Source organism: Anguilla anguilla, chromosome 10 (genome assembly GCF_013347855.1).
Source record: "Anguilla anguilla isolate fAngAng1 chromosome 10, fAngAng1.pri, whole genome shotgun sequence".
Classification (NCBI taxonomy): Eukaryota; Metazoa; Chordata; class Actinopteri; order Anguilliformes; family Anguillidae; genus Anguilla; species Anguilla anguilla.
Genome location: NC_049210.1, coordinates 45982313 through 46124615, shown reverse-complemented (window position 1 = coordinate 46124615; position 142303 = coordinate 45982313). Strand labels below are relative to the sequence as shown.

Sequence of the window (142303 nt, the reverse complement as noted above, 5' to 3'; positions counted from 1 at the left end):
CTTGTGGTTTACGCTGTGTGGGGAAAGCTAACAAACTGAATGAAAACTGAGTAACCATGTCTCTTTCAAAGTTATTTTTCTTCAAATCCTTGATATGTTTGTCAGCATATTACAGAAACATGTGTATTTATGCATCTAATTAGTACATTTGTATTCATACTGTATGTATTGCCAATATTGTGACTTTTCCCTGATTTAATTACTGTTCCCAGCTGATTGATTTACTGGTGGGCAGTTGTAGCACCTGTAATTGATTATGATTCTTTAACAGAGTCTGCCGTCTGCAGTAATCCTGAGCTCTGCTGACTGATGAAATGTGTCTACGCAGTCTTTTAATCAATAGGAAAGATGTATTCCTCAAGATATCTAGTGCTGTCCTCCAATCCTTCAGCATTTTCTTTTTCCAAAGCCAGTAACGCCATTCTGATGCGTATCCATCCATCACCGTTATCCTATTCACAGATGCACTATGCCTGTACATCTGAATGCACTGCGTCTGTACATGGCTTCTCATTGAATAAGCCCCTCAGTATTATATGCTTCCAGACACAGTATGTACTGTAATATTTTCCTTATGCCTGTTCTTTTTTTAATAGTGCAAATAAAAAAAAATGAACTACATGTTGTAGAGAACCTTTGACGTAAGGTACTTTAGAAACACATTAGAAACTATTCACATTTTGGGTTTTATTCACAGTAGCCTGTTGTGCTGATGGCCTGTTTGGCAAGACTGTCATGAGAGGCCTGCCAATTTTATAGGTCATTATACACTGTAAAACTGAAAAGTTCAGTTTGCGCGAATTAATTGAGCAAATTGAAATTGCCCTGAGCCATTTGACGGGGAAATGTAATCTGTAAACAAGTATTCGCTGTTCTTCTCAGTTAAACCTTTTTTAACTCTTTTCTACTTTAAATTTTAAGAGAACCTTTTCCGTTTTTGATGTTGAGATCACACAATTTAGTAAGATTGGGTTATTAAGATTTTACAGTTTCTGGGTAATTTTCAGTCTTTGCTTTTTTAGTAATAAAAAGTTCCCCAATTTCAAACAATAAACAAAAACATGCATGTGTCCCTTTTTCAGTGTAAGTTGAGGTCCTTAAAACTAATGCCTTCATACTACTCCAAATTTAAAATTCACCCCCTACCTCCCCGCTTCAGCTTGTTTTTAAAATTCAAAGGAATACACAAAAAGGATGAAAGTGACATCCAGCAGGGCTGGTTCTAAGTATGGGAGACCAGGCTGGCCACCTAGGGCGCCAATCCGTCCAGGGGTGAGGGCGAAAAGGAAAAAAGGCAAAATAAAAATCCATGCGTTGCGTCCATGATGGTCTTCAAAAAGCCCCCCCTCCTCCGCTGCTCCCCCCCCCCAATCCATCTCCCTCCCCTCCCCGGACGTCTCCTGACAGCACCAGAGCAGGCTGGCCGGTTGACGCTCTATTAATTCCGCCGACAGGTGATAAAGATGAAAGGCAGGCAATATTTACCTGACACATCTCAGCACCTCATTGAAACTGACTGCTGGACCGCCCACTGCACAGACACGCATTACCCGGCAACCCCCGCCACCCCCCACCCCCCCATCCCTGCACCCCCCCACCCCCGCACCCTCTGCTGCCACCCCCTTCTCTCCTGCAGCGTCTCCCACCCATTCCCACATAGGAAAAATTCCCAGTGCTGCCAGCTCTGGGAACAGCACGTACTCCGTTGGCGCTAAAAGTACTCTGTCGGAGTTGATATGACACTGAACACTTCGCTGCGTACGTGCCTGCTGTCCACACTATGTCCAGTCTCGCTCTTTCGATCCGTCCTGTTCCCTCTGGAGCGCCGGAACGTTTCCCGCTTTATCTCCGCGCGTCCGGAATTCGCCCCGATCGCGTGTCGTGGCTCCCGGCTCTGGGCAGGATGATGGAGCGCGGGGGATACGCTGCCCCCCCCCTCTGATTAATGCTCCCGCGGCCCCCGCCACCGCAGAACGCCGGCGGTGACCGAACGCTTCGGAGGCCCATTACGGTCGGGAGCGCGAAATTGAATAAAAGCGTGAAAGACTCAGCTCCTCCTCGCAACCGCCACGCCTCTCTGAGCGATGTGCCCCCCCTCCCCGCCCTGGCACCCCCCCCCCACCCCCACCCCCCCCCAGGCGCCCACCTCCGGACACGACAAGCACGCCGTTCCACCGACCGCGACAATAATTACCACACGCGGAGACGGCGGCGGCGGCGACATTATCACCGCCAGGAAGGGTAAAACAGACGCTGATTGATGGGCATGCGAGAGAGAGAGAGGGAGAGAGAGAGAGAGAGAGGGAGGAGACCTGGCCTCTGGTTCGCTCCCTCCCTGTCACAGACTGTACTTCACATTCGATATGCTTCATGGAAACGCTCTGAGGACTTCACAGAGCTTTGACAAAGCGTTTTCACACAACACATGTACAGCTATGCATTTAGCAGAAAGAAAAGAAAAAACCATCAAACTATAATTAATATGAAACACACACATACTATACATGCTATATACAGCGTATTGCAAACTGTTTATCATCAGTTCATATTACATGGCTTCTATAATCACGATTAATGACCTTTGAAATCATGAATTCTGAGGGTGTAGATGAGCTGATCTCTTGACACTGAGGAGGCTGAGATGCAGCATTGGACACACGGTTCATTTAAGAATTTTACCTTCTTACAGGAAGATCACTTGTAAAATGACAGGAATACGATGGAATCTCATATGAACAAAGGGTAATTTCTTTCCATTATGGAAATAAATTTACCTCATAGCACAGCTAGGTGTTTCAAGAGATCAAAATGAGCTTACTATTGTCCTTTTTCCAGACCAGCTCAAATAGAGACCAGAGTTTATTGCCATGTATCATTGATTTTCTTCGAGGCAATTATTTTATTTTTTTTTTGCTTTTCTGAAGAATAGATCAATGTTTACATTTTTACCAATGACTGCAGAATGTAACTGCCAGATATGATGCTCAAGATATTTATTCCACCGAAAAGATGCACAGTTGGGAGAACTCTTTTCCTGTCCTCTTTTTAATGACCCCGCAGTCACGCACTTCAAACTTCTGCCGAGGTGAGGTGAAGTCAGTCGGACGCCGCTTGGCATTTCGTGATTCATTCTCGCCCTCGCTGAGTAAATCTTTTCTGCCATTCAGTATTTAATTGATCTACTGAAGCAGAGTACTCACCTCACCGGTCGATTTTAAGGCAAAAAAAAAAGACCAACAAAGACCAGCCATTTTCCAGCTCTCCAAGACTGAAAGTGAACACCGCTGACTAGCTGTACCGCAAAGAATGTCTTTGTGAAAGAGCTCTTGAAAGATTCACAGTTCTCAATGCTAAGGCACTTACTTTTTCCGCTTCAAGCGCTGGTTACACCCAAGACACACTTTTAATTACGCACTGTAAGAGACTAATTTCAGCTCATTCCTTCGCGCACAAATTATTCGCCGTTTAACAAGCAAAACTGGATTTGGAGACACCCTAAATTGGACTTTAGATCATGTGCTAAGATCGTTAAAATATAGCCCTCAGATCTACCCGATGACACAACAGTGTCCTGTGTTGTCTGTCCTGTTGTCTGTTCTCTTCCTGTCAGGACACACTGAGGTTAAAATGGTCCATGCTCTTTTTCCCTTGTGAGCAGCTTTATCTACTGAAAATATTGCTGATGCAATTACCATTTACCTCTATGACCTTGCATCCCTTCTCACTGTCGCAGACACTTCCCGTGCAGCTTAACAGGTGGACCTGCAGATGCTCAGTCGGCCAGCAGGGGTCGCTGATGCACACTTAGAGGCTGTCATCCCTGCCGACTGAAACGCTCCCGTCCCTGAGCAATGCTGGACTGACCTGTGCGTTACACTGCGGGGCTGCCAGTCACAGTCGGCACTGTCACGGTCTGGATTCGGTACCAAACCTTCTCGATAATCCACACACTGAAACAGTTAACAGGATGAGCTGCCAATCAGACGACACACCATTTACAAAGGTTGTCAGGGAACTGGTGACTCATGAGTAGCAGGTATCTGAGCCAATTCCCATTCAGTAAACACAGTCCCACTCGCTTCCTTAGAAACTATAAATATCAATGTCTTTGTATCTCACACATTCAATAAACTTAAGGTAGGCAAATGAATAAGAAGAGAAACTTATTTTTGAGTCTAATTAACAGTACCCATTATTACAATACCCATTGGCACTGAAAATAGACACGGAAACGTGCAATATTCCGGCGACAAATATGACGGGTAGGATGTTAGAATCTGCTTTTAACACCTTTTGAAAGTCATTTTTTTTCCGATAAAACAGATTGCAAAAAAAATCCCACATCTCTAAAAATGGACCTCATAAAAATTTTAAGACTGACTCAATCCTGATATTTTTAGCTGAGGAAATATTGCATGTGTGACTTCCCACTCAGTGTCAGGTCAAAAGAGAAGGAAGCGGGGTGTAATTACTTTTCATACTCTGAAGAGGACGTACTGGAACTGGAGTCCTGTGTGTGTGTGTGTGTGTGTGTGTGTGTGTGTGTGAGTGCATGTGTGTGCTTACCAGGCTCCAGCAAATAAGCACTTTTATAGACATCAAATAGAATGTGAGTTGGATTTTTAAGCTTCTAAATCGGATTTTAGTTATGAAAACAGATGTCCTTCCTCTTTATTATTTTCATATTCACAGTTTAGATTTTTATGATATGTATGAGTTCCCTGCCTGTAGGCTTCTGCATGTATTATGTACTCAAGGTTCTGCGTGCGTTCATTTTTTCCAGATCTGTCTGAAAACCAGGCGTGTGCTGACATGTGTCTATCCTAGAGCCTGCAGTCTGCACCCATGCATGGAGCAGAAGCCGCAGCCACGAGAAAGCTGCATGCCTGCATGGGAGGTGACAAGCTGCAGTTAAAATGCACTGCGGACATACTGGCCCTGAGAGAGCATCTCATGTGAAATTAAACACGTCAGAAAATAGCATTTCAGTCGCACTGAATAGCACGTTTCATTTCATGTCTGTCAAATGTGCTTTTCGTCTGTGGGACGCAGTCAGGATCAGTTGCGGTCATAATCGGTTTGAATCAGGTTAGCTCATTAGTTTGCTAAAGCTTTCACAAGACAAGACTAATCAACGGACACACAGCGGAGGCCCAGATCATAGCCAGTACGGGCTTCTGCATTCTTAATTATTTACCATGTGCGGTTCATTTGCACCACAATCGTTTGCGCCGGTAGCGTCTGTTGTTAGCAAGCTTCGCTAACACCGCGCGGTTCGCTAACACCGGGCGGTCCTGCAGGTTATTCGTTAGCCAGTGTTTACTTTCCAAATGTTCTGCCCGTTTGTACGGTGTTTATTACTTCTTTACTCTTGTTAGAGGGCCAAGATGAAAAGCTGCAAGGCACCCAGTTGTTATTCTTCAGATTTGTGTGCCATTTTTTTTTCTGACATTCAAGGCCGACTGCAGAATCCACAGTTAATCACCAGTCTTGAGTTCTCTGGATAGTTTGTTTAACCGCATCTGACGAGGCTACGTTTGTATAAACAGGTCGGGCTGCCAAATCCAATACAAAGAAATTCACAATTAATTTATCAGGTTTCGATCCTAAAGCCGGGTGCACATGGTCATAAGCTGTCAGTTGCTAATAGAGTAAAGGTAGGTAAAGTTGATTTAGAATTATGGCTGAACCCTTTTATGTAGGGCAAACAATACCCATATATAAATCTACGCCATCTATCAAAATAAATTATTTAGCGGTATTTTCTATATCAAAGGAGTTCCTCTGAATCTACTACTGATTAGCTAAATACAGCCCCAGGGCTGATCTTTACTCACTTTAACACCCTCCATAAGTGAATATGAAGCCTCTGCGTTTAAAACACGTGTCCTGTTTGAATAGTACTGTCAGCTCTCAGTTTTCATTTCTTCATAAGCTCAAATGCATAGCGATCACTGTTTATTAAAAATATTCTGTGTACGTAAACATCGAGAACAACATATTGAATATACAAACTTATTCGACTATATTTGTTCATTTTTGTAAGTTAGCCCATTGACAGATTAGTGTTTTTCAGCGCATGGCCAATGTTATTGTGGGATTTGTTTAAAATTCTCAGTTGACAATTCATTTCAGCTTTACCCTTGTGTTTTGTCTTATTTTTGTAGACAAAGCTGTTGAGTTTCCCTTCAAATCTTTGGTCAAAAAAAAAGAAAGAAAAAACATCAGTGAAAACTGTCTTTTCCCCATGAGACACGGGGGATGGGAATTGGGCCAAGAACGCATCCACATGGAGGACAACTCGAACAGCTTGCCTTGATGACTAATGAAGAAGTCTTCAAGGACTATTACCTACCCCAATTAAAATATAATGCAATATGTTGTTTTCCAACCACAGCAAAGATCTCTCCTCCTTAAAAGTTCCAGGTCGGCTAAATATGACTGCTGCCTCTCAACCTTGTCTCCAAGCACAGATTCTCATATAGTTTTATGGATGGACGGATGAAGGTCAAGTTCTGCAGCTCAATTTTGAAACTGCTGTGAAGTCTAAATTATTCATTGTGAAGGACAGGAGTGATCAATAAACCGGAATAGTAAAAACAAAAAAAATGTTCTGTGCTGATTCAAGAATTAGTACTGAGTTGTCTTCTTGATTTGTTACATTTTTCCCTGAATGCAGAAAATAAGAGGTTGTCGTGTTTATGCATTTCAGAAAGAAAAACACTTAAACTGCCTCACCGACAGAATTCGATCATCAAGCTTGTGAGATTGTTGAAAAAAAATCTTAAAGCGTGTGAATATTTCGCCAGCTTGATTTCAGGTTTTTGTAACCTTTTTCTCAAAGCGTCCATTACCATTTGGCAGAACTATTAAAGAAAATGTGCTTCTTTTTTAGCTGTAAAAACTTAAAATGAGAACATGAAATGAGAAAATTACACAGTACTTAGACCATGGTGTCGATGCTTGGGGTACCTCGTCATTTTGATTCCATCTGGATTCCTTGAATGAAAAACATTCCTTGAATTTTTATAAGACAATCAAAGGTAAAAGCAAGACTTTGAATAAAATCATTTCTCTCTCTCTCTCTCTCTCTCTCTCACTCACACACTTTCTCGATGGTTTTTTTGCTTATTTGCTTATTTGACTTGAACCTACAGAAGACAGTTTTAATTAAAGGTGTTTTCAAAATTCAAAAATTCTCTCTCTCTCTCTCTCTCTCTCTTTCTATCTGTCTCTCTTTCCTTGTTTATTCCATCCTCACATTGCATCTCATTAATTTAAAGTTGCTTCGCTGATGCCGGTGAACCGTGGTGATCTAACGGCACTGACAAGTTGTGATTTACATAAATTATTTTACAAACTCCTGCACCTACTGTAATCTTCAATGCTACATTTTTTCCGTTTTTTTTTTTTTTTTTTTTTTTCAACAGTCACATTTATCTATAAGCAAAACATCCATCAGTAGACAAAATTCGAGCCTTAGATTTTGGTACTAAAAACGATTTACTTTTTTCTTCGTGTTTTTTTTTTTTTTTTTTTTTTTTTTTTTTTGCTGAAACGTTCCAGGATGTCCTTCAGACATGGTGTCCAGTGAATCCATGCAGTGTGGGGAGGAGCTGGGTGTGCTGAGTTGTCGGGGGACGCAGCTGGTGTTCAGCAGTGGGGGGGTTGCTAATATATGTGGGTGGGCAGGCATCAGGGGTTAAGAACCCCAGGGGAGAACTACACAGTGTGAACTGAGTTCTATCAATCAAAAGAGGTGCCTAGTTACTAATGGATCTGGAATTAAAAACTAATTTAGACGCATCACAGAAATATTCGCATACAATGCTTTCATCTGGAAGGGAGGGGTGCAAATCTGCCCCACCTCCAGGGCCGGATCTGTATATAATAACGTTTAATAATGTTTTAAAGTGTGATATCTACCAGAGGTGGAAAGTCTAGGAGATGGAAATTAGAAGTTCTGCCGTGTGTTTCTTCCACCCGTGAACTCAGCCAGCTGATCTCGCTAATTAGCTCTGCCTCCTGGCTGAACAATTGTGCTAATTAGCAAATCCAGGTGATTGCAACAAAAAACTGGGGAGGACTTGTATTTTCTTAACCTGGATTTTCCACCTCCGAGATTCAGGAAGTACGAAGTTTGACAAACTAAAATCAGACATTAAAAACTTCTTGCTTCCCCAAGCATCTTTCCTGCATGAATAGCCACCTTGGTCCCCTTTAATGAAAACATTGTCAGTGGGAAAAAATGCAACGGAATCTTTAAAAATCGAAGAGCAAAGAAATATACCAAGGTTGAGAGGTTAGGACTGACGTGGCAGCTTTTCTGTGGCACATAGCCATTCTTGTCAAGAGACCAAGCTAAAATGCACAGCATGCATTTCCTTCCTTGATGTGATTTCAAGTTTGACCCTTGACCGGGGGGGGGAAAAAATATAGCATTTACCTTTATCATTACTTTTTATTGCTCAGTAGCAAGTTTCCCCATCAGATGCATGTGAAGCTTATGTGAGTAATGGATGTAATGCAAGTTGTGAGCGCTTTTGATTTTCATCAAAGAAACAGAGATGTGAAACTGCAAAAATGACACACTGTGAGAGTAAGGACACAGGGTCTGCCAAGACAGTTTAATTTTCTGAAATGTTTGATATTCAGCAGAGAAGTGTTAAAATTGAGACAACTTTGCTGTTCCCGTATCATTCCCCCGGCTTAATTTTCATGTATTAGTCCTGGCACCAGAGCAGCATATTTTGCATGTCTTTTCATATTGATGGCAAGTAATTGAAGGTCTTGAAGTGTAACGTGTTTAATAATGGATTTAATTTTCCATGGAAAGTGTTTGGACTGAAAATGAGCGTGCGCCACATCCTTGCCCGTACCGAGCGGCGTTCAGGGAGAACAGAGGAAGGAAGCAAAGACTGCCCCCCAGGAATACGTTCTCCTTGGCGCCTAATCTGATGCATATATAAGCGTCTGAAACACCAGCGTTCCTGCTGCCCTACATTTTTAATGGAATTTCAATGTACAGAATGTCCGTTTCCCGGTCTTTAAAAAGGAGACACACCTTCATATGACCACATACAGTGGACCGGGGGAGGACTGTGAAATTTGTTGGGGGAAACAATCGTCCGTTCGGTTATTTTACATCCATTATTAACCAGTTTTTATAAAGAGAGGATGACAATCAAGGTCTATGTTTGACAAACTACTGCGATCAATCCCGTGTCAGTCAATGCATAGACTCCCCAGGTAAACACGACTTGGGTCCAGCAATAAGATGTTATTTGTCCTCGGCCGTACGTCTCTGTCTGTGGCGTGCAGATAAGTCGAGCCCTGCGATCAGCTGCGGCCCGGCTTTGGACGCAAGCGGTGAATGCTCACGAGGAAGACCTGCCCCTGGCGAGGCACGAAGGCGCAGCTGCAATCACCCTGCTCGCCAGCGCTGAGCCCCAACTTCAGCACCGCTAACAATCCGCTATTTTCTCATTTTCTTTTCGCCAGAATAAGACGTTGAAAGTAAAACGGACCCCCCCTCTCCCCGGGTTTCCTTGGAACACCGCTGTTACTTTGGGACGCTATCTTCGTGCCGTCGGTCTGTTCTGTAATCTGTGTTAGCGTGCACGGGGGGTCGCTGGGTCCCCGTGCCCCAGACTCGAAGCCCTCGTGCCGCTGAGGATGGAGAAACGAAATTTTACCGTTGTGCTAAATTTGTCCGGTTGTGCTGGGAGAGTTTTGTCCAGTGAAATTAGAACTTTTTGAAAAGTTTGCATGGGGTTCGTCTACTCGAGTTCCATCTACACGAAAAAGAAAAACACAAGGGGAAGTTGAGGATTTATGGTGGCACGTAAGAAAATATCCAACTATGATGTTGTAGTGTTTTGGAGTTCTGCTTTTTTCTGTTTAGTTTAACTAGGACATCTGTATTTATTTAAATTTTGATGTTTGGCCCTTGTAGTATAAGGGCGTGCAGTTTGAGGAAGGAACAGTCGCTAACTAGAAGATGGATCTGTTCTTTCATTATAATGGATATGGCTTTCTGTGAATAGTTATGCACATATTTCTCTGTAGGTAATGCAATAAACACAGTATCCAAGCCGTCTTAGAAACAGTGCTGGAACTATCCAGTAAAAATATACAGCTATCAATATTGCTTTCTTTTTTCCAAATTCAAGAAAAACCATAACACTATTTATGATTTAATTAACGATGTAGAATAAATCCATACTGTAGACATGAGTAGATCAATACGATATAATTGTTTTATTATAGAATTTTGGCCGCACCACACAAGAACACAGTATGAACGAATCATTTATGAAGCTGAGCAGATAGTAACCAAGAGTATTAAAGCTGCAAATTGATATATTTGTGCCAGGAGTTGAATGGAAATGCAGGCAAATGTGAAAAACCATAGGAAGCCAGTGTCCACTTCTGTTCATTTCTGTGGTCCACCAATCAGCTCGGCTCAGCCGGGTTATAGCCGTCAAGGCGACCCAAAATGTCGCCACGAGGGGGTGTGATCATTGCTAAGGAGTTAATGAGGCGTGTTACAGAGCTTACATTTTTACACCTTGTTCTGTATCTGTTTGTGCCAACGGACACTTCACAGAAGCGATTCAAGGGTCAATTCGAGAGCTTACTTAAGTGTACGGCAGCGGACATCTGGGAGTTGAACCTGCAACCTCTGAGCAGCTACCTAAGCATTATGATACATCAGGCATCCTGCTGAGTGAAGCCTCTTTGAGCCAATTATGTCTGACACCGCGGGACTCCTGGCCATGGCGGGAACAGGCGGGGTCAGGATTTCAATTCACACCATGATTTTCCGCTGCCAGAATAGTTCTCAGACGCTCTCTGCTCATATACTTAACAGCCTACGCAATTCAAAGCCATTTTTTTTTTTTTTTTTTACATCCCCTGGAAGATAAGCTTTTATTCGTCGGTTCTCTCAGTCCGTCCACCGGTCTGTCTGCTTCCCTGTCGGTTGCCCGTGGCGATACGGAGGTCGGCCTCCTTTTGAAGCTCGGGACGATGAGCACTTTTTTTTTTTTTAGCGCTGTCACTGCCGGGAAGCCATACCTCAGCCCAGCATCTGGTGGGCCGGTCTGAATGCTTCAGCGGCTCGCGGCACATCTTAAATCCGGCAGCACATCAGGACGCGGTTAAAATAAAGCTTCCTGTCCCCCCAACACACAGGGGAGGGGGGGGGGGGGTGCTCGCTGAAACGGACCAGACATGAGAGCATGACTCTCACACACTCTTTCCCTGATTAATGAATGCCTGCACAGGCATACACACAAACACACACTCAGCATTGTACTGCTATACTTGTGAGGACTTCCGACTGATTTCCATTGACTACATTCATTCCGTAACCTCCAACCCTAACCCTAACCGCAACCACTACATATCTAACCCTAAACCTAACCCTAAAACAGACTGTTGGAAAAAGTGAGGACCAGAAAAATGCAAAATGTCCTCACTTTCCGTAATTTTCTTCACCTTTCTATCCTTGTGAGGACATTTGGTTCTCACAAAGATAGTAGTACAAGTCCACACATACTCAGGCACACACACACACACACACATACACACATGCATACAAACCTCAATTTGGAACATCTCCAACCTAAATTGATGAGTACTATTTGCTTAAGTGAACGTGAAATTGCAGTAAAGTGACAGAATGTACAGAATATGTGAATAATCATGTCATAAATTAAAAGTTTTGTCAAAAGCTAAACTCAGTCGTGAAGTCTGTTCTTCATTTTTCACATATCTCAAAATTAAACTTAATTTATTTCAGTATTCCAGCTATACTTTCATTACTTTCAAGGAAACCTCCTACATGATCTCGCCTAAAACAGATTCTCCCTTGGCTTGACAACAGATATAAAGTAGGTTGCATTTTGGAATAAAATTGAGATGGAATGCATCTTGCATTCATATCATATAAAGCATACTGTGACCAATGTCGTTACAGGAAAGCAGATTAATATACTGCAAGAGCGCTAGCCCTTTAGCGACACGGCAGTGCCAGTCCAACTGATTTCACAGCAAAGCTACATGGTTAGCAGAATGTAAAACAAATGAGAGGCTAGGAGAGGACAGTTTGGGGAGCACATCGAGATGAAGCGTTTCCGGGAGTCTGAACTTGCTGCTTTTTTTCCCCCGCTTTCGCTGTGTAGAAGCGCGGCTGTTCTGGTCCGGTGGTGGAGGTCACATGTGTTATGAGCATTCTGTCTTTTTGATTTTCTCCACTTTGGGGAGTTGTTGACTCCCACGGGGGCAGCCACAATATACTGCCAGTGCTGCTGGTTCCTGTTCTCCTGCAGAGTTGGGGGGGGGGGGGGGTAGCTCAGGGGAGGTTTCGGCTCGTTTCTGTGGAAGTGCTTAGCGCAGGAAACAGACACGTCCCCCGCAAGCGGTTCCAGGCTGTTCTCAGATCAGCGGAGGCGACGGCGGATTCGGGCCGTTGCCCGGGAACGTCCTCCCAGCCGCCCTAATCCCCTTCTTTAAAACCGGCGATAACACCCGTGGCCCGAAACCCGCAGCGGGGTCGGCCCGGCGACGGTCGCCGAGCGCGGCCTTTCATCTGACCGCAGTTTGACCGCTCCCCGAGCGCTGCAGCCTATCCCAAAAACGACTTCAAATAAAAGCTGGGAGAGTCTGGAACTCTCAGAAAACAGCAGCAGAGAGAACCGTTTTTTTATGAACTCAAACGGCGCGAGAGAGGCAGCGGCGTTCGATCATTGTTCAGCAGTTTTCGCACCTGTACGGGGGGAGGGAAAGGCATCAATCTCTGCATAGCAGGGCTATGTACCTGCCTGGCTTCGGGGAGAGCTGGAGGAGGACTGCACATTGCCCGTGCCAGCGTCAATCAATCACTGCAACACCTGCAAACTGGGGGAGAGGGAGAGAGAGAGAGAGAGAGAGGTGTGCGTGCGTGCGTGCGTGTGTGTGTGTGTGTGTGTGTGAATGTATGAGAGAGAGGTGTGTGTATACGTGTGTGAGAGAAAGAGGTGTGTGTGTGTGTGTGTGTGAGAGAGAGAAAAAGAGAGAGAGAGAGAAGGAGGGAAAACAAGGGAGAGTGAAATGAAGGTAATGTAAGGTGAGGTGTTTAAAAGGGAGGCAGGAAGGGAAGTGTGTGATCCTGACTGTGAGTCTGGACACACTGATGAGAATGATTTCCTGGCACAAGTGAAGGGGGGAAAAAAACCGTTTCTGTCGATCCACATTTCCGTGTGGTTTTCTGCCAGCAACCGAGTTCATTCAGCACAAAACCCTCAGTCTGTTTACTCTGTGTTATATTCAGATATACACGATGTACATTCATAAAACATACTGAGTTTTATCGTTGCGTTATATTAGATACAGACCTATTTTCCATATGCGCGCAAATGACCAGTGGTTTCGGTGTTAACCGAACGCACTGCTAATAATTGTTTATGAATAATTCACGAGGCATCTTTTCCAGCACCCAATGGAGTCCTATCTTGAAAACAATAAAGGAAGGGCTGTAAATCATTGTGTATTTGTATTCAATTACCTAACGGCCAGATCAAATCAGACATAATTGGTTAAATGCATTATGTTGATTAATCTGCTCCTCCGGCTATTTTTTTAGATTTATATAAATGGCACGAGAAGTACACACTTTTTTTTCTTCCTCTCCCCTCTCAAAGTAAGCTTTTAGTGAGGACAAATCATTAGTATATGTAGCATAACTGTCCCCTTTAATGAAATAAGTCACATTCTCATTCTGGCTAATGACCATGTGACGCAAAGAGAAAAGCCTTGTTTACAAAGCTGCTCTTGTTCCCGGGCGTCCCGCAGTAATTGCTGGACGTACAATTTTAAGAACAGCAGCAACAAATGTTTTATTCAAAAGCCTCTGAAGTTTACAGCCGAGAGGGAAACTGAATCTGAATCTCAAGCCCTTTTCTGGCCAAACAAACCTGACCAAACAAATTTATGTCTCCACTAAATGAAAGTAATGTAATAGTGTGTGAGCGTTTGCGGGGGGGGGGGGGGGGGGGGGGGGGGGGGGGGGGGGGGGGTGGGCACTACAACCAAGGAGCAGAATGTTAAAACAGTTGCGGTCACTACACTTGTTTGGTGCCTACAGGCACATTTTTTTGTTCATTGATTTCATGCTTGGCCTGGGCTTTCAAATGGAATCTGACGTCCTGTACCCAAACTGTTTCTGGGTCCAAAAGACCCTGCCCAGACCCCCTCTGCCACCCCCACGACCAGCTGTCAGAGGGTCTGCCCTGCCCTGGCGTACGCGGGCACGGCACCAGCGGGCAGCGGGAGAGGCACGGGGCATGGCGGTAAGAGACCCGCGGTTTGGCGGGGGGACAGCGGGCAACCCGGCTCACCACGAGATGTTGGCTCCAGACACCTGATGGCTCTCCCAGCCCCCTACCCCCACCCAACACCCTCCCCACCCCCTATCAACAGCAAACCCGCCAGAGCCAGAAAAAACAGTCAAATCTGTCAAAAAGAACAGCAGAACCGGGTGTGCGGGGGGGGGGAGAGATGTACTGCAACAAGCCGGGAACCATATTGTTGTCGTGTGTCAGCACTAACAGGAAACGGTTGCTCCAGTAACGGCAGTGTGGGTCATGCAGGGAGGTGGGGGGGGGGGGTTCCGCCAACACCTGGCTCGGCTCTACACCTGGCTCCTGTGCCATTCTGAGCGCCACACGCGCAGGTGGAATTACCCAGGTATCACCTGTACGCACCGCGGCCGACCCGCCCAGAACAGGGTTAGGGTCACATTCTGCTGCAGCTGATAAAAATCCAGAGCTAACGCTCACCGCAAAAAACGTCATGGCGGTGAAACTATTTACACAGCACAGGATGGAAACAGCGCTCCCGACTGACGGATGAGCAGAAAAAAGCAATAATGCTCCTCTAACCCATAACCATCCTGGCGTAAGATTTCGTAAAACCGCTAATTACTTTAACGGTGGCCTTCAGAAGGCGGGGGTGTACGCTTGGCCCCGTTGCTTCTGCCAAAACTACAAATCAGCCTGAAGTGCAGTTGTGCCTGACATGCCCAAACAAAAAAAAAAAAACAATAATTTACCAACTAGTTCCTTAAAGATGCTTATGCAAAAAAAAAAAAGTGGAAAGATCTATTGGCTTGGCATGCATGCGGCGTCGTCAGACGCTGAAATATTTCCCCTAGCATCTTGGCCTGGCGGGCAGGAGGGAGTTTTTCAGAAGCAGCATTAGCATGACAAACTGCCGCCGCGGAGCCAGAGAGGCACTCTGGGAGGGGAAGCGGTGACCACCGGCTCAAACCGGGGATCTCACTCACTTTCGCATGGCGGCGAATGGTGCGATTCTCACAGTACGATGTGCGCCCCTGGTCAAAACATGTGAACGTGTTCTTCAAACAATGTTTTAAAATGGCCATAATTGCAAGGGAAGCCAATTAGGGGGGGGCTTTCCTCCGTAGTTTAAAGTGTTACCGACCCGTCCTCCTTCAAATCTCTCCGTTTCACGGAACCCCTGCTCTGTGACCCCGCCCCCCCCCTTTCCTTCCCCCCTCCCCATCCCCGTCCCCCAATCACAGTCGAGTAATACCACTAAGGATGCTGCGCGGCATTACTGCAATCTGACACCTTTGTTGCGTGACATAATGTCACAGGGACCCACTAGTTCTGCGGCCGTTTCTGGCATTTAACGAGATGAGGTTAAAATAGCAATAAAGTAAAAATAAATAAATAAATAAATAAACCTCGAAGGCTGTATGATTGGTAATGCGGCGTATGTCGGCCGACCGCAGCAATCATTGAATTTCAGAACATGTTCCCGCGAGTGTTTATTGATCGCATTAAATGAGATCCAATCACTTCAGAGTATCACATTCCGCTGCTGTTTGGTATTAAACTGTCAAAATGTCATTAAGGTGCTATTTTATTATTATTTTTAATTTTTTTTTTTTTACTTTTCTTCTGTTGCGTCCTACACTCCACATCGCGTTCGCGTTCGGAGGCTAATTTGTGTCGTGCTTCCACTGCACACGGACCTTCGGCTTCTCGGGGCTGTGCCATTAATTCCTTCCCTTGCCAGTGACCTCGTGCTTCAAAGCTGAATGCATAAAACTGCTAATGCACTCAGCTCTGCTGAGCAGGCTTCCATATGTGCCTTAAGAGTCAAGGGTCAAATGACTCAAGTGAAACCGACTCAGAACTCCGCGAGCTTCGCAGCGCGATTAGCATCTCCAGAACCGCGGCTAGCCGTGGCTCTGCGGCGCAGATAGCAGCCCAGCTGGGTAGCATTAACAGCCAATAAACCTCAAGGGCGACCAGAGCGAGACAGAGAGAGAACCACAGCGCCCCTCTGACACAGGTCGCTCCGCGGCTAGCCGCCACAGGAAGGGCGGAATCGCCTGTCAGAGAACCGAGTGTGCGGTCACAGAAAACAACTTCCGCAACGCCGATAGGCAGGTAAACAAAACGAAAAAAATCAATTGACAGCAAAAATAAAAATAAAAAATACCACTCTTGGCTCAAATAAAAATACAGTAAATATAGTCTTATGTCAGACAAGATTAGATCACGGAGGACATCTGCCGATTGTGATCTGAGTACCAGAGACGGACACCACAACAATACTGATAGAATTTTACACACATTATACTGTCATGGGGATGAATTATGCACACACAAAAACTAAGCTGAATCTAATGTAGCCGGGGGCAGTACTGTACAGCTCTCTTTCCAGAAACGTGAAACGGGTCTAAAAACATAATTTTCATCTATTTACTGACATTGTTGCAGTGTTGCACCAATACACGAATGCATTTCTAATTTCATACGTGGAGTTTATGCCAGTGTAGCAGAGTACAGAAGGCCTGCGATGGCTGCTGGCAGCACACGACCGAGCCCTCTGAGCGGGTGAGTGAGACTAACAGATTGCAGAGGATGTAAAATGACACTTTGTGAAATTTGCGAACTGAAATATAGGCTGCCGAACACAGACAAGCTTGCTGGAAATTTTTGTGGTTCCTAAATCCAGCGCAGACCTCTGTTCTGGAATCGCGAGGGTTCTCTAGAACATAAAAACAGAGCGCGAGTGGTAAAATGGGCCCAGAGAGCGGAGATGACAACGGGCAGGTTCCCGTTTGATTTATTGACCGTTCTCAGCCCCTCGCCGTTGCCAGCGTCTGCGTCGCTGCCAGTTTAATGTAATTATTGCAGCAGCGGAGTGATTATTGTTGAAAAGGCGCGGCGTAAAAAGGGAAAGCAGGCCTGTGTTTCCCGCCAGCGAGGCCTCAAACCCAGGTGAAATCGACAAGTAATCTGCAGAAGCTTGGCAGGCATGACCATGCGAAGCCTGAATAATTATCTTAATCCCGCTTTCGCTTTCTTCAGAAATTCGCTCATTATGACGTTCCTCAAGGGGCCGGGGAGTTTCCTTGATTTTTGTTCCAACCAATTATTCTGGCTTAATTTTCTAAAAAAAAATAAAAAATGTAAGAAAGATGCATAAACCAATGCTGATTCACTGCTACATCAGATGACGGCGAAATGTTTTCACCAAGGGTGCGTGTGAAGTCTGCAGATTTAGCACGTGACCTCATCGATAACGTTGCGTAAAACAAATGGGCTGGACTAATTAAGAGAGGAAGCTGTCCTGAAATCCTGAAATGCAGTTAACCCTCGCTGTGCGCCCATTTTAAGGAGACTGCTTCTATGTCTCACCCTGAATCTCATACCCGCTGTCATGACGACTGAATCGATCAAATCTTGCAGCAATCTTACCCATAAAAGTTTTTGGGTTTTTTGTTTTGGGTCTTTTAGGGGGGAAATTCGCCTTTTCGCGTAATTGCTACATTACAGTTTCCCATTTCCAATCTTCTCCAGAGCAGACGGTGAGCGTTCTGCGTGAGACAGGAGGAAGCCTGGACAGGCGTTTGGGAGTTTTCGTTATTAGCGGTCGTGTAGCGGCGGTGCTGCGCGCGAGGGCGAGACGTCGCCTCAGGTCTGCTACACGGTCCGTGATTACCCCTCAGCTCCCCGTCGACGAGACGAACGCGTGACGCCGAACATCGCCGCCCGACCCCCAAACGCAGCCGCCGCCCGCATCCTCTCTCAGAACATAACGGAGCTCCAGCGATGTTTTTCCCCGAAAACACATTAATAGCAGCGACGCAAGTTTTTTTTTTGGATTCCCGGGCGTGATTGATTACACGACGGCGTTAAAAAAAAAAAAAAATTTTTTTAAAAAGGCTGACTGTACTGATTTGGGAGATAAAGTGCTCGGTCTGGAAGACGGAGTCATGGTCCCAGCGCACGGTAGGCCCGGCGGACGAGGAGGGGGAAAACATGGCCGCCCCGCGGACCTCGTGGGGAAGCTGGTTAATAAATCACAGGACAAACTGCGCCCAAAAAGCTCGGGGGGGGGGGAGAGAGAGAGGGAAGTAGGGGGGAAATCATAGCTGTTAAAACTAATGGTGAAATGCACTTGACCTTTAAATTGCTGGGCGCCTGGAAGCGGTTAATGCAGAGCGGTTCTCCCTCTCCATCAGCACTCAGCGTGAAGAGATGTGTAAATTAAAGACGTTATGTTCCGACAACAAAGATGCAGCCGCGCAGCTGCGCCGCCGCCGCGCCGCCATCCCGCTAAGCGAGGGACTGGGAGCGAGCGAGAGAGAGAGAGAGAGACGGCAATCAGCCGGGCCCGAGAGTGCAGATTCATCACCCGAATATAAATTTCCTTTTGTTTCTCTTTCGCTAGGCTGCTCTCTCTCTCTCGCTCTCTCTCTCTCCCACCCATCCTCCCTTTCTTCCTCTCCTCCCAGTGTTTCCACAGCACCTGTTATTCGGCTGTAACGTTCGCCCCGCTTCTCCAAGACCCGTCGGCGGCAAAGCTGGCGGGAGAAGAGTGATCTCCGGCTGTGCGATGCGAACGGCGGCCATGGCGACGCGCGGGCGCTCGGAGGTGGTCATGGCGACGCGCGGGCGCTCGGAGGTGGCCATGGCGACGCACGGGCGCTCGGAGGTGGCCATGGCGACGCGCAGGGGCGCACGGCGGTACACGGCGGCATTAGTCTAATGAAATGTGTACAGACTGTAATTGTGGTAATAAGGGGGCAGCTCTCCTGGGGAGTGCTGAAGAGGCTGTGTGAGCAATCGAGCGGTAAACAGCATGGGGGGCGGCAGGGAGGGAGGGGTGGGGGGGGCAGGGAGAGTGAGGGGGTAGGGAGGGGGGGGGGGCAAGGAGGGGGGGGCAGGGAGAGAGGGAGGGGTAGGGAGAGGGGGGGCAAGGAGAGTGAGGATGACATGGGGGGAGAGAGAGGAGGACAAAGGGAGAGAGGAGGATAGAGGTAGAGGAGGGAGTGTGAGGGGGGTTATGCTTGGGTTGCACTGTACTTTTTTGTGAACAAACCTGGCAGTTGGCTCGTGCCGTCTCTTGACTTCATGGAAACGGTTACAGGGGAAAGGGAGAAAGGTACAGTAGGATGCAGTGGCATGCAGGCTGGCTGTCATAACTTAACCCTGTGAAGCCCATTCCTTCTATTTGCCTGCTTTTGACAGTGGAATGCATTAAGCATGGTGGGGAATGATTCAATCCAGCCACCCAGCATGTCATTTTATTTTATTTTTTCATCATTATCAGACCCATGAATACGGAAGCTGGATTCTCTCAGATTGCTTGTCAATTAGCTTCCCTCATGTTTGGCCTGCTGGAAATCTTTCTTGTTGGATATTTCATCTTCTTCTTCTCCCTTTTCCTTCCTGTGAGCTCTTTTACCTTTTGATCTCCTCAGCCGCGTAACCGGAGCCTCAGAATAAACAAAACCGAAAACACAAGATCTGTGGCCCCCGCACACCCACTCTGTGGCCCCCGCACACCCACTCTGGGGCCCCCACTCGCCCACTCTGTGGCCCCCCGCACGCCCACTCTGTGGCCCCCGCACGCCCACTCTGTGGCCCCCGCACGCCCACTCCGGCTGTGGATTCCCCGCTAATTTATGACCCCAGTTTGGTCGACCTCTGACATCGTCATCATTACGCAACACCATCTGCATCGCAGTTCGAACGAGACTCGCAAACGCACGCAATGAAACACTGCTTCACAACCCTCGCAGTGTGCTGGTGATTTCTTTTTTTTTCAGGTTTCCAGAGAGAACTCATGGCAAACCCTACCCCCCCCCCTCCCCCTCCCCCCCATGACAGAGAACAGCGCAATGCTACACTGTGATCTACTGAGTTATCACGGCAGCGCACGCGCCGTGTCGATGTTAGAGTTGTTTTTTGTCGGCTCTTTAAGACACCGTTTGAGATGCGGTTGCTTACACCTCGAGCCACGCACCTGGTCCTGCTGCTCATTGGACACCAGCGACAGCCACGACGAGATTGGACTCGAGCACGTCATGCGTGGTGCTCTAAATCTCCAGACTCTTTTTCCACTCTCTCCAGCAGCTGAGCTCTCCTGTATTATATTAACCTGTCCAGCATTCTCTCTGTCCTCCCTGTGTTATGAGATCCCCACTGGTGTGTATGTGGGGAGAATCAACATGATTACAGTTATTTTAAGCTCAAACAGCTACACTCAGACTATCTGTTTTCACTTGTAATGTTGTAATCAACTCAATAAAAATGCAATATGGTGCCCTGCATCATAAATTCCTAAATAAGATAATCAACTGAGGTGATTATATAATAAATTCTTAAGACCGCAAAGACATAAGGGCATCGCTTCTAGCAACAGGCCTACAGAGAGCGTTTGGACTGGAACTCGTTAATATGGACCGGGGAATCCATGTTGGCGCTCGTTCTTTTATTTGTTCTTCATACCCCGCTGATGATGTTCCCTAACCACGTGCCTCTCTGGTAGCGGGACCCTCCCACACCCCAGGATCGCACGCACCTGTTCAAAAAGAATTAAAAAACCTGTTTTGATTGATTTGGGCGGGTACGCTGTCGAAGGCACCTGTTTGCCAAGATGTTGGTTTTCAAGCGATGAAGATGTCCTGCGCATTGAAGCTTGAGAGCGCGACAGCCTGTTCGAATTTCCTTCTTCTGATTCGCAGCTTGTTAATAATTTACTGGTTTTTATACTTTGGTCTTCGTCTCCACCGCAAGAAACGTCGCTTGTCAACGTGCAGGTGCGATTTGCTGTTTATGAAACCAAAGTAAATAAAAATTAAAAAAATGAGAATGTGCACTTTATCTATGTGAGCTGTTCGATTACAAATCAAAATATTGTACACAGCCAAATCGAGAAAAAATGCCTGTGCCCCAAACAGAATGGAGTTTACTGTATATGTGTGTGTGTGTATGTATATATATATATATATATGTGTGTGTGTGTGTGTGTGTGTGTATGTGTGTATATATCGTTGCTGGTCCCAGGCATTTTCTCAAAACGCATAAAAATTAGCCATCTGCTCTGGCAGCCAACCCTGCGAGCCTGAAGGGGGCGAGAGGGGCAGAGAGAGAAAGGAGGGAAAGCTCCCCTCGTTCCTGCGGAAATCAGCCGCATTTTAATGCCCGCTGATTACATCTCCTCCTGAAATGTCAAGTGCATTTCCATTTAAAGTGCTTGCTTAAATAGGCGTGAAGTAGAGGAACGCCCAGGCCTCGTGGACCGCCGCCGCCGCCGCCGGGGGTTCACGTCAGGCCCGCTGCTCCCCTCTCTCTTTAGTGGCTGTTCGGAAAACAGCGCGCCCTAAACGACCAATCGGCTCCCAGGAGGGGCGGGGCAATGGCTCTCCGGGGTCCTCCGTAAAACGAGCAGAGAAGCTCGCTAACGCGGCTCTGCCGTGGCGGTAACGCGTTTCCTTCCTGTCTCCGCAGTCCAGTAATGAGGAGCTTTTCATGGACTTCATTACCCACAATGCCACGCGAGGATTTCGTTACCCACAATGCCACACAAAGCCCCCATAGACAAGGGAGCTGGAGGGGGAAGGGGGACCTCTCTTGGGGGGGGTCTGTGATGATGGTGCCCGCTTGAGTGACAGCGCCTGTCAGGAGGGTGGCACCATATGGCCATGGGGTTGTTATGGTGATGATAGCATAAAGGCAGGTAATTTAACAAGCCGACCAAAGACCAGCGTGCCAGTCCATAAGTATCAGTTCATATACATTTATGAGAGAGAGAGTGCAAGATAGAGAGAGCAAAATCAAATTGGAATTGGCTAAATTTCTATGCTCCCCCTTGTGGGCACACAAGAAGCTGCAGGTCATATTCTGATGCTATTAAATTTAAATTTGACATGCTTTTGAAATTTCAGGTGTACTTAGCATGGGGACAGGGAAGGTAGCTTTCAGTTCTTCTTCATTCTCACTGCTAAACCAGCTTTCCATCCAGTTTTATGTTTTTTTTCACCTTAGACTCTTTGTCAGTGAAATACTGAGACCTCGTGAGCACTTGCCTGAAACACTTAAAATCTCCACTGGCCCATCCAGCCTGGATCAGACGACATCATCGTCTGGAGATAGTTAGATTTTTTTTAAATGGGGGGGAAAAAAACAACCTTGAAGAAAAAAACACAAATGGCGATGGAGACATGCCAGATACCCGCGCCCACATGTGTTCAAGGGAAGGAAAAGGGGAATTTAATTGCGCACGGCACCTCTTTTAAAACTCCTCGAGAAGAAAGCGATAGATGGTTTGTCTGCGGCAAGATTCGATAAATAATTCAGACGTGCCTCCGAGCCGGGATGCGTGCTGCAGGTGCGAGGGACGAAGGGGGGTCAGCTCCTCATGGCGGGAGCGGGAGCGAAGCAGATGCAGCGGCAGCAGCAGCAGCCGCCGTTCTCTCACGGCGGCACGGCGATGGTACGGAATGTGCCGGAATTCCACGTCAGTCACCCAGATGGAGTCTGTCAGGTGTTCCCTGCCAGCGTCTCCTCAATCTTTAGTGCGATGGAGTCCGGCTTTCTCTCTCCACGGGCGATGAGAAGAACACTTACAGCCGCGCCGCAGGGTTTAAAATATTCTTTTGCGCGCGAGGGCGAGAACAAAGGTATATTTGTTCTGCCGCTCCGAAGGTCTCCTTTGTTGGCTCGACCTTTTGAGTTTCTCGCGCAAACGTTCCCGAGGATTTTGGGGGAAAAACTCTCGGCGCCTTTGAAGGCTCCGCTGTGAGACGGGTGTTAATTAGGACGGAGAGCTCTCCCCCCCCCCCCCCCCCGCCCCCCCCCCCACGCGCGGTGTGTGTGTGTGTGTGTGTTCCTGCGCGGTTCAGTCAATCAGGGCTGAGGGTTCGACTCACCTGCAGCTCCCCTCCTGCATCCCAATGAGGGCTCTCTCTGAGGAGGAGCTCGCGTTCGCCTTCCCCGTTCTCGATTTTTTAAAAATCAGTCATGACTCGGGACTGGTTAACCTCGCACATCGATCTGAGACTCTAATTACACCTCGCCCGTTGTTCTGTAGTCACGAACGCACCTTTCATCTCAGGAGGTCATTTCTGAACTTGAACTGGGATTTGCATACGGGATCTGGGGAAGGATCATCGCTGTGACCTAAAGGGAGAGAGACTGCATCGGCAAACATATAATACGTGATCGGAAAAAGGTGATAAACAATATTGATACAGTACATTTTTGAAGGAGGGCCATAAATTTTAATGAACCAACACCCTCTACCCGTAACATGCTCGAGAGGTATAGACAAAATGACCCAGAGTGGAGTGGTGACAGCTAAATTTTAATGGCATACTTGTTGTCTTTTCTACCAAAACAAAAAGAAACCACAATCAGTCTACTTCTCCTCAACCCTGATATTGTAGCTTTTCTAAGTGATACTGGTGTGGGGGAAGCAGTCTCATCTATTGTGCCTTGGAAATAAAGGCTAGCAGCTTCATTGACTTAAACAGCATCAGTGAGCTCAAAATAAACAAGCATATTTACACATCTGGTTCACAGAGTGGCTTTGTTGACTCAGCAGAGGTGTTTAATCCACTAAGGAGCGATGCTTACAAGCAGAAAATACAGGAGAGCTGTCAAAATCGAGACAAAATGACCTCACAGAAGCCACAGCGAGGCCAACAGTGATGTCAGCGGTGATAGAACGTTGAGGCTGAGGTAACAGGTGGGACTCCATCAGGGCATCCGGAGGAGACTACGGGAAAGTGCCGTGGCAACGGCGCCGTGGCAACGCGGGCCTCTAGGGCGGGGCCTATTAATTCATCCATCACTTTTTACACCGTCCCTCTTCTGTTTGCATATTTTATCCCGTAAACAAGGTTGAATGATGTGCCGTGTAATGCACATAATCGAGATTTATTAAGTCCCGCTTTTATTTATTTATTTATCTTTGATCAAACGCTGAGCGTGCCTCGCGTGATTGATTAGATTTAATTAGCCGGCCGGATGTAAAACGGGCGCGGCTGATGAAAAGGTAAAGACGAGCGAGAGACGACACATAAATAACACCCCCTTTCTCTCCGGGAGTGCTGAATAATGATGGGGGGCGGGGTGGGGGGAGGGGGGGTATAAATGCCCAATTAGATTAAAAGGGTCCGAAGAACAATGGCGGGGGTGTGGGGACGCGAGCCCGTCCCGCGCCGATCGCGGAGCCCGCGCGTCGATTACCGCCAAAGGCTTCCGTTACTGACATCAGCGCGCTGTCCGTCAGCCGGCCGCCAGGCTGCCCCCCCCCCCCCCCACACACACCCCCCCCCCCCCAGCCCAGCCCTGCCCCGCCCGAGCCCGGTTCTGCGCATTCACACAGCAGAGAGAGAGAGGGCCGATCGAACCCGCCCCCCCGTAAACAGACGGCTGATTGATTCAGCGGTGTTGGGGGGGGGGGGGGGTTAAGGGGATGGGGGGGAAGTGGGAGGGACGGGACTGAACTGCCCATAAAGCATTGTCTTCTTAAGAGCGTTTACGTGATTAGGAAAAGGCCGACGCCCCTCTCTGTAACCTGACGAGGATTTCGTCTTTTTGGCCTTGAGAGTATCCGTTGTGCTTGAACGTTGAAAAAAAAAAAAATCGAAACCGTGATAGCAGAGAAAATACAAGTGATGAACAAAGAAAATTTCCAGTCTTCAAATTCCTAAATTTCCATCCAGATGCCTGAAAAAAAAGAAAAAGGCAAAAATTAAATCACATACCACTGGCTTAAACTCCGCCCATTTTCTCTGTCACTCATGAAATATAAACAAGGAATGGCTATATCGCATACAGTAAACGCCCATCCTTTTCATAGCTCGTACTCTGTACCTGTTTCTACATATCAGAGCTAAAGAATAAAAGGTTGGATTGATCCAAGCAGTACAGTTTTCAGTCTGCCTCTGCCTTCGGAAGCATATCCTCCCCACCAGCCCACCCCCCACCCCCCCCCCCAAACACAAACTAGTCTCTAAACATTTCAAACACACTTCAAACAAACTCTGTCCGGTCACACAGAGAACGGGTCACACTTTAATCAAAGAAGTGTTGGGCTCTGTGCCGAGAGAGAGAGACAAGAGCTGCAGAAACCTGAGGGAAGGCGGAGTTGCTGGTGATTAATGTAGAGAAATAATTAATATTTGCAAATTAGTAAATAAATTATGGATCATTTATTCGACTTTCACACTTGTTTCTTCATTGGTCAGCAAATATGTCAGATGAGATGTGATTTACATGCAAGGATGAATAACTTACAAACTGTGAACCAGTGAGCTCATGCCTTGTGGTTTGCAACAATACTAGCTAGCTAGCTCATTAGCTAACTGAGACTGGGCTAACTAGCGCTTGCTAATAGTAGCGCCTTCACAACAGCAACGCTACAAGCTAGTTAACTGTATTCCATCTGGTTGTCTCCGTTAATGTCTCATGACTGGACACCCTGGTGGCTGCCAACTCTAGTGCACGATCAAATCTCAGAGGCGATATCTTTTTTTGGCTTGTGACGGGGTGCCCCAGGGGTCATAATTGGCCCGTGGGGTGGGGTGGGGTGGGGGGTGGGGGGGGTTAGTTTAACGGGGATGTCCTCTCCCTCTCAAAGCTCCTCTCCAGGGATCTTCTGCAAGCATTGCGGCATCTGTGCGAGTTGTGCCTGTAACTGACGAAGATAGCGCCTCTCCTCCAACCATGTTTACATAGACTAGTTATGGTCAGTACAAAAAAAATTGGCGGCTGGTTTCACTAGCGTCGGAGAAGGCTAGTGCTAGCCTTCATCCTCTGGGATGTAGATGAGAGTCCTTCAAGGAGTGGAAATTGTTGATGACAAAAACCTGGGGGCTGCATCTACAGCCTGACAGGTGGGAGTTGCTGTGGTTGACGTTGTTGTTGTTGTTGTTGTTTTTCAGTTAGGCGTTTCACATTATCTGGAGTCAGGCTATTCGGAATTTTCACCAGAGGCTCCCCCAACATTTTCGATCAATAAAAGTTAAAGCATTTAAATGAGCGCGTGGGACCGACTCGGCCTTCGCTGGTTTGTCTCGTCTTCATCTCTTAATTACAGGTCAGACAGAACGGAAACGACTAGCTCCACACATCCACAAATCAATTCCTCACATTTTTCCTGTTGCAAACGCTGAGTGCACTCCAGAGGAAGACCTGTAAAAATAGTGAAGACTGAAGTACTTAACAGGTCTGAGAGGAAGCCGAGCATTTTAGCTCATTACTTACGGGTTTGGGTATTTAAGACCTGACAAATGCTGTGGCTGTAGTTGAGACAGAATTTTACCATGATCCCCTTTAAACGAACAGAAAGGGACGAGGTGTGGGGGGGGCACTGACCTTTGACCTTTGACCTTAAGCGCTGGTGAGAGCGAGAGCAGGCTGGGCTGTGCTCTGCAGGGGCGGGGCATGAGGGCGTGCGGCCAGGGGGTTGTCCAGGGTCACGTTGAAGGTTCCCTTCAGGACGGTGTCCATGATCGCTGGGCTCAGCTGAGGGGCGTGGCCAAAACGGCAATGAATCACACACGCACAGCACGATTGGCCAAGAATCACAGCGATGAATCACACGCACAACGAGATTGGCCAAGACTCCATTAACGTCAACTTATGTCATTTCTCAGCGCTGTTCAATTTTCCAAATGGAACACAGCATTACATGCATAAAAATCAGTGGCGGACCACTTTACAGAAAGAAAAAAAAACACACCAGGCTGAACAATTCTTTAAAATGCAAAATAACTGATCTGCACATGCATTAAGCCAAAAAACAATAAGTTACAGTTGACACAAAGCCTACCACTCATTGGCTGCATTGAGTAATACAACATTCTAGAGAGCAAATTATTAATTCATGTCTTTGCTGACTCTACAGCTCAATAAATTACGTGATGCCACTTTTCCTCAACAAATTGTAAACAACGGTGTTGGTCTATGTTTTCCACACAAGTAAAAGTGATTGTTGAAGCAAAATGCAACTCTTGAGTAAAATGAACTCTCGAAAGTGCTTGTAAGTATAATAGAGTGCATGTGGTCCTTACTGTATTCATAAAAACCAGTGGGTTTTTTTTTTTGCTTTCTTGCTGTATAGAGAGAACCCCATGACCTGTTCAACCACATTTAAGTGTCCAGTGTAAAGAATGAATGCTTAATCAAAGACTAACCTACACAATGGATTTAATCACATTTTTTATACCACTTTGAAATTAAGTATAAGTCCTTTCACACAGTGGGAGCACGTTCAGGCATCTGCAGAAATCACCAAAACTGCACTCGCGATGAAGAACCCTCAACTCTTTGACTGGCAAAATAAAGCGTGCTTTGGTTTCGCTTTATATTAATATCTTCTGTCCCCACGCGGCAAATATTCATGATGCGAAACACAACAGCAAGTTACCCCAAGAGAGGAGAACCTGGTCTCCCGGCAACCATCTCTCTCACACGCTGCTTGGTGTGAAGGGTGAGGGGGGGGGGGGTGGTGGGAGGGGTGGGGGCGGGGGTCGGGGGGGTTTAGGCAGATACGCAGCACAGCAGGCACTGTGCAGCCCATACAGGAAGAAAGTGATGACACACTGCTCTTCTGACAGGGGGGGAACGCTAAATAGGTATGGATTTATTCATCGATTTATTCAGTCGTTAAAGCTCCTTTGTGTTCATACTGCGCGGATGCGTCTGTCACAGGGGTCCCCTCGACTGTTCGGAGCAACAAAATAAAAGTAGTCACGCAGGAAGTTAGGAAGAAGTCGCAATCTGTGGCATGAGAGACGATCATCACTCAGTGTAGTCATTCAGATAACAGCTTACGTTGATGCGCCCATCATGGGATCAAGACGCGATGCGCAGTAAATTGCGATTTCATAATTATACTGTTTACTACACGCAGAAAAGAGCAGGTTCTGCTGGCTGGTCTGGAGATTGACAGACATGTCTGGGAAACTACAGTCACACACCCGGGGTCCTGAACACATGTTGAGCAACCATGATGTTAGGCACCTCATACATCATAAATTATTTTATATATGACTGTTATTATGAAGCTATTTGGAATCTGAATTACATCAATATTTCAAGCATTGAGTTTGAAAAAGATAGGTCGCCATAAATCAACTATATATGCGCACTATATGTTGTATCCCATGCAGTTACATATTTCACTCATTTGTGTAACGTATGCTGTGCATACAGTAGTGCTTTATCTGATTAGGTAATCACTGTTTTATTTGAGATTGGGTTGCAGCAAGATACTGAAGATTTATATAAACTGAGGCCCCTGTTCAATCTAACCATATGGTGTTTGTCCTTTAATTTAAAGCTTCCTTCTGTTATTGTTTTGTTACTGATAGAACATCATTATAATTCAGAAGTTGCAGTTTAAAAAGTTTTAAAATGTTGTGTAATAAATGGGGGAAAAACTTTAATTATTATTCCAATGATGGTTTAGTATTCTGCAGTTTTTAAAATTCAACAAAGTTGCTCACAAACAGTGGTTCTGCCTCAAGGCGGTCATCTTGAAGCTGTCATTTTAACAGAATACTTATTTAATTTTCGGCATTCGCTTCCAAAATATCTACATTTGTTGGACTGTCACACTAATTATGCAGTGTTGCCTTCTCAAACTTGAGTTCCTGACAAACCTTTAGACTGTCTTACAATTCAATAACAACCTCCCTTTCTCGACTGACCAAAAATGCGTCTTACAGAGTTAAAAACCGAAATAATTTCAAGTTCATTCCCTTCAGAAGAATATGGGATATGTATTGATTTTACAAGGACGCATTAGTATCTGATCGTTTCTTACCCAAGGTGACACATAACGCCTGACATTACCTAATGAACTCACTCAGCTGGATCCGAACAACGGTCCTCGTGGTGAACGCACTCATTCCACAGTGATTTCCCCCTTGGGGATTGGAACCCACAACCCGCTGGTCCGACGTAAAGCACTCAGATCTCGACACTGCGTCTGACCCCAGCGCGGCTACGCTGATGGGTGCTCAAACCGGGAAGTAAAAGAGCACGCCGGCGTTCTCCGGAGATCCCTTCAAAGCCCCCGACCCTGGAGTAACCCCCTGCTTTGTGTGAGCCGCGGGATGAACCGGGTGATTGGTATTCTCCGGGCGCGACGCGAGCCGCTGGATTTCGTACGCTTCCTCCGGCAGCGGGGAATCGGCGGGGGCGCTCGGAAGAGCATCGATCTGTTTGTGTGGGTTCAGGGCTCAGTGCGCCCCCCCCCTCCCCCCCTCGAGCGCGCCGAAGGTCGGGGGGTGCCCCGAGTCCACGGCACATTATAATGGGACGCCCAGGGATTCGACACTGCAAGTCAGGGGTGCGGGCTGCAATTGACACGGGCTGAGTCTTTGGGGAGGCGTAACAGGGGGGGGTTAGGGTTAGGGTTAATGGGGGGGGGGGGGATTCAGGTGGGATAGGGGGGGTCTGGAGGGAGTAAAGAGAAAATGGGCGGAGTTTAAGCCAGTGGTATGGCTTAGCAACAAGAGCTAACCCTATACAACACTGAGCCAGGATCTGTCTCCAACAGCTGTGTCTGGCACCTTCAAATCATTTTTTTTCTAAAACCCTTAACTTAATTAATAATTCCTTAGGTAACATCATTTTCTAGGGTGATTATTTGTCGCACTGAAATAAATCATCCTCCAAACAGACCGCTCTGTTTTTTTTTAAAATAAACATCCGCGGACCCTCCCTTAATAACCCCTGCATTGTAAAGATAACGGTTAAATTAGAAATTCGGGCGCGGGGGGGGCATTAGCGGGCTCCGGAGTCCTTAAAAGGCGAGCGTTTCTGTATGAGCACTTCAAAGGGAAGTCAGGGGAACGGGGCGCCGGTGAGAGGCGGCGGCGGCGGGTTTGTAATGCGCGGGAGGCAGCGGGGCGGGGGGGGTCAGTCGCTCTCTAGCGCACTTTAGCGGTAATTAAGCGGCGCGCTCGCCCGCGCTCGCCGAGAGTTCATCAAACTAACGAGCCGCTTCCCTGACACTGACGGCCGTGGAGAGGGCCGCCGAACTGACACCTCTGCTCCGCGATAATTACTCCTGGTAGGCCTCGATCGGGAGCTGCAGCGAGAGCCTTCCGCCGGAGACGGGGATTGGTGGGGGGGGGTACAGACACGCCGGCGCTCCCTGAATCAAAAAAACCGGCGCTCTGCGGCTTCCGCTGGCTTCCGCGCGGCTGTAAAACGAACCGGAAACGTGTCAGGAAGGAGCGAGCAAAGATGGCTGCCAGAAGAGCACCCACCCGTCTGGTGTCATGGCCTCCTCCAATCCCACAGGCCTCTCCACTCAGATGTGCTTTTCATACATTTCTGTGGTAATGGAGCAGCCAATACTGTATGTGCGCTAGTCTCAGGCAAGAAATACTGCCGTGCCATCACTGACACGAGAGAGAACAGTATTCAAGACTATATGCATCGAGGAAATGCACATTTTTAGTGTCAATACTTCAATTGGTAACTTGATTGATATTGAATTCTTTTTTATAACATGTCCACCCCCCCCCCAATCTGCAATATATACACAATGTACATATTGACATGAAAAAACGGACGATTACACATAAACACGCACATGCGCACATGCGCACATAGACACACGTGCGCACACACACATTCACACACACACATTCACACACACACAGACACACACAAGGACAAATATCAAATATGAGTCTCAGTAAAATGCCACTTTAAAGACTCTGAAGAGGCGACGTATTATGTACACGTTATCAGAAATACTGAGGAATTCAAAGCGCCACTACAATGCAAGTTCAATATGGCTTTTGTTAAAGGAAATGTTCTACCCGTATGAAGCTGTCATTATGATAATGATGGATAATAACTGGATAAAGAATAGAAAAAAGTAATTGCTTTCTGTTGGGTTTCTTAAGTCATTTTACAATTAGTGCGAGCGGCAGTTTGTGACTCATTCCAGATAGCGCCGTACACAATGATTCATCATGTGCAGTCACCGAGAGAACTGAACGCAATCAGAGGGACCTCTTATTCCCTCCGAAGGAATCAGCCAGATTCTTCGGGGAATCTTTTCAACAACCACGTTGCCAATTAACAGAATATCTGCCTTACACTCCAACTGCTCTCGTAGAGTAAACTGTTTTCCTCAACCAGTCAGCAAAGTTATTACCTATTTTCTTCCCTGACTGATGAGTATTACAACATTTCATGGTTCAATAATCTCCTTGCAAAGTATTATTATTAGTAGTAGTATTAGTAGTAGTACTAGATTGAACAATGCATACATATCGCTAATTCTAAAAATATGCTAACTTGTCGATTTATTTAGTGAATAAAGGCATTCTCATTATCTTCAGTGTCTGTACCCTATTTACATATTCAACCCAAAGCAGCTGGTAGTATTTCCTGTAGCTTTATCCTTTTTCAGTCCTAAAAATTTTGATTCAGTAAGCCCAAACACGCACACACACTCTTTTACACACACCCACACACACACGCACGCACGCACACTCTCTTACACACACACACACGCATGCACGCACACACACACACGCACACACACACGCATGCACCCACACCCACAAGCACCCCTACACACATACACACCCACACACACACACACACACACACACACAGACGTTTTTCTACATTATCACTTCCCCCAGTCCCCCTGCCCCATTATCTCACCAAGGTGACTTCGTGCTCCTTAGTAAATGGGGCCCATTAGTGATCTTCAGAGTGGCTCTGACTCCACAAATCTGAGCCCGTGACTAAAGTTCCCCCATTATACTAATACTCCAGCAGATTTACTGTTATTACACTGCATCGCACGGTCCCAGTCTACGCACACCTACACGCTCCTGTTCCACAACATCAGACCACGGCCTGAATTTACTGTTACTGAACAATTACCAGCCTCGAGCAAGGCTACCACCCAACACTGCAGTCCAGCCTCTCTCTACCCAGCTCTCCGCACGGTAATGTTTAATGTGGCTTGGCCTATTAAAGACTGAAGGACAGGGAAGGGGGGGGTGGGGGGTGGTGGGGAAGGATCGTATTAAACACTTCACAGATTTTAATAAAAGAACAAAGAATACTGTATCACAGAGAGGAGGCAGTTCTGTGGCTCAAGGTTCTGACAGAGGGGCAGGAGGTCCACAGATGCCCCTGAGATCCCAGTTCAGATGAATACAGCATCACAGCGCTGACCTTTACCAAATGCTAATTCAGTGCTTGTGCAATCCTTGTTTTCTCCATAAAACATAATTGTACAGTCATTTGTTTCCATTAAAATACAAATTCTAGTCAATCACAGAATTGTATCTACACAGGAAAATGATCAGTAAAATTGATTCTTACAGAGTACACATATGGTCCCTACCGGACACACATGTACTCCATTGGAGTTGAATTAACACTGGACATTTTACCGTGTCAGACTGGAACACGTGTGGTAATAAAATATTCATTTTTATATTAGCCAGAGCCAAATGTGAGCGGTGATTTATGTGTTCAAATTCACTCACCGGTCTGCATGCGAGTGACCATGTCTGTGTGGTGTGTGTGTGTGCCCATGACGGTGTGGTGTGTGTGTGACCATGTCGGTGTGTGTGTGTGTGTGTGTGTGTGTGTTTAAATCACCTCGTACGTGGCCGGGCTGGGCGCTATATCCTTCGGCTCTTTGAAGCGGTCCTCCTGGGACACGATCAGCGCCATCTTAGGACTGGACTTGACAGCAGGGCTGTATTGGCCGGGACCTGCGGGCGAGACAACCTGTGTGAGGTCAGAGACGGTCCACCGCTAACCGGGCGGAGCACGATAGCGACGCTTAGCACCGCGCACGCCGAGCTAACGCGAGCTAACACGAGCTAACGTATTCATCTCAATCTGTCACTGGCGCGGGGGAAACAGATGCTTCGCACGTAAATAAAGGACAAAAACAAGAGGGACGGGGAATCGTTTAATTATGCCGCACCTCCAGTGGGAACGTGACATTTGCATTGTGAAGTTTAAAAAAAAATAAATAAATAAAAAGGCGACACGATAATATTAGATTGGGCGCAGGGGGTGGGGGTGGGGGGGGGTAGGAGAGAAACAACGAATAACGAGAGTTTGCCCGGGGGGTTCCAGCGCGACGTTTCTCCCAAAGTGAGAGCCGAGTTTGTGCCTGACCCTGGGGGTAAATCAGAGATGCTGACCGGCGCAGAAATTCTGATTGCATTTCAGGTTCCGCTGCACGCGGCGCACCCCCCCTACACCTGCAGCGCACACGCTCCCTGCGCTCCATTAGGATACTGTAGGTGCCTCTCTTTTTGGGGGGGGGGGCAGGGCGGGGGGAGGCGGGGGCTTACAGGGGGAAGGCAAGCGTCTTAAAAACGCTGAATCGTTAAATGTGTTTTAATTAACCAGACATAAAAATTAGATGGCGGCTCGGCAACGAGGCGGACGCGCGGCGTATGACACGTACTGGAAAACGCTAATTAAACGGGGGGAGGAATCGAGCCGCGAACGCGTGTTTGAGAAACGCGCTACGCAAACAGCCGAATCTATTTATATGCAAATCTATCCGCTGTTAAGGGTCCGGGGCAGAGGCACGGTCACTGGGGGGAGGTATGAATTATCCAAAAGAAGTCATTAATTTAACAATTTTGAAACAACAATCTTTTGAAGGCGAACTTACCGGTGTAAATATTTGGTTAAGCGCGCCGGGGAGATTGCCTGGGAACTTCGGGCCTTGTTGACATTAGGTGGGTTTACACAACGCGGTAAAAAAAAATAAAAACAACGCTTGACCGGTCAAGCGTCACCGTTGATTTGCGAGATAGAGGATGTGACCTTTACACAATATCAGAATACAGCCTGTTACACTCTGGGGTAAAATGAGGTACAGTCCTTAATGAGCATCAATACACCGTGATGCTGCGGTAACACATCCATTGGCAATAGGACGCAGTGTGTCTCCTTTGTGAATATAATAATGGCATTCGCATGACCGCGAAGAGCCTTGCAAGGACGTCTTTGGTAAAATTATACTTCTGGAGGAAAAACCCGTTCAGTATTAACTGGAAATTAAAGTTGCGAAGGACTACTAGCTTAGATTTAGGCGACACTTGATATGACCTCTGACATATGGTGTGTGTGGGGGGGGGGGGCAGTACCTGAGGTAGGTCAGGTGTGTATTTGGGTGCAGTACCTGGGGTAGGTCAGAGGTGTATGGGGGTGCAGTACCTGGGATGTCGGGGTCAGAGGTGTATGGGGGTGCAGTACCTGGGATGTCGGGGTCAGAGGTGTATGGGGGGGCAGTACCTGGGATGTCGGGGTCAGAGGTGTATGGGGGGGGCAGTACCTGGGATGTCGGGGTCAGAGGTGTATGGGGGTGCAGTACCTGGGATGTCGGGGTCAGAGGTGTATGGGGGTGCAGTACCTGGGATGTCGGGGTCAGAGGTGTATGGGGGGGCAGTACCTGGGATGTCGGGGTCAGAGGTGTATGGGGGTGCAGTACCTGGGATGTCGGGGTCAGAGGTGTATGGGGGGGCAGTACCTGGGATGTCGGGGTCAGAGGTGTATGGGGGTGCAGTACCTGGGGTAGGTCAGAGGTGTATGGGGGTGCAGTGCCTGGGATGTCGGGGTCAGAGGTGTATGGGGGGGCAGTACCTGGGATGTCGGGGTCAGAGGTGTATGGGGGTGCAGTACCTGGGATGTCGGGGTCAGAGGTGTATGGGGGGGCAGTACCTGGGATGTCGGGGTCAGAGGTGTATGGGGGTGCAGTACCTGGGATGTCGGGGTCAGAGGTGTATGGGGGGGCAGTACCTGGGATGTCGGGGTCAGAGGTGTATGGGGGTGCAGTACCTGGGGTAGGTCAGAGGTGTATGGGGGTGCAGTGCCTGGGATGTCGGGGTCAGAGGTGTATGGGGGGGCAGTACCTGGGATGTCGGGGTCAGAGGTGTATGGGGGGGCAGTACCTGGGATGTCGGGGTCCGGGGGCTGGAAAGAGGAGAGTCGGGGGGCGGCGCTCAGGAAGCAGCTCTGTCGTTTCCTCGCTCCCTCGTTCCTGGGAGGCATGTAGAAGGTGCGGCCGCGCGTTCTCTCAAAGGACTCGTGTACGTTGTAGCAGCTGGGGGGCGGGGTGGCCTGGGCAGAGACAGACAGACAGACAGACAGACAGACAGACAGACAGACAGACAGACAGACAGACAGGCAGAGAGACAGACAATCAGTCAGACAGACAGACAATCAGTCAGACAGACAGACAGACAGGCAGAGAGACAGACAGACAGTCAGACAGACAGACAATCAGTCAGACAGACAGACAGACAGGCAGAGAGACAGACAGACAGTCAGACAGACAGACAATCAGTCAGACAGACAGACAGACAGGCAGAGAGACAGACAGACAGACTGTGGGCAGGTTATTATGGGGTATTGAACCACCAGTTTGACTGAAAACAAGAGCAAAATCTAGTATATGGCTGGACCTAACGCACGTGATCCGGCCGACCAATGGTGTCACTCAGTCACAGACATTCGCGTTTGTAGGGCTGGCCCCACTGTTGCGGTCCAGCCAAAAAGGACAGAATTCCTCCGGTAATGTCATTTTACAAGACACTCTTGTAATAAATCTCCTTTCATTGACTGGCTGTGTAAAATGTGTGGTTTTGGTCATTTCTTCCTGGGAACAAAAAGCCAAAAATAAAAAAATATAACGGTACCCAGCATGCCCGTGTAGCACTGCCTAAGAGAGAACAGTAGCCCGGCCTATAACATACCTCCTCGTTGAAACCAAACCCAGAAGAATGTTCTGGCGTTGTAAAACTCGAAGCAATTGGCCAACGAGGTTACGGGGGACACTGGATCCATTTAGTACTGGAACAGCATAATTTTCAAAATGGCTTTTTCACTGAACTTGGTGAAAGCCTCTCCCCTTTCTTTTCCCCTTCTCTTCAACGAGCGATGTGTAATTACACCATTCAGGGCTTTTCAGAAAGCACAAAGTGGAGGCCAACCTCTTGGACAAAAGCTGTGTTTTTTATGCCTTTCTGTTCAATTTTTTTTTAAAAACATGTCAAGTAGAGTCATGTAATTCTAAGCTGCCTGAACTGTGGCCAGTAACGTTGGATGCAAATTGCAGTAGTAGTCGTGTTTATTTGCAGGTATCGGTTGCGAGAAGTCACTGGTCAGATCGGCTGAACCTTTATTACTATAATCTGGATAGCCTGGTAGCAGAAACTAATGATTAAGCTGACACATCCATGAAATATTAAAAGGGTAGCCCTGGGCAGAATATGCTTTAAATTGATGTCTGAGATGAAGAATAGCGTGACATCACAATTAGCCAACTAGTTATTTCTGTCTCTTCTTTTCCCATCATGCAATGCAAAAATCAATGGTCAAGTCCAGGAAGCTGTGGTTAGAATTTTTCAAACTTGAAACCAAGAAATTATGAAGACCGCTGGACACACATTATTCACTCACACCCTCACACACTCACGCACTCACACCCTCACACCTGATTGGACAATTTAGACTCCAATTAGCTGAGCCTGTGTGTCTTTGAGCTTTGGGAGGAAGCCGGAGTAGCCGGAGGAAATCCACGCGGACACGGGGAGAACATGCAAACTCCACACAGAAAGGCCCCAAGCCGAAATTGGAACCTGGGACCTTCTTGCACTGACACAACAGTGCCATCCACTGCACCACCGTCCCACCCTGACCTAAATGTAATAATTAATGCAAAAAAAAAAATTCCCAAAACAATTTCAAGACTCCTACTCTGACTTCTATATTTCCAAAGCCTTGTTCATCTTGCCTTCCTGCCTCTTGCCCGATGCATGCTGGGACAGGCTCCAGCACCCTCTGCGGCCCAGACCAGGAATAAGCAGGTTAGATAATGGAGGAAAGGACAGATGTTCATTGTGCCAATATTTCGGCGAAGGGTACTGCTCAGCATAACGCTCTGAGATCAAACCAGGTCAGTGCAATGACAGTGACTACCTCAGCCCCCACCCTCCAGACTGGAAGTGTCCCTTTTACTCTACAGTCTTAAGTGTGAGATGAATAGAGGTCAAAGTCACATCAATAACATCACCACAGAGACAGACGCAGTTATACATCAGCCCCCCGCCCCCCTTCCCCCTCTTCCCCCACCCAAAGTCTGCTTGCACTACGATCTCCGATCTGACAGCTGCAGAGACGCTCCTCCCCATTAGGCCAACGTTAAATCCAATAAGAAGACGAATTAGTCCCCCGTCTGTCCCTTTCGAGTCCGACCCATGATCCTGAGACTCCTCAGACTGCTCTCCGTGGGCCCCCCCCCCCCCCCCCCTCTCCGTGGGGGGCCCCGTCGGACGGGCGGTAACTTAATCTGGCCGCTGGCCGTACGAGTCCCTGCCAAAACCGCGGGGGTTGTCATATCACTCACGGGCACTAATGACCAAACGGGGGGGGGGGGGGGGGAGAGGAACCATCAAAGACACAAGAAAGACACAAGGTGGCAGGGCCCCCGTCAATCTTAAATAATAGCAGACGTACGACGGGGACGGACAGTACTTTCTCTGTAATTTCGTCCCCAGAGCTGCAGATGACACACTGCATTTATGTTGTATCTTTTTTGACCAGCCATTTGTTTAAAATGATTACTAATATCGACGGAGAGGGAGGACAAAAAAAAAAGCTCAAGAACAAATTGGCTTTTTGATTTTTTTTTTTTTTTTTTGTCACTCCCTTGGAGTCCTACATTGCTTCTGTCTTATTTGTATTGCTGTTGTGTACTGTCATCTACACCTTTATTGGACATTCTGCATTATAAAGTGTGTATTGCTGAACTATGTTTGTCACTGTCCCGTAACTTAAAATGATGTGTCTTCAGTAACCTCTCAAAGATGATAAATCATCCTATCATAATGGATTCTAGTCATTCTCATATTCCTTCTCATTTAGGTGTCTCAAGGGGACTTGGTCTCCTTGGTTTACAGCAAACAAGCCACATTATTTTTGTTTAAAACTCAACAAATATTTTACCTGAAAATTTTCAGACATTTTTTCAACTAATTTTCAGTTTTTAGCAGCCTTCTCTCAAATGTTATATCACCCGTGACATTGACTGATATTTTCCTTAGGCTTAGCGAAACTATTATTAAGTGTTTATAGAGTAAAGCATACTGATGAAATTAGGGGGGAAATGTTGTGCCTTTACATTAAGGAAAGGCAAACCTTGGAAAGGAAAAATGGTGAAACACTTGCAAGGCAGTCCCTTATGTGGAAAAAGAGAGCAAAATCTTTCTCCTTCTCAAGCTATGCCATCATTTTCATTCTTTGAAACAATATTTGCACATCGACAAATACATTTTAAGGTGTTATTTTCCAAATGAAACCTCAAAGTCACTGAAAAGGATGAGGCTCAATAGAAAGCCTCAGAATAGATGAAGCAGGCAGGCCATCTCTCAGCCCCTGTCAAAGCCTTAATGACCGTCCAGTTATAATACTGTAGAACCGTCCGGATAGCATGACGGCTTGACTGCCCAAAGAGCACTTCCTCTTCCACTCATACGTTGGTTGTCTTCTGTTTGGCTGGCTCAGGATAGCGTAGCGCATGTGTGCTTTTACGAGCTCTATGGAGTGGTGCAGGGACGCGTTCGGGGGACAGCAGGCTGCCTGGCGCCCTTAGCCTTGTTCCGCATCTCAGCCGTGATGCGATAATGGCCGCCCTGGACAGAATCTGCGTGTCGTTAGAACGAACGGTTCTGAGGGCCGGTCGCAGATGGCAAAAAAAAATGACACCCGTAAAATGAGCCTATTGGAGGAACCGGAGGGGGGGGGGGGCTGTTGCTCACCTTTTCGCTGCACCTGTGGATGCCATGAGCACCTCCGTTCGTGGAAACATACCGCTCCTTCAATGCCAGAATCCCACGCCATGTCACGAGCCTCAGCGCTATGATTAGATGCTGAAATTATGTTTCACCTGAGCTAGCCTAGCTCAGCGATGCAGTCAGTTAGATTCTGTCTCTACCCCATAGGAACGCCTGTGACGGACACTAACGTGAAACCTGACAGGGAGGGCAATGAAATAGTGTTTCCGTGTTTTGTTCCCCTTTTCCTGGTTTATATTCCCAACAGGAATGCCGTAAAAAATATATGAAGAAATGAATTCATATGTTTGGGAGAAAATTCATTAGAACTTCAACTGCATAAGGCTTAACTCTGAAGTTTGGCAAGGGACAAAATATCCCAAGTTGAGTGGGATGTTATTATGATCACAAACAGTTTTTATTTATTTTAAAAAAAACAACATTGATGAGCGTGGCATCAGGGTTTTAGTCATTCTTATCTCAAATGTTCAAACGGCGTGATAGATTATTTAATGGTTACTGCGTTCGCTAGCACATCTGGCACGAAAACGTATTCTGCCTGCCGTAAACGCATCACACACTGCATGACAAATATCAAGTGACGGAGAAGCAAGAGGAATATCTTCCGGGCACAGCGACGTGAGACCGAGGGGGATTTAGCTAAGGTTTCGGTAATTGTAAAAAGAGATTAATCACATGGATTACAAGAGTACAAGAGTAATCCAGGAGGAATTTCTGGTCTCAAAACAAGGGGGCGTAGGTGGAAAAAGGTAAGGTCAATTTTACCATGATGCACCAGGAAGCACTGTTTCACACCGAGCGGTTAATGCGGGGAATAGACCAGGCAACGCTGTAGAGACTGAGACTCTGGGGATGTGCAAGCTCGTGACTCAGCACCGGGTTCCAGTAAACAGCAGGCATACTTATATTTCCATATTATTATACGCCGCAACACCACAGTGAAGAAGGTTCTCTTTATCAGCTTTATTCTAGCAAATACAACAACAGCATATGGCATCTACACATAAGGGTGGATTGAAAGTGAGTCGAAATGGGGGTTGTAGGGTGACTCATCCAAGTTTAGTGACGCACCTCGCGATCTGGTCTCAAACCCTGACCGTGCTGGTGAAGCTGAGGGCTTCAGTTTGGCCAGTTTGGTTCTCCTGTCTGCCTCACTGCATGGGAGTGCCTCCCACTGGCCAATCAGGTGCCTGTATTCAGCTGATGGACAGCAGAGAGGGAAAAAAAGGCGGAACTGCCAACTTCTGTGGACACATTGCTTGTCTGTCTACACTCTCCTGCATTTAAAAGGATGAGACGGAACGTATAAATACGACAGGGAATTTCAAATTATGGGAACAAAAAAAAAATTGGGGATTAAAAGATTAAAAAATATAAGAAAATGAGACAATAGGTGGGAGGACGTATTCTGATCTTAAACAGCATTATGCGATGTCTCTCATCTCTTCTCAGTTACTTTCCCCAGAACTCACCCTTCGTTAAACCCTCTCAAACAATTCTCTTCATTCACGGGTTGCTCTATATCTTCACAAAATATCCAGTTTTAGATCCTTTAAGCACCTAAAATTCCCCCCAGCTGTCCATTCTGCTCTAAATTTTGAGTGGGCTGCCTATCGCAGAACTCTCCGGAATCCTTTCTCAATGTCTTCTCCTGGATCTGCTCCAATCTTGGTATTAGTGAGTGGGAACTTTTATTCTTTCTGTAAATTACTTTTGCAGCTTCCCTACAACAGCTGAGATATTTTTATCTGGCTTAATGTTTTTTGACGGCCTCACTTCTTTCCATATCCTGAATCCGGTGATATGTCTTGCTCTCCTGGGCCTACTTTTCCACTCTTTGTGAAGGGTTATTATACCACTCATTCCCACCTCACTACTACAGTACCCCATGGGTCTGTTTAGGGTCCATCTCTGTTTTCTCTCTCCTGCTCTCCTTGCTTTCCATATGTAAAAAAAAAAGTCCAGAGGCATGATTGCCCATGTGAATGTCCACTATAGAAGGTGACATGATGCATTTTTATTCACCTTTCAGCCTGAATAAAACTGCACTACATCCCCTCACTTGTAACCTTTTTGCCTTGAGCACAGTGGCCTCATTGTATTTCTTTTCAGGGGAATATGGACAGCGGGGGACACAGTTTAGAACCCAGAGAACCAGCCACATTACAGTCGAGCCTTTGATCCCATATAACGAGACTGCCGCAGTGCCCTTCAGTCAACTGGGATTGGGAGGGGAAAAAAAATGTAGCCGGTAAAGTTTTGGAAATGAGCCTGTTAATGTTCACCACAAAACACCCCAGAGCCCGAATAAGAGTGCAATCAGTTCCCTTAACCAGGAGCCTTAGCTGAGGTCTGTAGCTGGGTGAGCTAATCATGTCTCTTCTCCTGCTGTGCAGATGCCGGGGGTTGCTGCTCAAAGCCTGCTGTAGACTCTCCCCGGGTAGCACAGCGCTAGTGACGCGGGTAATGAGGCTGACGCAGATCAGTCAGACGAGGGGAGTTTGGCGAGGGGGGGGGGGGAGGGGGGGGTTGTAGTTAGCGAAGTTCATAAGTGTAAGTGAGCATGTGAACATCCAATAAAGAAGGTGATGTCACACCCTCGGAGGCCCCGGGATCAGCGTGCGATTGGTTCCCTCGGCTGGTCACCTTTGACCTTTAGCTCGTGAGCCAATCGCATGTCTTGTTGCGCGGCGGGTGGATGGTGGGGGAGCTCGGCTCAGAGCCACAGCAGAGCTGCCCCCATTACACATACAGTGGGCGGCTCGCCTTATCGCTTCGACACAAATTAGCACGAGTTGCGTGAGGCTTCCCAGCTTCCCAGCTTCCCCTCCGAATTCCCTGGTTTCCTATGAGAGCTCGTCCATCCTTTTAAATACGCCCCTCTCTGAACGATCGCTATAAAACCTTCTCCCTCGTTTCCAGGTGCTTCTTCATCTCTTCCTCCCGGCTTCCCAGCAGCTCGCAGGTGTCTTACTCACCTGGGTTCTCCTCGCCACAGTGCCAAAAAACCCGAGGGTAATCACCAGCTCTTCCCTGGCCTCCCTTCTTCATTTATTCCCTCTCAAAATTACTCTTTTCACCTGTGCATACATCCTGTCCCTCTCTTAAAAGGTTTTTTTTTTTTTTACAGCTGTCTGAATCCCCCTGGTCTACTGGAGGAGGGTTTTTTTTTTTTTTTACATATCTCAGGAGCCCTCTCTACCACAGGGATCCAAAACGTTTTCAACTCAAGTTTCGCAAAAATGATCCGCAGGTGGCTACAGGACTCCCACAGTGGTACATGGAGTGGTAAATTATTATGATATTGCCATATCTCATGCACACCTTCCTGCGTCATACCCACCCCCCCACCCCACCCCACCCAACAGGACTTCGGGTCCCTTCTGCGTAATGCTCCCAAGTCATTTCCACAGGTCATATCCATTCATACTTCCAGAATCAATAACGTAATTAATAATGATCTGTACAATGCGCAGTCCCTCATGGGCAGCCCCCCACAGTCTCACACACTTGCTGTGTTTAATTGTTTGAGCTGCAGCTAACGAGCGAGACCTTGCTCTCTGCTGATGTTTTAAGAGTGCTCGTAAAATTAAGGGAAAGCGAGGTGATCTCACCGTGCATGAGATGCCGTCTGCCATACGAAGGCTGCCGCCAGATAATATTTTTTATTTTACTGCTCTCCTGTACGTACCGCTCTCTAAAACGCACACACAATAAAAAAAAAAAAGAAAAAGGAAAAGGGTTTGTTTAGACACTGGAACGCAGACTGCAGCCACAAAATGGGCCTTCGCAGTTATACTGGAGATGAGTCAGGTTTGTTATTCAAATGGCGCTCCATGGGAATGCATGAAAGCGGTAGCTGGGTTAATTAATGAAAACATCCAGACGCAGTCAATAAAGGGGGGCACAGTTTCCTAAAGCACGGCGTTTTTTTTTGGGGGGGGGGTGTAATGAATGCCGAGTGTCTGCTCCCCCTCCCCGTGCAGCTCTTGTGTTGGCAACGGAGCGAAATTTAGCAAAACACCGAGACGCACTGCTGGGGAACGATCAGCTTCGGGCCCTTCCCTCTGTAAACACTTAGCATCCTTAATTTGCGATTCCGGCCCTCTTGTGATTTCCGACATTTTTTATTTATTTATTTTTATTTATTTATTTATTTGTTTTATTTTTTCTCGGCGACTTCACCTGCCCCTCTGCAGCTGTGCTGAAGCAGCTGCTGAGCACATGTGGCTAAACGCGCCAGACGGAGGAGGGGGAGAGAGGTGGCAACACCGCCACAAAGGGGGGGAGGGGGCTGGGGGGGGGCGTGTGTGTGTGGGGGGGGGGGGCAGACTGGAGGAAGCAGAGAGGTAAGCTTTCACAGAGCCGCCAAAAAACAATTTTCGAATTTGGGAGAACTCCGCCTTTTTTTTAACGCGACCCATCTCTCAGGACATTCTCAAATCCAATTACCGTGGAGAGAGAAAGGGGGGGAGGGGGGCCCAGGTATAAAATAAGACGCATTCTCGCACTGCAAAAAAACGAAAACAAACAGTAAACAGCTGAACGGAACATTAATTAGGCCGGGTAATTAGGCCGAGGATTCTGAAAAATGCTGGAGAATCTCCTTCCCTTCTACGGTTTATTGCCCAAGAGGAAAATGACAGGACTGCCCCCGGTGGCTCGTAACAGGAAGGAAGGGAGGAAACCGGATGGAGCAGGTGCTCAAGTTGTTTCTGTCCATGTGGCATTTAATGTGGAAGCTTGCAGCATAGGTGTCATTTTATGACATTTATTTTTTTATTTATTTATCCTCCATCAGTTATTTGCTTTCCCTGTTAGTTCTTGAATTGAGGACTCCCTAATTTAGGGGTAGGTTTGTACCCAAACAGCTAGTTCTGATGCCTGTTGCGCCTTGATTTTTAGTGGGTTTGGCATACTAGGAAAGCATTTGTTCATTTTGCTTTGTTTCCGTTTGTCTGGAGTCACTGCAGTTTGCAGTGTGCTGAACTTCACGCCAGCGTGCTGCACGGTTTACGTTTTGGATACACGAGAGAGAGAAAGTGCATTGTTTGTGTACGTGAGAAACGCTGGCAGATCGTGTTCCACACTTTGCCGTCTCCTCACAAAATATGACCGATGATTTGGGCAGAGCATCAATTTATCCGTGAGCTGGAGTGAAGTATAATTGTTGCAAAGAAAGCTCATTCTGGCCTGGGGAATATTAGATGGGCTCATGTTGTTTATGAAGCAGCTTTCATCTTAAAGATGGTTCTAAGAGTGTTAATTGGATTTGCAACTAAACCCTTATTTATAAACAGATTCCACTAAAGCTGATAACTTGTAAGCAATTGTGTCTCGTATGTGCAACATTTTTATTTCGCTTTGATACACATTCATACCTTTGCTTTATTGCTTTACTAATTGCGATACAATTTACAATTACAATTAAGCAGTGATGATGCCCCCCTCTATTCAAAGAAAACATTCCCAAAACAGAATTAATATTCTGTTAATATTCGGAAAAGATTTTTGTCTGTCAGTGTACATTTTCCTGGAAATCAGTAGGTTTCCATGACACCACTATTATTTATTCCAAGTCAACTGGCAAACACGAAATCGCATTCACTTTGACGGTGATTTTATTCGCTCACATCTTTTCTTCACATGTGACTGCGCTCATATTTGCTCTAGCAACCGTAAATCTTCTGACTATGAGGTTATTATCTTCAACAAACAGTCTTCGATATCGATTGACTGCAGCTCAGAGGAAGTTGTAGTTTTTTAACCACCTCATAAATGTCCCAGAGATTGATTGGACCTCATCTGGTCTCCCACAAAATGACCCCGAACAAATATTTCAACAGTGTGGCCAATAGTTCTGGATTATTGACCACACAGTCGGATGCAGTGGCCTTCGTAAACCATCGGCCAATCTTCATATAAATTATAAATTACATAAGCAGTGGATGGCGTGGCCAGGCCGTGTCACGTGACCCACAGTCACGTGACCCACATTGAAGGGACAGGTTGAAACCAATCAGAACAACTAATCACCTTCCGAATACTCACCCCCCCCCCCCCCCCCCCCCCCCCCCCCCCTCAGACCGCACCTGGGTTCATTGTCCTCATTCGGACCTTCCCTAATCTGCTGGCGGGGGTTAAGACGCCAAACACAGGCTCTTTGTACAGAAGCGTATGAATTATAATAACAAAGATCAGGCATCTATCCATTTTTGAGCCATCGACTGTGTACAGCTTATACAGAGCAAGTCCCCCCCGGGTCCTAAGAGTGGCCACACGTGATCTGTGGTCCCCTGGAGCATCGGTCATTGACTGTGCATCGGTTTTTTTTAGGGGCGCATTCCCTGGACTAAGACGAGGTTCCTCAGCAGGATATGGCACCCGGAAGCCCCATACAGTGTGGTAGATGAGAGTACGGCGTCAGTGAGCACCTCCAGCAGGTGAGGGTTTAGCAGCAGAACTCTGACTGGGAGTAAAAGCCAGGAGTCATCACTGTTTATTAGTCCACATGTACAGTGCCCTCTGGTAGCAGTTTGTCATTTTGGCTGTATTCTGAAGGTATTATTTTGCATTCGAGATCAAAAGATGAATGAGTACAGAAGTACAGACGATCACCCCCCTGGTGTTATGCGTCGATCTGTTGCGAATACTGTTTCGCGGCACTGTACCTGTGGCGCTGAAGACTCAGCTGGCTGGGCCTTCGCAACAGGCCTTGATGAACTCAACAAGCAACAGCTGGTCTGATTACCAAACAGCCTCTTCTGTGCGTGTCTGTGCGCCAGAGCTGCCAAAGGCCTCCAGAGAAACAGGCACTTTGGGAAACAGCAGAGACATCGAACAGATAAAGTACAAAATGCAGCAATAGCACTGCCTACTCCTGAATCGCCTCAGACAGTAAGACTTACAGCGTCTGCTCTATTTCCTGATTTACATGATATTAAGCGAAGCATAAAAATACATCACTGTGTCATTACGGTCCAAATTTAAACCCGCAAGTCCTCTCTGGACTTGCGCAGGTGGAGAGAGAAGAAGAAAAAATGACTCTGGTAAAAATATCAAAGAGAATTAATAATGACAAGAGATTCCAGTCCCCAGTCTGCCTGGGTCTCATAAATCTGTGTGTGGGAGCTCTTCAACACTGTGGGCTGTTTCTTTGCACAGGCTAAGCTGCAAACCAGCAAAAAAGAAGAGAAACTATGTGCTGCCATTAATTGTAATAACAGGAGGGAACGGTACAAACATCAGACATAAGCATTTTCTAAAACAGTACGTCTTCGTTATGGCAAATGATCCAATGTTAGCGAGCCTGCTGACTGTAAACAAAGCCCAGCATCAACCATCGCTTTCCATGGTGTTGCTGTTTTTTGTTTTTAAATGTGAAATGTGGTGGTTGGTGGTTGGATACCACTTACTTCTATGCATAAATATACTGTTTCATTTACATCATACTGAGTGTTGAGGTGTCAAAAGCATGGTTATGAAAATGTAGAGCAGGCCTAGGAGAGCACAGAGAGGTCAGATTCCAGGGGTTTTGGGAGGGGAGGAGGGGGGGGTGTGCAGAGGAAGAGCCGCAATCAGCCATATCCGCCTTCTCTCTCTCATCCCTTTCTTTTTGTTCTTTCTTCCCTGACTTGGCGGCGCTTGGCGGCTAGACTTCGTAGCGGGACACTTTTCGCGATCGGCCTGTGATCTTTCCTCGGGGGGCGACACACACACACACACACACACACACACACACACACACACACACACACACACACACAGACACACACACACACACACAGACACACACACACACACACACACACACGTACACACACACACACACACACACACACGTACACGTACACACAGACACACACACACACACATATACATACATACACACACACACACACACACACACACACACACACACACACACACACACACACACACACACACACACACACACACACACACACACACACACACACACAGGATGCAGGGTTCCCGGCCGCTCTGGCGGCGTTCTTGGTCGCGATAAAACCGCCGCCACGCCTGCCCGTATTTCAGCGCCGGGACATGGATGGCAGACGCGCGCGGGGGCGCCTCGAGCGACGGGCGCACATTAAACACAATTTGCTCCCGTTTACCGGGAGATGTCCTCGCTGCTGTCTGAGGCAGCGGCTGACGCAAGAAAAAAAAAACAAAAAAACCATAAACCTAGCGATAATGGCTTCTGTGGTGAAGACTGACAGCGTAATGAGCGATTACCCAGCGAGAGGCGAAGCTTTTGAGACATTTCAAACCCCCATACCTTCTTGCTTCAAATATCAAAATCTTCACTGCCATGAAAATTGACCCTGCCCCTCACACACACACACACATACACACACACACACACACACACGTACATATCAGACACTGTTCTCCAGCCCAGATAAGGTGCTTTCCTCTACTCGTTAAAACCTTTAAAGGAAGAGGTGCACTCGGTTTTGAGCTACAGGATCCTACCTTTGATTTGGGTCTGAAACCCTCAAACATACTTTGAGCCCCACGCAGAAGCCAGAACTGGAAAAGGAACAGTGATATAAAAACGAGAGGAGCTGCTGTGGCTGGAAGCAGGAGCTCGTTATGGCAGGTTTACACTCTCCGTTTTTTTTTTTTTTTTTTGTGAGTGTGACCGGCCATCACGCAGACGAGCTTGAGATGCTCCCCACGGCGAGCTGGCGGACATGCTGGTTAACACAGAGCTCGGCCCAGCTCTGCACCGGCACTTCACGGCTAGAGCTTCACGCCTCGTTCCGAAATGACACTTAAATCTTTTCTCCGTTTTCCTCCTCCAGACAGCCGGCTTCTTTCACAGATACGGGCTCGCTTTTGCCATTTTCTATTTCTGGATCACAGCCTCCCGCCCCCATCCCTTCCCACCCCCCCTCCCTCCACCCGGTTCAAGCCAAACCGCTCTAAGTCAATTATGACGGGCCGTGTGCTGAACGTTTATTGTAATTCCAGCCCCTGCTGGAAACACAGACACCTTTTGTTTAGCGATGTATGAAATTGCACAAAGCATTTTCCCGGCTTCTTCTTTGTTAAGAGAGACAAACGCATGGACGTTCCAGATCTGCATGCGCTGCGCTGTAATCAGTGTGACGCATGAAAAGCCAACATCTCGGTTTTTACCGTGAAAACTGAGCGTCTCACCTCATATTTTCTCAAGAAGGCGGATAGGGTAGTGCACAGAAAAGAATTTACTGACTGGGGTATGTGTTAAATTTTCATACGTGAGGGCAATGCACTGTAAAAAAATTTCAAGGTGGCTCTACTCAAAACAATGGGTCACCTGGCCTGCTTAAAATCTCGAGTTCGGTGAGCAACATATCTTCAGTTCATCGTATTTCTTCTGTATGAATTGTATGAAGAAGTATTGCTCAATTTCCATGGGAATACAGTTTAATTCCATGTGTAGGTCTCTGTTCCTCTCTTCTTCTTCTTCTCCTCCTCTGGAGTAATTATATCAGTGTTACTCTTTCTCAATAAACGTGTGTTTAGCAAAGCTGCTAATTATCTCCAGGGTACTATAATTGAATAGATAATAATGTGCTTCCCTAGCCAATCAACAAAGGCTGAGAATAAATCACTTTTCTTTTTTTTTTTTTTACATAATTCCGTTTCATTATTAACGTTGATACTTAACCTTGACTCTGACGGTATCTGTTAATATCCGCCCTGCCTGTGAGCGCATTTATGAAAAGCACCTCTGTTCCAGATCCTGCAATATTTTCTCCTTCTGTAATGCACATGGGCATGGATATTAATAAAAACCTGCTTTGTTCTCTGCCTGTCAGCCCTGTGGACATTAATAACCCTCACAGACAGAGTCCCGACAGGTCGGGGAAGGCTGTGCTGAGCAAGAAGAGGTGCCATGTGTTTCATTGGACAATGTTCGAATTTGGGGATGAACACTGGTTCCTAGATTATAATTATAGCTGACAGCCTGGACCACGGCATCTCACCTTTCGATTATCTGAAACCTTTTTTTTTTTTTTTTCACTACAATTTTTAGTGCCTCCTGATGCTACACTGTGCTATCCCACTGTGCTGACACACTGTGCTGTCCCACTGTGCTGACACACTGTGCTGTCCCACTGTGCTGACACACTGTGCTGACACACTGAGCACGGCAGCTGAAGACTGTGTCGTCTTCTGACGCAGTTTCTCAGAATCACGACTTTCCAAACTTTACAAAACAGTACAACGGTTGGGCTAACGCTAATTGTAGAGCAGCATATCCTGTGTTAGGCTGTGGGTGAACGGCTTACCCTAACCCTAACCCATTCACCTTGGACCGCAGATCATAATCGTGTAATAACCCTGTAATAGAGAGGATATAAACATCTTATAGCACATGCATAGCAAGCTGAGATCAGATGAATACTGCCACATTAACAACAACCTGTAACTATCTGGACTGAAAAAAACTGCTGTTTATAGCCCCTAAATAGTGACTGTTATATATAACTTCACAATGCTAGAATTTCCAATTCTAATTTAACTGCTTTTAAACTTATTAGATTATATTCAATGGAAGTTATATTTTAATTCAGCAGAATATAGGAAAATTATTTATTTTCATTGAGCCAAATCTTTTTTCTGGTGGAGCCCTTTTCTATTTTAACAGCCCTATTTTAGCATTAACATTCTTTCATTTCAACTCAAATAATGCACGATTCGTTTTTCTAGCATTTTCTTCTCCGTTTCTCATCTGACTTAAGAATTGACTCTCATTTAAAAATATATCTTCATAATAAGTCTTTAAATAATTCTCGTGTCAGAGAAAAAAAAACTGCTTTTACTTTAAATACAATAAGTGTAAAATGAGAACAATTTTTCCTGTGACAAATTAAGTCGTTTTTTTTTTTTTTCCAGCTCGTTCTCATCGTTGGCAGGAAAAGCATATGTGACTCAACTGCCATGTGACACTGTCATTAGGCACAGAATTTCTGTGTGTGGGACGCGAGAGAGAGAGAGAGGTTGCACTGTTGCCTTCCAGAATAAACGTTGCCTTTTTAATGTTATTTTCGACGCGGTACCGAACCCCTGGTGCTTTCCCACCGCTCACATTCCGCCTGCGTTGGTCACCGGCACGCTCCCCGACAAAGCCTTGTGCACAGAGCCGTCTATAAATACCGGAGCATTAGCGGGTTTTCATACCGCCGGTTTGCTGGCGCTCGTTGCTCTGAGAGAAACTCGTGTGCGCTGTGAACAGAAAGGGGCTCTCTGACAGACATCTCAGAAAAACCTCAATGGAAGTCCGGCTCCCCCCAGGAAAGAGCGGGGGGAAAAACAGACATGGTTTTTTTTCACATACTATGACAGACGTGGTTTTTTCCTCATTCGCTTCCCCCCTCCCCCCCCCCCCCCCCCCGTTAGAGCTGTGGCACAACGATAGCGCCGGCTGATTAGGCTCTGATTGGGCGCTTTTAATAAACGTCGCGGCGGGGCGCGCGGGAACGCGGGGCGCTAACCGGCGCTAACCGGCGTGGCGTCACGCGGCGTTTCATTAACTCCGCTGAAAGGGGGCCCAGCGTGCCGCCATTATGGGGGCCTCTCAGATCCTGCGCCGCGCGGGGCCCCTCCTCTGTTTACACCCCTAATGGGCGGACGGACGGGCGTGGGGGGGACTGGGGGGTGAGGAAGAGGGGGGAGGGTTAGGGTGGTGTGGAGAGGAAAGTACAAAACGCTATCGCCGTTATCTCCCATCAGCTCATTTCAGTAAACGCGAGGAAGTCTGTTTGTGATCCGCCTCCCTCCAACGTTTTTTTCCCTCCTTTTTTTTTTTGCGCCGTTTTCATGTGGTGACAGATTAATCTGCGGGGGAGTGTCACACAATAAAACCTGCTCTGCTGTAGATGAGAAAAAGAATATATATAGATACTTATATATATATATATATATGTATTCCTTGTCCGTTGTTGCAATAAGACGCCTGATGGCCCTGGTCAACAGTGTTGATGCCCAGCGTTCCTTCCTCATTATGGTAACATCAGTCACAACAGGTGCTCATCAAAGGCTCAAACCTCGCAATGTACAACATATTGCACCAAAACAACCTTAAAATAAATAAAAATGGAAGCACAGTATCCGTGATTTATTTCAGTAATGCAATTTGAGCATGCTCTATTTCTAACAATGTTCTGTTAATGTAAAGGCAAAAAAGCTTTTTTCTTTTTGGGATGGAACAAATTAAGCGAGTAAATGCACCAGCCTATCAATGCATTTCACTAGTAGGCTGTTCCTAGTATGCATCAGCATACAACAGGTTAAACCAGGTTTAATGCTCCTTTCTTTCAGGATTCTTCCTCATTTTAATTCCTTTTCCACCGCAGGAGAGTCGGTGCCGGTTGAGGTGAGACGCACCTCTCACTCTCAGTACCAGCGGGAGCCTTATGAATACCTATCAGAACTCTGCCCATCTTTAGCTTGTCGGAACTTTTGAGGGAAGCCAACTGATAAATTTTCTAAATTTACCGTAGGGGTCAAGCGACACTAATGCATCACCGCGAGTGGAAGAGAGTAAGCAATTACGCCGTCTGTGGCCAATTAGCATTACCTCTGATTTTTCATCTGCCGGTCGCCGTGACAAAGTGTTAATAACGAGAAGCGAGACGGCAGCGAGAGTTCTCCTCAGACCTGACAGGGACGCCGTCCCGCTCGTCTGCTCTGCCAGGTTCTCCTCGCTCCTATCACCGCACAGCAGGGATCCCCGCTAACCTTTCTGAAATGAAACTTTTCCGGAGCGCATTACCCGCCCCCCCCGCCCCCCCCCCCCCAAAAAAAAGGGCGGTATTTTAATGGCAGTTAAAGGCGATTAATAAGAAGGGCAACTTGCTGCGAGAGGAATTAATTAGGTGTCTGGTTTTTATGACGGGCCGGGATTCATAAACACGGGCGCGGGCGCTGCGCGGAATAAATTGGCGCTGCCGACGGCGCGGGGGGGCGTTCGGGCCGAACCGCGGGACGCCGGCGGGACAGATGCCGCGGGCCGAGAGCCGCTATTTATGTACCGCCCGTAAAAACCAAAAAAACCCGGGTTTTTATTACACGCGCTGGCGGGAGAGCCGTCCGGCATCGAAAACCAGGCGGTGACTGGCGCTGTTCCCCCCCGGCGTGACCGCCAAGCCGCGCTACTCCCGCTCCGCCCCAAAACCGCGGGACCCCGTCCGAGAGTCGTCCGGCCGCCGGAGTGGGGCGGGGAGCGCGGTCCCCCACGTAGCACCGCTCCCCACAGGAGGACCCGAAAACCCCACATCCCGACCTTTAACCCTCCACTGCCTTCCCTGTAGCTATGGAACCCCTGGCCGCTTCTTTTGCCTACATGACCGTCCCTGCAGGTGGAGCAGTGAACAAGGACTCTCCCCATTGGCTCACCGTACCCCCCCTGTACCACCCCGACCCCCCCTTCTCTTCCCTGCTGCCCGGGCAGAGGGGATTTGTTCTCTCACCATGGCAACAGGCTCATTATTCAAGAAGGACTCTGCTGAGATGCAAGGCCACGGCAGACAGAGAGAGAGAGAGAGAGAGAGAGAGGCCCACAGCGCCAGCACATGCACAGCCAGGGCGAGTGAGAGCGCCATCCTTTCCCACACCGAGGTCAAAGGTCGCAGAGAAGGGAGCCACAGCTGTGGTCCCATCAATAGAGAGGAGAGTCACAGGTGTGGTCCCATCAACAAAACGCCCAAGTTTCATCACGGTGCCGTCCCAGAGTTATAGCAGCGAAATGCAGAGCTCCCCACACATCACACTGAAACTCCTGCCCTATCCACACCATCAGATCTCCCCACACTTCACACTGAAACTCCTGCCCTACCCACACCATCAGATCTCCCCACACTTCACACTGAAACTCCTGCCCTACCCACACCATCAGAGCTCCCCACACTTCACACTGAAACTCCTGCTCTCCTCCACACCATCAGATCTCCCCACACTTCACACTGAAACTCCTGCCCTCCTCCACACCATCAGAGCTCCCCACACTTCACACTGAAAGCCCTGCCCTCCTCCACACCATCAGAGCTCCCCACACTTCACACTGAAACTCCTGCCCTCCTCCACACCATCAGAGCTCCCCACACTTCACACTGAAACTCCTGCTCTCCTCCACACCATCAGATCTCCCCACACTTCACACTGAAACTCCTGCCCTGCCCCACACCATCAGATCTCCCCACACTTCACACTGAAAGCCCTGCCCTCCTCCACACCATCAGAGCTAGGCAGAGCCCCAGCAGACAGGCGGGTGCTTATGAATAGTCATTAGCAGGTAGGTCTGTGAGTCGTTTGGTTCTGATTCTGCTCACTGTTGATATGCAGGGGAACACTGCAACAGCCCGGCAGACCATGAATATTCAGAGGGGGTTCATCAGCAGACCTTTCTGAGCAGCGACAGGAACTCTTTAGCGGGAACAGGAAGGACTGAGGAATGTGGCATCTTTCTAGCTTCTAACAGTCTCTGATTCAGACGGTGGGTGAATCACCTATTTAATGGCTGAATGAATATGGTGTCGGTCATCACCAGCTATACACACAAGATCTATTTTCTCTGGCATGATACAGTGCTTCTGGAAAGCTGATGACCAGCATACGTTCATGATGTGACGTGGTTCTCACAAGTTGACAGCTCGACTGTGTATGTAGCCACAGTTGTGGAAGGTAGGAGGGAGCTATGTGGCAGCACAGGGTTATTATTTATTAATGTCAGGTTCCCATGGCTTGGCTACTATAAAATCTGAATGAGATATGAATACCTACATGAAATAAGGTGTTTTGGGCATTGGTTTTTATTTTATTGTTTTTTTTTATAGTCTAGCTGCTGGACACACACCAAAATGCCCCCTCGCCCCCTGCTTATCAGAGGTGAAAACATCAGGTTCAGAAAGTAAAAGTCCTCCCCAGTATTTTGCTTCAGTCACCTGGATTTGCTAATTAGCACAATTCATCAGCCAGGAGGTAGAGCTAATTAGTGAAATCGGCCGTCTGAGTTCACGGGTGGAAGGAATACATGGCAGGACTTTTAAACTTTCTGACCCCGGGACTTTCCCACCTCTGGTGTTTTTTAATGTGTCCTTGCCCCACACCAGGTGAAAAATATTGTTTATTTACTGCAGGTTTAATACATTTAAATAAAAATAAAAAACAGTTATAAAAACAATAACAAAAATATACACATAATACTATACTGTGTGAGGCATATACTGCTGCCAGCAGGGTTCTCTACAAGTGAGAGCACTACTCATATGCAACACACATTTGTAAATATGTTGTGTGCGGGTCAAAGGTCAGATTGACCTCTGGTCTGCGTTTGATTGGACGGGACAGCCATGGCTCACCTGCGCTGCCTGGGCGCTCGTTAGCCTCTCTGTCACTGACTTGAACACGGCCGTGTGCTTCTGCTTGTACGGCTCCTCCAGCGTTTTCTCCACCTGCGGACAGCAGGGGGCGCCAGAGCGGTTCAGTGTGCTGCGCTGTGTGCATCACACTCAGTCAGACCTTCGTTGTTAAATCAATTGTTACGGAGCATGTGTGGTCCCTACTGTATACCTGTCAGCTTTGAGTTAACCTTGATATCTTTGCTGTTTCAAGACCAATCTCAATGCTGTTTCGCAGGTGGACTACAATCCCCATGGACTCGCCAACTACCAAGCTTGGTTTAGCTATGTTATACCATTACCATGTTGTGGATACCCATAAAAACTTAGCTTAAGATACTGAATCAACACATTGGACATTGTGCTGTGTACACATCTAGGCTGAATGCATCATGGACTCTGATTGGTCCCGAGGTGTTTGTGGGCGGGGCCTGAAGATCGGGCCCTACCCGGTACTGCGCGGGCCCCGGGAGCTCCGCCTCCTCCCTCTTGACGAAGGCGGGGTTTCTCTGGGCTCGAGACCCGAACCCTCCCTTCTTGTTCCTCTCCAGCAGCGCCCTCCTCAGGCTGTCCTGGGCCATGCCGTAGTCGAACACGTTGTACGCCCCCGGACCTGGGGGAGGACCGACAGAGCAAACTCAGCGGTTCGGCAGCGGAATGGGGGGGGGGCAAAAGAGGGGGGGGGGGGGGGGTGGAGAGCGGCTGGAGGAAACGGGAGAGGCGATAAGGCCTCGGACAGGAAGTTGAAGGTTCAGGCAGACAGGAAGTGGAGCTACGCACCGGGCGTGGGCGATTTGCCGGTCGGGGGAACGAAGCGCACGGCCGTCTGGCCGAAGGGGCTCCTCTTCGGCCCCGTGGTCTTCTTCAGCGCGTCCAAGGCCGAGCGCGGGTCCTCGTACAGGCCAACAGGGGGCGCCGCCTCCTTCACTGGGATGAACCGCTGGGAGGGGGAGAGGTGGGGGGTCAGGAGATCGCTGGTGATACTTGGTCCTGTTCAGTTCAGAGCAGCATGAGAGTAATTGGATGGATGACATGACATAGAAAACTGGATAAATGTACAATTGGAATGGAACATGCATTTGCTGTGTGAAAACCTATGATGCATGGGTTTGCAAAAGCTAATGCAAAAGCTATGAGACAGCACGCTCTCTCATTATCGGATTGAGTGCAGTGGCCTGCTCGATATGGTGCGTCCCTACGGTGCTTCGCTGCATGTGTTGTATAGGAAAATGAACATGAGCTGTGACATGGAGGAGATGAATGGCGTTAATACAAAGCAGTACTCTTTCAAAGACACCCGGTTCAGCCGCACGCTCTCCCGCAACCATGGAGTCGCCATGGAGACCACACACACATAACATTCCTTCCTCTGAGCTTTCCACCGCAGAGTTCTGGTCATTGTCCACGAGCTAAGGCGTCCCAGGTAAGGGAAGATTAAATAGCGGGGGACCGAATTTTCATTGACAAAAAAACGTAGGCTTTGTGCATCTTTGAACATCTTGTTTTTTTGCAGACAGTCTTGGTCTTGGTCCCTCTGAGACTGAAGCTCTTGCCCTCACGGCCTGATGTCAGTTACGCTTCCTTTAAAAAGAACACATCGCATGTACATAAGCCTATCAGGGGCTTTCGATTCCAGATGCTGAAAGTCAAACCAGTTCAGAGGAACACTCCAGGATGCTGAAACGTGGTTTCACTGGGTCCATTTTTCAGGAGGCCATAGAGGACCAGGGGAGGTGTGTCACACGGACGTTACTTGCGTGTATTACTTCCTTGTCGCTCAGTTCCAGAGCTGTGCGTTTCAGTCTGGACCGATCCTGTCGGATCGCGCTGAAGACCAGGAAATTTCCTGTCAGCAGGCCCGTCCCAGAAGCGTCTGACGAGCGAGTCCTGAATGCATCTGATTTGTGATCATCGGCTGATAAAATACACAGGAGAGCGACTTATTCCCCACTCTTTCTGTTACCCACCTTACCCCCATCGCTTCGGGGGGGGGGGGGGGGGGGCACTGGAGGCGTGGCTGGGGGGCAGGGTCAGATCTGCCGTTCCATGTGGAGCCATGGGGCTCTAAAACAGCCCCAAAAACAAAATTTCTGAAATTTCAAGAATTTCCGCACACGGCCCTAGAAACTGGAGCGCAGCTTTCATATTGAAATGCGTCTCCTTGGTCCCTTTCCTGTCTGCGTCTCGGCTGGGGAATCTGCTCTTTAATGCGCCGGGCCCCCGTTGTGAGGGGATTTGGGTTGGTGGGGGATGTTTTTAGAGCCTTATAAGCCTCAAATGAATGTTTTCTTATATAGATGGTGTTTAAGAAAGTCAGTTATAATCCATGCCTTTTTTTCCTCATAAAAACAGGTGTCTAAGAGAACTCTCTGAAACATGGCTAAGTAACAGATGTCAGTGCTTTAATATATATACATATTTCTTTTTTTTTGTTTCTGAAAACCATAAGGTGCACACATATAAATATACTTTTTTCCACACTTCACCTGGTTCAATCTCCGGAGGATTTTGGTTCAGTGCCCAGGCAAGTCATAACATCTCCCTTAACGGCAGAACCCAACGCCTGACCGTCTGGCTCTCAGGGCGCACGAAGGCGAATTGGTTGCCGTGGCGTTGTGACAGACCGGCTTCCTGTCCCGACAGCGCATCGCACGTCAAACCGCGCGAGCCACCTCCCTGTCCCCCTCTCGCCTCCCGCCGGCTCGGTGCTGTCAATCTCCCGAACCCGGCCTTGGTTACACGCTCGTACAGAGCTCTCACAAGCCACCGCTGCGTGCGGGAGAGCCGGAAAACGTGCTAACGTGCTAACGTGCTAACGTGCTAACGAGACGGTCGCCGCCGGCGGGGTCGCGGAAGACTACGTCCTTTACCTGAGCCTGGAAGAGGAAGGGGGGGTTGGCGGCGGGGTCCTTTTTTCGGCTGCCCGTCCTCTCAAACTGGCTCTTGATGTTGTATTGCCCGGGACCCGGGACGCCCTGTGGATTTAGGAGAGAGAGAGAAAATTTTAAATAAAAAAAGGAAAAATAAACGAACGAGGCGATAGCCACTGCCGCCGTTGTTCAGTTCAGATGGGGGGGAGGAGAGCCGTTCTCGGGTACTCTGCCGTGGGGGGGTGGGGGGCGGAGGTGAGCGGGGTCGAGGAAGCAGATGAAGACTCAATTATGAAGACGGAGAGCCTGGGAGTCGCAGGCGGAGGGGGAGAGAGGTGTGGAAGCGGGCCCACCGCGCGCGGGTCAGGCAGCGCACACCGCTGTGATGGAGGACATTAGGGTGAGCCTCGCCTGCGCTGACCTTCGACCCCCTCTCTGGGAGAGACCGTCCCCGCCCGTCCGAGCGGGCCGCTGCGTGATGTATAGTCAATTAGAGCACGCAAGACCGATGTGCTTCTGGGACAATTACAGCCGGGCCACACGGGGGGGGGGGGACAAATTTACACAGGCGCGTGCACACGAGCAAGCACACACACTCACACGCTAACACAACATACACACATACATGCTAACACAACATACACGCATACATGCTCACACGCTAACACAACATACACACACACACGCTCACACAACATACACACTCACACGCTCACATGAGCACACGCTAACACAACATACACACACACACACTCACATGAGTACACGCTAACACAACATACACACACACACCCTCACATGAGCACACGCTAACACAACATACACGCACACACGCAAGCAGGCCGACACAAGCTTGAGGTACTCTGACTGTTAGCCATAACAAGCCTCAAGGTGTCCATTGGGATCATTTGAAATCGGCTTAATGCGTGTGATCTTTCTACACGTTTAATGTGTACATTCTTACATTGTTAATGAACGGATTAGTACGTTCAGTGACAAAATATAGCGGTATTGACTGAATAATCGAGACGACTCACACGGTCGTGTGCAAGTCCATAAAATGTGGCCGATTTAAATCCAATTCAATTTCAATCAGATTTAATTAAACACATTTGCATGCAATCAGCATAAATTGTGGCTTCACACTGTTCACCCCGGTTAAGTTAACTAGATAGACATTACCACCGATTTTACAGTAGAAGAGTGTTTTCAAGTAAGGGTATTAACGTCATTGGTGGGTCTGAAAAAAGTTTATATTTAAAAAAAGAAAAAGATATTGAAGAAGGGCCAAGCTGTACAATATTTATGTATGAATGATACACTTATTAATCAACATTACCATTCACGAATGAGAAGTTTCTTTTACTAAAATATTTTGTAAAAGGTTTACAGTCTCTTGTGGCCCACTTTTATATATTCATAAAAAGTCTGTTAACAAAGACTCAAGGTTGTCCTGTCTTTTACTGAATCCACTATCCGTGCCGTGTGTCCCCTCCAGCACACCGTAGCCTTGTGAAAGAGTGCTGTGAGGAGATAGCGCCGGAGGGCCCGGAGAGGTGGACTGGGCTCACTGTTTTTGTGAAGCCGCAGACTGGGGTCCCACGCTGGGGGGGGCGCGTACGTGTCTGACGGTTAGCGCGCGCGGGTGCGACGTTGGGGGCGTGTCCTCCAGGAGGCCGTTTGGTGGTCGCAGCGCTGATAATGACCCATCTGCTGGCGGCCATTATCAGACCCTCTCTAATGATGACGGATGCCCGGCGCGGGGTAGGCCGACCGGGGGGGAGTGGGGGGGGGGGGCGGCCAGTAGGGGGGCAGCCAGCGGGGGGCTAATGACGCACCTCCAGGCCAGCGCCCCCCCCCCGTGACGGATAGACAGCGGGGCTACGCGCACCTGGGGTCCATACCACCCCGTGGTCTCTCCGAATCGAGCTCAGGTTGAGAGAGACCCGCAGCTGCTCTTCGGCTCCCTCTGCAGGTCACGGCGGGCAGCAGCACAAGGCGCTGACGCAAGGGCTCGTGACCTCCCGATCCCACACACCCGACGACCTCTCTCTCTCTCTCTCCCTCTCTCTCTCTCTGAAACCCAGACATGCTAACCAGGACTAATAAAACAACCCCCAGTACTAATACTGACTCAGCCATTCAACACTCGAGCCACGCACGTCAATAACAAAAGCACAGAAACATCGAGTGCATTGGGGTCAATGATGTCCACCTACGTACACGTAGGTAAGTCATTAAAGGTCTGGATTGATTGAAATAAATAATACAGGGCGGTTCTGTCTGATCGTTGAGTTTTGGTGCCCTCTAGTGGCAGAATGTTTTCTCCCATTCGTGTGCCAGTCCTGAAGACGCAGAGCTGCCTGTTTAATGACGGCGGAATTATCAGAAGGAACCGGGCGTAAACATCTCACACGAAAACAGGAATGGATTTCCTGGAGAAATATGCCCCCTGAAAATGCCTGAAAATAACTCTGATCGCACATCGCATCCATACACAAAATGCCGGCTCAGTTCTTCATTTCATCCTATGAAGGATGGAGGTGTTAGATGTGGAATATGTCACACTCCATGAAGATTCTGCTTATGGACCTTAGGCACACAAAGCGTATTTTCACCCTGTAACCAAGGCTGTGAAAGATGCACCTACACATACAAGTTAATCACAGGTGCATCACTGACCTTAATGAAGGAGGACAGAGGTAATTTAATCAACAGTTTCGCTACGTTAAGAGACCTGAAACTGACTTCGGATCATTCTTGATCACAAAAAAATAAATAAATAACAGGAGCTTGTCGTCTCGCAAGTGCACTGACCTCACTTGCACTGACACGGCGATAGCGAATCACATTTAGCTTTGAAAAGCCCCGTCAAATTTCTCGGCTGTCAGCAGGTCATCCGTCAAGGCCGGAGCCTTGGACAGATCGCAGCGCACATCAGACGTGTGAAACACAGGGGAAAATTGCCCGGTAAAGAGACGCTGATTACCCCGGGGGTAATTACACTCGTATCTCTCCGCGCAGCTGGGAGAGGGACACGGTGCGACGCAGATGAACGACCGCCCGCTCTCTAACTTTGACTTCCTTCGGCAGGACAGAGGAAAAAACACAAGGCCCTAGAGACTCGCCGCCCCAGCGCACGGACCGCGCCACGCCCCGCTCTGCCGGAGAGCTGCAGGGAAGCCCGTCCCCCCTCCCTGGATCATTCCGGAGTCGCCACCTCGGTCCTTCAGGAAGCGCCCTTTTCGGTTTCATCGTCCCTGACATTTTCTGATCAGAGACGAACGCGTCACGCGAGCGGGGGGGGGGGGGGTCGGAGGGAGCTGGCAGGGAGCGAGGAAGAGGAGGGAGAAAAGGAGGTGAGGTTCTCCTCTCTGTGGAGCTGGCTGGGCACCTCCTGGCCCCGCCCCGGCTCGGCCGCTGGGTTGTGGTGCGCGCTGTTGCCGGGGCACAGAATAGCTTAACGACTCGCTTCCAGCGAGCTCAGCGTACGCGTGGCCCGGAGCGCAGCTCGGCCAGCCCTGCGGGGTCGCCGATATTACAGACAAAACCCTCGCGGCCCCTCCGGGCAATTTCAGAGAGCGCTGGCGCATCAGCAGTCCCTGTGTTAAGAGGCAGAGAGTCATTCTGTTTTTTTAAAAAAAATAAAAAATCAGGGAGGCTTACATACACGCATCAAGCTTCACGTTTTAGCATCTGCTCCTTTTGTTTAAGCTTTCCTCTCTTTGTTACGAAAGAACGGTGTTCGCACAAACCACAAGCTTAACCACAGGGTAGACGGATGAAAAGAAGAATGAAAAGCAATACGAATACCTGAACAATAGACGTAACAAAAGCAGACACAGAGGAGCAAACATAAAACCACAATCTGAACAAACGCAGACTCCACACTGGTTACTCCACACCACTGTCGTTGTTAACCAGGAAGGAATTTCAGGGGAGCGACAGAGGAATGCTCTAGGCTCTATCAAAGGCATAAAAATATAAAGACTTCAGTGTGATGATAAATGGAAAAGGACTACTGTCTACACAAAGCTATGTCATGTAGATCATTGATCAAATGAGAAGGAAGCCAAAATATTTCATGCTAGATTGACTTGTGAGTTTCGTTGTGTCACTCATGTAACACCAACAGTAAATGCAAAGTATTAAACCCATTTTTTTCCCCCCTAAATTCTGGCTTGGTTTTATTTCTCTTACGTGCTGATGCAATCATTGCATCCTACTGTGTTCCAAGAGTTCATTTCAATCTCTAGGGGGTCAGGGAAAAAAACTTTATAAACAAACAGTTTTTTTTCCTTCCCCCAAGATTGGCATAAGTGTCCTTGTTTATTTTTATTTCAACTTGAAAATGCCCTCTCTGAAATGCTATGTGACAGCCTGATTATAACTGCCGTTATACAACATAAATATTGATTGAGTGAGACTAAACTGTAGTGACTCTCTGTAAAGGGCAAATCTGTGCCGTTCTACGCAGGTTTCTCCGCTCTCCTAAAATGGCTGCCATTTATTCGCCCTCTTCCTGAAGCGAGCCTGAGGAAGCACGCATCGGTCTGAAAAGCCTTTCTGCATACTAAGCAGAGTTCAGGTAGCCACAGCCACTGATTGGCTGCCAGTTGTCTGTCTGTGGAGAGGGCTGGGGAGAGGGTTGGGTGGAGGGGGCTGGGAGGAGAGGGTTGGGTGGAGGGTTAGGCGGAGAGGGTTGGGTGGAAGTTTGGGGAGGAGAGAGTTGGGTGGAGAGGGTTTGGGTGGAGGGCTTGGGGGAGAGGATTGGGTGGAGAGGGTTTGGGTGGAGGATTGGGAGGAGAGAGTTGGGTGGAGAGGGTTTGGGTGGATGGTTTGGGGGAGAGGGTAGGGTGGAGGACTGGGTGGAGAGGGTAGTGCGCCACGAGCACGTCCTCACCTTCTTCTCCTCCCGCAGCGTCAGCATCTCGGGGTAGCGCGGCAGGACGAGCTCGGCCCTGCTCCTGGACTCCTTCTTCACATTGACGTTCTCGTAGAGGACGCCGTGATTCCTGTCAGGGGGGAAGCGGGAGAGGCATCAGCCCCCGACTGCGCGGGCCGAGGGGAAGGAAGCCGTCTTACGTCGATCATCGTTAACCGAGACAGCGCCTGGTATGCACGTGGGGGGTCTGGGGGGGGGGCGCGGAGTGGGGGGGTGGGGGGATGGTGATTTACACGTCCTGTCTCCTGCCTCCATTACGGAAAGTGGGGGGCGGGACAGGTGGGGGGAGTAGGTGTCCTCCCTCCTGCTGAGTAGTTGATGATCTTCAGATAACCGTCCAGGGAGGAAGCTACGTGCGCTCAGTGCGATCCGTCCTCTATAACCGTGTAAAAGTACTCCGGAAAAGTGCCTTATAGACACATCAAAACTCTTCACTTCCTTTTATCCCTGTTTTTACCCCTGTTTTTACCTAATGAAACTTGAATCGTGTTTCTTGGAGAGGCTAAACATCAAGTCATCTTAAAAATATTAGACGTGCTGAAATGAACATGACTAACTCCACAGAAACAGTATTAAAGACTGTGTGAGTTGTTATATATGAAGTGTGAGCGTCTCTCATTGGTTCAGCTGCTATGATTTTGGACCTACGATGTGTACGATTGGGTAGTCACAGTTGTGGGACTGTGCGCGGGGAGAGACAGGCACGACTCACTCTTCAGGACTGTACTCCCCCGGTCCGGGGCCCTCGGACACCCGCGCCTCCCCCCGCCTCCCCGTCATCTTCCCAAAATGCACCCCTCTGTACTTCTGGGAGGAGGAGCTCTCGGCCTGGGAGAGAAAGTTTTGAGAGAGACAAGGAGAGGAGAAAGAAAGGTTCTCGTCATCTGCGCGCTCTAATTAGCGTTCCGGAATTGGTAGGCCCTCAAGGAATCCCGGGACTTGATTTACGGGCTCAGAGATGTTTGTCCGGGAGTTATTAAAAATGACCTCCAAAGGCCCGCTCGCAGGACACGGGCCTACCCAGGCCCTGTGGAAGTTTCTCCCGCACTGTAGCTGATGTCAGGCCTACATGCAACAGCCTCTAACACGCTAATACAGAGCTGAATCAGAGACTTCAGCTGACACACAGACATCTGCCATCAGTCCCAATGCAACAAAACATTATATCATCTTTAGTCATCCCAATATGTTCATTCATAAATTAATTCATTCAATCATTCATTATCTATACCCGTTTGTCCTGGTCAGGGTCGTGGGGGTTGCTAGAGCCTATCCCAGCGTGCATTGGGCAAGAGGCAGGAATACACCCCTTGTAGAAGTCATGACATTTTCTTATGTCATAATTGGCAAAAAGTCACACCTGGCTGTCTGTGCATAAGTCGCAGGTACATTTAAAAAATTAAAAAATTTAAAAATCATCAGGATCACATCGAAATTTGCATATCTGGAAAGCATTCCACCTCATACAGGATGATACAAAGATGCAAGCAACCACGGTGGGTTTAGTGATTGGCAGAAAGGTGAATCAGAAGGGACTAATTAAAATGGTTGTACGCCTAACTTGGGAATACAGGCTTCTGGGGACGTATCAAAAGACCAAAACATTCGTTAAATTTTTGAACATCTATCAGAAGGTCTTTATTAAGCAACGTTTGCTGTCACACGGTGTTTCTGAGATCCAGCTAGTTTACATTCAGCGTCTGCTCGCCGCAAAGCCTGTTGGCATTTGTAGTAAGACTCAGGGGCGCCGTATCTCCCCTATGCTCAAACGTGTAATAAAGCTGATCAGTGGGGCTGGATTAGAAAATCAATCACAGAAGCAATCGCCGTGGGAACGCTGGAGTGACAGGTCTGTTCCAACAGTCTTCTGTCAACAGCATTAGGCCAACATATATATGCAGACAAACACACACAAACACACACACACACAAACACACACACACACACACACACACACACGCACACACACACAGGCACACACACACACACACACGCACACACAGGCACACACACGTGCATACAGACACACATTTCACCCTAACACACACGCTCAGCTCTTTTTCTTGCCCGTATGATCAGAACCTACTTTCTCAAAGTGCAGATTGATTGGCCCAACACAGCCCCGGTGGATGTGTACTAGCAGCCAATGACTTTAACAACTTCCGCGGCTGTTAGGAGTCATTCAGTCCAATGAGCATTTAACAAAAGTTGATTCATTGTCATCCTCGATTAGGAGCGCTTCCAAAATTCCTGTTTGCCAGGGTCTGCATTTTTCAAAAAATAAATAAATGCAATCAGACGGCTACTTAACTGTACGACCCAGGAAACTTTCAGGTAAAACTTGCATCTATCAGAAGATTAAAAGCCTTTAAAAGACAAAGAGGGAGGGGAAGGAAGACAGAAATAAATTGATGCACTCTTTATAACCCTAAATCACGGAGGCTCTTTCCGCAAAGTGTTGACACAACCTACCTCAAGGACGCCGTTGACTCGGGTAGTCATTAGCAAATGAAATATGGTTTAATTGAAGGCAAGACCAGCCGGCGCTGCATTATTTTAAGTGAATATTGTAATATAACTTGAGGAATAATTACTAATGGTCCCCCGTGTCGACATCAGAATGGATGAACGTGGCACGTTGTGACTTTTAGAAGTGCTGCTCCCATCATTACGAATGGAAATAGATTCTGGGAGAATTAAGAGGTCCAATCATGCATAAGGTCAACTGCAAACTACTGCAAACAGCACTCACAGTTATCCCATCAACAATGCACACACAGACTGTCTCTCCCCCGTCTCGCTCTCCCTCTCTCTCTCTGCTTCCCCCTCTCTCTCCACCTCTCTCTCTCCCACTCTTTCTCTCTCTTTCTCACATTAATCCTTAATTCTGTACTCAAGACCTATTTGCAATAGAAATATATGTCAATGATACAAGTGTATGTGCGTGCGTGTGCATGTGTGTGCATGTGTGTGTGCATGCGTGTGTGTCTGTGTGTATGTGCGTGTGTGTGCGTGTGTGTGTGTGTGCGTGCGTGTGTATGTGTGTGCATGTGTGTGTGCATGCGTGTGTGTCTGTGTGTATGTGCGTGTGTGTGCGTGTGTGCAAACGTGTGTGTATGCGTGTGCATGTCTGCATGTGTGAGCGCGTACATGCATGCTCTGCTCTTACCACCAGAGGGCAGTAGTAAGCCGGCCCCAGCGTGTCGTCCTTGGGAGGCAGCGGTTGCCGGTGGAGGATCCCCTGGTCGCTCTCCTCGTATCCGAAGGCCTGTCCTGGGGACGGGATGGAGGGGATGTCCGGCTGCCTCAGGCTCTTCAGCAGGTTGGACACGCCCTGCGCCCGTGTCACAGAGAGCAGGTCAAGCGCTGGAGATTTCCCCTGCACAGCTTAAACACAGGGGCCTTTCCCACAAACCACTGCAGGCCTGGGGACAATGCGCTGGAGATTTCCCCTGTACAGCTTAAGCACAGGGCCCTCTCCACAAACACTGCAGACCTGCGGCCAATGTGCTGGAGATTTCCCCTGCACAGCTTAAACACAGGGCCCTTTCCACAAACGCTGCAGGCCATCACAGTCAAGGGAGCCTAAAATAACAGAGGGGCATACCCTTTTGCCCGGCCTCCTCCCCGTTCGGTTGCCCTCTGTGGGGCGGTCCTGCAGGACGTCGTACGCTCCCGGCCCAGGGATCTCCGAAACCGTGTCCTCAAAACGCCGTGACCGATTCTGAAGGCTCTGTCCGCCCAGAATTCGACTCTGAAACATTCGGGTCAAAACCCTCTCAGATTATTACCATTAGGCCAGTTATGATTCTCCTTTTTTTTTTTTACTTCTAATGTTTTTAAGATGACGTGATGTTTTTTGACATGATAGAGCCATTCAGAAAGCAATTTCATTTTGAAAACTTCTATATGTCCCTAGAGATGACATGACAAAAGCTCATATTTAGCATTGCACAAACGATTGAATTTATAATACATGTAACAGCAGAGCACTTCAGATAAGGCCGGTAAATAATGAGACGGAGGGGAATTATGGGACAGAGGATACCTTCACAGGGCTGGTGTCGTACTGCCCAGGTCCAGGGGATGCCATGTCATTCTCAGACATTTGAAAAATGGTCTCTCTGCAGGCCAGCGACATGAATGGAGCATAGCAGTCTGCAAAGCATCACAAATACCTGTCAGTGGCATAGTCATAAATTACATTTCTCAGGAACAAAAAAACTCAAACTTAGTGCCTCAGGGGGGGGGGGGGGGTGAGGTCAAGTCCAAGTAGTTTGGATGCAATTTCCAAATTTTTATGTTTTCATTGTAGCAATTCTTAGAGTCTTGGCCGGCAAACAAGAACCTCTTATCGGCTTAGAGATGATGATGCAGCCCATTAGACCATGTTCCTCCAGATTAGGTAAAGGCTCCGCATTAGCTGGATATCAGCAATATCATTAAAAACAATGTTCCTGACATGGATGATAAAATGTGCAAATCTTTAAAAATTCCTTTCCAAAGCAAGGCAAAAACCTGTTTAACACACACACACACACACACACACACACACACAGTTACTGCGTTACTGTTTTTGTATGTTATCCAGATTCATTGTTGTTGTTACTTCTTGCATGTTGCCGTGTTCCTTTCTCTGATCCAACAAGCTTTGGCAAAACAATTGTACGAATTTGTCAGGCCAACGAAGCATTGGGAATTTAAATGAATTAAGAGAGAGAGAGAGAGAGAGAGAGATGAAAAGAAGATTAGCACTTTACCTGGTTTGTTAGCCTGCCTTTGATTGATCTCATAGGAGCCTGGTCCCACATTAGCTGCAGTGCCTCCTGTTAGTACGTAGGTAACCCTAGGGGCTCTTGCATACATTTTTTTATTATTAAATTTTATATTAACTACCTATGTAAAATAAACACCTCGCAACAAAACATAAATAAATAAAAATGAACAATAATTTGTAAACCTGACAGTGATACACTTGTCGATGTTTAATACTGATATTAAATTATTCTTTAGAGTAAAAACGATACCAGTGTAATAAAAAGTGGGTATATGTTTAAAGAGAGAGATCAGATAAGGTCCTCCTAAGGTTTATCTTGCTGGAACGCCGTGCTCGCGGCGGCTGTAATGTTGTTTCACTTGTACGTCGTTGCCTGGACACCGCGCACGTCTGCTTTGTTTGACACATTCCACGTTTGCGTGGTGTGCACAGAACTGCGGTGGTGTGACAGACCCAAATGGCGGTGTTCCCTAGCCACGGATTTATCTGTTAATGATGCGTGTTGTCCAAGACAATACGGGTAACAGCGCTGTCCAAGTACCCAATGTACGTAGTGAGCGCGCACGCGTGCGCCGCGCTATATATAACTTTTTATGTATCTCTCTGCAACTTCTCTAAAGAGAATGTGCTTGAGCTCTTGGCATAGCAAGCGACTTTACACACACGCGCACACATCACGAGGAACGTGTCCGGTAGGCTGTTTTGTGAGACACGCTCTCGATATAAATATTACCATGTTTTAAAAATGATATTTCACTTCCAAGTTTTTTGTCTAAACGGTTTCACATTTTTTTTCCTTCATTGTCACAAATTGTGGTTGCGATGGAAGTAAATGTCAAACCCGATCCAAATTCAGGTAGTACACACGGGCCATTGCGCAACTGTCCGAAAGTTAGACTGGTGTGTTTGGAGTGTTCATCCACTCCCTGCACACATGCCAGACAAGTCACAAATAGCTGTACAGTCGACTTGCATGTCACACTTTTGCATGTGCTATTATTCTAAACCCCCACCAGGGGTTGCCATTTACGCACGAACAACTTTTTTCGAATTTCCTGAGCACTGGTTAAAAACGGCATATCAGAACATGCCCGATCGACAATTTTTGTGTGAAAATTGTTCTTTTTTTTGGCCATTATCTGTTTATTTAAATGAATTCTAATATAAAGAATCTAAGATGAGTCAATACTGGTATTCGTTTGTTAAACTGGGTCGAGTCACATATTTCCAATAAGCAGGACTTTCTGCCTCAAAACATGTTTGTTAGACATTGGTGTTACTGTTGTCTGTTGGTTTTCAATTGACCTCAGGGTTAGCTATGACCGTAACGCACAATACCGCTGGTTTTCATCGCCAAGATCGTTTGTAAGAAGCAAGCTATATTTGCGCTCATACACAATAGCCACGGGAGAATATTCCATCACCTGGCAACAGTGATCCTAGGTTAACCCCCGGGGGCAGATTATGTTTAGGGCACGGAAATGTTGCTCTGTTTCGTACCCAAGTACTGAATGCTGCTTTCATTAGAGATTTAGAATTTCACCGTGGAGAATGATTTATTGTACTATTTATATATAAACATATGAAAGTTGTAAAGACGGGTATATTTTCAAATGTAGGCAGCACATGTGATGCATGTAGCCTATTCCATATAAGTTGATTTTATTTTAACATGCATTTTCTTTTTCATAATGTATAAAAGTTACAGGGAATTATGAGAGATAGTTTTGCTGTCAAAAGTAACTTCATTTTCTTTCTCCTCTTGTCTCCTCATACTGTTTGTCTTCCCCATGTTCCGTGGCAATTATCCCCCGTTGGAAGGTTTGATGCCTGTGGTCAGATATAGTGCTGTAATTCTGTAGCTGTAGGTACAGTACAATTACTTTACAGACGCATACTTTTGGTTCTAGATATCCAGCTTTGAAAAAGAATGTAGCTGTTATCTAAGTCTATGAAAGACGTGTGCCGAGAGCAGGCCAAAGAAAAATGCCATTGTCATATCTCTTGAAGAAAAGAAAAAAAGCCCCTTCAAATCCTCGCAACATATATTTTTCATGAGACTTCTTTCGGAATGTGCCAGTGCCTAATGTTGAATGTGTTTTTCTCCACAAATTTGCACCAGACTCACTTTTATCTAATGAGCCATTCTTCTTAATTTCGATTGTTTGCCATAGCACTGTGTGGTGTAGTAGTAATGATGGCTGGTACTAAAAGGACAATGTGGAAATGCAAAAATATCCTGGCTAATTTTTTTAAATGCAAGCCAATGTGACATAATCTGTCTGCCGAAGAACTGGTTTCATGGCTGGTGGAAAAGGAAAGAAAAAAGCCTTTAAATGTTATCTTTCAGTGTTATCCTGAGCTGAAATGCCTCTCATGGTGTGTGTGTGTGTGTGTGTGTGTGTGCATGCACGCACATGTGCTCAGAAGCAAGTCCACCCTGCTAACAAAGAACATGTTCTTGTTATATGCTAGCTTGTTTCCAGGACCAATATAAAACAGAATTTTTCAGCATAATTTTGCACTGAAGTTGGGGTTGAATGAGCCTAACCAGTGTGTGGCTGCAGTGAGCAGGCAGCTGAGAGCTTCCTTTAGATGAAGTGTGCTGAAGACAACAAACAGCACCTGGTGTAATTACTAATCAGTCTCACCTGGGCACACCTGCAGGACCTGTGCTCCACTACCACCCTGCCTGCCTGCCTGCTACCACACACACCCACACACACACACACACACACACACGGAAACGGGGAGCTTGTGTTTTATTGGGCACAGCACAGCAGTGTCCACTCTGGAGAAAGCACATAAATGCTCTCCTATGAGTGAAGGATTGCTGTTGGCTAGATGCATGTTCACACAACACTATGCCAATATAAAAAAATAAAAATAAATAAAAATAAAAATAAAAATAAAAATATGGTATAATATAAATACTAATATATGAACTGGCAACCTGTCTTGGGTGTATTCCTGCCTGTCGCCCAATGCATGCTGGGATAGGCTCCAGCACCTCCCACGACCCTGACCAGGAATAAGCAGGTATAGATAATGGATGGATGGATGGATGGATGGATGAATGATCTCCAGCTCATTCAGCCTTGTGTACCCTTCAGCTTACCCCGCATCGCTGTATTGCAAACGCGATTGCAGTTTGGTTTTCTTGCTTTTTACCTTTCCCGGAATTATTTCATCAGGTAATTATCATGCTGTTTTGTACATTTGTTTTTTTGTACATTTTGTTTTGCATTTAATGGAGGAAGATGCGCTGATAAATTGATTAATAAGCTCCCTTCACAGCTGCATCTATAATTATGTTTTCAAATGAGTTTTGATTCCATGTTTTTCTGTTGTTTTATAATGGCTAAGCACTGTAGGTCCCCTGGATAAGGGCTTAATAATAATAATAATAATAATAATAATAATAATAATCATCATCATCATTGCATCACTGATATCGCCTATCACCTTCTTCCTTTTCTTCTTCTTCATCATCATCAATCATTCCCTTCATCATCATCCTCTTAATGTTAATATTGTGCTAGTTTTACACAGCCCTTAAAGTGCAGATCGTTGTTTTTCTTCTCCAGGCTGATTCCCTGTATGTCCCTGGTGGTCCGATGAGTCTCAGGGGCTTAGCACGAGCTCAGCATTCTGCAGCACCACGCCGAATTACCCCGCACCTCCCCGAGCCGTCTGAACCGAGCTGGGGGGCCACTGATCTCTGCTTGGGGGGGTGGGGGGTCATTGTAGCATATGACAGAATTATCGCTCATTTCTGTCTCATCTTTATCAGCCAGAATCAAGCCCCAGTAAAACATGCCACCCTGGTGGATGTTTCTGGGCTCTTTTTATCTTGCCTTGAGTATAATTGACAGATACATTGCTAAACAATTCCACACTGTTCTCATGTTTGTATATTTTCTATATTAGTCCAAGTTATGCCATATAATGCAGACATTGCCCATGCATGCCTGTGTATGAGCGAGTGAGTCTCTGTATATCTCTGTATGTTTGTTACTGACACATGCAATCCATTTACACAGCCACTGGATATTTGCTGAAGCGCTTCAGGTTGACCATCTTGCTCAAGAATGCAATGGCAGTGCCCCATCCAGCATCTGAACCCGCAACCTCTTCAGTTACAAAAGCCCAGTTCTCTAACATCCTCTTTGCATCATAAAACCATGACAATGCTTTTATAAATATTCTAAAACAGCATTCTCAATGTACTCACATTACCACAGTATGCACTAAGGGCTGCATTCAGACCTGCACTTAAGGGCATTTTCTGTGTTGAAAGTGAGAACATTAAGCAGGAAATGCACTTGAGCGCAGATCTGGATTCAGCCCAGAGACCGTAATATAGCACCTGCCCTGCATCCAGCAAAGCATCATTCATTAATGTTAAGTTATTTATGCCAGTAAAATCTGATACAGCGCACAAACACATGGCTGCTTTCACATTCAGTATGGTCACAAGCATGTGAAGCAAATAAACTTTAATACTGACACTTTCCCCGGGGAGGCCCAGGTGCATACGGTCGCCTCATTTAGGGGCAGGACACCTGAGGGAAAGGTATGCACCTGACAGTTTCCTTCCTGCCTGATGTAATGAGAGAACAAAGGTAAAACACATGTGGCTTTGTGTGGGGAGATGTCCACAAAATAACTGAAAATTATTATTATTATTATTATTATTATTATTTAAAATAATGTACATGTCACTGAAATGTGATCAGTCTCTCTTGGACTTCAATTTCCCTGTTAACCAGGCAAGTCCTACAGGAAGGAAAGCAAGGGTTAGGTAATTTATGGTAATAAATTGTAAGAAGCAAAATTTTAAAACCAATTCTAGAATAAACTGGAAGTCTGTATTACAAGTTACAACTAAAGTTTGGGTGACGTTTATCTGAATTTTTGTCTAATGCTGTCATGGAAACTGCTGTTTACAATATCACAAGAATTATTTTTTTTATCTGTGCATTTTTCCTCCCCATGATTTTGCAGATGGATTCCTCAACCTTCCATAGAATGTTCTCCTCTGCACTACCAGAGGTGTTGTCATGGCAATGACTTGAATGTTGGCCCAAAATTCTCAACTCAATTAAATTTCAGTTCAATTCAGTTTGGAATGCAGAATGGTAACTTCAGACATCGCAATTATTACCTAAGATGTTTAGGGGGGAAAATGTTCCTCCTTCAAGTTAAATAATAATAATAATAAACTCTCCATTGCAACACATTGCCAGATAGACGTATTCTATGGAATATTCCATCTCAGCTGAATGTTCCCCCTAGAGCTCTTTAACACCTCAAAATCTTCATCGGTAACTTAAATAAATCTTGATTTAATTGTTTCTGTTATATTAGCTATCAGCCATATTGCCCCAAGGGTTTTTCAATCACAGTAAAATGTTCAGAGTTAAATCAAACCATCCAGACTACATTTGTCCCCTCTTGGACTCATATGAACTCTATTAGACTTGAATTAACACAAGACATTTTACTGTGTATATGGTTGGTAGGCCTTGAATGTCCCTGGACTGGCAGTCTGGCACCATACTGGGAATTATAATTAATGTTATATTTTGTATTTTATTCTGAGATAAGCATGAAACATCTGTTAAAGTGAAATAAACTAACAGGATCTTGTGGTGGATTACCTTTCAAACCAGCAACTACTGAGAATTTACCGGAAACACCACCCAGCAGGCTGCACGTGATGTACGCACAATGTTTCAACCGAATCCTCCCTGTATTAAACGTGTCGATGGAGAAGCTCACAGTTCAAATGAATGCAGAGAAACAATCTGACAAAAGAGCAATGACGAGCATATTCACTGTTTATTCACAGCATAAACTTGGTGTTAGGTGTGCATGTGTTTTACAGTGACAAAGAGGCAATTCCACTTAAGCTATTTATTTCGCAATATACACACCTTGCCGTTTAATTTAGCACCACTGGCCATTTACAAAGCATAGAAATGGAGTTTGTTTTTCATTTGGAATTTCAGTAGCTATCTCTAAATGATATCAACCAATAGAGCTCAAGCAACAGTGATGTTTGGTTGTGGGGTTGAATAGGCTATGTGCGCTCCACATTTAATCTGAAAAGAAAGATTACAACAATAACAGTACGCTCCTGCCAACGAATACAAATTAGGTCATTCACAAGAAAAATAATTGACTCATAGTAGCTATACTACAAAGAACAAGCAGTTTACTAAAATTCAGAAATGGCATTTGGTTATTAAAACATAAAATGTAACGTTAGTTAGCTAACAAATAGCTTAGCTTTTCTAGAAGCATAGACATGAGAAAAAGACTTTAAAACAATATAATGCATATTTTAATTGAATGGCAGAACTAATAAAAAGTGATAAAGGCTCAACTTCAATAGTAGCAAGCATTTTAAACGTAGATAAAACGGGAATACGTAACCGCAGTCTCCTCCTTTTCCTACGGCTCACGTTCGGTTGAGCCTCTCTTCCAATGAGTCTCATAGCAACTGTTGCCCAGTGAATCAGCGCCATAGTCACCGTAGTCCTGGCGACTGTAACCCACCAACAACAACAACCTCGCTCCATCACACCACCTTCACCATCCACATCCTCATCAACCCTCTAGTCCTCAGCCCAGGTGAATATATCCTTACTGTGGTTATCTCTGTTATTGTCCGTTCGTGACTATAAATGGTCTTCTCTTGAACACATCACTCGCCTTGGTAATTCGCCAGTCTATGCTCTCGTTCTTTCATTCTCTTTCTCTTCGCTATGAATTAGCTAACGTTGGATAGCTTGCTAGCTGGCTAGCAATAGCTAGTAGCTAGCTACTGGAACAGGACCTCGCTTGCTGTAAAATAATAGCTAGTTAGCCAGCTGCCTGGCTATTTCCTACTTTAGCTATCCCTCGCACCCACTTGCATTTTTCAAGAGAGTCGATATTCATGAATTGTAATGTATTTTTTTCGATTACTATCTGGTATGGATTTAGCCTGGAATTATCTTTTTATTTTGTTTATTTATTACGTTTTCGTATATCTAGCCAGGTAGCTTGACAAAACGCAAGTTAGCTTGCAGGCTAGTAGGGTTGCCCTTTGTTTAGTCTTTATCAGTTAGCAAGCTAGTAAAAATGTTCTGTTTCAAAAATCTGAATTAGTCTACCCCTTTCGTTTTCGAGAGAAATGCGTGGGTAGCCTTCTCCCTGAATAATCAAGAAAAATCATTTCAAAGAATCAGTTTCCGTTCTTATCGAACCTGTATTCTGCAACGCATTTGCCAGGAGTTAGCTAGTAGGTTAGCTACAGGACAGAGCGAGCTGACATTAGTCAATAGATCTCTCCTAAAGTAACGTTACACGCAGAAATTGTTAGGAAATTGGTAGCTCTTAGCAAGCAGCAGCATCTGCTGCATTTTTGACATCTGTTTAACTTGCGAAATTGGGCATTAGTTACATATCTGTAATTTATCCAGTAAGCAGCTACATATTATAATGATGATTGTAATATATTGACGGCTATTGTTAGCCTGTAGCTAATGCGCTAGCTACAATGTTGGTGATTGCACTCCAGCTGTGGAACTAGCTAAGGTGGGTTAGCCAGCAGTAATAGCTGTTTATTTTGCAAGCCGTCAATTAACGTTGTGTAGTATAGTTTGATATCGATCACGATTAAAAACCATTATTCGGTGTACTATGTCTTGCAAATTAAGGTGAAAATTGAGGTTGTGAGAAAGGACCTAGTAATCTATTCCGAGGTGATTCCTGAATATTATTTTATGTTTTAACGTTAAGTACAATTAATACAATGAATTCACTCTACACCGGTCTGGTTGATTTAACTACTGGCTAACGAGCTATTTAATATTCTGCCAAACTGAGGTATAACATAAGGACATTTAGTATTGCATGTGTCAATTATTGTCATTCAACGGTAGCTACATATAGCAACAAAGATGAACTAGTTGAATGTATAAGGCACAAGCCAGCGTTCCTATCGGCTACCCTTGTGTGTGTGTGCGCGGGCGCGCGTTCGTTGGTTTTATATTATTCTCTGATGAAATATGAAATATTGGATTGCTTTAAAAAGTTAGTTTTTTGATAGCTTTATATGCGCAATTAATTTCATGAAGTTAACCTAAAGAATCATGACATTGTTCAGAAGTTCGTTAACAACACACATAAAGCTCTAAATTGTATGATGCATAATTCATTAATTTCATAGGCTGGTCGTATAGATTTAGACTTTATTGTTCTTTGGAAATTAACGTCATTGATCATTTGGTGACGTAATCATTTTCCTTTTACGTTGTTCTCTTTTTGGGGGAATGAAAACAATTTCTCTTTATCTTAGCAAGTAATAAAACGAAGGGGCAACACTAAGCAAAGATTGGCATGTAATCAAAATCGATGTTCTATAGTACCTGCCGCCATATGGTTGGCGGAGGCCTTTCACTTGCCTAATAAAACAGCTAGTTTAACCAATGCTCTCTGTACGTACGGAATCTGTTATACTCCTTAATGTAGACAAACACGTCCATTTCTGGGAATTCTTTTTGAGCTTTTAAACAAAAATCGAATGTTTTTACCAAAACTATTGCCAGGAACAAACACATAGCCTTTACATAAATGTGATCATTTATCAGTTCCCAGTTTAAAGGTAAGAGAATTAGGGTGGTCAGATTAGTGCCCGTGTTGTGATTTTACAATTTAAAAAAACATTGTTGCTGGCACCCTTACTGTTGTATTGGTTTAATGGGTACGCTTCCTCGAAACATTAATTAGAGTATCGTAATCAATGAAGTCAGGCCTATCTTGCTTCGGCACTGCCCTGCTCTGCCTTGCATCTGTCTGAGCGAGCGCACAGGTGTGCTGTACGCTGGGTTTCACTGCCACTAAGAACCTCTTCCGCTTTCCTTGGCAACACACTTACCTGTGCGCTACAAGCAACGCAGCCCAGCAGGACGCAGGCCTGCAATGTGATTTTATTCACAGCATTCTCCATACGTTTTATTTCAGCTTGATAAAATATAATCAGGAGAATTGGTTATTTTTAGAAATGGCCCCACATACATTTCACTTGGAGGAATGTATAATTTATCATCAAGGCCATTGTTAGCAAAAAAAGTGGGCCAATCAATTTTTGTGTGTGTGTGTCATTTCTTTTTGGGGGGGGGGGGGGGGGGGGTACTCTTGAATGACTTTTGAATGGTTGGATGAAAAGGAAAGAAAATATGCTTTGGATGTCCGTGCATAGGCCTATTGCCAGTGTGGTGGGAGATTCAATGATAATTCCTTGCTGATTCCTGTGTCCGTGCCTGCAGTTCTGTGTTGTTTGGTTAGGGAAAAAAATCAACAGCCTACTGTATTAACGCTTGGCGATGTCATGAAGTAATTTTTGAGGGGGTGCCCATAAAAAGGATGATTATAATCAAGTATTCCATATGTTTCAGTAATGCTTTTACCTTTTGCATGTTACTGAGGTAAGGCGCACCTCTGTTAAGAGAGGTGTTTTAACTACTAGGCCTATATATTCTGTATTTAGTTAAAACCCAACAGACCTTATGGTACTAGGTGAGAAAATGCATGGATCAGATCAAGTGGCACCCAAGTTGCTTATGGTCAAGTTTCTTCGTTATCTTTGCTTAGTTTGTGCTGGTTCCCCCGTTGGTGGCCGTCCGAATCTTCCGTCTGCTTTAAGATGGGTTGTGATGATCTACCGTAGGCCTGCACAGACCTCAGACAGTTGCCGTGGCTTTACGCTGCCTTAGCTGGGAACAGTGATGTGGCTGTTAAAACAAGAACACGCAGTACCATTTTTACAGAATTGCGGGTAACAAAGGCCCAGCTGGAAGCAGAAAGCACTGGGGCTGTGATTAAAGCCCTCCGCTCTTTCAGGCAGTCCCGGCTTTAATTCGAGCGAATAGGTATGCAAGTGTTAACCTTTGTTACTTAATTACTTGTACAAAAAAAAAAACGGCTCGGATTGAAAGTTGTAAGTTGCGGTTGAAGTGCCTTGCGGTTGTTATTACCTTGACGGCAGAGATCTTGGCCTTTGTCAGCGTGTGGTAGTTTCACCATTTTATTTAAGGGTTTCCTGCCATTTGCCCACAGTTTATTGTCTGGATGAAAGGCTTGGCGTGTTTACCTGGGCCGGTGTCGGTTTGGAGGGCGAGGTTGGGCTGATTCTCTCTCTCCAGCTGCGTACAGTCTGGCGGCCGTGAATGGCGCGGGTCGATGCGCGGGGCGTGAGGTGACGTGTCTCCGGCCGGAGCGATGGCTGCGCGTGATTACGCTGCTTTACTGTAACCGCGGCGGCGGCGGAGAGGGAATGTTCCCGCGGAAACGGGAGCTCGATCGCCCCGCACCTTCAGAGCGCCGGGGGCTCCTCTCTCCGAGCGCGCTTCGAGTCGCCTGTTTCTGCGCATCGATCCGTCGGCTCTGTCGGTCTCGCCTCCGGGCGCCCTGCGTGCGGGCTCTTCCCGGAGGCCGGACGCCGCGGCGCGGCGCGGTTCCACACGCAGACGCGGGGGGCGGCGGCGAAGCAGGCGTTACGCGCGGGGGGGGGTTCCCGCGAGCGGACAGAGCCGCGCATCGGCGGCGACGTTACGGTCACAAAGCGGAGAGCTGAACCGGACGCGTCTGCGGAGACGAGGAGGGAGGCTCTGCTGTCGGGTCGTCCGCGTCGGGTTAGCGGCTGGACTGCGGGTTCCCCCGGGGTCTCCCCGGCCTGCTGTGTGCCGGGCTGGGATGGAGGGGGTCCTGGGCCACTGGCCAGTGGTGGACCACACTCACACTACGGATGTGCTAATATCCAACACGCTTTATCTGTTCCTACATTTGTGTTATTTTTAACACATTTTGTGTCACGGTTACTACTTTTGTGTTACAAATATATCATATTAATAATATTAATATTATAATATGTAGGGCTGTGTTGAAAGTAACACAAAATGTGTTGTCCTTGACTGGACATGGTGGTGTGTTAAAGATGGCATGCTCTGTGTGGTGTTTTGAGAGTGCAGGAAGTCCAGGTGCTCGGGGGGACCTGATACCTGTGACAGGCTGGCTGTATTCAGATTTTATCAGTGAGCCCAGTGCTTTGAGGTTATTGATGAAGCTGTAAATCTGTCTTTAATGGCCGATAACAGGCTGTTGTTCTTCTCAGGGTCGTTTATAGTGTCTGCTGAGAGACCGGAACACAGGTTTCCCCTGCCAAGTGATATAGTGGCAGATTCAGAAGTGTGTGTGTGTGTGTGTGTGTGTGTGGATGAATGTGTGTGTGTGTGTGTGTGTGTGTGTGTGTGTGGATGAATGTGTGTGTGTGTGTGTGTGTGTGTGTGTGTGTGTGGATGAATGTGTGTGTGTGTGTGTGTGTGTGTGTGTGTGTGGATTAATGTGTGTGTGTGTGTGTGTGTGTGTGTGTGTGGATGAATGTGTGTGTGTGTGTGTGTGTGTGTGTGTGTGTGTGTGTGGATGGATGAATGTGTGTGTGTGTGTGTGTGTGGATGACTGTGTGTGTGTGTGTGTGTGTGTGTGTGTGTGTGTGTGTGTGTAGCTCTGAGCCTCTACAGAAGCTGCAGGCTGCTGTACACTGAGAGTGTGTGCTGTATGAGCAGGATGAGGTTCAGTTCTGCACCCTGAGTCAGGCTCTTACTCGCTGTCCTAACGCAGCTTTTTACGCTCCGCACAGCTGATCGCCCGTCAGGCTTTTATGAGGCCCTCTCCGGGTTTTCGGGTGACGTGGATGTGCAGCCCTTTCTGTGTCAGCGCTTACCTGTGCGCCGGGGCTGAGAAACAGACTCTGCGGCTCTGTGTGCATCAGGTGGAACGGGCAGGGTGCAAACTGGGCAGAGCTGGGCAGAACTGAACGGAACAGAACAGAGCAGAGCATAACAGAAGAGAGTAGGGCAGGGCAGGGTGTAGCAGAGAGGGGCGGGGCAGATTGGGGTGGGGTTGGGCGGGACGGAGCAGAGTAGGCGGGGCATTTGTTGTGTTACTGGTTTTGCGTGGGCTAACGCTCTTAGTAAGTGAGGCCCCTGGAGCTGAGCATTTCTAGCATTCTGGTGCTCGTGCTGTTGGGTTAGAGCTTTAACACCAGCCAATCAGATTCAGGATCCTACGTGTGAATTGTCCCTCCTTCTGTTCTGTTAATTAGTGCAGCCGATTGTGGGGCGCGGGAGGGGTGTCCCGGCCGATGTTGCCGGGGACGGTGTGGCTTCACCCTTCGGTGACCATAGCACAGTCTCGCCCTCGCCCCTCTCCCCATCGCTCTCTGCTTCCTGGCCTGGTCGATCTGCCCCCCCGCCCCCGCCCCCGCCCCCGTCCCCGTCCCGTCGGCGGCTCTGATTACCACTTACCTGCAGACAGGTGTGCTGCAAAAATAGGAGCTGCGCCACCTGGCCCCCGTATCCCCTTTCCCTCCCCCATGCTCAGCGAGCAGCTGATCAGCTCAATTATTCACTCATCCATTTTTATGACCTCACGTCTGAAACTCGGTCGGGCCGCAGGCCGGGGGGGCCATGTCCACTGCAGCGACCCCCCTCCACCCCCTCCCTCCCCCCAGAAAACCAGAACAGATGCCAGCCCCCCCCCTCCGGTGAATAAACATCCAGGTCCGAACCGGCCTGGCTTTTTAATCGAAACGCCCGCTGTTTGTGTTTGACAGGATTTGCAGCCGAACCTTCAGGTCAAAACCGATGAAGAGTTAGTAAAAAGGTAATCCTGTACTCCTGGAATATTTTCATGTTTTATTTTAATAAAAACTTAAAGCCTTGTATGCGGGGGGGGGGGGGGGGGGGGGGGGGGGGGGGTAAGCAAAGCTTAGATCCGTTTGTTTCTATGCTAATTAGATGTTGCTTTAGTGCTGAAGATTTGTATATATATATATATATATATATATATATATATATATTCTTTTTTTTTTTTTTAATCTTCAACTCTTCATCGCCACAAGTTTGAAAGTGATCCGTGGAAACCCTGTACAAAGTGTAACGCATCTAGCGCCCTGGATGCCAGGGCAGATCTTGAGCACCAGGGGCCAAATGTGAAACGTTTCGTTTTACCCTCTGATTTATCAGGAAGGTAATTAGCGCGGTGGCTGTGCTCTGTGCTGTGGAGGATGCTGCTCTCGAACGCGGTCGCGGTCGGTCCTGCTCGCGGGGATGATTCATCCGTTGTGCGCTGCAGGAACAGAGACCCGGAGAAACTCCCGGCTCGTCAAAGCCGTGTCGTTATTAACGGGAGTCGCCAACCTGTCTCTGCAATTAATCACGCGCCTCCTCCTCGTCCTCCTTTTAATAATCAATTACGGTGCGGCGAGATTAAATTAATGATGTATAAAACCATTTTGGAGCTACGCAACGTGGACAGTGCCGGCCCTCTCAGTTCAGCTGGAGGTCACTGGTATCAGATATTGAGCTTATTTGATAGAATGAAAGCAGACAAAGTATCTTTTTTTGTTTTATTCTAAATATTGTGCTGCTCGCGTTAATGCTTGAAGCTGCTGTTTGTGCGGAGGATTTGTGCTGAGTGTAATGTCAGATTAATCGGAGGTACAATCTTTAATCAGTGATTAGTGTCTCAAGCAATTAAATATCCTTTTATATTATTTCATGGTATTTTTTTTCCACTGTTGAATATGTAACAGGTACATGCACATGCTTATTAAGTATGCCCCATTACCTTTCTCTGTGACGCCATGGTTTTTTTTGTTTTTTTCCCCCTGATCACGTGTGCTTGCACTAGCAGACTGAAAGACAGCGGCCTCCGCACCTGACTATGTAGACCACCCAAGTCCCGCTTTGGAGGAGCCGAGGCGTTCCCTAGTTCTGATGTCCCATAGTACTGATGTCATACTGACCCCTCCCCCGCTCCCCCAGATGTCCCCCTCTGATTGGCCCGGTGGAAAGTGGTGGGCGGGGGCAGATGGAGGTGAGCATCGCTGTCTCCTCTGGCCTTTGTGGTCGTGTGGCTCTGCGGAGCCTGCAGATGCTCACTGGAGCAAGGGGTTTAAGTGGGCCACGGGGGACCGCATTCGGGATGGGGGGTGGGTAGCAGAACAGAGCCAGGTGGTTGTTTACAACAGGCTTCCCCCCCCACCCCCAGCCTCCTCGGGAGCTCCATTGAGGCCTACCACAGGGAGCAGGTGGTTCGTTTTTGAATGGAAGAACCTGGTCACAGCGGCAGGTTAAAATTATCTTTGCTGCGATTATCTTATCTGCGACACGACCGGTCCTTCCGTCCCCGCGTTTCGGACTCGGGCACGGCGCGAAGTGCGACTGCGTTGTCGGTCGGTTAACGGTATTAATGTCTGGTCGGTTCCGAGGTAGCGGTGAAAGTTTAGCGGTGCCTTTCTTCCTCATGAAAAACCCCGAAGGCGAGCCATTGTTCGGCGAGGACGTTCTGCGAACATCTGGACGCGGCCCTTGGTGTGAGTAGTAGTGAGATGAGTCTTTACGCTTGCAACTTATTTATAACTGTCAAACGATGGACGCCTGATCCTTTAGCAGCATCGTTGTTAAGAGGACAGTGAGATTTTGAATTACCCAGGCTACGTTTAAGGCATTCAAAATTAATCTTATGTATCATTTGAATTATGCATTTTATTCCTGTTGCAATCAAGCAAGTGTTCTATGGACACATGGCTGACTAGCTAACTACATATAAGCGTCGTTGTTACAGTGTCTCTTAAAACTGCTGAATTGTTACTTAATCTGTAGGTGTTGCCTGTTATTTTGAACATAAATATTTATAATCTGTTGATCAACAAGTAACATTTACATGTTGTGTAAGGTGAACTTGACCCGGAATAGGAATCTGAATTCGACACAAAAGTTAACAAATGTTAGGTTTTTGGTGTCAATTTCTGTCATTAATTCTAAATAATTCCAAAATAATGTTTTGTTTGAATAGCCATAGATATTTTTGAACAATTTCTTACCTCTACGGTTTTCTTTAAATTAGACCTAGCCAGCCACCGCCTCTTTGGGTTTCCAATTAATTGTTGCTATGGAAACACTTGCTTTTGAAGTTGCAGAACGTTTATTTAAGGAAGATCAGATGGCTTAAAAAGAAAAGTAATCACAGTATTAAATATACAGAATATGCATTTTCTTGGGTCATCGTTGTGTTTTTGTTTTTAAAAAAAGATGTTTTTTTCTTGCGGCTCTGATGACTGCTACTTTCTCAGCACTGCATTATACAATGAATTTGGAAAAAATATGTACAAGTGTACATATGTTTAAGTGCAACAGTGAGAATTCACGCGGTGGTTTAAATTCGTTCTTATGAATGTGTATATCTGAACTGTTCCCATCTTACGATGTGTTGGTATAAGAACTTTCCAGAATATTGAAAAGCCACCTCTTAATATTGCATCTGGGCTCCTTGAACCCCGGGCTGCGTGTTTATGGGAGATGTCAGTGATTGATTAATTGAGCTACAACCGCCAGTTCTGTGTGCTGGTCCCCTTCTCTTTGGCCGAGTGTGTGTGTTTTAGTATTGCTTTAAACAGTGTTTCAATTGTGTTGTGGGCGATTTTCCAATCCGGTCTGCTTTTCATCCGGTCTTCTTTCATGAACTTACCGGTTAGCCACCACGGATGAAAACGTCTGCCAAACTGAGCAAATGATAATTAGAAGTGTGAATAATCGTCGCACGCATTATATAAATTTGTCCGAGGATGCCGATCAAACACATGAGTCGTAGCCTCTTCTGACGCAGTCTGAAGACACACCTGTTTACACTGCATATCGGGTCAGCTCGCACTGAAATCTTTTTTTAGCGTGGGTTTATTAGCGCTACCAATGCCACTTACGAGCAGTAAGCAGTAAACCCTGCGTAAAGCACTACATTACAGGGCTGTGCATGATCCCAATCCCTCCAGTGCAGAAACTGTCTGCGCCTAAATATTTGCATTTTGACAGAAACCCGGAAGTGGGCGCAAGTGCAGACAACCTAAAATTCCTGTTTTCTCGCTCAATGCGCATTTGGACCAGGAAAAAGACATTTTCTGTATATACTGATAGTTTTGTTGATCGAACAGATATATAGCGACACACCTGCTTCGCTCTCAGTCTTCTTCCTGCACTTACACCTTCTGTCGCACTTAACTGTATGCGGGTTTAAGCATTAACCGCTACTATCGATCGTGACGTGGTGACTGGGCATCTGCTCTTCTCCGTGCGGAAACTTTTACCCACGCGTTTTCGGCGAATACTAGCACATGCCAATTTCCTGCATGTATTGGAAATTTAAATGTACGTGTCTTCGTTGACGGCGTCTCCCGCTCATTTGCTGTGTCCCGCGCTCCTCTAGGCGCCATGCAGACTCCTGAGGCAGGCTCGGACGCCGCGTCCACCGTCCCTCTCCAGAGCGCAGTGCCCGCGCAGCCCGCCGTCGCTGCCCAGCAGGTGGCGCCACAGGTGCCCGTCCAGCAGCAGGTGAAACCGCCGTCCTTACATTTAAAAATTTTTTTTTTAAATATATTTTATTTTGCGGTCTGTATTTCTACGGTTGCCTTGACGCGGTTCGTGTAACAGTTAAGTTACAACTTCTCCATTCTTACTCATTCAGTTTTACTGCAGAGCGACGTGCTGTTTCTATGCTGAGCTGTGGACATGTGTGACTCAGATGGGGCTATTGTTAGCATTCCTTCAAATAATTCAACATGTTCAGTCACCGCGTCTCTTTATCATCAAGGTCTTTATATAATAACAATACCAACTTAGCAGGTGCGTAAATGGCTTCACATACATTTTAAAACTGGTTGAAACAAGAAGTTGAAACAAATGTATAGTAAAGGCTACAGATAGGAAAAAACTGATAATAAAACAAATAATAAAAACTGCCGGTCTCCTTTGGGGTTTAGCTTGGACTCTGGGGAAGGACTTTGTTATTGGACCTCAGATGAGGAAATAAGTCCATATTGGAGTCAGAGCAGAGTACCAGCGTCTGACCTGGTTCATAAATAAAAATGCTCACAGCTGGTTTAAAGTGGGCAGCAGATTTAAGCTGTTACCACCATATTCGTAGACGTAATACCTCTGTGGAATAAACACTTGTTTTTTTATTAGAGCAATTTTGACATGCAGGTTAAACAAGACAAAATAAAGCTCACACGATTAACGTATCGCATCACTGTGTTAAAACACGAGGCTAAAATGTTTATGTATCTGAATGTGCGATGTAACACATCCAGCTTATTTACTCTCATTCATTTAGTATCACGTGCGTAAATGTAATTTCGCACGTCACATTGAACCTCGCGGTATTCGCCGAATTGTGAAATCGAGGGCACCCGTGATCACGATGTGGCCTTCTCACCGGTGTCTGCCCGTTCCGTTTCCCTCTCTTCCTTCTTATGTGCGCACGTGCGCGGACGCTAACGCCAACGCCGCGCGCGTCTCCGCGCGTCTCCAGCAGGTCCAGACGGTGCAGCAGGTGCAGCACGTCTACCCGGCGCAGGTCCAGTACGTGGAGGAGAACAGCGGCGTCTACACCAATGGAGCCATGTGAGTGGGACCGCGCCCGTCTCGTGAACTCCGCTTACGTCCGTCGTTACGTTCTGCGGTTTACGATTTTTATCCCAGCGCTACGACCCACTGGCTGCCGTAAGGAGGCCTATCCCCCTTCCTCAGCGCAGTGGTAAACATGGAGATGACCGGGAGTGTCCGTTTTCATGTCTCACGACTCGATAGTTCAGGCTGGCGCAGACATTTGTGTTAAAGAACTGATATAAATGTGCACCAGTAATGGCAATCGATGGCATTGAAACTTACCCAGTCCTTTGGTTACATTAAAAACCATTCTCACATACAAACAATGAATTCGGTCATTGGTGACATTGCTACACGTTTGTCTTCCTGGAATCAGATGAATGTGTCTTTCCAGACAAAAAAAGAATAAAAGCAGTTTGGAAACACCTTGGTGTTTGACCTTGGTGGGTGTTTTGCTCGCTGGTAATAGACATTTTTTTCTGAGCTCTGCAGGCTTACTACCGCTAACAGGAGCGCTCAGAGAAGTAAAGAATGTTCAAACACAAAAGGTGGCTCTGGGCGCTCTTTGTGTGGATCACTATGGGTCAATACAAAAGGAAACACTTAGCGCTACAATAAAGATAACGCCTCTAATGTCAGCGCTGATTTCTGTTTTATAATCTCTGACGGTGTTTGGATTAGGGTGTGTAAACGCTATCGGAAACTGTACCCCCCGAAAACAGCGAACGTAACAACAAATATAACTTCTTTAGCGTTGTGGCTGTCAATGGCTAGTGGAAATAACGCCCCCCCCCCTCGCGCCCCCCCCGGCAGCCGGACGTACTCCTACTCGGAGCCGCAGCTCTACAGCCAGAACAGCGGGGGGGCGTACTTCGACACGCAGGGCGGGTCGTCGCAGGTGACGACGGTGGTGACGTCCCACGGGATGGCGGGGGGCGGGGACGGGGGCCTGACCATGGAGCTGACCGGCGGCCAGATCATCAGCAGCTCGGGGACGTACATCGTGGGGGCCGCCTCCATGGACTCCTCCCCCCATCCTGCCGTCCAGACCACCAGAGCCTCGCCGGCCACTGTGAGTCACAGGCTCCGCCCCCTCTCACCGATTCGCTGCCCAGCGCAGATCTGATCCTTGTTACAATGCCTGAGGCACAGGCTCCGCCCCCTCTCACCAACTCGCTGACCAGCGTAGATCTGTTCCTTATCCTTATTATAATGCCTGAGGCACAGGCTCCGCCCCCTCTTATTGATTCGCTGCCCTTATCCATATTACAATGCATATCAAATTCCAGCACCTGCTACCTTCATCTTCATTACAGGCCTTTTTAAAAAGCAGTCAGACAACCAAGTCAAATGAGGATTTAGTTTATCAGTAAGAGTTTGATTAAATTGCTTACCTACCATTTTAGAGTTTTTTAAATAACTGGATAAATATAATGTTTTACACTAACCAGTACATGAAAATATGAATATCAGATTCATGCATGTGTATACTATATGTGTGGCATGGACACTCCTATTCAAGGTAGCTAACTTTTTTTAGCTACCTATTATTTATCCATTTATCCTGCTTGACATTTACCAAAGCCATTTGGGCTAAGCACCATGCTCAAGATAGCAACAGCAGTGGCTCACTTGGGAATATAACCTGCAACCTTTCCATTGTAGATTTAGTGCCTTATCCACGGTGCCACACACTGTGGAGTCCATATCATCACAGTTATTTAGGTTTGTTCAGTGGAGTCTTTGAGATATTGCTAACATGGCCAGCATATTAACTGAACATTTTTTGCTGTAGATGGAAGTTTTTTGAAAATATTCTTATGCAAATGAGGGCGAGATGCGGATCAGTTTGTTAGAGGACGCCCTGTGCAAGTGGGGTCTGTGCTTCCCCCTGGTGGCTGAAGTTTGTAGTACCACGGGCACGTCATTTAGCTTGCTCAAAGCATTTTTCCCCCCAAATCCTCTTTTATTGTGTTCAGAAAATATACATAAGTGTGTGTTATTTCCTGAAATATTTTATGGAATTCATTGTATTATTTTGCTTGTCACTGTTTGATTGTTCTGAAAAGATGGAAGTATGAAATATCATTTTTATTGTCAAGAGTTCACAATAACGACAGCTTCCGTCTGATCGAGTCAATTCACTGTCTCTTTTCACTCCAGTCTAGCGTGGGAATTATAATGAGATAATGTGTAAAGTCAAGGATAATTCGTGAACACGCAGCAGGGCCCTTCTGAAAAGAAGACGCTTTTGTTGGCTGTCTGTGACTTGTGTGTGCTGGGGGAACTCTTGCTTCTTCAGAGATGCTTACGATGACCTTGTTTTCCTGCCGGTCTGTTGAACTCTGTGTTTCTGTGCCTTGGGGTCGCTGGCCTTCGCTGCTTCCCGTTTTTTTTTTTTGTTTTGTTTTTTTTTGTTTTGTTTCCTGTTTGCTGTGTGGTCTCTCAGATTGAAATGGCCATTGAGACACTCCAAAAGTCTGAAGGCTTATCCACCCAACGGAGCTCACTGCTCAACAGCCATGTAAGTCAGTGTGACTCAACGCTGTCCTGTTCTGCATGCCTCCTCTCTCTCCCTCTCTCTCTCTCTCTCTCTCTCTCTCTCTCTCTCTCTCTCTCTAAGTTCTTCTTTGCCTTCTTCGTTCCCTCTCACTAACTTTCAGTCCCTTCTCATCTGTCCTGTTCTCAGTCTGTTTCTCTCCTCCACTCTACCCCCGTCTGTCTCTCTCACCTCTCATTCCTTATCACAAACGATTCTTCATCCCTGTTATTCTTTCGCTGTTTCCCTTTCTCACATCTTCACCCCTGTTCTCTCTCTCTCTCTCTCTCTGCTGGATGCTGGATGAGATGCTGCAGCCATGGCTGTTTTTTAATTTGTCGTTTGATCAGTTCCTGCTCTTTGCTTTGCTGTGTCTGCTCTTAATTTCATTTAACCCCTCGACTTGAGTTCTGCTTCTTATTTTAATGAAAAAAATCAGTGAAGAGAACACAGAAAATTCAGGCTTCGCCATTTAATGCCGAAATCCGCGATACTCCTGTAATTCCGGTACTCTTACCCTTTCAGTGGACGTGCACTTCACCAAGTCAGGAACTCCACAAGATAAGCTGTCTAATTCGGTTCTGGAGAATGTTCATTTTTTCATAACAATGCTTATTGAAATGAAAAGAAAAGAGACAGACCTTTGAAGCTGCCAGCAGCTTTTGGGATTAAAGTGAAAAATGTGCACGCGTGCAGTCTTTCTAAGTCACCAAAAGAATGGAACCTAAAAAACCACAGTTAACAAATTGTCTCTTTGGAAGTTGAAAATCGCACGGGTGCAGCTTTAGGTCAGAGTACCTTTACCTGCATTTTTAGCTCACAAAGTTAGATTTGAACTGGGCGAGACCGAGCTTCTTCAGGTCATACAAGCGATGATGGGACTAAGAAGGGCCAGGCACGGGCGATCGGTAGAGCTCAGCCCGCTAAACATCTGCTGTCTGTGGTATCGGAGGTTAAGCCAGGCCGGTGTAGCACAGGTTAAACCCGTTTAGGGTAACGCAGGTCCCGTTAAAGTTTAAAGCGTCCGCTGCTTTGTCTCAGATCCCACACTCTGTCTGCGGCCGCGGTGGATGTATCCCATCATTCCCTCGCCTCGGTTATACATCTGGCCCTGTGAATGACGTGACTCTCTCTGCTGCTGTTGTTGTTGTTGGAAATGCATTGTGGGTAACTGACGCGAGCGGTCCCCCCCCACAGCTGCAGTGGCTGCTGGATAACTACGAGACGGCGGAGGGGGTGAGCCTCCCGCGATCGACGCTGTACAACCACTACCTGCGTCACTGCCAGGAGCAGCGGCTGGACCCGGTCAACGCCGCCTCCTTCGGCAAGCTCATCCGCTCCATCTTCATGGGGCTGCGGACACGCCGGCTCGGCACCCGGTGAGTTCCCCCCCACCCCCCCAAACCCCCCGTCCTCCTCTCTCGCCACAGCACCTGGTGAGTAACCAACCCCCCAACCCCCCAACCCCCCCATCCCCCTCATCCTATTCTCTCTTCTGATTGGATATCTGCTCGTCTCCTTGCCGAGTTTCCTGAGGCAGCATAACTACTAGGCCAGAAGAGACAGAGAATCTACACACACGTGAGAGACAGCTAGCCTCCCTCAGAGATGCTGATGCAATGCAAAAATTTAAAAAAAAAGTTTAATATATTTAATCTTATATTTAGATTTAAAATCTTATTTCCGTTACTTTTTCTATGCTAAGACAAAAGTTTTGCCAATGAGGTGAGAGTTTTCCTTGCCGAGTAATATTTTCAACTGGAGAGAAGTAAAAGGGTTTCTAAGGTTCATCAGCAGACTGAAGCCCTTGTGCAGGTAACTGTGGGGAAAGGCTACAGCCTGAGGGCTTTACTGGCTGCTGCACTGCCGGACTCCACACCTTCACCTGCCGTTTCCTCACCTCCCGCCTCGCGCCCGCACCTCCCACACCTCCATCCTGACCATGCGGCTGCTCTGCTCTGCATTCACACCTCTCTCTCTCTCTCCTCCCTCTGTCCCTTTATCCCTCCCTCTCTCAGAGGGAACTCTAAGTACCACTACTACGGGATCCGTGTGAAGCCGGACTCTCCGCTCAACCGGCTGCAGGAGGACATGCAGTACATGGCCCTGAGGCAGCAGCCTGTGCAGCAGAAGCAGAGGTGTGGTGCTCTCACACACACACAGTACACACACACACAGTATGCACACACACGCACACAGTACACACACACACACAGTATGCACACACACGCACACACACGCACATGCACACTCACACGCACACACACACACAGTACACACACACACGCACACACACACAGTACACACACACACAGTATGCACACACACGCACGCACATGCACACTCACACGCACACACACACACAGAAGGATATACAGCATTAGCATTATATGCATTTAATTTCAAGGAGAGACACTCCAGTTAAGTGTTTTAAGTAGTGTAGCTATGGAGCTGTTTTATGCACATTATGGAGTACCAGCATCATTACAGGGTCCATAAGCACAGGCCTTGTGATCAGAAATGGCTCATCACAGATACGTTTTAAAGAGCCGTAAACGGTTGCTTTATTAAAACTGCAATATGCTTCATAAAATCCAAGCTGGATGTTTTTATTGAAAGAATATTCACTGTGTGTTCTTTGGAGGGAGCAGATACTTTATTGACTGCTGTCACAAGCCTAGTGTCCATATAACACATAACACCTGTTACCCAGGAGCAGAAACAATCCTCCATGCTGTTGTAATTGCTCGTTTGCATTTTTGATAAGGGGGCAGGAGGGTGTGTAGACAGAGTGTCGTAGACAGAGCGTCAGGGCAATGCACCCTTGCTGTGAAAGCCCTGCACTCTGTGTTGTTCTGTCACGTGCACACTGAGGAACGTAACCCCCGCAGGTTGAAGCCGGTGCAGAAGGTGGACGGCTCGGGGGGCGAGAACATTTCGGGGAGCAGCCAGCACGCACCCAGCGCTGCAGAGCAGACGGTCATCGCACAGAGCCAGCACCACCAGCAGTTTCTGGGTCAGAACCGGGGATCACCGGGGGGGGCATCGGAGCTAACAGTGGGGGTCACTGGGACTGATGGGGAGGGGGGCGCTGGGGGTGCGCTTTAATTTAACCGCGCCTGTTCTCCTCACTCAGACGCCTCCCGGACTCTTCCGGACTTCGCGGAGCTCGACCTGGGCGACACCGATGTGGACCTCATCACCCCCGACGACGTGAAGACGCTTCAGGTGCTCTACAGAGAGCACTGCGAGGTCAGAGGTCACCGCGTCCCATCATCCAATCACATCGCTGCCAGTCAGCCCACTGCTGTTGCACCTGCTCTTACCGTTTTCCATGTTTGCTTACCCGTAATGTTTGCACATGTGAGTTTGTCAGCGCGGTACGATCTTTATATCTCTGCCGGGTGTGTGCTCCTGGACAGGCGATCCTGGACGTGGTGGTGAACCTGCAGTTCAGCCTGATTGAGAAGCTGTGGCAGACATTTTGGCGTTATTCGCCCTCCACCTCCGTAGAGGGCGCCACCATCAACGAGAACAGGCAAGAACGCTCACTCTTAGAGACTCTTAGAAAAATCTGCCCGGATAGACAGTGAACCTGTATAGTTGATGCTGGTGAATGAGCCCCCCTGACCTCCTGACCCCTGACCCCTGACCTGTGCCCTGTCCCCCCCCCCAGCGGGTTGAGCGAGATCGAGGGGCGGCTGCCGTGCCCCAGGCTGCTGATGCTGTGCCGGAACGAGGCCGTGCTCAAGTGGATGAGCGCCTGCGATCACGTGATGTACCAGGCCCTGGTGGAGGTCCTCATCCCCGACGTGCTCCGACCCATTCCTAGTGAGGACACGCCTCTTCCTGTCCCCGAGGGGTTTCCTGTTGAGAACACGCCTCTTCCTGTCCCCGAGAGGTTTCCTGTTGAGAACACGCCTCTTCCTGTCCCTGAGGAGTTTCCTGCTTAGAACACGCCTCTTCCTGTCCCCGAGGGGTTTCCTGCTTAGAACACGCCTCTTCCTGTCCCCGAGGGGTTTCCTGTTGAGAACACGCCTCTTCCTGTCCCTGAGAGATTCCATTCTGAAAGGGGGGGGGGGGGTCACTTATTAATGACACTGATAATTTGCTCTTCATTCTGAACCATACTCTTACATTCTCAAAGAAAACTGCAGGCGTGCATGATGTATAAACCCAGATGAGATGCTTCATAATACCTTGGTGACACGGAGCAGTGTTTTGGATTTACTGACTGACAGTTACTGGGAAATTACTTGGTTGGACCACGGGTGCAGATGATTGACTGCAAATATCGATAAATACAGGAATTCATACTGACAGCCGTTGACTTAAAATAATATATATTTCTCAATTATATGTTATGTATGCCTGCCTTCTGTAATCAACCAAGCCACAGTACTTATCTGCAGATCTGAGTAGTTACTCACCGTAGGCCTTTCAGCGATATCGTAAATTAGCCTTGGTTATCTGGTGTTTACGCCACGCAGTCTGTTCAGACGTGGCAGATTGCGTCTGTGTTTCTTAACGTTGTGGACGACGCGCGGGGCAGAGGTGAACGCATTAACGCGCTGGAGCTCAGGGACGGGAAATTAAACTGAACGCCGTTTCTGCACATCGCGGGGCTTAGCGCTCAGTGCGTATTCAGTTCCAGAAGCTGAGCCCACAAGCCCATTATGAGCTCACAGACCAAAAATGAGTGCTCAGTTATGAAGCACTGCGGTGCTGTTTAGGAATGATTTCCAGTTAAGGTGAAATTGCTCTCCGTATCAAAGTTGTCCTCGGCTGGCCATTCTATCAGAAATAATTACCGCAGCTGAGAGCTGCGCTAGCCGTGTTTTGGGGAAGCCGTTGGCCGCTGGCCGCTGGCCGTTGGCTGTTGGCTGTTTCTCGTCCAACGACGAGCGGCGCTGCTTTTCGTCTGTGGCGTGACCCGCCCTGTTCCTCCCTCTCTCTCCGCCGCAGGTGCCTTGACTCAAGCCATCCGCAACTTTGCCAAAAGCCTGGAGGGCTGGCTGAACAGTGCCATGGGCGCCATCCCCCAGAAGATGGTCCAGACCAAGGTGAGGGGGGCGCCTGGGGGCACGTTCCAGACCGGGCACACCTGAGCTGCGCCACTGGCAGACACGCCCGGGCCCTTTTCTTACCAGGGGCCCGCAAATACGCTCGGTCGCTCTGCGTGAAAATAAAGAGACGATAATTTGTTTTGAACAAAAAAAAAAGAATCCTGAATTCTCATTGGCTGGTGGTGGGCGTGTGGCAGTGTGTGATTGGTCGGCGGCTCTGTCACTCCCCCAGGTTGCTGCTGTTAGTGCCTTCGCGCAGACGCTGCGTAGATACACGTCGCTGAACCACCTGGCGCAGGCAGCGCGCGCGGTGCTGCAGAACACCTCGCAGATCAACCAGATGCTGAGCGACCTCAACCGCGTGGACTTCGCCAACGTGCAGGTCCGTCTGAACCCCCAAAACCCCCAGCCTCCCCACACACACACCCTCTGTGTGTCTGTGCACCAATACGCTCCATAATCAGTTAGCATGCGTGCACAGGGACCATAGAGGAAAGGTTAATCATTTGGTTGGCTCTGCCAAGGAATATAACCGAGTCATGTGTCAGTGCTGTTTATTTTGATGGCTCCTTTTGTCCAACTGAACATCTGCTTGTGTATTACACCTTTCTGGGGAATGTAGAGTAATTTCAGGTTGGTGGTGACCTATCAGCGCTCTGTAATAGTACGGCGAGCCAATGATGCTTTTCTGAGAAACGGTTTGCGTTACTGTGCCAGACCGCGCGGGTTTGTCAGCAGGCTCCGCCTCTGAGGGGGTGTGGCTTGTCTGTGCGGGGCGTCCCACAGGAGCAGGCCTCGTGGGTGTGCCAGTGCGAGGAGGGCGTGGTCCAGCGTCTGGAGCAGGACTTCAAGGCCACGCTGCAGCAGCAGAGCTCCCTGGAGCAGTGGGCCGCCTGGCTGGACAACGTGGTGAGCCAGGTGCTGAAGCCCTGCGAGGGCCGGCCCAGCCTGCCCAAGGCCGCCCGCCAGTTCCTGCTCAAGTGGTCCTTCTACAGGTGAGCCCACGCCCGGCCACGCCCGTCCCAGGCACGACCGTCCCGTCCCTAACCGTCCCGTCCCCACCTGTCCCAGCCCCGCCCGTCCCGTCCGCAGCGCCGCGGTCCTGTACGCCTGACCGGGCTGACGCTCTCTCCAGGGACGAGTGTGCCGACTTTGGCTAACAAGAGTGGAAATGTGGGTGGGGCTAAGGGTTTGATGTGGGCGGGGCTAAGAGTTTTTTTTTTCCGATGATCAGGTCACAGATTTCAATCCAATGCCACACAACAGAGAATTCTGGGAGTGTCCTGGATTATGAAGCGTTACAGTAGATTAATGTAATGGCCCTTGGTTAAGATTGTTTCAACTTGCTTTAGGAGAGATCATGTTTTGTGTCTGTTTGTTATTTAAAACACTACAGTACCCATGGGCCTCAGTGCCTGTTACTATGGTGATAGCGTTGGCCATGAGAAATCTAAATCTAAATTTAGCTGGCAAGTTTTTGCTGCTAACGAAACAAGAGGACACAAAACCAGAGTGTCTCCAGAGGACCAAGCGATTGTGTCCCTCTGTAATTGTATTGTCCTCCACCCAAAATTACGGAAATTTTTACCTAAAAAATAAAAACGCGGGTTCCTTTTTACTCGACCCTCACAGCTCCATGGTGATCCGGGACCTGACCCTGCGCAGCGCTGCCAGTTTCGGGTCCTTCCACCTGATCCGGCTGCTCTACGACGAGTACATGTTCTACTTGGTGGAGCACCGCGTCGCCCAGGCAACCGGCGAGACACCCATTGCCATCATGGGGGAGGTGAGAGGAACAGTGGGCGGGGCCTGTTTGATTCCTGCCACACGTAGCGCTCACAGGGCCTCGCCTGTTAGCGGTCTGATAGCGTCATTCTCCAGCTTAACCCTTAAGGCCAGGTCTTTTGGAATGTTTGTTTCTTTTCCCCCAGTGCAGTGTTCTAGAACTGCATTGCTTTCAGTTACCAGGAGTGACTGTTACATCAGCATTAGAATGTTCATTTAGGAACACTTCAGTCGCATGTTTGTGATCTCACACCTCAAAGGGCATGGCCTATTACAGCTTTTATGTTGGTATTTTAGTAAGTCCAGAGCACCATGCAGAGTGTAGCCCAGGAAACGTAGGAACACTAAGAACGTAAGAAAAAAGATAAAAGGTATTTTAATTCCACGTTAGGTAAAAGTTTTGAATGTGTATTTAAAAGCACCATTTGGAAGGGACCTCTGAAGAATAGGGCCGTCACTGGCGAAAGCTTTATTGCTAAAGGAGCACAGTTCTGCTTAATGGGCAGGACGGCCATCTCCAGAGGGCTTTGAGTGCCAGGCGAGTGTATTAGGCTGCAGTCGGGCAGTCAGGCAGCAAGGAGCCAGGCCATTTAGCAGCTTGTCAGGTCGGAGCGATAATTGAAGCTGGAAGAGGTGTTTGAGAACAGGGCAGATGTGATTACATGCACTGCAGCGGGTTAGCACTGAGGGCACTCAAAACAAAAACAGTGCATCACGGGAATGTGCCTGGCCACTGTGCCAGATGGTGACAAGCCAATGCAACAGCGGCAGTCAGGCCAAGAGCCAGTGTAATCCAGACGCTGGGAAGACCCCCCTCTGAAGCGCACCACGCTCCCTGGACAGTGTCCCTGGAAAGCAGCGAGCGCCTGAAGGTGAAGCCACCGCTGTCCAAGGTCCGTACGTAGGACATGAGTCAGAGTGGAAGAGCGGCCTGCTGTTTCTGCCCCACCCCTCTTATCATCACAGTATTTATAATATTATTCAGCGTCTGGAGCAGGGAGAGAGCCTTAATATTGCAAGATTTACACTGGTGGAAAAATTGATTTTGCTGACTGTTCATACATTATCGAACGCGGGATGATTCAGGAAAAAGATTTCTTACTAATGGATTGCCACTAACATTTAGAAAATCTCTAGGTTAAAATTAATTTTTAAAAACCCTGTATGGTGCATCGCCATGGAAAACCAATCACATAGATTTGTCTGAACTGTTGCAGAGGAAGCATATAAAGCTAAAAGAGTAGCGGTCCTAGCACTGAGCCCTGTGGGACACCATGAATTGAGTTACAGCTTTTGAGGCTGAGGAACTTGTACATGATACTCAAGTTGGATAGAAACCAGTCAGAGGAGACTGCAGAAATACTGAAACTCGGCAGTCTTGTGTCCATCCTAATAGAGCAAAGTAATAAGATCTTCTGGTTTACCAGGCCTTAAGAGATCATTACTAACTTTGTAGCTGTAAGTAGGAATTATGTTAACTGTGGTACAAAATCATATTTAACTTTAACTTCTGACTCTCTGATTGTAGTTTAGGAAGGGAAGGTTGGACATAGCCTAGTGGCATCAAAGAAAACAGGTTTTGCAGTCATTTTTAACATTTTAAGAGCTTATGGAACAGTGAACAATTCTGCTTCATTTATTGAGCTAAGAATTCAGTGAATGCTACCGACTGCTTTATCTTGCACAGCGAGGACCTGGAGAAGCAAGGTAGGCAGACAGTGCGAGGCATTCCAAGGCCGCCCGATTGTACGGACACAAAGGCATTAAGAAGACATGCCTCAGCCACAGGAGCAGGGGCACGGTCAGAGAGACAGATTGCGGGCCTTATGGAAATCGCATTATTATCGTGGCTACAGACCGTTCTGATTCTGCACAGACGCGTTTGAGTGAGTTGTTAACAGTCCCACCCCAGCCCGAGCCGGAGTAATTGCAGTGTAAAAGCACAGCGGCTAAAAAATGCACGTTTGTGCGCTTCCTCTCGCGCCGCTAACGATTGGCAGTTGATCCGGCGTGAAGAAGAGAACCCTGACATCGCCGCCGCCGCCGCCGCCGCTGTCGTTGTTGTTGATAACGTTTGAGAAGTAAAAAGAACTGAGCAGAAAGCTGTAAATTAGAAAATATTTATAGGCCTCAGAACAAGCCCTCTTACTCGCTGCTTTTTAATAAAAGCCATTCAGGGCAACAGGCAGCTGTTTTGTTTGAATGAAGTTCACCAGGGCAGCGGAGGAGGAGGAGCAGGAAGAGGCCGGTCTGGCTTTAATGGCAGGGGATCGATCAGGGTTGCCAGATAGAGGCTCTCTGGACTGACAAATTAATTGCAGGTGGGGCAGCTTTCTGTCCACACGCATATAATTTACCAGCAACGTTGACTGCCTTAAAAGCACAGAAAGAGACGGTCTGTTCAGCACTTAACGCTGGCATCGGGACAGAGACATCACGCGTAATGAACATATGCTCAGAGAAGGGCAGGAAAGGGCCACCACCACTGAATGTATCTGCAGCAGAGGAACAAACAAGCCCTCGTGTTCGCAGGTTCATAGCCACTGTGGTTAGTTATATTGTTTTGTATATGAGCAATAGCAAGACAATGTGTATTCCCTCGCAGGTGATCATGAAATGGTGCGTGTGTGTGCAGGAGGCATTTGTGCATATGAAATGTTAACATCTTGTGTATTTCCTAGTTCTGTGATAGGCACTCCCTCGTGTGCAATATAACTGTAAGCTCCTGAATTCACTGTTGAAATGAGTTCAATGTTGTTTATTCCACAGTTTGACGACCTCAACACCATGTCTCCTGCAAACATTGACAAAGGTGAGCTGTACCCACTGCTTTGTACCTGCATGTATGCGCGGCTCTCTCTGGTTTCATCTGCTAAAAGGCTAAAAGCGGCCAAAGACAGACGGATAGATGTACCCCCCCACCCCCCGACTGATCGCTGTACGTCCCCCCCCCCCCCCTCCACACAGACGAGGTGAGCGAGATGGAGAGCGAGGTGGAGGATGAGGTGGAGGACTGCGGGGAGCCATTGGCAAAGCGAGAGAAGGTGGAGGTGATCCAGGTGCTCCAGGTGGGGGCGCTGGAGGGGGGGGGCAGCGCCGTGGTGGGCGTGGTCCAGCCCGGGGTGCTCGCCTCGCTGCCCCAAACGACCCCGGGACACACGGAGCACATCCTCACCCCCACCATCCGCCACTGCAGCTCCACGGGGAGCACCTACACCTCTGTCTGAGCCCTCCCCCCCCCTCCCCCGCCCCCAAAACTCCCCTCCCCTCCCCCGGAGTCCCCCCCCCCCCTGTCGCCCACCTGCCTGTGGCCGTCCCCGCTCCACCAGGTTCTCGCCGGAGAAAAACGGCTAACATTCCGTACAAAGATAAACCAAAACCCCAACGCTAAGAGTGGCACGGACTGCCCCGGCGGGGCGAGTTTGAGCGGGCGAGGGCATCGGCAGCGGTGGCAAGAGGGCGGACAGGAGGCTGTTTTTGGTACATGGGTCCTGTGGTAGCTGTAGCTTTGCTTGTGGGAGGGGGAGGGGTGAGGAGGGAGGGGGGTGGAGGTGTGGGAGGGAAGGGGGGGGGAGGATTACCGTTGACCCAAGAGAAGCTGGATCAGGAAGAGGGATGCGATCTGACTGTCTCCGTGACGTCCCTCATTTCAGCGAATCATGTTTTTGTCCTTGACCGCTAAAGAACACGTAACCAACCCAACAGAGCCACTGCAGACCAGTTGCTAACGTGCCCTTCTGTGTTCAGAGCAACAATTGTCATGGAAACCGAGTTGCTTAGTGTTCCATAGGTTATAGGTTAGACTAGCGAACAGGCGACGAGAAATTTTTGCTCTGAAAGACTGCATCATAGTTTTATTCGATATTTTTACCTCAGATTAGTTAGTTAGGTAAATTATGACGTTTAGCATCATTTTTAAAGGTTCGACGATAGGACTACTGGGCAACTTTAGAATGTAGTGAGACAGTCGGAGCGTTGGTGACATCTTGATCCGTTACCTGAGTGTCTGTCACCATGCTGACCAGTCAGCTGTTGTAGCTTTCTCTGAGCGGAAAAAAAACAAACAAAAAAAAACAACAAAAAAAAAAAAACATTGTGCTTGTTGAGCCAGGTATCCCTGAATAGCTGCATAAAAGCATCGTGCTATTGGATCTTTTTTTTTTCTCTGTACTATACACGAAAGCATGTTGTGTTATCGTCGTTTCATTTAACGTGAAGAGTCAGGTTTGTTCTGTTCTGATTGGACCAAAAAAAAAAAACAAGTAGAAGCAGGTAGGAGGCGACCTGCCTGTGCCGTCGTGACGCCCTGTCTCCTGTCGCGACGGTGCTGCGTCGCGACACAGAGTGAATGTCAGGGACTTATGTACCTCAGCGTCTTCATAGTGCCTTAAAACAGCTGCAGACTTTTATTTCACATCGTTCCACTCGTTTCTCTGAAGCGCAATCACCTTACTCTGCACCCCCATCCCCACCCCCCCCCCCTCCCCCACCAGCACCCCCCCACCCTCCCCCACCCTCTTCCTGAGAATATTAGCGATGGCATTTTTGGAAAAGGAGAAAAAGTTTGGTTTCTACAATTGCGCCCCCCCCCCCCCCCCCAAAAACAGACACGTTCCCTGCTTTTCGCCTGGCGTTCTGTTCAGCGCCGTGTGCGTTTGCAGCTCAGAGCTGGCGACTGCCGTTAAGGGGGCGGGGTCTGTGCGTCCCGTGCCCCGCCCCCTCTCTCCCAGCCTCACGGTGACCAAACCCCTGCTTTCTCTGATTATCCTCTCTCTCTCGTTTCCGTCGAAAAATGAACGTCAGCTATTCTCTAAAGTTCAGTCCTCATTCGTCCTTACTCCTGTTTCTACACTCTGTATATGTATATAGTGGACCAAAAGTTGATATTTTCAATTATACAGTACATTTGCTATTATACTGTACTTTATAAATATATCTATATTTTTTTGGTTTGTTTGTTTCTTCTCAAGTGTTTTTTTTTGTTTGTTTTTTTTTAATGTTTGCTTGCTCTGATGGTCACCCTGTGGTTTATCTTGAATAGCTCTGCTGTGATTCGTTGATTGACTGTGAAAAGGGGAGGGGCTGCAGGTGCTCCAATCAGGGGAGGGGCCTGCCGTCCACCTCTGGGTCTGTAGTGGCTCCGCCCAAGGGGGGCGTCGTCCTGCCGCCTCAGTGGGTGCCCCGCCCAATCCTGCAAAGCATCATGGGAGTTTTGTACCAAAATAGCACGTCGCTTAGAGCAGTCTTTCAGGCACAGTTTTAAACACGCTGTCACTGCTGAAACTCTTTGTGGAAATTTGTGGAAAATTTTCTCCAGTGAGGGAAAAAAAACTTGACGGTGAGGCTGAAAGATGGTGAAGGACTGGCAGGCTGGTAGAGGTGTGCCCTGAGGGTGTGTTTGTGAGCACTGGATCTTTGCGGCTCTCCAACCAGCAACCCCGACTAAGCGGGAGTCTAACTTCACACTTTACCTGTCACTAGTCCTCATTTAGTGAAGAACATAGCAAAGGAATGCATTGAAATTTGAAAATAAATGGCAGCTTGTTGTTCCTTTTAAGTACTACTTGATTAATTCTTTACTATACATTTTAACTGTCGGTTTTCAAAAAACCGTCCGTAGTGTTTTAAAATGTAATTTATTTATATTTATGGCATATTTAATCTGTAGGATTTTAGATGCACTTCTTGAGTTCAGACATAAATTTGGAGCATGCGTCTTTATTTTTACACTGTCATTGCATTTCCTGTGAAATGGTTTTCTCACTTCTGACTGGCTGGGGAACGATGTCTGAAAGCACTTATGAAATTCTGGGTTTCCTCGTAGTCCCCGGAGTCCCGTGTGGACGGGTAGAACCGCTCATGCTCATTCCCTCTCTCGCCAGGAGTTCAGATAGTTCACAGACAGTGTTTGATTTGTTCTTAAATTCTTTCTTGATTTTGTGCATTAGAGATGATGAAAAGTGCTGTTTTGGTTTTGCATGCTTTTTTTGTGCTGCTAGAATTTGATGGTTTTTGTCTCAAATTTTTTTATCATTTTCCTTGTCACTTCTTTGGAAAATGTGCCAGCTAGGAAATTATTCCAGGTTATGATCAGTGATCTCACGTCAACTTTTCAAATAAGAGAGGAAAAATCCCTGCCTCGTTTGTACACTGAATACACTGCCTAACACTGTTTTTTAATTTTTTATTGTACATAACATTTCACAAATGTCCTTACTAAAAGTTTTTTTTTTTTTTTTTTTTCCACAATTAGAAATGATAAAAAATGTTGATTTTGGGCCTTATTGTTTTGTTTCAAGGCCAACGACTGTTCCAGCACTAAAATCTCAATTTATGCAGGCCAGTTAGAGAGCCTCTGCCTTCCTTCCCACAGAGGAGAAAACTAATTAAGACGTTCAGGTCCAAATCGCTCCCACTAACATATCAAATCCCGGGGCTCACCGGGACCACTGGCTAACGGGAGGCAGAGGCACGTTTTGTCCGCTTTTTTTTTTTTTTAAATGATTTTTGTTTTTATTTTTTTTCCGGTGTCGATTGACGGTCTCCTCCTCGTCAGAACGCCCATCTCTCAGTGTTCTCTCACACAGGTAGTTTCACTGCCACGAGATCCCAGTGCCTTTGACTTCACAGTGAACTCAGAGACCGGCCTTCTGGTCCAGGATTAGGGTGGAGCGTGCGCACCTGGTATCTCCAAACCCCTCCTGTACCCTCACCACCCTTACATAGCCCTGGCATCAGAGAGACACCAAAAAAAAAAAACCCCACACACCCGTAGAGGGGAGCGAGCGGCCAAGCAGAGAGGCAGACTCAACCGTGCCTTCGACCACCTCTCGATAAGGGACTGTTTACCGATCTCCTTGCATTTACTGTAGCACAGCCATAAATCGGACAGGTGTGCAAGAACCATGCAAAGCACAAGACGCAGGTGCACAGGACAGTACGACAGTACGCATACACACAAGGTTTATCTGTGTTATTTCTGAGCTCTTAGAAAAGCCCCCGTATAATACTACTGACGATTGGGTGACGGCCTCTGCTAATGACATCACCCGTTATGGATGGGTAGCGGAAATCCCTCCAGCTCCTTACCGGAAGATTCTCTGCTTCACCGCTACGCACAGCCTGGACTAATGGATTAGTTTATGTTCTAACCCCCAAGTGTGCAGAGAAGATGCTGTAGCATTTACGATATTTTATACGGTCACAAATGCGGTAACTTATGGTTTTTGACAGTAAGAACACTGCTATCGCTGTCGTTTAAAATTCTCATACCGTTTTATTTTGCCGAGTGCCGTGTGTTTGTTTGGTTGTGCTCTTATTTGATTGGATAAGCGTATGTATAGATATATGAAGTGCCATTTGACCGTCCTCTTAATGGGTTTTGACCTGCTGTAGCGCGTTCTGATGCAAGCACAGAGCTTCGGGGCCTCTGGGGAGACTTTGGCAGGGTCGGCCCCCAGAGGCATAGTCTGTGGTGTACATACGAAGATGAAAGTGGAAGCAAAGTGGTAATTTATTTACTCTCATTTCTCTTTTTTTAAAATTTTAATTTCCTTTATTCTTTTGGATGAAACGTTTTGATGTTTATTTAAATTTGTTGGAAGGTACATTGTGATTACTCTTTTTTTGTATGATGTATTGTATTTTGTAAATGTAAATATATATATCATGATGTGATTTTTTTCTTTCAATTTGTGTGTTTCAAGTAACATTTTATGACATATCTTCTAAAATTGGCAAAAACAGCTAACATATTAGTGTGAGGATGATTTGTATTGTGTATTTTACAAAAATTAAAGCAAAATAACTGGGGAACTTTTATATTTATAAATATATATTAACTTTTAGTGTGTCAATATGAAAAAAGAAGAGATCAAAGACACATGTAGTTTGTTTTTCTGAATATTTCAGACTTGAGCTCAGGCTAGCTTACTAGTGTTGTTTTCTTAAAATGTGTGGCTTGTCTTTCAAAACGAATAAACTTTTCCTGTTGAAATTTCTCATGACATGAGGTTCATTATCCTTCTTATAGATGTTTGTGGGTCCATATATTGTATTGCCTTGAACGGTTCATTTTAATTTCAATATATGTCACACCTGTGACATAATCATTACGAATTAAGGAAATATCTTTTTGATAGTTGCGATATTCAACTCTGTGATTTCTTAATTAGACTGATTGGTATGCACAAAAAGAGGAAATCTGATCATAAAACACGTGTTCAGTTGTTCAGCAAAGGTTGTTATATAATTGCAGTAATTCTTAACATTTCATCACATTCAATTTTATGAAATTTTTTTAATGAAAAATAAATATTTAATTTTAAAAATAAACATTACAATTTATAGGCTACCCAGGTAGCCTACCCAAGACTTCAGTGATTTCAAATATTTATATCAAATCAACTGTTCTAGCACCCCCAAGTGTCCGATCAACGCCCAACTGATCACTGGACAAAAAAAACAGGTAGCCCACTTGCGACTGCAGGCCAGTAAGCATTAAAGGAATCCCACAGGTGACCTTTGCAAGCTCCTTCGAAGAGTGGCACCTCTAAAATATGCTTCGGTTGTGTATCACCTGGTAATAAACTCAAGCAGGAATAAGATTTATTTTGCGCGCCGCACATGTGTATGCTAATCATTCAGGTTTAAATGTCCTTTACGCCCACTAGCAACACCCTACAGGTAGCTTGAAATTTCATTAACTAATTTACTTTCCATTAAATAAGCCACATGTACTGATCTTAAGAAAAGCACAAAGGATAACAAACTTTACTGTGTTCTCAACACACAGTTAACTAGCTACCAAGGCTGTGATTGGGGCTTATTTGCCCAAACAAAGGCGTTAACAAAAACGGTTGCACGTTTAGGCCAATCGTAACGGAGTTACTGTTGCTAGCGTAACCAACCCAGAGTAGTGAAACTACAGTCTACCTCAAATAGCCAATAGAAAGCCAGTTCAGTTCGTACCAGGCGTGGCTGTTGTGGCTGGGTGATGAAACAAAAGAAAGACCAAGGGAGGGCGGAAAAATAGGTTCACGGAACACATTGACCAAGTCGGCCGGCGCGGGCATTTTTTAATACTACAAGAGCCACCCAATAGTATTATTGTCGTCAGATATATTTCATATTTTATACGTAAGATTTTTATTAATAATACCCTGAAGTATATATTTTTTATCAGGACTCAACGGAGCCGTAATTTAAGAGTGTCTCACAATGCCCAGTAGCACATCTTTGTTGGAAGCCGAGGAAGCTGAGTCGGAGCTCCCGCCACTGGTAGTAGAAACATTTGCCGGGATAGGCCTGGATGACCACGGCACCCAGTGCCACACCGAACCACAAGAGCCCCTTCTGCATACACGTCCGGCGTCCCACTTCAGTCTACTCGGCACCGTGCTGGACCTCCAGCCCCTACCACTTCGTAAACTGCCGGCGGAGGAGGATGACTTGGAAGAAGCCGATGAAGCGGTAGTGGAAGAGGCTGATTCCAACACGCTGCTAGCCCAGGCCCCGGTCCCCGGTCTAGGCTCTGTGATGCTACCCGGAATGGAGGCCGCGGAGACGGTCATACTGTATGGCGGAGGTCTTGACGACCCTACCCAGCAGCAGGTTGCTGGTATGATGATTTTACCACCGGTGTACGGAGAGCCAGGATTCGAGGTTGAGCACCCGGCGCTCGTGCGGAGGAAGAGCGTAAACACTACGGAGTGTGTCGCGGTGCCCAGCTCGGAACACGTAGCCGAAATAGTCGGTAGACAGGGTGAGTGTACCATTGCATATTTATTTTAGTCATGGCTATGTGGGTTTCACACACTGTCCTAATTAGGTTAATGTGTTTCAGAATTTAACTTGGTTTTGGTGCAAATGCCAGTTAACTTGCAATGTAGCAGTCTAGCTTAATGCTAACCAGGAATAGACCAGCGGGTAAAACGAGCTTGCTCGTTAGCAAGCTAGCTATCGACCCATGTGTGCGGTTATACTTGGACTAGTAGCCAACCATAGACAGTGGGGAATTTCTTTTGTATGCTTGCTTGCATTACTTAGTCAACGTATAGTATGACACATTTCGCTCATTGTAAATTACTTTTAGCTAATTAGCGCAAATGCTTACTGCATATTGTTTCACTTCTAGGAGAGGTTGCCTAGCTTCGCTGATGAGTGTGCTTGCAAATGGCTTGTAATCTAAATGAAGTTCTATTTCCAGGTTGAAAATAAAGCGAGTTAATTTAGCTTCAGTATATAAGAAACTGACCACTGGTTAGCGACTTTTTTTAGGAAGTTATGTAGCTTGCTATCTTACCCAATGTGCGATAAAATTAGCCATCTTGGTGGCTAGTTAAAGTCGACTTGGCCCAACGTTTCATTTTCGACATATTTAGTTTATATAAAGGGACACGGAATTGAATTTAGCCAACTTAAAAAACTAACTATAACATAGCGACAGTGTAGTTTGTTACATGTTTAACTTTTAGCAAAGGTTTTACAATTCTGGGGCAGATTGCACACGTTTAAAGCTAGCCAACTAAACCGGAAACTTGGGGAAAGTCACAAAATAATGTTAGCTAGATGGCTAACGTTGGCTAAAATCCGACGTCGCCCAGTTAGCTGGCTAGTAAATAAAGTTTTTAAGACGACTTTTCTCTGGTTAGCTTTCCTTTTTTATCGAGCATGGGTAACATTAGGCTGCAAAGTAACGTTAAGACTCAGGTCAACTCAGTAGCTTGCGAGGCAGGGTAAAGTAAAAATTCAGCGAAGTTGTTCTTTTTAAGTTGCTAATGCCAGTGAGTGGAGGCTAACGGGGAGAGTTGCTTGGCTAACTAGCCCAACGAAAGACGATTTCAGTTGTACTTCAGGAGGTGATGTGGCACAACACCCTGACGTTAAAATTTAGTTAAGCTCTTTTGGGTTAAAACCGCCTCCATAATCAGCAAAAATATTATTGTAGTCTTACACCTATTTTAATAGTCATATAGCAACGATTTATTCTTTGAATTTTAATTGTTTTTGTTATTTTGTAAATCGTTATAGAGCGGTATGCAAGGGAGAAACCTGCAAACTTAGGAGGGTTAAGTTGAACGGTAAGTTAAACTGTCACATGCTATACGGTATTCTACTGAAGCAAATTCGGTTTATGTGCCCATATTTTAGTTTGAGGGCCGAATGAAGGGGGGGCAACCCAGCTGGAAAGAAGTGGTGGTACATATACTTGAGTATAACGTGGGAAGTATTAAATCCAAGAAAAATCCTGAGTGAGTTAGTAAGTTCATTACATTCTTCATTTGATTGGGAATAATGTTCAGCACTGTTTCCTTTCCTGTAGCTTGCCCCCAGAGTAGATGAGTTCAATATATATCTGGGAGTGGTTTTTTTGGCAGTCAAGAACTTCTTCATGCTTAAATATTTTGGGCACCCTCCAGTCCCCCTGATCTCCTTCAAACTTTTTTCGTATAGCAGGTACAGCTGTGGGTGGGTAATCAGATCAGCCTATTTCAGTCACTCGGGATCAGTGACATTGTGGGGTGCTGAGTATCAACAAATGAAGCTCAAGAAGGAAGCCTGTCCTGTAATGCGGTGTAATGGAATGCTCAATGGTACTAATAGAATACTTCCCTCCCTTAGAAATCTCTGGTGAGTCTGGGAAACGTAGTCTTGCAGGATGGATGTACATTACTTTCCTTTCTCCTTGTGTCTGCTGTGATGTGACATTTCTGCCCTCTCCTGAGTCTTGAACGACCCGTTTGGTGTTTCTCAGGGTGCAAGATCAAAGCGCTGCGGGCGAAGACCAACACGTACATCAAGACGCCGGTGCGCGGGGAGCAGCCGGTGTTCGTGGTGACGGGGCGGAAGGAGGACGTGGCGATGGCCAAGAGGGAGATCCTCTCGGCGGCCGAGCATTTCTCCCTCATCCGGGCCTCGCGAAACAAGGCGGGGCCGCTGGCGGGGGCCGGCCCGGGCCTCCCCGGCACCCCCACGCTGGCGGGGCAGACCACCATCCAGGTGCGCGTGCCGTACCGCGTGGTGGGCCTGGTGGTGGGGCCCAAGGGCGCCACCATCAAGCGCATCCAGCAGCAGACGCACACCTACATCGTGACGCCGAGCCGCGACAAGGAGCCGGTGTTCGAGGTGACGGGCATGCCGGAGAACGTGGACCGCGCGCGGGAGGAGATCGAGGCGCACATCGCCCTGCGCACCGGCGGCTGCGTGGAGGCCGCGCCCGACGGCGACGACTTCCACTACAACGGCACCGACGTCAGCTTCGAGGCGGGCGGGCCCGGGCCGTGGCCCGGCGCCGGGGGGGCGGCGACGGCGGCGCCCGCCAACGGCTGCGCGCGGATGACGTCCAGCTACCGCAACGACAGCTCCAGCTCGCTGGGCAGCGGCTCCAGCGACTCGTACTACGGCGGGGGCCGCGCGGCCGACTACGCTCCCGCCAGCCCCTTCAACGGCAACAGCAACAACAACAACAATGGCGGCGGCGGCGGCGGCAGCAGCGGGTTCTGGTTCGGGGAGACGCTGCTGCCCGTGGGGTCGGACGACATGCCGCCGCTGGAGCCCACGGGGCTGGAGAGCCTGGGCGTGACGGCCGCGCTGCCCGGCCCTCACCAGCAGCAGGCGCTGTGGAGCCCCTTCGAGCAGGGCGCTCCCCTCTTCGAGGGCCGAGGCCACGCCCCGCGCCACGACAGCCAGCCCGGCACCCCCCCGCGCCTCTCGCCCACCTTCCCGGAGGGGGCGGAGCATCCGGCGGCCCGGCGCGTCCACAGCGAGCCGCTGAGCGCGCAGCCCCCCCGCTTCCCGCCGTGCGGCCCCGCCTTCTCGTCCTCCGGCGACAGCACGGCCTCCGGCTCGCCCCCCGACTCGGCCGGCTCGGCGGGGGGGTACCGCGCGCGGCAGGACTGCATCCGCTGCCTGGAGAGCGACATCATCGCCGCCCTGGTGCCCTGCGGCCACAACCTCTTCTGCATGGAGTGCGCCACCCGCATCTGCCAGAAGCCCGAGCCCCTGTGCCCGGTGTGCCAGGCGCCCGTCACCCAGGCCATCCGTCTGCGCAACATATGAACTGCTGGGGGGGGGTGGGGGGGTTGGGCAGGGAGGGGTGTGTGTGCCTGTATTGGTTCTCTAGGGGACAATGATAAGGATTTGACTGGGGTGTTACTGAATTTGGGATGTCGGTAACTTTTTTTTTTTTTAGTTTGACATAATACTCTTACCCTTTTTTTAGAATTATTTTTTTATTAATGTATCATGTTTGCTACGACTGTTAAAGATTAGGTGTAAAGGAAGTTACGGATTGAGGCTAAAAGTTGTTGGTCACAACGTTATGTTTTTCCCCGTTCATCTCGCTGCTACGTTAGTTACCAGACGGTTCACCGGGCCTGTTGTCCCCGCGGCGCTGACGGTGGTACCGGGAGTCTCCTCTCTGGACCGGCCCGAGCGTGACTCCAGTACTGCCGTGCCTGCCGCTACGGGCTCTCTTTCAAAACGTTTCGGTTTTAATCCGTTTACGATTACTCGTGCCTGAATGCCCTCTCCATCCCACAGATTTAGCCTCGCGTGCTAACGGGATCCCAAACGGTCGCAGGAAAGCCCAGAGCCTTCCAGAAGCCACGCTTTCTTTCCCCCTTCCCCAAAAACACTATCGTCCCTCCCCCCCCCTCCTCCGTTGGGTCCTAAAGGGGATGTTGAACGAACGGGATCTGGTTCTTCAGAGCCGTAGCCTGTCTCTGCGGGGGAGGGGTGAAGTCCCTGAGCTTCCCCACACACTACAGCTCAGCTTTGGGTGCTGGGGGCCCCAACATTCCAGCCGTATCTGTTGGATTTAATTTTATTTTTTTTACGGTCGTTTCCTTTTAATGGCTGAGAACAGAGGTGCAGGAGAGCGCAAGGGGTACCCCCCCCCCCTCCCAGGGCGCACGACTACCCCACCCCGAATCGGTCATTTAAACCCCCCCCCCCCCCCCCCCTCCTGCCCAGAACAAAGTTCAGTTCGGCTAATGCCTTGCACGGTTGATCAAAGATTTTTATCACGTAACCCCCCCCCCCCCCATTTTCATCCCACACGAACAAGGAGCAGAAAGCTAGAAAGAGAGGGATGAGCGAGCTGCTTCTCCTGAGCCAGCGGAAGCCTCCACCCCCCAAAAGAAAAACTTTGATCCTCAGCCTCTCAAGGTTAATATTGACTTTTGTGTATTGATTAATATTATTGTTATTAACTGGTAAATACAGATTTTTATTTTTTATTTCCACTTGAAGTTACATTTCGTACATATAAATAAATATAAATATATATATATATATAAATATAAATCTATTAAAGACGTTTACAAATACAGATGTTTATTTTAGTCCAGTGTGAGCAAGACTGGGCGTTGAGCCACAGGTCGCTGCGGCCCGTCAGCGCTATTCGCTTGTAGTGTAGTTCGACAGTATTGAGACCCGCCCGGCCGCCGTCTCGCGGGCCCGGAGGCGTGCACATGCGCATGTTTATCAGATGTACAAAAAGGCCAAGGATCGCGCGCACAAGCTGCGTGCAAGTCTGTAAGCCACCTTAAGAGTTATATAAATGTATCTAAATGTATAGTACTTATTCAGTATATATAATATAGCTGTATGTACATATGCACATGAGGCTATATATACAAATAAATATAAATCAATTACTGTACCAACAGTTAAGTATTTGCTAATTTTACTACACTTTTGTTATGTATATGTAGGGCAGTCTTAGGGCATATAAATTCAATAAATTGATTAAAGTTTAAAACAGACTATATTTTATGATAAAGGGCCTTTTAAGTTATGTGGCCAAAGCACTGATATATATTTGCTGTAAAGAGAATTATAAGAGTTTTATTTTTCTGATATTAAAGTTACTTAATAAAGACGGTTTCATTTTAAACAATTGTGTTGTGACTCACTGTCTAGTGTGCGGATGGAGATGGGTGTGCAAATGGAAGCGTTAAATTATATCCCGTTAACCTTTTCTGTAATGACGTACGCCCATTTTATTCAGCTACCCAGTGATGATGCCCGTGGTGGTGATTTTCCCCCTTATAATATTACCAATTACAAGTGCCATTGTATAATCCACAGTTACGTAATTCATTCGGGAATTGAGAAACGTTGCGCGAGCGTAATTGGTCGTCGCCATCAGCAAAAAGCTCGGAGTATTTGCCAACATGGCATAAAAATGTATTTGATAAAATACTTTGCCCACGCTACTTCTGACGGGTTTCAACATTCGAGGAGGCACGTTCTGCCGTGTAACGGCTGAATAAGGTCCAGAAGCGTCCCTCTCCCGGGTGTCTCACTAGCCCACTCGCAAAGGGGTTAGACCTGAGTGTTTGTCAGTGTTTCGCTCTTCTCGGTAACGCTGCCTTTAAATGCGATGCGTGCACCGGTTCCTCGCGGGGCTAGAAATCAAATGGAACGTGACAGCGGGGCGGTGTGTAAATGGCGGGAGGTGCCGCGGTCTCGCGCAGTGCCCTTTCTATCGAACGGAAGCAGTCTCCCGCGAGCTGCCGCATTGTGCGAAGGGCTGCCCGTCTGCCCCCTCTCCCGCTGGGAAGTGGGTCAAACGTGACGCGACAGCTGCCTGCTTATGAAACACACCAGCGACGCCCCAGTTTTTTTAAAGGGAATTGCCTCCAGTTATGGTAGGACTATTACTGCCACTCAAGGCCTATAACACGTTTCAATGCGCTTAATGTTCTGTTTTGAAACCAAAATGCGAGCGTCTCGGTTTTCTCATCGGGTATGTTTTCCGAGTTCTTGGTTACATTTACACCGTCTTTTAAGCAGCGCCTAGCGAACTAAAAACCTAGATTTATCGGTCAGTGTCGACCTTACATTATGAGCCTGACCAGACCGACACCGACACAATTCCACTCATTGATGAGAGATGAGCTTTGCTAAAAATATCAAAAGTAAAGAACTCGGCAGGTCAAAAGTAGTAGAAATCTAGTGTTTAAAGATGGCCGTAGAACAAAAAAATAGTTTAATATTCAGACCTTATTTAATAATTTTGCATTAGAAATACAACTTTAAAAACAAAAGTGCCAATTGTCCAGTTCAGCTCGCCTTCTTTACATTTCTCAATGATCCAACAGCATGTTATACAAATCTGAGTGTAGACTTCCTACGTACTGATACTGCATATTGCCAAAATAACTTAAATGTTATGCTTAAATGCCATTTCTCAAATGGACAGAAATGTCCACTGCCTGCATAGAATGATAGCATTTGCATTGCAGCACTCGACAACACAGTGAAGAAATCAAACCATTGGAAAAAAGGAAAATACATGTTTGAACACAAAATTATTCATACCATATGCTGGCAGTTCAGTGAATTTGATCAGACTCGGCTGCCAACAACCAGCTTGGCGCCAACAAAATACACTGCCTTTATATGGATATGTAAACATAACAGGATGCACATTTTGAACTGTCCTCTGTAGCCATATGAGGAAATGTAACATTATAGACACTGAACATAATGGGGAAGTAAAATCACAAGCCATATTACATTGGATAACATCAGCTCCCAAATGGCAGAACCCATCAAAATAACCATTGAAACAGGATGGGCTCCTTTGAATTATGCATTATCTCAATGGGAACGATCGATTCAAGCTCCACCGGACACACACAAACATTTCATATCACCTCCCGTTCCTTCCCTTAAAAAAAAAAAGAAAAAGAAAAAAGACTAATTTATTACAAAATGTTTATTACACATCATTATTCTACCAACAGTCAATGGAAGGGGTGGGCGGGGGATGTCACCAATTTGAAATCATACAAAAGACTATACATTTATGTAAAAAAGAAAATGGCAGTTCTGCATCGTTGCTTTTACACGACTGCCATTCCTAATAAATAGGGCTCCCCACCTCCCCCCCCCCCCCCCCCCCCCCCCCCCCGAGTATAAAAGCAGGACTTTTAGGGGGGATACGGCAACGTGGGCGCAGCGACACCCTCCACAAAGGATTAAAAATGACGAAAAGCGAGAAAAGGGGAACCAAATCGGTGCAGGCAGGGGACTATGGAGGACGTTCGGACGCCTCAGTCAGAAACGCTGAGGTCTGGGAATCAACCGGTGCCAGATTTATAAAATGGTGGGATGGAGGATTCAGCGTTCCCCTGTCATTCAGGTGAGTGGTGCCCGTTAACAGTCCTGCGCGCGTAAGCTAGTCTAACTTAAAAGACCCCGGGACCCAGGGAGCATTTCCTCCACCGTCTCCCTGGGGACGAACCGAGGGCTGTCTGCTGGCTGAGGGGTACGTCTAAATCTCACAGTGTTTGGACCGGAACTGCGTTCCAACCGCTCACCGTCCCAAATCCGAAACCTTCACATGCATTTCAAAATCCAAAATGGCTGTGGCCACAGCGTGTACAAAAGAAGGGGGGGGGGGGAATGATACCAAAAAAAGGTAATTTGTAATGTGAAATACCGTAAAGTTCATGTAGTGATGCAAGCGAACTACAGAAACTGAATCTAAAACACTTGTATATGAAAGTGTTTTAGGGTTCATCTAAAGCCTTTTGTGTTATTGTGACTGATGAGTGTTTTGTGCCCCTTATCTTCACAGAAACCCTAATTTGTCAGACCATGAAGTGTCCACTGGCATCCCCACCTCAGAACACCACCCCAGGAGGGGGCACTGGGAGGTAATTCAACAAAAAAAACACCAAAGTGCTCGCTGCTTAATCCATGTGTTAAAATAAGAAATACAAAAAAAACAAAACCTAAAGCAAAACCAAAAATATGTAATACCATCGCTGGATTTTTGCAAACGCATGCCCGGGGGATTTCGTTTGGCGTAGTGAAGTAACACAGACCCCCCCCCCCCCCTGTACGCAGTAGTGTTACAGCCCTTCCACACGTCTGCGGGTCGCATGGAGGGAACGGGGGTCCTCACACAGAAACGGGGGCGGTAGAGGGAGGTCAGGTAGCCGCCCACGCCCACCCTCCTCCCCGAATCTCAGTCCGGATCTGATACTGGATACGATTGGCTGGGCGAGACGAAACAAAAAACCAACTTGAATTGTTAACCAATGAGGGACAGGAAAGGAATGACCCTCACTCTCCCCCCTTCCCCAACAAAAGTCCGCCTTTAATTGGCATGGTAACGGAGACGGGGCTCCTCCCCCTTTTTTTTTTGTTGTCCTGCTGTGGTTTCAGCCGGAGCATCACAGTGTGTGTGGGGCTGGGGAGGCCCCGCCCCTGTCTCCGCCCCCACGCCTCACCCCCCCGCCCCCCCCGCAGGCTCAGTCCAGCGGCTGGGGGTCGGCGATGGGCATGGTGTGCAGCCCCTCGCCCCCCCGCCCCCCCCGCAGGCTCAGTCCAGCGGCTGGGGGTCGGCGATGGGCATGGTGTGCAGCACCTCGTCCAGCAGCTGCAGGGCGCGGTGCAGGTGGATCTCGATCCAGCAGGGCGTCTCCTTGATGCTCTGCCGCGGGTAGTCGGGGCCCCAGCCCTTCACAAAGCTCATGCGCAGGATGCAGAGTCTGCGCAGGTCGTCCACGCCGATGCCCGCCGCCGCCGAGAGGCCTGGGGGGGGGGGGGGGGGGGGGGGGGGAGCGTTACCGCGGCGATTAGTACGACCGTCACCAGCAGGAGTAAACCGCCAACTCGCTTTTCTTGTAAGAATTAAGCCCTGTGCGTGTTTCTAATACAGGTTTTCTGAAACCAAGTTTTTTAAAATTAAGTAAGAGAAGTAACAGTAAGAGAAAAAGATTTTTGCAAATGATAACCACACTGAATTCAGGCGGGAACGTGACGCTGAATTCAGGCTGGAACGTGACGCTGAATTCAGGCTGGAACGTGACGCTGAATTCAGGCTGGAACGTGACGCTGGATTCAGGCTCTGTTATATGCAGCGAGTGGGTCATTTAAAGGGCCGGCAGCAGAATGGGGCGCTTACTGATGGCGGGGGCGATGCCTCCGACGGACCCGGGGCCCGGGATGTTCCCGGCGACCGCGGCGGCCTGAGCGGCGGCGGCTGCCTGCGCGGTGGCCGCCTGCTGCTGCATCTGCCGGTGGCACTGGCGCAGGTCGAACACCTGGGGGCGACAGATGGAGCGGGGGGGGTCATGGCGGGGGGGCGCGTGACAGCGGACAGGCAGACTGGGGGCGAAAGAGGGAGCGGGGAGGTCAAGTGGGGCGGGGGGGGGGGGTGGCGCAGGTCGAACACCTGGGGGCGACAGAGGGAGCAGCAGGGGGGTCACGCGCAGCGGGTGGGGGGTGTGGCCGGGGGGTGGGGGAGGGGGCGTGCGGGCGGACCCCCACCTTGATGTAGGCGCTGGGGTAGATCTTGTGCACGGCGTCTCCGGGGGCTCGCCCCGCCTCCCGGTCCAGGTAGTAGCTCTGCACGAAGACGGCGTGGTCGCTAAGGCAACGCACCCAAACGTCCCCTTCGCCCTTGCACTCCAGCTGTACCCCCTTTCCGATGTGCAACCTGAGGATTCGGTGGAGAGAGAGTTAAAATACACTCGCAACAACTAAACTCAAACCCTGCTCCTGGAGATCTACCATCCTGTAGGTTTTCATTTCAACCCTAATTTGGCTCACATGACTACTAATAAGCAGCTCGATGAGATCTGTAGCTGTTGAATGAGGTGTGCTTTGTTAGGGTTGAAATGAAACCCTACAGGACAGTGGAACTCCAGGAACAGGTCTGAGCAGCCTGCTCTAGCTGTTGAATGAGGTGTGCTTTGTTAGGGATGGAGTGAAAAACTACAGGATGGTAGATTTCCAGGAACAGGGTTTGGCAGCCCTAAAATACATAGTTACTCAGTAGAATAGGTTTTAAGTCTTACACTGTGAGTCGCTCTGGATCGGATTTCTAGGAACAGGGTTGGGAACCACTGCCGTAGAGATGCAAAGCAAATTGTAACATATCTGGGAGGAGGCATTAAAATGCAAACTGCAAATAGGAATGTTCCAGATTACAGTATGCAGTCGATGTGTTGTGCCAGCCAAGAATTTCCAGTGTCAGATTTCAAGAGAGCGTTCAGGGTGAATTTGTATGCCTGCAAAGTCACGTCAAGCAAATAAGGTTCTGTATCGTTCTCGGTCGAATGTTGACGGCGTTTCCGAGCGCGAGGCCGAGGCCGAACGGCGCCGTGGTTTGGGGCGGTACCTGGCCCTCTCGATGGCCTCTGTCCGGTGCACGTTGCTCAGCTGGCCCAGGCAGAAGCGGTCGCCCCCGGAGGGGTCCACGTACCCGTCCACCGTCACCACGGGACAGGTGGAGGGCACCTTGAACGTCTCCCCCACCTGCACGTCCATCTCAAAGTAGGCAATGGAGCACCAGTAATCTGGAGCTGAGGGACAGGGACACGGTCGCATGTTCACAACCAAACTCTCTGTTTACCAACTGCTTTTACCCTAACTCTAACCCTTTCACTGAGGCCACACACTCTCCCATCCCTCACACCTTTCAGCCTTAAAGAGCTTAAAGTCTTGACTGAGTCAATAAGAAACCACACAAGTAAGTTTTGTTTGACTGAACTGCGCGTGCTCCTTCAGGGATGTTCAGAAACCACGGCAACCGCGGGATTGCGTAAGTCGCGGCGGGAACAGGCGGACTCACCGGGGTGGTTGGAGATGGGGGTCTGGAACGCCATTTCGCTGTGCACCGACCCTAGGAGAGTGAGACGCGACATGTTAAACTCCGCCCCCCCCACTGCACGCGCCTGACGGACAGACGGACGGGCGGGCGCGGGCCGGGGGCGCCCGGTACTCACAGTAGTGCGGGTGGGGCATGGGCGGGTGGTGCTGCAGGTGCCCGTTCTGGTGGTGCGGCATGCTGGGCGGGAAGCTGCTGTTCCTGGGCCAGGCGGAGGTGGCGTCTGTGAAGGCACAGTCGAGCGCTCACAGGTGAGAATCGCGTTTTTTTTCACACGCGCACGCGCTGCTCCCCCACAGAGCCAAACCGCCGTGCGCAACACTACACACTCACTGCAGGAGAGACGCCAGGAGAGCCGGCAGCCAATAAGCAAGAGGAGGTCACAGAGGGCGAGCGAATCACATGGAGTAATGATGGAAGACAGAATGAATCGCTGAAGGGAGGATGTGACACGGTCTGAGCCCCGCGGGCTTTCTAGGGGGGACGTTGAAAAGCTTTCTGCCCCTCCCCTCGGGGTGTGGCCGGAGTGCGGAGGGCGGAGCTTACTGTGGTGGTACGTGGCGGGCGGGGCGGGGGGGAAGGCGTTCTGCTGCGCGCCCTGTCCCGTCCCAGAGGCCATTTGCAGCAGCCCCTCGCCGTGCGTCCCAGACAGCAGGCTGGACTGGGCTGGAGAGAGAACGGCCAGGTGACACGCGCATGTATACACGCACGCACACACGCACACGCACACACACACGCACACACACACACACACACACACACACACACACACGCGCACACGCGGACATGCACACACGCGCACGCGCACACACACAGGCATGAACATGCACAAGCCGTTACACACACACACACACACACACTTACACAGAGGCACATACACACACGGGCATAAACACACACACGCACTTACACATACACTGAGGGATACACACACAAACACATACACACGCAGGCGCACACACAAGCATGGACACACAGAGGAACACACGCATACACACAGGCACATACACACGCATGTACACACACGCGCGTAAAGAGGACCATTAGACACGGGGGCAGTGGCACACCAGCTGAAGAGGAAAGGAAGAAAGAAAAAACAAAAAACACACCAGTTCTCCCGCTGCAGAAAGCTTTTCAAGATCACCCCGTGAGAGCCAGCAGGGCGGACAGTGAGACAGGAGGAAGAGGGGAGAACGGGGAGAGAGAGGACCCGTCCCGCCGGAACAGGACGTCCCACCAGCAGCGTGCGTACAGACCTGAGTTAAACACCCGTGTGCTAACCTCAGCCTGCAGTACCCGAGGGGGGGGGCGGGGCGCGGGGGAGGGAGGGGGAAGCAGGCGATGAATGGGACCAAAGATGGAAAAGAATGAGGAGAAAGAGACAGAACGCTAAGCAGGATGGCCGGACAGGGAGAAAGGAGAAAGAGAGAGGGTGTGAGAGGGAGAGTGACAGACTGAGACAGGACGGGGGAGACGGAGAAAGAAATGGAGGAAAGGAGAGGGAGACGGAGGGGGAGAGAGGGAGGGAGAGGGGAGGGAGAGAGAGGAAAGGGGAGCAGGGGGAGACAGGGAGGGAGAGAGGGGAAAGGAGAGGAGAGGGAGACAGGGAAGGAGAGAGGGAGAGACAGATGGAGGTGGCTGAGAGGAGAGCTCTGTTCTCACTTGCAGACGCGGCGGCGACGCTGGGGAAGGCGGAGGAGGGGGCGGACCCACTGGCGTCGGCGGGGGCCAGCAGGGCGGAGCCGCCGAAGCTCTCCGAGGGCGAGGCCCAGCTGCCGGGGGGGTGCTGGATGGTCTGCACAGAGTGGGCCTCCATGCTGGGCGTGGCAGATGGGTCATCGTACTCGTCCTTCACCATCAGTCCGGCGGCTGTGGGGGGGGGGGGGTTCCATGACTAAATCTTTATAGACACATCTGACTCCTGGCGCTCGTGTTCATAAACTTTTTATGCAGCATTTTTTTCAGTTTACCGTTTTGTGTACCTAAATTGGCCAACTCCACCTTAAAAAAAGTGTCATCTTTGTGATGTGTACATGCTGCATTTTTGTTTTGTCCTCTCAGCTGAACATATGTTATGGTCATGATTCGTACTTCTGTTGCCTAGGAACATGGGATAACTTGAACAATCAATGCATGCACACACATATCCATACACAAACACTCCAATAATTAACCAATCAACCAATCAATGCATGCACACACATATCCATACACAAACACTCCAATAATTAACCAATCAGCAAATCAATGCATGCATACGTATATCCATACACAAACATGCACTCACCAGAGCTGGTCAGTGTCAGTCCAGACAAATCTGAAAGGCAGGGGTAGGTGTGTTAATAATGAAGGTTTCTCCACAGAGGCCACATTGCATTATGGAGGGCAAACATGGGGAAGAGGCAGCAGAGGAGCGGGCTCACCAATCCCAGGGGACACCACCCTCTCGTAGTGGTAGGGGTTCACGCACACGCTGTCGCACTTCAGGTCGAAGGCGAACTGGCAGTACTTGACGTGCTTCAGCTCGTTCTTGTGCAGGTCGGGCCACCGCCACAGCCGCGCGTAGATCACGTGGGGGAAGCCCTTCCGCCCGGCCACCTGCGGGGGGGGGGGAGGAGGGGGCGGGGGAGCGGGACGGTCAGGGGCGCGGCTAACAGACTTCCCACTCCGCTGAGAAACTGACGCTAGCGGACCAAACATGCTACCGTCCTGTGAAATGTCTCTCAGACGCTTACCCAACGTTTTGAGCAGTTCGGGGAAAACCGCGGGGCAAAAAATCTGCCCGTTCCAGACAGCGATTCTGACCCGGGGGGGTGGGTCGGGGGGGGGGGGGGGGGGGGCAGTTCCGGTCCTGGAGGGCCGGTGTGTCTGCAGCGTTTCCACCAGTTACCCTTGCCAGGCTGAATGAGCTAACCGGCTGCACACACCGACGCTACTGCACTCGCACATTACATCGCAGTGAAAGGTTTCATACAGGGGCGCTAGAAGAGTCTTTGGCAGTCATTCATGCGCTCAACAAGAAACGCAGCTAAGGCGTCAGGTGGCGTAATTGTTGGGGTTAATGACGTAATCCAGGCCAGAAGTTGCCCTGGTAACCAGAAAACAGATACGGCCCTCGTTGCCCACCTCGGTCCTAACCCTTCAGGAAAAGGCACCGTTTGCCGCCTCTTGGCCAGCTCCAATGGCCACTCCCCCATTTCGCACCAGTACTCGATCTCTAATTCCAATTGGCAGGCTGCCCCTTTCTCTGTCTTCGCCCACCATCCCAAACACCCACCCGCCCAGTTCCCCGCCCGGTCCCCCGCCCCCCTACCTGCAGCCGGCCGTCCAGGGTGCGCTGGATGGTGACGCACTTGCTGGGGTGCGCCCCGTTGGTGGTGATGGCGGTGATGAGGGAGTCCAGCTCGTCCTTCTTCTCCTTCAGCTTCTTCACCAGGCTCTCGATGGCGCGCTTGGCGAAGGTCTCGCTCTCCCCGCCCTGCCGGTGGCACATCAGGCTGTGCACGATGCTCAGGCAGGCGTCGTTGCTTGTGGGCGTGTTGGCGGTCGACATGGCAATGGGAGGGGGCACCAGGGAGTGAGGGGGGGAGGAGGGGCGGGCGCTGTTCCGCTGGGTGAAAGAGGCTGTTCTGGTGGGTTAAAAGCACTGTCCTGCTGGGTTAGAGAGGCTGTTCTGCTGGGTTAAGGGTTGTTCTGCTGGGTTAGAGGCACTGTTCTGCTAGGTCAGGGTACTGTTCTGCTGGGTTAGAAGTGTTCTGCTGGGTTAGAGGAGCTGTTATGCTGGGTTATAAGTGTTCTGCTGGGTCAGGACGTTCATCCCTGAGGCTTTCTCCTCCGAGACCCCTCTTCTTCTCGAGGGACTCCTCCCTCACAGTCCTTCGCTCTCTCTTTCCCAGCTCTCTCCCTCCGTCTGAGACCGCCCTCCCATAGACTCCTGGTGTGAAAGTGATGATGTCACTCCCTGGCTCCGCCCACTGCTGCAGATGGGCTCCTCCAACACAACAGTGATGACATAAGGTGGTCAGTGGCTCCGGACACACACACACTCAGGGGTGGCGACTTAGAAAACTGGAAAGAATACAATGGCAGCACATAAACATGACAAATGTCAACACTTTTTCCTAGACCCAATAAAAATGAATACGTAAGCTCACTGACATCCTTCTGACAGCAGAAACTAAACACGAGGCACAAGAGGATTTTGCATCCCTGCAGCAGCACACTAACAGCAATGAGTGAAATAAGTTTAAATGTTATATTTTACGTATTCATCATTAATTTAGGAGTCACAAGATCTTTGTTCCATGAGCAAGTATTTTTATATCACAGGCAAACAAACTGGCAGATGTTTCTAAACCTGTCTTCAGACTTTCAGAAATTGCTCCAACTAATTATATTTATAGATTGATTGGATTCACAAGACCACAGGAAAAAATGCAGTCAAACTTTTGTTGTACTTATGGCCGGATAACTCTTGAGCCAAGCACAATGCAAAGAAAACCAGTGTGACAGCTGTGTTATTTGATTTTACATGAAAATTTGCATTCAAGACAACCACAAAAAGTACAACTTGTTCAATGGGACAAGATCAAACTGACTCCCCGCAGTAATGCTATTACTTTATTTCTTAGTTTTACTATATGGTGTAAATACTTTAGGGGAATTGTCAGTCAGCATTTAATGACATGACCACGTTTTCTGAAAATGACAGAAACTGGGCAATAAACGACATGTTAATTTTGTTTTGGCTAGAGCCGGTTTTGTGTCCAGCGCAATGAGGTACTGGGGTAGCATGTCAGTGTCAAACACACATGCAATTATCGAAATTATGTATGGCAGTTAACCTTGGAAAACATCCACCCTAAAAGCACACATGTATACAATCGCTTCTGAATACACACGTATGTCCTAGAAGTAAGCAGAATTTAAAATATATAGCTAAGCGCCGAAACTCTTTAAATATTTATGAGTTTTCTGAGCACAAGCCCCATACAGTAAGTCTGACATACTGACACACAAACACAGGCGTCGCTGTGTCGGTGGATAGTAAACTTGTGTTGTTTTCCCGTCAGAAGTGCATTTCAACGCCACACTTCATATAGATACCCACGCACTGCGCGCGACTGCGCCGCTCCCACAACAATGGTAAACGAACTGCAATAAAGTCGTGCAGGAGATGCTAACATGAGCTAAATCTCCAAATAAACTTCTCATTAAGCGCAACACCAGATCTGTATGATCCAAGTAAACAGCCAACGTTAACGACACCACGGACAAAATAAAAACATTTTAACTTCTGGGTTGTGTTAGTGGTGTATTTTCAAAAGAGCGGTTTAAAATATTTTTAAATAACTGTAAATAAAAGTGCATAACACTCAAGGTAATTTAAGCCGAAATAATGAAGCTAATAAGCAACACAAATAGCCTCGCTAATGTCATTCTCCATAATCCCGCTCGCAGTTTACTATCTTAGCCTGTCAGCTAGCACGCTCGAAAAAACTTCTCTAGCGTTTAGATGTGGACATATCGCTGATTTTTCCGGGTTCCTTCCATACGAAACAAATATGACGGAAAATTTAAAATGCATCGTATTACTTTTGCATTTTTACGCTTTGGTTTTGGGCCTAAAGTAAGCTTGACTCTGACAATGTTTTTATCTGAATAGCCAGATACTAGCAACAAATCCCTCTCCCATATCATACCTTGCTCCGACGCGGTTAGGGTTTTCCTCTGTATCAACGGCTCTGCGTCAGTTGCTCAGTTTCAGTGAATACTGTGGGTTTTTAAAAAAAAAACTAAAAGTATTACTGTGGACATGGGATCCCGTGCACGAAGCTAGCTGACTTGATTCCGCAACCTCTGCTGCTGCTCGCTATTACTACTCGCGTATGAACATGGCGATCCGCGCATGGGCAGAGTGAGGGGCGCGGACCGGGACAGGATAGGTACTAGGGCCGGGGTCGCTGTGCCCAGTTGCGGGCACTGAACAGCTCATTGGTTGCGGGGATAGAGAACGGTGATTTGGGCTGACATCAGAACAGCGTGTAACTATGTTTTTCAGATACATAGTTATTAAAATGATAAAAACCATTTTAACGTGATAGCTTTATTTTTTGTTTTTATCATTGACTGTAACAACAGCAAGGTTAACTAGTCATGTCAATACATTTAAGACCAAACGGTTTGTTAGCCTTGTTTACTATTTCGATGTCGATTTGGATTTAAATAATATCTAGGCTTTCCTGAGGTGGTTTACATTAAAATGTACACATTAAAATAACATGAATATGATTACAAATCCCATTCCACTGTTTAGAGCCTTCAGCTACCATGTAATATTCAACCGTTCCCATCTTCATCCTCTGATAACACTATTCTGATTTCGGTGCAAATGTACTTCAAGTGGTGGCCGAGAACTTGGTTACAAGATTATAATGGTCCTGAAATCGTTTCTCCTGATGGAAAAAAAGCTCAATATAACGACTGGTCTACAGTTTGCGTGTTTATTTATTTTCTTGCGGGGCGCAAGACTGTGTCCAATGTTGCAGTATTAGGCCTACCTTTGTGGCCTTAATGTTTCAGGTTTATGCTGGATAGCAATGTGTGAGAACTAGATATGTAACATGTACGAGTCACTGCTTGATGATTTTTTTTTTTTGCCATTTTCTGTTTTACTTTTGGACCATTGTTTTACACTGAACATATTTCCAGATAGTTATAATTAGATAATATTATGGGTGTGCCACAATAAAATTTTTATGAAGAAAATGTAAGTTAGATCTCATAGACATAACATTTTATTTTAATTAAGAGAATGCACCGGAATCACTTAAGACACGAGTTCTCAGAAGCCCAGGACCGCCTGCCCTCAGCGGAGCCTCTTGATGGGGATGGGTATGGTGAGGAAGTCGTCCGCCAAGACCACCTCCGTGCCCGCGTCCCGCAGCGCCTCCTCGGCCTGCCTCCTCAGTTCCACCACGTCGTCGTCGTCGCCGTCGCCGTCGCCCTCCACGCGCAGGCTGAGCGGTCTGTACCGCTGGCTGAAGTGGTAGAGCACCAGCTTGCGCGCCTGGCAGGCCCTCGCCACGGCAGCGGCCATGGCGGGCGTGCTGTGCCCGTGCTCCACCGCCCGCTCCCTGTGCCCGTCCGCCAGCGTGGCCTCGTGCACCAGCACGTCCGCGTCCCGGCACGCCCGCAGCGGCCCCTCCCCCACCAGCGCGCTGCAGTCGCCCAGCACGCACACCTTCCGGCCCGGGACGGCCTCCTCCAGCACCTCCTCCGGGGTCAGCACGCGCCCGCTCTCCAGCGTCACCGCCTCGCCCCCCTTCAGCCGACCGTAGACTGGCCCGGGCTTCACCCCTAAAACAGGCGACAGGGTGTCTGGATTAAAAAAAGCCTGACCCTGAACACAACAAATCCAACAACTTCATCTGAACTAGTGTTTCAAGCTTTACCTATCTCAGTTAATAACTTTTTATGCCTCCTGTTGACCAATATTCCCAGAAAGAAAACAGAACATTTTCTGAAATTGCCAAGGCAGGGTCAGTACAGTAAAGTTTTTATTAAAAGTGGGTGGAGAACACGATTACCCAGATCCCGCAGCAGCTGCGTGTTCAGCCGCCCGGGCCGGTCCCGCTCCTGCACGGCGAACCCGAACGACGGCAGGCGGTGAAACAGGCGGAAAGCCTCCACAACGAAGCGCTCGTCCTCCAGGAGGGCGTAGCGGTCGCGGGCGGCGTCCAGCGGGATGGTCCGGCCGGGGCGCTCCTGCGGGTGCAGGCTCCCGCCGACGGAGCAGTCCGGCGCGGCGGCCGGCTGGCTCTCGGGCGGGCACTGGTCCGCGGTGGGCTCCAGCTCGTGCACGGCGTAGGGGAAGAGCAGCTGGGAGCCCGACACACTCAGGGCCACGCGCAGGAAGTGCCTCAGGCCCCGGGGGCCGTAGATGTCCACGCACGCGGGAGGCTGTGCGGGGGAAGGGCTGAGGTTGAGACTGACGGTGCACAGCAACCCCGGAAGTCCAAAGAGGTGGTCGCCATGCAAGTGAGTGATGAACACCTTGGTGATCCGACCTGAAGGACAAGCGAATACAGCAATAGCATCATCCAGTGCAGTGGTTCTCAAATTCGGTCCTGGGGGACCACAGTGTATGCTGCTTTTCATTCCAACCTCATCTGCAATCCCAGAATTTTAACAAGCTGTTAATTTTCTTAATTATGTGCTTTTCATGTTTTAGAGCTGGGGTCCCCAGTCTTATCCAGAAAGGGCCAGTGTGGGTGCACACACCTGATTCTAATCAACCACTAGAGTCCTTGCTAAGCACGTTGATTAGTAGAATCAGGTGTGTGCACCCAGCAATTGGAAGAACACAACGTTACATGTTAGTGTCAGAATTGTGGACCAAGGTTAACGGTACGTATAGCGACACTTGTTTCTGGTCTGACCAAATTAGAGCACTTTTAATCGCTAACCACAGCTGAACAAAGTAAAGGTATTTAACACAAACAGCATATACGACAGAAAACGGCGAAGAGGAACTCACTGGCTTTAAGCTGACTTTTCATCAGCTGCGTTTGCGTCCCTTCTCCGCAGTCGAAGAGCCAGCAGTCTCCCTCGGTCCGGAGAACGAGAGCTGAGGCTCCACGGTGCGGAGACGGGTATGCTGAACCCGTACCTAGGAACGTCAGGTCCATAGTCATGATTTTAACAAGCGCTGTAACTTCGCTATAAAACTAGCGATATCATCTGCAAATTAGCCACATCGTCAGATACGTCTTGCTGGCCAGCGTTTCTCAGGTTATTGGATAGCCTGCCAGCTATTTTACTAACAATCTAGCAAGCCAGTTTAAACGAATCTATGCACGCAAGACACGTTGAGAAAATCTTCCAGAACTGAAGTCGTTGGCCAACTATTCTGTGCCTTAGCATGTTAGCAAGCAAACTAAACCTCCCGTAAGCCAGCCTGGAAGTTAGCATCTGTTTGGTGGCTTACTCCATGCTGTATAATTACGGTTTGAATGGTATTACTATCTAAACTAGTCAGCATCTAAACAAATAATTTACAAAATTGTAAGTAATTCTGCGCATCATGTAGAGCTGCTGTCCTGCATAGTTAATAACAGACTTGTGTATACACTGCTGCCACCTACTGCACAGGAGGTTGCACTACAGTGGACCGTGGTTCTTTGAAAAGGAGATTTCCACCTCAATAGAATAAATCCACACGAACGTGGACTATCACTTACAGGACTGTTGCATCATCAAAAACACTGCACAGTGTGGTTGCAGGAATCACAATAAAATAAGACATATGTATTAATAGGGACCCATTATTGGATTTGGGCATACTGTTATCATGTCTGTATACAGGGAGCCAAGTATGACCCTCTGTAGAATTCAGTTAAGAACTAATGGATTTTCTCTCTTCTATTATCTTTTCTTAGTTTAGTTGGAGGCAATGTACTGCAATAAATTGCAAACTGGGGCCAGCTTCACCTGCAGCGAAGTGAGAATGGGACCATGGAGCTGTTTGCTTCTATCGTGACGTGAGGTAAGGAGCTTTGCCATAAAACATCTTAAAGATCCACTGTGATGCAAATGCCCTTCCCCTGAGAGTCCTCAAGCTTCTGGATTCAAGATTCAAGCTCAAGATTCTAAAGGGAGGACTTTTACAAAGAGATACAGGCCAGCGTTTCAGGAAGTGGCATCTTAGTAGGTGCAGCTGGGCAACTGTTTGAAATGCAAACCCATCACATCAAACTGCACAGCCACGCTAAGTCTGAGGAAACCAGCCTGATTAAAATTCATGAACCCAGTCTATGAAATTAGGTTTGTTTTATGAGAAACATTGCAAATCAACCTTTATCTAGACTCTGCTTCGTAAAAATGAGTGACATTTATAAATTAAGGAAACGTAGTACTCGATGCACAGTAACAAAAATGGACAGGAATAAATGCTCAAATGCAGAAGACACGGGAGACGGAAAGTGTAAAACTAAAGTTTTAATTCAGCACTTTTACACACAGAGGACTGGAACAAACACATTCACTGATCTGGGCGTTCGTACGCCAAGGCAACAGCGCGTCACAGAAATAAGCTCCAGGAACACACCGGACAAACGCACAGCACACTGCCGCGGGTTCGAGAGGGGAGTCAGGAGACAGGGAGGTTCAATACCACAGAGCTGTCAGGGCACTTACAGTAAAACTGCAGCAGGCACAATAATAATAATAATAATAATAATAATAATAATAATAAATCTACATGAGACATCACAACATATCCACGTTAGCAGGGTGGTCTTACGAATGGGACGTTTACCAAAACATCTTAAGCCCTTATGTCTGACAGGGCTCAGCTGAGTCAAAAGATTCGATTCAACTCTAGTCATATTGGTCCACCCCACTGATGGTGCTGGTTAGAGATCTGTGAATTTGCGCAGGCCAATTCACTCTCCAACCATGAATCCACAGTGCTATGGTCCACATGCCATCTGACAGGAGAGGGATACATATGAAAAAAACTGCGAAGGGACCGAAACAGTGTGGAACAAATGTAATAAATGGAGATAAGGTCAATCCTGGCTCATCCATTTGATCATGTTTATCCATTTGATCAATATTTATTACTCACTCATTCTGCAAACTTCAGAAGCAAAATTTAAGGTGATGGGGTCTAATGATTTTTTTAAAAATCGCTCCTTCACCCCACAGAAAATTAATTGAATAAAATTATCATTTAAGTGCCAAGAGAGAGGAATTGAGCTCTGTGAATGGTGACTTTGGATGGCAACAAAGGTACTTCAGAAAGTACACGCAAGAAAAAGCATTTAAGAGGCAGAAGCTGGAACAGGCTGTGCGGTGTGGAACTGCAGCCATCATGAGCCCTATGATATCACAAAGCAGTTTATTTTTTATTTCTATAACAATAGGACACTATAATCACCAATGCTATATTAGTGTGAAGTGCTTCACGTGACAGTTAACTCTTTACCTTGTGCGTTTTGTGTACATTTGAATAACCTAGGTCAGTACATCGACTCAAACAAATAAAATAGCTGCAATATGGACACATCTAGATTGAACAGTTCAGTTATACGCATCACAGAACTATGCAGAAGTGAGTCAAGTTTAACCGTGAAAGTAACGAACAGGAAGAGACGCATGGAAAGTCATTCCTTGTGTATTTGTGTTCAGACAGAAGGGTCTTTAAATGGTAGCTATTTGAGACACTGCTCGCAATAATGCTTCCGGGACTGTTAATCATCCATTTGTTTCTGCGGCAACAAAGAGGGTCACAGAGTCACAACGGTCACAGATCAATCATAAAAATGCACTGTATTAGGGTCTCATTAAAACAGGGTGGCGTTTCACACACACACACACACACGCGCCATTCTTCAAGCCCTAGCCCTGCACATGGGCCTGCACTTCACACATCAGGTTATCTGAGATAAGTGCATTAATAAGGAACGCTGTCCACATGCCCTTTGCGTAATCAGAACTGCCTGCATGCGGACTGAGAGGGGGAATATCCCACTGCTGTACATTTAGGGAATACAGGGTCTCAGCTTCATAACACAACCAATAAGCAGAGGGAATCTAGGTCCCTCTCCAACTTACTCTTTCTGTCAGTTGCTTCACCAGAGGCACAACACAGGATAAAATATTCTAAGATATTAATCTTTGAACACAAAATGCACAACGATGTGAATTCAGTTTTTCAACACAAATAATTAAAAACGTCTTTTTCCACGCGATGTAAGGGACCTTACGGCTGGAGTGGTGTTACGGGACGAACGTCTTTCCCTTCAGGTGCGATTAAGGTCACATCCCTAATGTGAAACATTTTAACGTAAAAACCAAAAAGGGGCAAAATAGAGGAGTTATTCTCCAACACAACATCAGCAGTGTTTACAGTTACAGAAGGTTGACACCAACAACACAAACTATGGCAAAGTAACTATGGCAACAAAAAAAACAGGAGTGGTCATGGACTTCATAGGCCCTTGTTCTATGGCTAGCCCAAGTGAGTGTATCATAGCAACAAAGCTACTCCGTAGATCCTTCTCCCCTCTTTCCCTTTCTCCTTCCCACCCATCCCCCTCTTCTACTACTCCTTTTTTCCCTGCTTATTCTGGAGCCTCCTCCCCCCGTTCGGACCCTCTACTCGATGTTGGGGGGCGTTTGGGCCTGGGTGGGCCAGTCGAAGACGTCGGGCAGGAAGGAGTCGTAGTGGGTGTCCCACACGGTGGCCCTGACGTAGCTGTCCTTGTCCAGGGGCTCTGGGTAGTGGAAGGCCATGCCTTTGGCGTACAGGTACTGCGCCACCTGCCAGTGGAGCGAAAGGGGCGGAGTTACTAAGGAGAAGGGGCCTAGGGTTACAGCACACACACTGGATACATTCACAGTTCCTTTCCACACTAGCCCCGCCTACTCCTGCTGGTGACACTAGAGTGGGTGGGGCTAGCATTACAGCACACACAACAGGACCTGTTCACGGTTCCTTTCCACACTAGCCCCGCCCCCTCCTGCTGGTGAGACCGGAGGAGGCGGGGCTCCCTGACCGTGGGAGCCCAATGCTGACCTTGACAGCCATGTGGATGGACACCTCCCGGATGTTGGACAGAGGAGGGTACAGCCGGCCCTGACTCAGGTCCTCATCCGTCAGCTGCCCCGCCAGCGTCTGCGTGCAGTCAGAGAGAGTAAGAGTACTGTGTCATGTGACATGCAGAGAGTGAGAGAGAGAGGCAGAAGGAGAGAGAAAGACAGAAACAGACAGAGACACACACGCACACACCCCCCCTCCTGAACACACACGTTTTAATGCTCCAGAGAGAGTGAGGACCACATGGTGCACTGACCTTGGCGGCCTCCAGGAAGACCGTGTCGCTGATGTGTCTGACACCACTGAGGATCACAGCCAGAGCCACCCCTGTGACACACAACAGCCCACTCAGCTAATCAGCCTCAGAACGGCTACATTCACGCTCGCAGTAGAAAGAAGCGTCAGCCTCAAAACGGCTACATTTTGACACATTTCACCACATGCAGAATACAGGAAACACGTTATCACAAATGACAGTCAAACAGCCAGAAGGCCTCTCTCACCGGGGAAGATGTAGGCGTTGTTGCCCTGTCCAGGTGTGAGAGTGCGCCCGTCGCTAAGGGTTACGGGGCCAAACGGGCTTCCGCTCGCAAACAGGCACCGCCCCTAAATGCAAAGCACGGGAGGCGAGGGTTAGCGTGCGGGCGTGCACCTGGCCTGACAGGTGTGCCCGGTACGCAGGGGTATGCCCGTGTGTGTGTGTGTGTGTGTGTGTGTGAGAGGGAGAGTGTGTGTGTGTACGTGTGTGTGTGAGAGTGTGTGTGAGAGGGAGAGTGTGTGTGTACATGTGTGTGTTTACCTGTGTGAACGTATAGGCATCTTCCGCAGAGCACTCGGCCTTGGTTGTGGGGTTGCTCAGGGCGAAGATGATTGGCCGCTCGTTCAGAGAGCCCATGGCTGTGAGCACTTCCTTGGTGAAGAGTCGGCCGGCCCCGGACACACCTGTGAATGAGCGGGACAAAGGACAAAGATCAGGCCACAGGCAGAAAAGAGACTCAAGATCCTTCACTGCCACACAACACAGACGGTGGCGTTTGTTTTGGGACATGGCAATAGCTACAGTATAGAGTATATAAAAGTACGATCAGCAGTCAATCAATATTCAGTCTGTATGAATCACAGTTGATGGGAGGGGGAGACTACCCAGCACGCCAGAGAACGACAGCGTGGCGGCGCGTCGGGTTCCTCACCGATGATGGCGGTCGGTTTGATTACGTTGACGGCGTCCAGGAAGCTCTGAACATCGCCCGGGCCGGGGTGCACAAACGCCTCCTGGTTGCTGTCCGTTGCCTGTTCTCGACCCTACGGACACACACACACAAACAGAGTGGGGTCAGCTGCAGGCTAAGGGGCGGGGTCAGCATCGTCAGCCCCTCCCCCTCCCCCGCTGACGCTCACCTGCACCAGCAGGCCGTACTTGTCGAACATCCAGATCTTCTTCCTGGCATCGGCCTGTGACGTGCCCCCCTCCATCATTGCCATGACGATCAAGTTGGCGATACCCAGGGCGGCCTGTAGAAAGTGTCAATCGCACAGTTACAGGGTGTGTGTACAGGGTATATAATGACAGTTACAGGGTGTGTGTACAGGGTATATAATGACAGTTACAGGGCGTGTGTACAGGGTGTATAATGAGTTACAGGGTGTGTGTACAGGGTATATAATGACAGTTACAGCGTGTGTGTACAGGGTATATAATGACAGTTACAGGGTGTGTGTACAGGGTATATAATGACAGACGGGTGTAATAGGCTGCATGTATAGGGTAGGTAATGACAGTTACAGAGCTATTATGTACAGGGTATATAATGACAGTTACAGGGTGTGTGTACAGGGTATATAATGACAGTTACAGGGTGTGTGTACAGGGCGTATAATGACAGTTACAGGATGTGTGTACAGGGTGTATAATGACAGTTACAGGTCGTGTGTACAGGGTATATAATGACAGTTACAGGGCGTGTGTACAGGGTGTATAATGACAGTTACAGGGCGTGTGTACATGGTATATAATGACAGTTACAGGGTGTGTGTACAGGGTATATAATGACAGACGGGTGTACTAGGGTGCATGTATAGGGTAGGTAATGACAGTTACAGGGCGTGTGTACCTCTCCAGCCCCCAGGAAGAGGACTCTGTGTTCGCTGATGGGCTTCCCAATGGCCCTCTGTGCAGCCAGCAGCCCAGCCAGAGCCACAGACGCGGTCCCTGAACACAAAGCAAACGCAGCGCGACACGTCTAATTACGCCTCCCTGTGTGCACGCGGGTGTCTGCGGATGTCATTACATTTCCACGTGTTTGTCTTTCTGCTGCTGCAGAATTTCCAACACATTTCTGTTTGGCAGACAGTTAGGAAGCAGTTCTGCTGGAAGGTGTCCCATTTCTCTGCCAGAACACGTGGGATTATTTACAGCTCTTTGCAAAATGACAGCCCGTTTGTACAGTAGCCCTGTTCAATATCTGTGTACGTGTGGCTGTGTGGCAGGCTGCAGTGCAGCCTCCAGCGAGCGTGACCTCTGACCTTGGATGTCATCGTTGAAGGTGCAGTACTTCTCGCGGTACTTGCGCAGGAAGCGGAAGGCGTTGTGGTTCCCGAAGTCCTCGAACTGGATGAGCGTGCTCTGACCGTACTTCTGCACCACCGCCTCCATGAACTCGTCGATCAGGTCGTCGTAGAGCTGCGAGCGGTCGCGCTTCTGGTACAGGCCCATGTAGAAGGGGTCCTTCAGCAGCGTCTGCGAGGGGGCGGGGGGGGGGGGGAGAGGGCCGGGGTTACGGAACTCTACAGCACATTCCATTACACTCACTTAGCAGAGGCTCTGATCCACAGCAACTCACACTGAGACTTGGAACCTATTCTTCTGAGTGACTATGTATAACAGGGCTGCCCAACCCTGTTCCTGGAGATCTCTACTGTCCTGTAGGTTTTCACTCCAGCCCTAGCAAAGCACACCTCACTCAACAGCTATCTATGCCAACAAAGAACCAAAACGCTTACCCAGAATACATATAGATAACATTCAGCCCGTAATGAGCTGTAGAGAAGATAAGAGCACTAGGCGATGGGGGGATATTTTATTACTGTTCCCAGCCACAGCTGAACACCTTCAGACTGGCAGGAGTAAACGTTAATGCAGACTGAAGGGCGTCATGTCCATTAGTGAGCATCGCAAGCCTATAGCAGCTCGCTAAAGTGTGTGTGTGTGTGCGTGAGAGAGAGAGAGTGGGTGTGTGTGTAAGAGAGAGAGAGTGTTTGTGTGTGTCTGTCTGCGCTCACCTCGTTGTCGGTGCCCACGTCGATGCAGACGGGCAGGCAGCTCTCGGGCCGAATGCCAGCGCAGGCCGTGTACAGGCAGAGCTTGCCCACGGGGATGCCCATGCCGTACACCCCGAGGTCCCCCAGGCCCAGGATCCGCTCGCCGTCCGTCACCACCACCGCCTGCGCCGGAGCCAAACCGAACCGCACGCGGGATTAGTACTCTTAAGAACGCGTTTACTGTGACGGGCTGAGAGGCCCAAACATGGTCTCAGTGCTAAGTCATTATTTTCATTTGATTTTTCAAGCTGTCAATCAAATTTTATTTATATTGCACAATTTGTAATTTACATGTAATTTACAAAACTAAGACAGAAACAGGAAGCAAATGCTCTGTGAACACAAAGGCCTCATTAATGACAAAAAGAGTGTGTTCTCTGAACCAACGACGCAATTATTTTTAAACATACGAGGACAATGTTCACGGTCCACTAGAGCCTAGCTTACATTCGGTCTGCAGTCTTCCCCATGGATAGATCTGACCCACAAACCCACAAACAAATTCAGCCCTCAGGAGGGCATTGTCTGTTCCGCTTTGCACTCAGTGACCCGAAACCAAAACCCCCCCCAACGCTCTGCAAACCCACGTGAGAGAGAGCAGTGACTTAATTAAAAACATTTTAAAAACCGCTATCAGCCTGGTCATTGGACTGTAGTTGCAAGCCAGCAGCAGCCTGTGGAGTGATGAGACCTCCAGCACCTCCCCCCGTCCCCCCGTCCCCCCGTCCGGACCCACCTTCACGTTGCTCTCCGGCCAGTTGTCCAGGATGGAGCGGACGTGGCCGCGGTCCAGGATGGATATGAACAGGCCCCTGCGGACGAAGCGAGGCGTCGGTCAGACACAGGAAACGCGCGGCGCGTGACGTCACGTGGTTCGGGGGTGGAGTCGGGGCCTGTGACGGGGGGCGGGGCTTACTTGGGCCGGCGGAAGATGTGGCCGTACTGCGTGCAGGCCAGGCCCACTGTGGGCGTGTACACTATGGGCATCAGCTTCTCGATGTCCTCCATCAGCACGCGGTAGAACAACCGCTCGTTACGCTCCTGAATCCCCATCAGGTAGACGTACCTGGAAACACAGCAAAAGCAATTCCCTGTTATATTTTTATTTGTTTTATTTAGCATTAACTAACTGACTGTTACCATTCTCCAGCTAGCCTGCTAGCTGGATTAACGCTATTCATTTTTATTAGCCAAGCACACTAACACTAACCTTCTTTACTAAAACACAGATATTAATTAGATTGCCTGGAAAAGAGATTAAATGAAAGGCATGAATGGGAAGTCTTTGGTCTCAAGCTGGCTGTCGCTACGTACACTGCTACGTTGAGAATGGCGTGCTTTCAGAGCGAAATCTAACGCAAGCACTGAACAGCTGATTCTCTGACCCAGATTAAACTGCACACCACCCTCCACAGCACCTGAGGCATCCGCAGTGCTGCAGGGAAACGAACACGACCGGGCGTCTCTCTCACGACACGTTAGCATACTATGAATACAAATGTAGCATTTTTTACATTCCATTACATCCCTGCTAACCCAAAACGTTCTCATAATGCTGCCGGAACGTGTTGTCAATGCTACACCGTTTCCCTGACACGGCAGCTACATTGTGAGGACGTTTTGTGTGTTAGCAGGACTTCTGCTGGAAATCTGAACCGAGGACCTTATGAATGGGAAAACTGCTCACTGTACACAGCTGCTTAAAAAAACCAGTTGGCCTATAAATAGCGGAAGTGTTATTTGAGACAAGCTGCTCTCCAATGTGGGGGGGGGGGGGCCTCACTTCTCCAGGGGGTCGGTCATTTTGTCCAGGTTCCTCTGGAAGCGCAGGGCCTGGATGTCCTGCGTCTCGATCTTGGGGGGCAGCAGCCCGTGCAGTCCCAGAATCTGCCTCTCCTTCAGGGAAAAGGCCATGCCCTGGAGAGAGAGAGGAAAAGAGCGAGGGAGGAGGGAGGGGGGTGTGAGAGGAAGAGAGTGAGAGCAAGTGAAAGGCAGAGGGAGAGAGAGAGAGAGTTTACAAATTATTCATTTTTGCTGATGTATCGGGGTACAGTTTGCCAATATTTGCAAGTTGCTTCCCACCATTCTGAATTTGATTGTGATTTTCAGAAAGCCGAACCACAGGCAGCGCTGCTAACGATGTTAGCGGTGCTGGAGGACAGCCATACCGAGCGGGGCCTTCACCAGGAGCTGTCCTGGCCTGGCTAAAGCGACAGTGGGGTCAGTGTTTCTCTGGGGGACAGGCCGACTCGGCTGGACCGAGCAGACGCAGACTGGCCGCTGGACGGGTAAGACCCACGCCGGTTTGTACTGGACACACTCGGGACACCACCGCAGCCGGGCCCAAGCGATTTTGGTACGCTTTGAGACCTGTTAGTTGGCCCCCTTTTTAAATGAGTTGTCACCCAAGCATGGTCAAGGAGTTTGTGTTCCCCCCCCAGAGACTCGAACCAGCCAGAGCTCCGTTCTCCAGCAGGTCAAGCGGTTTTGGGCTGGACAAATAATGCCCCCCAGCAAAGAGATCTTCATTTAAGAATACGGATTTGTCCTTATTGTACGCGAAGTGACACTGATGCTTAAATGATTGTCCCAGAAATCCATGAGTCATCGCGTGGTGATAATTTGAGCATTCCGTCTACCGCGAGCTTCCCTCACCACATCCCGCGCATTTGTACGCACACGCAGCGTCCGTGTGAACACACGTGCCTCTCAGGCCATAGCACCTACAGGCATGTGTGAAATCCAAAACCTGCTCTTCACTTTCGTAACAGAATCCCTGGGTCACGCGTGGAGAACCACAGCTGGGCTGGAGAGGGGGAAGGAAGGAAGGAGGAGTGTGTGAGCTGGGCTGGAGAGGGGGAAGGAAGGAGGAGTGTGTGAGCTGGGATAGAGAGGGGGAAGAAAGGAGGAGTGTGTGAGCTGGGATGGAGGGAGGGAAGGAGGGTGTGTGACTCAGCACCAATAACAGCCATTCTCTTGAGAAACACCCCTCTGGAGAACCCAAACGGAGGGGGGGGGGGGGGGTGGCTCAGCGCATTTAGGCTTTTCTTGTTGAGGACACTGATGATGTCATCTGTGATAAACTGGGGAAATGGGGGGGGGGGGTTTCTGTACAGGGCCCCTGAATACACATGGAGCACGTTTGTTTGTCCCAGAGGGAGGGGGCACCATGACGGGGGTCTAACCAGGGAAACTGAGAAAGCTGCTTTCATCCCCAACCCCAAGCATGCCGCTGACACACTGTCACGCACTGTAGGAATGTACAGCACTATTTACTTATGGTCCAGCCCAGTCATTTGTCACTGAATGCTGGCTGTCCGGTCTAATGTGATTGGCTCAGAGACACTTGAGAGGGCCGAATATGACCAATCACACCGGATGACGGAAACCCCAGTGCCTATGACCACATCGATGACTACAAACCGTTGCCTGGCGCACGCATCAGAAGCGCACATCTCCACGGTAACACACGTGAATCATTTGCAGCACACATGTCAGAGGAATGACCCGCACACTGCACAGTCATCCTGAACAGACTCAAAGGTCTGACTTCCACAGATGAGAGGAATAAGGAGCACGGGAATACATGTTTACGAGAAAAGCATTATCATCGGAACGACTGCTGAAAATAGCCGTTTATCAGCTGTTTACATAACAGCCACTGAGAGGAGACACTTCAGACCTTTTTTCCTGTTAAATTTCTGAGCTGTTGCAATCAAAACTTAAGACTGGTGCACTGATGGTCAGATTAGATGCAAAGGCAAGGCCAGCAGCTGTTGTGTGGGTGACCTCTCTCCACACCGCATATTCGACCAACCGAATTTACATTTTCACAACGCGGGACGGGGAGCTGGAGACAGGGGGGCAGCTGGCCTTTATGGCAAGGGGGGGCGGGGGGGGTGTGGTGATAAAACAGTCCTGGTTTCTCCACGTGACCCTCTCCACACCGCACATTCAGCGACCAAATTTACATTTTCACAACACTGGACGAGGAGCTGGAGACAGGGGGGCAGCTGGTCTTTCTGGCGGGGGGGGGCTGGTGATAAAATGACCCCGGGGGAGCGAGGCGCTGTGAGGGAACGTTCCGGGGCGCCTGGTGGTGGCAGGGAAGCTCGTCTGTGCGCCGGGTGCACCAGCTGTCCTCCAGCTTTCCAAGGTCCAGAGTTCAGCCGTTCCATCCGACGCGGGGGACGAGGACCACAAAGCTCCCAGAATTCCACAGCTGACCCCGCCTCCCTCTCCTTGTTTCAAGGGCAAGTGGTACGACTGCACCGAATGGAGCAAGGTCCATTCTAACTCTGACCGCCGTCACTGCTGGTGACTGAAAGCAGTGGGGTTCTAGAACACTGAGTTAGAATTCCGAAAGAACATTCCAAAAGGACTCTGCTCCTCAGAGGGTGAAGCAGGCTCCCTGGCCAGGAGGGCCCTTACCTTGTTGGTGCGCGGGTTGAGCATCAGCGGCTTGCCCTTCTCCTTGGTGTGCGCCCAGCGGCACACGCCGACGCACGGCCGCGCCGCCGCGCGCAGTCTGGACAGCATGGCTCACCGCAGCCGGATCTGGGGTCAGAGGTCACGAGAGGACACAAAGTCACGTGATGTCACGATATCAATGTGCAGGCGAGGCTCGTATATCCCAGACCGGTGTCCCTCAAACCCTGATCCTGGAGGGCCGCTGCGTGAAAGTATGAGTTAGAGACCGCTGTTCTAGTAAGCAGATGCATGGTTTTGCCAAAAACTACCAGAACAGGTGTGAGTTTCGACAAATCATTAAAATGATAAAAGGTACACAAAATCCAAATTGCACTTCACATGAGAAATAGAAGTTCTCCAGCATGAGCTTGTACAATACTTCATTTGACAGATGGTCCACAGCCATGAGTGAGATGTGCAAATTAAGAGCCTCTGAAGATCTGTGTAATCCTCTTTAAAACAGGACGAGCAAACGAAAGAGAAAACAACCAGACAGAGGTTAAGAATTACCATCCCCCTCCCCCCCCCCCCCGCATTGATAATTCATTTAGAAACTAATCTCAATTCGCAGCAGTGCCAAAGGCTAGTGCTAGCACACATGCAGGAAGTGAGTGCAGCTCGCATTCGGAGGGCGGAGTTTCATAAGCCAGCAGTACAACACAACGTATGTAAAAACACAAATACAAATATTTAACCTTATTTTTACCCATTTTTCTTGAAGAGGAGCACTTACTTTAAAGACTTAAAATACCAAGGAAACGATAAAGCAGTTGAATGCCCAGCTCACCAAGAATGTGAAGCATAATTAAATTTCTTGTCATGTGCAGCCAGTGAGTGAGAAATTTCCCAGTTGTGCTCCCTTCAAGCAAATAACTTCCCTTTCCTTTGGGAAGGAACAAGAGGCACACTATCAAAATCAATGTAGCACATTAAAAAAATACAAAAACAAAGCACTCAGAATATCAATAATAACGTGCTGGAAAATGAAAGAAAGGCATAATTCTGTATTGACAAAAAAGAAACTGTTATGAGAACTGCTGGGTCTACTGCTCAAAAAGAACATTTTCATATCCAGCCGGGGTTTTTCCTGGCATGAAAAGGGTCACCGTAGGGTCATCGTTCCCATTTAACCATTTCCCGTCTTCCATTTTTTTCCGCATTGGCGCTCGCAAATTTAGCCTTGGTGCACGCCGAAGATTCCTCTATGCAGGAAAAACGCTGAGTGCATGCAAGTAGCTCCCTTAAATAAGAGGAAACGCGGCTGTACCCACTTTCAGAGGAAATATGACTATTTCCTGTGGAACATCTCAATAACTCCATTATTATGACGAGACTTTATTAAATGTGACTAGGCTGATCTGACAAAAATTAGTATGAGCAAGAGACAAATTATAATAGATTCTATACATCTGCTAAACCTGAACGTAATTCAATGCACAGATCAATCCATTTACTAGCAAAGCACAAGCACGTGTAACAGCTTTCCAGGACGATAATTAGTATTAAATCACTGCACCCACAATTGTCTTTATTAGGGTCATGACCTTTGTTGAAAAATGAGTTTGTTATGATGAAGTGCCCCGCCCTGCTCTGGAACCCTGGAGCTGCAGATCTGTCTGTGCGCACCCATCCCTCACCCTCCTGTACCTAAATTAATCCTCATCGCCCCGAGATGTGGCACAGCCGCAGCTGCCCACACCCCACGGGGCACAGAGGACACCGCACACACACCAAAGCAACGCGGCACCTTCACCACGACAGGGTCTGGCCCTGCGACCCTCCGACTCCGCCTCCACAGCCTCAGCATCGCTGCTCACAGGGCAAACAACCACGGAACCACGACTCCCTCACTGCAGAGCTCTACGCTAACATTTTCCCCACGGAGCGCATGTGTTCCTAAGTCTAAAAATTTAGGCGCACACAAGTGCAATCACAGTTAGTACATAGATGTGCTTCTAAATGACCTTTCCGGTTACCAGTTTTCAGGATTAAATGCTCCTAAAATGTGAGCACAATAGAGCCCTGCCTCAGTGCCCCCATCTCAGAGCTGTAATCCAAGCTGGAGGTGGCACAGAGGAGGCACTCAGGGTCACAGATAATGGGTTTCAGTCTTTATCCAAAGTTCTGCACCCAAGGGTGTAACAATGTAATGAGTGATACAATGCCACCTGAGTAAGATGTAGGACACCGGATAACCCCGAGACAACCACAGAAATCTCATCTCAGACTGAACTGAAGTTTGAGAGGCTGAATTTAATATAATGGGAATGATTCTCTATTGCAGGACTACTTCACTCATCACATGCCAAGCAGTGTTCTGGCAGCGTGGACTTCCACTTCTGGAGCCAGGCTTCACCATCCCCAAGAGCTGCTACAAGTGTGGATGTACAGGCTACAGCGGAAGGAAAAACAGAATTCCACCGTGACGTCTCTGGTGTGAGTAGGCTGTGGGTTCGCAGGCGCCAAAACCGGTTCAGCGGCAGAACCTCACACACAAACGGACACCACGTGCTGTTGCCTCCATGTAAACGTACACTAATGAGCGCAAAACTGCCTCCCGCTTCAAATTCTGTTTGCGTAGACTGCATTTTATGCAGTCCAAAGAGCAGGTACAGAGAGCAAGGCTTGGCCCACAGAATGCCAGTGTACTGTAAATGTATGAAATATAATAACTCTGTCAAACATTAGTCATACCTAATCAGCAGGTGTCATCTGGCGCGGCTGAACTGGCACAGATCACTGGGGTAAACCTCTCCAGGACCGTATTATTATAAATAGGACTTAAAATTGAGCAAAGATCAAGAGCATCTGATGTTTTGGGCCTAAACAACAGCAATGTGAATACAGTTTCTACTTATATTAAGTAAATTCGTTGCACAACTCGAAAATTTTGAGTACAAACGTGTGCTATCTCCGTACGGAACTATTTGTGTTGCATGGTCAGCGACTTCTCACCTCTAGCTAGGCTACAAGCCTAAAAACAAAATGACAGCAGTTTATTTTTGGCAACAGTGACATTCTTAAAGTTCAAGCCCTGGTGATAGATTTTTTTTCCAAAGCGTCCACTGAGAAAAGGGGGATAAAACCAGAGGATAAAACCCTATTTGGACATAACTAGCTGGGCCAGGGCAGCGATACATAGCAGGGCATTTTTAGACTATTAGCTTTATTAGTTGCCATGCATGTATGGTTGTTAATCGTGCTGTCAAAACAATTTATTGTTGTCTAATGTTAAATGTGTTACAGACCACATGGATCTCGCTAATGCTTCCATTATATGAGCATTTGCTCCCGAAAACTGACGTGTGCTACCTGGAAAAATAACACGAGCATATCTACTAGCTAATTTGAATACATTAGTACGCTCCTAAAAAAATTCAGCATGTGCTCCTTGTTAAAAATGTTAGTGTAGAAACCTGGATCCAGAGATCTGAGAACGTTTTTTTTTTTCGATAAGTCACAAGATATAACGGGAAATGAAACTGCCGGTCAACTAAAATCTAGCTGATGGTTTTATGCACGAGGCTCCCCATCACTGCAGCTACAGCGCTCGCCAGCGAACTGTCAAACGGCTAAGTTACCGCCTGCCGTACGCGCACAGCAAACCGACGTCGACGAAAGGTGCATATTTATGATAGTTTTATGGGCGATATATTAGAAATATTAGCTACTGTGCCGTTGTTTGGTCTGCCATTTCTGCAGTAAATGCCTATAAAGTCAATCCGCGGTTGACTTACGCCTGTTAACCATTTAAATGAACTTACAAACGAACAAGCTAACGTTAACAGTTAGCCACCGGCGTCACGGAGGACGATGTCTTGGTATCAGGCTCCCTCATGAAAATACTTGAACCCGTCTTGCTAGAGAAGATAAAGCTATCCCGTAGTGTCGTTTATTATAACGTCAAGAACTGCGGATGTAATGAAATCACCAATCCAGTCTATCGTTCTGTTATCGAATTACCTTTTGCTGGTAAGAACAGTTAGCCAGTCATTCAAAGACTAGGGAGGGCAAAACGAAGCTTTAGAATGTCGCCAGCAGTGTATGCGCGTGAGCTTGACAATACATTTCTCACAGAAAAGGTCGTTTGTTACCTTTTTTTAGTTCATTACAGTGGTGATAGAAGTTACTAGAATTAAGTGGTACTGTGCTGTTAGCCTTTATTGATCGCTGTACAAGGTTAATGTGAAGTACCTAGCACAATCTGACAGTACTAACCCATAAAAATATACTTTGAATGGTACTTGGTCAATCGAACGGTAAATGTGAAAAACATTCGATTATAGTCAGCGGCACCGAAATTTTCTGTCACACCCTCGATAAACAGCAAAAGTCCCAGTAGAAGACTGAATTAAATCTTTAAAAGTTATATATTTTCTGAAAGCTTATCGATTCCGCTTGGCCGTAGTGAGTGAAACTAGGCGATCTGAGCATATAGTCGCTATGTAAATTACGTCAGAAGGATTCAGCCTTGTTGTTTGCTACCTAAACTTCACAGCACACTCAAATCCCTTAGCATGCTTGTAGCATGAAGTGTCTACTTTCAAAATCCATTTAAACCATTCACAAATGACTTGGGACTTTGAAGTTATAAGTCGGGATGTATCAAGTGTCCAGTGAAAATACTGACCTGGCTCTCAGTCAGAATTCTGAGAGAACCAACTGCCATAAATGACCGCGTAAAATCAACCAGTAAGAGTTATTATGATGTCACTCGTTCAGAACCCCATAAATGTAAACAGTCGAATGTTCAGTGAAATCTATCGGTTTTCGGTGCCGTCGGAGTCCCGATCTTATCATTGATGGAATTTTGGGAAAGTGCGAGCTAAAAGGCCACAAAACAGCCAATATATCACATTAATATTCCATATATGTACGATCGCTGCTCACAATACGTTAATTTAAGGCTAAACTGGTATTTTAATCACAATACTTATGCTAATTTCCGGAAATAAATTTTTCGATTGTCCTCCCTACAAAGACCGTCCGCCAGCCATCTGGCTTACAACAACGTAGCAGCAGAAATACCTCTATAGACATCTTGTCAGTTTCCAAGACATTTTATTCACAGACATTCATACAATCATATATGGTACTACGCAGCGAGAAGATATGGTAATTTGGCTAGCGATTATTGCTCACATTAGGTCTCAACTGAAAAAATCTACCCAGATAACGTTATAGAAAACCATGCGTAGGAACGCACGTTAACACGATAGCTAAAAGTTTTGATAACCGTTAGTGGCTAGTAAGCCAAGATTTACTTACCCCTGTTGTCTAATGTACAAATGCTGCGACTCTTTTTTTCTTATTACTTAGGCCACCGATGATGTACTCATTTCTAATAGCTTCGATTTTATTATACGTTGGTAAAACGGCGTAAGATCATACACTCGCTGGCTACCCAGCCAGCTGTCTTCACTGAGAAGACAGCAAGACAAGCCGCTTATGTCAAACTGAGGGTCGGGATGCTGAGCCAATCACAACGCCTCATCAGCAGCACGGCGTTTACCGTATCTGTATAATATGATGGCTTAAAAATATTATGTTGATATTATACGTCAGTAAGACGAGTAAACCTCATTGCAAAACAACGCAGACTGCATGTGCCTTCATGCAATATGCTGCTAACTGTTTTTATGTGAGTTAGCTTCTGACTGAAAATGTGACATTCCTGTCCTCTCAAATCTCTAGAACATAAGATTAATACCTAATACACATATTACGGTAAACCATAATTTGACTGCGACAACAGCTAGGTAGTTCTACGAATGGAAGAACCTGGAAGACCTTGGAAATAGATCTGTGGAGTAGATGGTAGGCTGCACAAGAGGAAAGGGGGTGAAGCCATTGGATTCAAGGAGCAAGCGGTAGCTTGCTGATCAGATCCATACGTTGTGGTCAGATCACAAATTAACCGTAGAGAAACGCAGTATACTCAATCATGTAATTCTGCATAATAATTTAGTACATGTAGTCAGTTTTGGGTTTTGTGTTGTAGTTATTTATCCGAGAACAGATTTTGTATTTCCAGCAACAGATTCACGCCACAATAAACTGTGGTAGATATTTCGCAGTCATTGCAACCGCAAAAGTGTATGAAGGCTGTCAAGATCATGGCTAAGGTTAAAGAAAAGTAAATAAAAATAGAAGATGCATTAAACATAAATAAATAAAAAATTCCCAAATACATGTACGTAGCGAATATTTGTGCTGGAGCAAACATACTGACAGTCATTTTGCGTGCTTCACTATAATTGTCATATTGGGAATGGTAATTTAATTTGGTAAATGTAGTTTCAGATATATATGTACATACAATATAGAATTGCATTATTTGGTATGCAAATTCTAGGTGGTATCTCAGAGAATATATCTGCTAGTTTAAACACCATTATTTAACTGGTAAAATCTTGGTTGAGCAGTCAAATCCTTTGCTCTGCTGCCCACTATTTGCGCTGAAGTGCGTATTCGGGCCACTAGGGTGCAGGAGAGAATAAGACATTGCTCCTCCTCTCACTCATTCTCAGCTTTTACCCCCTAGTGGTGGAACCGGGTACTGACAGTTGGGCTTTTGTAAAAGATTCGCCTCTTCAGACTGCACCTGGGTTCATCCAACTGTGCTCGCTTTTGATCTGAGATCCAGAATTGTTACATGTACTGTACTCCAGAATTGAGTAAGGTGCCTCAATATTGCTTTTTAGATGGTTGCATTTCACTGTTGGTGTATTGCTCTATCACACTGTTCATATTCTGAAATGTAGCATGTGGTGCAGGGTGTATTCCTGCCTCTCACCCAATGCATGCTGGGATAGGCTCCTGCACCTCCTGCACCCTTGCCCAAGATAAGCAGGTATTGACGATAGATGGACAATGCAGCAGATTGCATTTTTGTCCTATACGCACCTTCCACCTGTGCTCTCATGACTGACGGAGCCAAAATGGCGTCGTGTTTCAAGGGTAACTGTTAGGACACTGTCAGAGGAGAAGTGATGTGATGCAAAACAAAACAATGGCTGTAACAGACTCTGCCTTTCACCCTCTGCCAAAAGACACCGGGGGTGGGGTTTAATCCCTGCATCACCCTCTGCCAAAAGACACGGGGGGGGGTGCGGGTTCAATCCCTGTAAGAACAGTGCTGAGATAAGCAGTCGTCGCAAGAACTCTCCTCTCAAAGTTGT

At 47.9% G+C, this 142303-nt stretch overlaps 6 protein-coding genes across 14 annotated transcripts; 2 read left to right on the top strand and 4 right to left on the bottom strand.

Moving 5' to 3' along the window:
* Nucleotides 1–24782: 24782 nt before the first annotated feature.
* stpg2 (sperm-tail PG-rich repeat containing 2) lies at nucleotides 24783–67560 on the bottom strand. Its single transcript, XM_035436457.1, has 14 exons — nucleotides 67194–67560; nucleotides 66482–66591; nucleotides 66041–66187; nucleotides 65603–65767; nucleotides 63146–63261; nucleotides 62392–62503; nucleotides 57489–57593; nucleotides 55399–55558; nucleotides 55068–55231; nucleotides 54580–54672; nucleotides 35300–35468; nucleotides 32979–33094; nucleotides 26697–26846; nucleotides 24783–25046 (listed from the first exon to the last, which is right to left on the bottom strand). Exons 1-13 carry the CDS (start codon nucleotides 67297–67299, stop codon nucleotides 26712–26714), a joined length of 1698 nt encoding a protein of 565 aa, XP_035292348.1. The 5' UTR covers nucleotides 67300–67560; the 3' UTR covers nucleotides 24783–25046; nucleotides 26697–26711.
* A 6142-nt stretch (nucleotides 67561–73702) lies between these two features.
* Nucleotides 73703–97362, top strand: rfx3 (regulatory factor X, 3 (influences HLA class II expression)). Of its 8 annotated transcripts, XM_035436449.1 has the most exons (20): nucleotides 73717–73849; nucleotides 79875–79924; nucleotides 80957–81139; nucleotides 81585–81638; nucleotides 83525–83649; nucleotides 84629–84720; nucleotides 85519–85777; nucleotides 87155–87229; nucleotides 88442–88623; nucleotides 89263–89382; nucleotides 90136–90260; nucleotides 90381–90496; nucleotides 90667–90782; nucleotides 90921–91075; nucleotides 92210–92307; nucleotides 92543–92692; nucleotides 93097–93305; nucleotides 93943–94096; nucleotides 96865–96907; nucleotides 97063–97361. In XM_035436449.1, exons 3-20 carry the CDS (start codon nucleotides 81040–81042, stop codon nucleotides 97320–97322), a joined length of 2433 nt encoding a protein of 810 aa, XP_035292340.1. In that variant the 5' UTR covers nucleotides 73717–73849; nucleotides 79875–79924; nucleotides 80957–81039; the 3' UTR covers nucleotides 97323–97361. The 8 variants fall into 8 exon arrangements, with proteins under 8 accessions (XP_035292346.1, XP_035292340.1, XP_035292345.1 ...); XM_035436454.1 differs by lacking the exon at nucleotides 81585–81638 and having other exon boundaries at nucleotides 81088–81139; XM_035436456.1 differs by lacking the exons at nucleotides 80957–81139; nucleotides 81585–81638.
* A 5744-nt stretch (nucleotides 97363–103106) lies between these two features.
* On the top strand, nucleotides 103107–108046 carry LOC118207100 (RNA-binding protein MEX3B). Its single transcript, XM_035380400.1, has 2 exons — nucleotides 103107–103858; nucleotides 105851–108046. The coding sequence occupies exons 1-2, from the start codon at nucleotides 103315–103317 to the stop codon at nucleotides 107152–107154; spliced, it is 1848 nt and encodes a 615-aa protein (XP_035236291.1). The 5' UTR covers nucleotides 103107–103314; the 3' UTR covers nucleotides 107155–108046.
* A 4130-nt stretch (nucleotides 108047–112176) lies between these two features.
* Nucleotides 112177–120640, bottom strand: smad4 (SMAD family member 4). Of its 2 annotated transcripts, XM_035379417.1 has the most exons (12): nucleotides 120433–120640; nucleotides 118044–118798; nucleotides 117154–117328; nucleotides 117018–117047; nucleotides 116393–116599; nucleotides 115277–115396; nucleotides 114849–114953; nucleotides 114695–114745; nucleotides 114242–114425; nucleotides 113389–113557; nucleotides 113024–113162; nucleotides 112177–112650 (listed from the first exon to the last, which is right to left on the bottom strand). In XM_035379417.1, the coding sequence occupies exons 2-12, from the start codon at nucleotides 118281–118283 to the stop codon at nucleotides 112439–112441; spliced, it is 1632 nt and encodes a 543-aa protein (XP_035235308.1). In that variant the 5' UTR covers nucleotides 118284–118798; nucleotides 120433–120640; the 3' UTR covers nucleotides 112177–112438. The 2 variants fall into 2 exon arrangements, with proteins under 2 accessions (XP_035235308.1, XP_035235309.1); XM_035379418.1 differs by lacking the exon at nucleotides 115277–115396 and having other exon boundaries at nucleotides 120433–120639.
* Nucleotides 120641–121219: 579 nt separating this feature from the next.
* elac1 (elaC ribonuclease Z 1) lies at nucleotides 121220–123852 on the bottom strand. The gene is made up of 3 exons (XM_035379419.1): nucleotides 123270–123852; nucleotides 122320–122799; nucleotides 121220–122089 (listed from the first exon to the last, which is right to left on the bottom strand). Exons 1-3 carry the CDS (start codon nucleotides 123424–123426, stop codon nucleotides 121599–121601), a joined length of 1128 nt encoding a protein of 375 aa, XP_035235310.1. The 5' UTR covers nucleotides 123427–123852; the 3' UTR covers nucleotides 121220–121598.
* Nucleotides 123853–124714: 862 nt separating this feature from the next.
* me2 (malic enzyme 2, NAD(+)-dependent, mitochondrial) lies at nucleotides 124715–140568 on the bottom strand. The gene is made up of 15 exons (XM_035379798.1): nucleotides 140391–140568; nucleotides 135084–135209; nucleotides 132436–132569; nucleotides 131569–131718; nucleotides 131389–131464; nucleotides 130614–130775; nucleotides 129858–130071; nucleotides 129446–129543; nucleotides 128733–128846; nucleotides 128525–128636; nucleotides 128134–128276; nucleotides 127838–127940; nucleotides 127591–127661; nucleotides 127314–127412; nucleotides 124715–127057 (listed from the first exon to the last, which is right to left on the bottom strand). Exons 2-15 carry the CDS (start codon nucleotides 135189–135191, stop codon nucleotides 126893–126895), a joined length of 1749 nt encoding a protein of 582 aa, XP_035235689.1. The 5' UTR covers nucleotides 135192–135209; nucleotides 140391–140568; the 3' UTR covers nucleotides 124715–126892.
* Between the last annotated feature and the right edge of the window lie 1735 nt (nucleotides 140569–142303).

Excerpts from the sequence above, each read along its gene's own strand:
- stpg2 (XM_035436457.1), bottom strand. The coding sequence starts at position 67,299 with ATGTATGCAAGAGCCCCTAGGGTTACCTACGTACTAACAGGAGGCACT. Across the intron at positions 62,504-63,145 it reads GGGGAGTACAGTCCTGAAGA|GAATCACGGCGTCCTCTACG; the intron begins GTGAGTCGTGCC and ends CCCCCCTGACAG. Across the intron at positions 54,673-55,067 it reads CGGGGCCCGCGCAGTACCGG|GTGGAGAAAACGCTGGAGGA; the intron begins GTAGGGCCCGAT and ends TGCTGTCCGCAG.
- rfx3 (XM_035436449.1), top strand. The coding sequence starts at position 81,040 with ATGTCCCATAGTACTGATGTCATACTGACCCCTCCCCCGCTCCCCCAG. Across the intron at positions 85,778-87,154 it reads CCAGAGCCTCGCCGGCCACT|ATTGAAATGGCCATTGAGAC; the intron begins GTGAGTCACAGG and ends GTGGTCTCTCAG. Across the intron at positions 91,076-92,209 it reads CGTGCTCCGACCCATTCCTA|GTGCCTTGACTCAAGCCATC; the intron begins GTGAGGACACGC and ends TCTCCGCCGCAG.
- LOC118207100 (XM_035380400.1), top strand. The coding sequence starts at position 103,315 with ATGCCCAGTAGCACATCTTTGTTGGAAGCCGAGGAAGCTGAGTCGGAG. Across the intron at positions 103,859-105,850 it reads CGAAATAGTCGGTAGACAGG|GGTGCAAGATCAAAGCGCTG; the intron begins GTGAGTGTACCA and ends GGTGTTTCTCAG.
- smad4 (XM_035379417.1), bottom strand. The coding sequence starts at position 118,283 with ATGTCGACCGCCAACACGCCCACAAGCAACGACGCCTGCCTGAGCATC. Across the intron at positions 114,746-114,848 it reads CATGCCCCACCCGCACTACT|GGTCGGTGCACAGCGAAATG; the intron begins GTGAGTACCGGG and ends TCACTCTCCTAG. Across the intron at positions 113,163-113,388 it reads ACCCCAGCGCCTACATCAAG|GTGTTCGACCTGCGCCAGTG; the intron begins GTGGGGGTCCGC and ends TGTCGCCCCCAG.
- elac1 (XM_035379419.1), bottom strand. The coding sequence starts at position 123,426 with ATGACTATGGACCTGACGTTCCTAGGTACGGGTTCAGCATACCCGTCT. Across the intron at positions 122,800-123,269 it reads GAAAAGTCAGCTTAAAGCCA|GTCGGATCACCAAGGTGTTC; the intron begins GTGAGTTCCTCT and ends CTTGTCCTTCAG. Across the intron at positions 122,090-122,319 it reads GCAGCTGCTGCGGGATCTGG|GGGTGAAGCCCGGGCCAGTC; the intron begins GTAATCGTGTTC and ends CGCCTGTTTTAG.
- me2 (XM_035379798.1), bottom strand. The coding sequence starts at position 135,191 with ATGCTGTCCAGACTGCGCGCGGCGGCGCGGCCGTGCGTCGGCGTGTGC. Across the intron at positions 131,719-132,435 it reads ATGACCGACCCCCTGGAGAA|GTACGTCTACCTGATGGGGA; the intron begins GTGAGGCCCCCC and ends CTGTGTTTCCAG. Across the intron at positions 128,277-128,524 it reads CAAACCGACCGCCATCATCG|GTGTGTCCGGGGCCGGCCGA; the intron begins GTGAGGAACCCG and ends GCTCATTCACAG.